Source organism: Macaca fascicularis, chromosome 20 (assembly GCF_037993035.2).
Source record: "Macaca fascicularis isolate 582-1 chromosome 20, T2T-MFA8v1.1".
NCBI classification, from domain to species: Eukaryota; Metazoa; Chordata; class Mammalia; order Primates; family Cercopithecidae; genus Macaca; species Macaca fascicularis.
The window spans coordinates 21,501,405-21,645,583 of NC_088394.1; the positions used below are offsets into that span (position 1 = coordinate 21,501,405).

A 144,179-nucleotide genomic window follows, 5' to 3' on the forward strand; every position below is an offset into this window, starting at 1 on the left:
CCTCAGGATTCACCAATGTTGTAGAGGGTGTCGGAATTAACTTCCTTTTTTTTTTTTTTTTTAGATGTCTCTTTCTGTCCTCCCGGCTGGAGTTCAGTGGTGTGATCACGGATCACTGCAACCTCCGCCTCCTGGGTTCAAGCCATTTTCCTGCCTCAGCCTCCTGAGTAGCTGAGGTTACAGGCACCTGCCCCCACGCCTGGCTAATTTTTGTATTTTTAGTAGAGACAGGGTTACACCATGTTGGCCAGGTTGGTCTCAAACTCCTGACCTCAGGTGATCCACCTGCCTCGGCCTCCCAAAGTGCTGGGATTACAGGCGTGAGCCACCTTGCTGGCCAGAATTTCCTTCCTTTTTAAGGCTGAATAATCTTACTGTATGGATAGACCATATTTTGCTTATCCATTAGTGTGCTGATGAACTCTTGGGTTGCTACTGTCTTTTAGCTGTTCTGAATAACCCTGCTGTGAACATGAGTGTACAAGTATCTTGTGACCCTGCTTTTAATTCTTTTGGGTATATAACCAGAAGTGAAATTACTGGATCATGTGGTAATTCTATTTTTAATTATTTGAGGAACCACAATGTTGTTTTCTGCACCATTTAACATTTTTGCCAACAGTTCACAACCATTCCAATTTCTCCACATCTTCACCAACATTATCTTGTTTTATTTTGAGATGGAGTCTTGCTCTGTCACCCAGGCTGGAGTGCAGGCGTGATCTCAGCTCACTGCTACCTCCATCTCTTGGGTTCAAGTGATTCTCCTGCCTCAACCTCCTGAGTATCTGGGATTACAGGCACCTACCACCACGCTTGGCTAATTTTTGTATTTTTAGTAGAGACGGGTTTCGGGGTTTCGCCATGTTGGCCAGGCTGGTCTCAAACTCCTGACCTCAGTTGATCTGCCAGCCTTGGCCTCCCAAAGTGCTGAGATTACAGATGTGAGCCACCATGTCCAGCTATTTTATTTATTTATTTATTTTTTAGTAGTAGTAGCTATCCTGTTGGTGTAAGACAGTAGCTTGTGGTTTTGATTTGCATTTCCCTAATGACTAGTGCATCATTTGTTTTTATAGTACAACTTGTATGGCATTTGGCTTCATTTACTAGTAAACTGTGCTTTGTAGCTTGCTATCTATATCGGTATCACTGAATTGGAGTCAGTATTCAGTGATAACAAAATACTTCTTTTTCACTGTGAAATTTTATACTTTTGGAGAACTGGGAGAATATTATTACATGACTGAACTTAAGAATTCCCTCTGGATTTGGGTCAGTATGCTGTATTCACATGGATTAAATAATATGCTTTTGTTACAAAGTCACTTTAAAATTACTTTCAATACATGTAAAATGAAAAATAAATATTTTTTCTCTCAAGTAAATGACCATGTAAATTGGGATGTCTTATATACCTGTACTTCTTAAGTTCTGGAAATAAGAACAGATAGAATGCCCAAATGCTGTTTTCTTATATCCTGTTTAGGATTCAACACAGAACGTTGGTTTTAAATGACTGTGAACTCTCAACACTTTTCCAAATGCCAGAGTTCAAGCGAATACACTGGCAATTATTTTATTCTTTTTTTTTGAGATGAAGCCTTCCTCTGTTGCCCAGGCTGGAGTGCAGTGGTGCAATCTCGGCTCACTGCAGCCTCCACCTCCTGGGTTCAAGTGATTCTCCTGCCTCAGCCTCCCAAGTAGCTGGGATTACAGGCATGTGCCACCATGCCCCACTAATTTTTGTATTTTTAGTAGAGATGGGGTTTTGCCCTGTTGGTCACGCTGGTCTCAGACTCCTGACCTCAGGTGATCCACCCGCCTTGGCCTCCCAAAGTGCTGGGATTATAGGTGTGAGCCACCTCGCCCAGCCTCCATCTTGTTTTTATTTTCCATTATAAGTAACACGTTTGTATTAGTCATTTCTCACACTGCTATAAAGACATGCTTGCCACTGGGTAATTTATAACGAAAAGAGGTTTAATTGGCTCATGGTTCTGCAGGGTGTATAGGCTTCTGCTTCTAGGGAGGCCTCAGGAAACAGAATCATGGTGGAAAGTGAAGGGGAGGCCAGCGTATCTTACATGGTGGAAGCAGGACTAAGAGAGAGCCAAGAAGGTACCACACACTTTTAAACAACCGAGCACGGCCAGACGCGGTGGCTCACGTCTGTAATCCCAGCACTTTGGGAGGCCGATGAGGGCGGATGACGAGGTCAGAATATCAAGACCATCCTGGCTAGTACGGTGAAACCCCGTCTCTACTAAAAAAACACAAAAAAATTAGCCGGGCGCGGTGGCGGGCGCCTGTAGTCCCAGCTACTCGGGAGGCTGAGGCAGGAGAATGGTGTGAACCCGGGAGGCGGAGCTTGCAGCGAGCGGAGATCGTGCCACTGCACTCCAGCCTGGCAGACGCAAGACTCCGTCTCAAAATAAAATAAAATAAAATAAAATAAAATAAGATAAGATAAGATAAGATAAAATAAGATAAAATAAAATAAAATAAAAAAATAAATAAAATAAAATAAAATAAAATAAAATAAAATAAAATAAAATACCCAGCACTCATTCACTATCACGAAAGCAGTATTGAGGGGGAAGTCAGTCCCATGATCCAATCGCCTCCTACCAGGCCCCTCCTCCAACACTGGGAAATACAATTCCACGCGAGATTTGGGTGAGGACACAAATCCAAACCATATCAACGTTCATTGCAGAAAAAGTATAAAATGAAAATTAACTTTACTTACCCCATAACCTTGAGAGAACCACTACTGACAATTTGGTTTATGCCTTCCAGACTTTTTTTTTTTTTCTGTGCATGTATGTATCACACATTTATAAACCTTTAAACATTAAAATATGTAAAAATGAAAAGGTCCTTTTATTTTTCTGAGACGAGTCATGTGAGACTCCTAGACACCTATATTATAAATCAAAAATTGACAAAGGATGGAACCCATTTCCTGTCATTTAAAGCTTGAAGTTAAGCATTTTTTTTTTTTTTTTTTTTTGAGAAAGAGTCTCACTCTGTCGCCCAGGCTGGAGTGCAGTGGCACGATCTTGGCTCACTGCAAGCTCTGCCTCCCGGGTTCATGCCATTCTCCTGCCACAGCCTCTCGGGTAGCTGGGACTACAGGCGCCCGTCACCACGCCTGGATAATTTTTTGTATTTTTAGTAGAGACAGGGTTTCACCGTGTTAGCCAGGATGGTCTCGATCTCCTGACCTCGTGATCTGCCCGTCTCAGCCTCCCAAAGTGCTGGGATTACAGGCGTGAGCCACCGTGCCTGACCGAGGTTCAGCTTTTTTATTTAAATGACTAAACAAAGACCCTGGGGATAAAAGGATGTTTTTGAGGATGCTGGACATTAGCGTTATATAAATTACTATCAGATGGGCAGCAGAATGCTACAGTTGGCCATTTCTGAAGATAATGTTTTAATTGTGCCACTGAAAAACTAATGTTAGCACTGGGCATTTCAGTAATTACTTTGAAATATTATGGATATTAGACGTGTTTCATTAAATGTGAAGGATTGCAACGAAACCTCTTGAGTCCACAATTATATTTTCATTAGGAAAGATACAAAACAGTTATGCATAATCTTGTCATGCAAAGCTAATATTTTCATGCATTGCCTTCCAGATTGTTTTTTAATTTTTTTTTTTTTTTTTGAGGCAGAGTCTTACTCTGTTGCCCAGTGCAGTAGTATGATCTCAGCTCACTGCAACCTCTGCCTCTCGGGTTCAAGGGATTCTCCTGCCTCAGCCTCCTGAATAGCTGGGATTACAAGTGTGCACTACCGTGCAAACTCATTTTTGTATTTTTAGTAGAGATGGGGTTTCGCTGTGTTGGCCAGGCTGGTCTTGAACTCCTGACCTCAAGTGATTCATCCACCTCAGTCTCCCGAAGTGTTGGAATTACAGGCCTGAGCCACCCCACCGGCCTTGCCTTCTAGTTTTTTGCTTTGTTTTGTTTTGTTTTTGAGACAGAGTCTTGCTCTGTTGTCCAAGCGGGAGGGCAGTGGTGCCATCTCAGATCACCGCAACCTCCGCCTCCCCAACTCATGCAATTCTCCTGCCTCAGCCTCCCAAGTAATGATGATTACAGGCACCTACCACCATGCCCGGCTAATTTTTGTATTTTTAGTAGAGACGAGGTCTCACCATGTTGGCCAGGCTGGTCTCAAACTCTTGACCTCTAGTGATCAGCCTGCCTTGGTCTCCCAAAGTGCTGGGATTACAGGTGTGAGGCTCTGTACCCAGCCCCTAGCTTCTAGTTTTAATAAAAGTTCAAATACATGTATTTCTTAACATTCGGCTTTTTTGTTTTGGATATAAAATTATTTCCTTGTGCTAATTATGTGGTCTTTGTTGAGAACAATTTTAATTACTATGTGATCCACAGCGTTTATGTATCCATTTATTTAAACATTTCCTTACTGGTGGACATTTAGGATGAATTATTTTCTACTACTCCGTGTATGTATATATCTAAGTCATACTATTAATTATTTTTATTATGGAAAATTCCAAGTACATAAAAAAGAAAGGTTATTACCCCACCCAGCTTAGGCAGTTATCAACACCTGGCCCACCTTGTTTCATCCCTAGTCCCACAACTCCTTGGTTCCACTATTGCCAAGCAAATCCCAGAGGTATCATTTCAGTTTTGTAAATATATAGCTGTAAAAGATAACCATTCTGAAAAGATAGCCACATTACAATTATTCATTAAGAAACCCGGCTGGGTGCGGTGGCTCACGCCTGTAATCCCAGCATTTTGGGAGGCTGAGGCCGGCGGATCACCTGAGGTCAGGAGTTTAAGACCAGCCTGGCCAACAAGGAGAAACCCTGTCTCTGCTAAAAGTACAAAAAAATAGCCGGGCGTGGTGGTGAGCGCTTGTAATCCTCGTTACTTGGGAGGTTGAGTCAAGCGAATCGCTTGAACTCGGGGGTGGAGGCTGCAGTGAGCCGAGATCTTGCCATTGCACTCGCGCCTGGGCGACAGAGCGAGACTGTGTCTCAAAAAAAAGAAGAAACAAAAGAAAGAAACCCAGCCATTAAATATTCCAGCGACCACATTGCTCCAATTTTCTTATTTTATTTTATTTTTATTTTTATTTTGAGACAGAGTCTTGCTCTGTCGCCCAGGCTGGAGTGCAATGGCAAGATCTCGGCTCACTGCAACTCCCCCCCCTCCCAGGTTCAAGCAATTCTCCTGCCTCAGCCTCCCAAGTAGCTGGGATTACAGGCGCCCGCCACCGCACCTGGCTAATCTTTGTACTTTTAGTAAAGCCAGGGTTTCGCCCTGTTGGTTAGGCTACTCTCGAACTCCTGGTCTCAAGTGATCCGCCCGCCTTGGCCTCCCAAAAGTGCTGGGATTACAGGCGTGAGCCACCGTGCCCGTCCTATAACTTCTTTTAACGGTTTGAATTCAGATCTAAATAAAGTTCCCACGTGGCGATCGGTGGATAGCTCTCTAGCGCTCTCCATCCTTGCTTCCTCGCTGCTGCTCAGAAGAGTGGCTGGGCAGCAGGCATGTGTGCGTCTTGCACGCTTCGGGTCCAGACAGGAAGCCCCAGGCGGGGACTGTGACCCCCGCCGCTGCCCTGGCGGGGTTCCCACCTGGGCCGCTGCAGGGAGGAGGTTGCAGAGCTGCCGGCTGGCGCCGCCCCTCCGCTCCCCTGCCTGCCCGCGCCCGGCGTGAGCCCGGCGGCCCCGCCCTGCGCCACCTGCCAGCCGGTGGGACTCAGTGCAGCCAAGCCGGGCTCTGCAGGTGAGGCGAGCGCGGGGGCCGGGGCGGAGGACCCGCGGGGCAAAGCGCTCGGGGAGCGGGTGGGCGCTCACTGCTGGGCCTCCCTAGGGAAGGGGCGCAGGTGTGCATGGATGGGGTAGGGGGCGGACCGAGAGAAAGAGGGTGGGCAAAGTGTGGGTGCAGCGGCTTTAAGGGCTTCTGGGATTAGAGGGCACTTGCGGGGAGTGACGAAACTTCGAGAAAAGGAATCCAAAATTACTTAGTAATAGTAATAATAATAACAGCGATGACAACTGTTACAATAACTATCACAATTATTATTTGTTATAATAATATAGCAGCAGTAAAAACAATAGCATCAATAATAATAATAGCTACGATTTATTGCATTCTTATATGTGCCAGTGCTGGCTTACTTCTTTACATGTTTTATGTATAAAGTAATACCTACCTCATAGCAGTTGTGCGGAAGAAATAGAAAAATGCTGGTAAAGGCCAGGGCTCACACCTGTAATCCCAGCACTTTGGGAGGCCGAGGCAGGTGAATCACTTGAGGCCAGGAGTTTGAGACCAGCCTGGCCAACATGGTGAAACCCCATCTCTACTGAAAATACAAATATTAGCCAGGTGCAGTGGCGGGCGCCTGTAAGCCCAGCTACTCTGGAGGCTGAGGCAAGAGAATCGCATGAATCGGGGAGGTGGAGGTTGCAGTGAGCCGAGATCAGGCCACTGCCCTCCAGCCTGGGCAACACGGCGAGACTCTGTCTCATATATAAATAAACAAATAAATAAATAAAGTTGATGGTTTTTTGCGAGGGAGGTATGAGTGCCATGCCTATTATGCAGAGGAGGAAATGCAAGCCTATAGAGGTTAAGGAATTTGCCCAATAGCACACAGCTGGTTAAGGCTTGGTTCAGGTAAAAGCTGGGGTCTTATCCCTGGCGTGGCACCCGCCACCTGGAGTTTTAGGTTCAGGGCTGCTGAGCTGAGACTGGAGAGCAAAGCCAGTAAGCGTTGGAATCATTTAGCTCTGGGTTTGCCACCCGGCTGTCCATGCATAGCTGTGTGACCTTGGGCAGGTCACTTGACCTCTTAGAACCCATTTGCTCATCTGTGAAGTAGAGATAATGGTAATGCTTGCCTGAAAGATTCTGCAAGAATTAAGCAAGACAATGTATGTTAGAGGGGCGTGTACTTAGTTCTCTCTCATTAAATGACAGCTGGGATTAAGGTTACTATGGAGCCCAGCAGCTCTGCATCATAACCCCCTCTCTGCCGTTGGCTTGCTGTGTGATCATTCATGTCCACTGAACTTATCTGTGAAACTGAGTATGGTAACCTTCAAGGCTGGTGGAAAGAGTAAATGGCAGGGAGGGTTTGGCGTGATGCCCATCTCATAGAGGATGCTCAGTGAGACCAGTTTCTTCCTTTCTTTCCTTCTTTTCCTCATTGAATCCAAAGCCATTTGTTCTCAGGAGACGTAGGAGAGAAGAAGGGGAATAGCTGTGCCTGAAGTCTCACTACTAGGGGCAGGGCTGGGACAGGAACTCAAGCCTGGGCATCTCTAGTCCACCAAGCTCCCATCCCCTTGGCTTCTTTGAATTTTTTTTTTTTTTTTTTTTTTTTTAACCAAGGTTTTGCTCTGTCACCCAGGCTGGAGTGCAGTGACATGCGATCACAGCTCACTGTGGCCTCGACCTCCCAAGCTCAGGCAATTCTCCTGCCTCAGCCTCCTGAGTAGCTAGGACTACAAGCACGCACCACCACACCCTGCTAATTTTTTAAATTATTTGTAGAAATGGAGTCTCCCTATGTTGCCCAGGCTGGTCTTGAACTTCTGGACTCAAGTGATCCTCCCGCCTTGGCCTCCCAAAGTGCTGGGGTTACAGGCGTGAGCCACCAAGCCTGGCCCCACTGGACTTCTACAACCATTGTGAACTGGGCCATTCCAACACCAAGCATTTGTAATCAGGCTGGTATTCTGTAAGCCACACACATTTGCCTATTTTGCATTAATAGTCATGAAATGGCTTTTTTTTTTTTTTTTTTTTTTTTTGGTGAAAAATCTCCCAGCTAGTGTCAGTATGCCTAGAGTTATGTGTTCATGACCCAGAGCTTAAATGGAGCAGCCTTGCAGACAGTGAAACTCCATGTAATTGTGAATTAATGATGTGTGTCTGGGCTGGGGTGTCCCAGCAGGAGGGGAACCTTCTAGCATCTTTGCAAATTTCACAGAAGATGAAGTGACTCTGATTCATGGGTTGACCAACTCCCCCGGTTTGCCTGTGACTTTCTGTTTTTGTTTTGTTTTGTTTTGTTTTGTTTTAAGATGGAGTCTTGCTCTGTTGCCCAGACTGGAGTGCAGTGACCTGATCTAGGCTCACTGCAAGCTCCGCCTCCCAGGTTCACGCCATTCTCCTGCCTCAGCCTCCTGAGTAGCTGGGACTACAGGCGCGTGTCACCACGCCCGGCTAATATTTTTGTATTTTTAGTAGATACGGGGTTTCACCGTGTTAGCCATGATGGTCTCGATCTCCTGACCTCTTGATCTGCCCTCCCCAGCCTCCCAAAGTGCTGGGATTACAGGTGTGAGCAACCGCGCCCGGCCGACTTTCTGGTTTTAAAACAGAAAGCTTTGAGTCCTGGGAAACCTTTTAGTCCCGGGCAACTGGGAGAGTTGATCACCCTGCACATCCAAATGTTCGTAGTTTCTCAGGAAATTGTCTTCATTTCAGGTTTGTGGTTATTGTTGCTGTTTTCGAGTAGTTTTCACCACAGGGATCCTTGCCTGACTGATTTCCTCTAGTCTGCAGCAGGGGAATCTTTCGGTGGGGAAGGGTATGGCCCATAGAGAAAGCTATCAACTCCCAAATCACCATCGCCCTGCCCAATCCTTTCAGTCCTTTTGACCAATCTGCTAAAAAAAGTGACCCAAAGGGTCTTTAATGAAAACCAAATCCTGATGTGCTGCAGTTTCTCGCTGGAACAAGGACATTATGCATAGTAGAAAGCAAAGCATCTGTTTCAGTAACCTTAAACCTCTCTGTAGGGTTAATAGAGGGGCCCAAGCAAAGAGCACAAGAAGCCACATTGTCTGGGAAACTGGAGAATTGTGAATGGGGCCAATGCCCCAGGGTGACTGCCCAAAGGGAAGGGAGAAAAAAGGGCCAAAGGTTCCCCAAAGCCCCAAAGGACGCAAACCAGGAAGACTTCTAATTGGAGTTGTGCATTCCAGTTACAGGATGGTGATGGTGGGCCAACACACCTACAAAGTGCTTTGGGATCAGGTTTGCTCCAAACCTGTTAGAATGCATGGCTTTTGGTGTCTGGGGACTTCAAAAGTTTTACTGTTTTTGTTCTGGGCAGTAAAATGAGCATAATTGTTTTCAAAGCTGGTTGTGGACGTCCCCTTGGGGGAAAAATAATCCATTTCCATAACAAGTTACACAATACGGGGGAAATTTGTATTAAAGAATGCTGGGATGCCTATAAATAATTTCAGGAGACCATGAGCGTGCATTATGCATTTCCTTTAATACGGAAAGTTCCTGTTAATACTGAAAGAGGCACGGCGTGGTGTTTGTGTTTGTAATCCCAGTGAGCCTGGAGGCTGAGGTGGGAGGATCATTTGAGGCCAGCAGCTTGAGACCAGCCAGGGCAACATAGCCAGATCCCATCTCTTTTTTTAAAGCATTTAAAAAATACCAGTTGGGCATGGTGGCTCACGCCTGTAGTCCCAGCACTTTACAAAAGTGAGTTGGATGGCTTGCTTGAGCCCAGGAGTTCCAGACTAGCCTAGGCAAAATGGCAAAACCCCATCTCTGCAAAAAATACAAAAATTAGCCAGGTGTGGTGGTGCACGCCTGTAGATCCAGCTATTCAGGAGGTTGCGGTGGGAGGATTGCTTGAGCTTGGGAAGTGGAGGGTGCAGTGAGCTGAGATCGCACCACTGCACTCCAGGCTGGGCAAAAGAGTTAGACCCCATTTCAAAAACAAAAACAAATGAAAAACAAATAATGAAAGAGGGTGGTGTCACATAATTGGGGTATGGGCCACTTGAGAGCCAGGTGATGCAGTTCCAAGTCTTCACTGGACTTGACCCTCTATAGCAGCTTTTAGTGACCCTCCTCCTTCTCCACTTGACCTCAAGGACACCATACTCACCTGGTTTCTCTCCTGGGCCTCTGGCCTTTCCTCTCAGGCCCTCGCCTTAGTTCCTCCTCCTCTGTCTAACCTCTTTTGTTAAAACGCACGATCTCTTTTGTTTTCCTTTTCCTTTTTAAAAACTGTTATGTGGAAAATTTCAAACACATACGAAAGTAGACGTAAAAATAAAATGAACATCCATGTCCCTGGCACTCTGCTTCAATGATAGCCAACCCATAGCCATCCTTGTTTCATCTTTGCCTCCACCTCCCACCCATTTCCCCCCTCCAGCATTATTTTGGAGGCAATCCCAAACATCACATCATTTCTTCTGTAAATATGTAAGGACGTAACTTCAAAACAGGGGTTGGAGGCTGGGCGTGATGGCTCACACCCGTAATCCCAGCACTTTGGGAGGTCGAGGTGGGACCTCCTTGAAGGTCCTACTTGAAGCCAGGAATTTGAAACCAGCCTGAGCAACATAGTAAGACTTTGTTTCCACAAAACAAAAAAAACAAAAAAAACAAAAAAAAAACAAGTTAGCCAGGTGTGGTGGCATGTGCCTGTCGTTCCAGCTACTTAGGAGACTGAGGTGGGACGATTGCTTGAACCCAGGAGGTCAAGGCTGCAGAGAGCCATGACTGGGCCATTGCACTCCAGCGTGGGTAACAGAGAGAGACTCTGTCTTTAAAAAAAAAAAAAAAACAATTAAATAATACATAAAATAAAAGAAGGGCTGGCAAACTTTTTCAGTAAGGGAACATGGATTACATATTTTGAGCTTTGGAGGCCGTATGGTCCCTGTCCCAAGTACTCAACTCTGCTATGGTAGCAGGAAGCTGCCATGGACAATAGGCCAACGAATGGGCCTGGACATGTGCCAATAAAACGTTATTTATAGACACTGAAATTTAAATTTCACACAGGAAATTTTCATATGCCAATAAATATTATTCTTTTGGTTTCAAAAAACTATTTAAACAACCTAAAAATCATTTTAAGCTCATGAGCCACACAAAATCAGGAAGCCATTTCAATTTGGCCCGTGGGTGGTACTTTACTAACCCCCTCCTTGAAACAATAAGGACTCCTTTAAAAATATAACCACGGTTTCATTATCAAACTTAAAAAACTATTAACAATAATTCTTTAAAATCTTCAAATCAAATTTCCTCAGTTGTCTCACAATTTTGGGTTTTTTTTTGAGACAGGATCTTGTTCTGTCACTCAGGCTGGAGTGCTATGGCATGATCATAGCTCACTGCAGCCTTGAATTCCGGAGCTCAAGAGATCCTCCCATCTCGGTCTCCTGAGTGGCTGGGACTACAGGTGTGCACCACCACGCCAGGCTAAATTTTAAATGTTTTTATAGAGACGGAGTCATGCTGTGTTGCCCAGGCTAGTCTCAAACTGGCCTCAAACAATCCTCCTGAGTTGGCCTCCCAAAGCACTGGAATTAGGCGTGAGCCACTGTGCCTGGCCTAATTTTTGTTTTATTTTATGGTGTTTTTTGTTTGTTTGTTTTGTTTCTTTATTTTTTATTTGAGATGGAGTATCACTCTTGTCGCCCAGGCTGGAGTGAAATGGGATGATCTGGGGTCACTGCAACCTCCACCTCCCGGTTCAAGCGATTCTGCTGCCTCAGCCTCCCGAGTAGCTGGAATTACAAGCATGGGCCACCATGCCCGGCTAAGTTTTTATATTTTTAGTAGAGATGGAGTTTCACCATGTTGGCCAGGCTGGTCTCAAACTCCTGACCTCAAGTGATCTGCCCGCCTTGGCCTCCCAAAGTGCTGGGATTACAGGTGTGAGCCACCACACACAGACATGATGTGTTTGAATCAGGATCCAAATAAAGTCTAGATTCTACAAGTGATCTATCTTTTAAGTTGTTTTTGAGTCCACAGGTTCTCTTTCTCTCTCTCTGTAATATATTGGCTAAAGAAACTAGGTTGTTTGTTTTGGGGAGTTTTCCACAGTCTTGATTTCTCTGACTGCACCTAGTTTACTGACAAACGTCTTGGCAATGGGGGTGCCATGGGCGTCTCAGTCCTTAAAACTCACCTAATTTCTCCATAAACTTACTTTCTTGATGATATCATTCAGGGTTTAAATACATACTGACTATCTGGGGCCGGGCGCAGTGGCTCATGCCTGTAATCCCAGCACTTTGGGAGCCCGTGGCGGGTGGATCCCTTGAGGTCAGGAGTTTGAGACCAGCCTGCCCAACACGGTGAAACCCCGTCTCTACTAAAAACACAAAAATTAGCCGGGCATGGTGGCACAAGCCTGTAATCCAGCTACTCAGGAGGATGAGGCACGAGAATCGCTTGAACCCGGGAGGCAGAGGTTGCAGTGAGCTGAGATCGCACCACTGCACTCCAGCGTGGGTGACAGAGGGAGACTCTGTCCCCCCCTCAAAAAACCCCAAAACAAAAGAACAAACAAATGAAAAAAACTACTGACTATCTCTGTTTCAGTAGCTGCTTCTGACTGCACCTCTCCCCTGACCTGCAGGCTCAAACATCAAACTGCCTACTTGCTGTGCTATCTGCACTCTAAAAGGCTTCTCAAGCTTAGTATGTCCAAAACTGAGCTCCAGGGATTCTCCCCTAAACTCGGAACTCCTATGGTTTTCCCATGTCCCTCTCTACATGCTCAGGCCAAATCCTTGATGTCGTCTTTGACCCATCTATTTCTTTTATTCCCTACATTCAATCTTTTGGTTCCGCCTTCCAAATACCTCCAAAATCCAACCACTTCTCACCACCTTCACTGCTATCAGTGACCAAGTTATTGTCATCTCTTTCCTAGATTGGTCTGCCTCCTACAGCCATTGTTCCACTCCAGGGTATTCTCAACACAGCGATCAATGTGCTTGATCCAGTTAAAATAAAAGTCAGGGCCAGGCACAATGGCTCACGCCTGTAATCCCAGCACTTTGGGAGGCCGAGGTGGGTGAATCACTTGAAGTTAGGAGTTGGAGACCAGCCCGGCCAACAGGGCGAAACCCTGTCTCTACCAAAAATACAAAAATGAGCTGGTGGAGGGCACCTATAATCCCAGCTACTTGGGAGGCTGAAGCAGGAGAATCGCTTGAGCTGGGAAGTGGAGTTTGCAGTGAGCTGAGATTGTGCCACTGCACTCCAGCCTGGGCGACAGAGTGAGACGCCATCTCAAACAAAACAAAACAAAAAGCAAAAACAAGTCAGAGCATCCATCCTGGCTTACATCCCTTCAGTGGCTCCCACCTCCCTCCAAGTAAAAGTCAGAGTGCTCACAATGGCCTGAAAGATCCTACTCACTCTGGCCCTGATATCTCTCCAACCCCATGTCCTACTGTTACATCCTCTTCATGCAATTTACTGAAGAACATGCAAATTATGCTCCTAATGTCAAAGCCTTTGCACTGTCATTTCCTTTTTTTTTTTTTTTTTTGGAACTTTCTTTCTCTAGATATTCCCGTGATTCATTCTTTCACTTCCTGAGGTCTCTGCTTAAATGTCACCTCCTCAGGTCTTCCCTGACCACACTGTCTATAACAGTACCTGGTCCTTCTTTGGCTCCTTTTTCCTACCTGGTTGTATTTTTCTGCATGGCACTCATCACTCCCTGACATAATATAGTTATTTGATTATCTATTTATTTTCTGCCTGGTTCATTCCAACGCACCAGCAGGGAGTTAATTTTGTAAACTGCCGTATTCTCAGAGCATAGAATAATGCCTGGCTCACAGCAGTACTCAACAAATATTTGAAGAATGAAAGCATGAAATAATTACACAAACATAAATATGTATTATAGCTGTGCTTGGTGCTATAAAAGAGAAGTATTGGCCTTTTCTTCTGGCTAATTCTTTGGCCTGGTCAGAGAATTCAGGGAAGGCTTCATTGAAGACTTGAAATTTACAATGAATTGATCTTAGCTGTGCAAAGAGAAAGGGGAAGAATCCTCTGGGCCGAGGAACAGCCTGTGAGAGGGTCTTAATTTGGGGAAGATAGCAACTTGGAGGGACAGATAGATGGCCCGGGCAGGAACTCTGGGGAATGAGGGGCAAAGAGGCGGGTGATAAAGTCACTGAAAAAGCTTTGGGCTTTATCTTGAGGGTAATGGGGAGAGGAGGAGGGTGACATGAGTTTACTGAGATGGTGTTTTTCAAAACAGCATCTGTTTGAAAACAGCAATCTGGTTTATTTGCTTATTTAATAAGCTTGTATACACAGCTGACTTTGTGTCAAGCCCTGTTGGATGTGATTCACTATTAACAACTCATTTTACCTTCATACGACACAATGATGCTGGTACCATCATTAATCTCATTTTACAGATGAGAAAATTGGAGTGCAGAGAGATTAAGAAACTTGTCCAAGGCCGGGCACAGTGGCTCACGCCTGTAGTCTCAGCACTTTGGGAGGCCAAAGCAGGTGGATCACTTGAGGTCAGGAGTTCGAGACCAGCCTGGACAACATGGTGGGAACCCGTCTCTACTAAAAATACAAAAATTAGCCTGGTGTGATGGTGGGTACCTGTAATCCTAGCTACTCAGGAGGCTGAGGCAGGAGAATCGCTTGAACCTGGGAAGCAGAGGTTGCAGTGAGCCTACATTTTACCACTGCACTCCAGCCTGGGTAAGAGAGTAAGACTCCATATCAAAAAAAAAGAAAGAAATTTGTCCAACATCTCACAGCTAGTAAGTGGCAGAGATGTGATTCAGAACAGGTGACTGGCTCCACAGTCCATGCTTTTCCATTTCTGTTTGATACTGACTTCTGTGAGGTATAAATTTACATGCAGTACAATGCATGCTAAGTGTACAGTTCTCTGATAAATGTATGTAACTGTGTGAGAACCACCATAATCAAGATACAGAAAATGGAGGCTGGGTGCAATGGCATCCACCTGTAATCCCAGGACTTTGGGAAACTGAGGTGGGAGGATTGCTTGAAACCAGGAGTTTGAGACCAGCTTGAGCAATATAATGAGACCTTATCTCTACAAAAAAAATTTTCCATCACCCCAAGAAGTTTCCTTGTGCCCTGTTGCAATAAACTTTTCTCATTGCACCCTAATAATGTCCCAGACCATTTCTAACTTGTTTTCTGTCACTGAAGATTATTCTGCATAATCTAGAGTTTCACGGAAATGGAATCATATGTTGTGTGGTCTTTTTAGACTGGCTTCTTTTGCTCAGCATAAGCATGATGTTTCTGAGGTTCATCCGTGTTGTTGCCTATATCGGTAGTGTATTCCTTTTCCTATGCACATAATGTGTGTTTTTTCCCTTTGGATGCTTAAAAATGTATTATTTTATTTATTTAAAAAATTGACATATACGCCGGGCATGGTGGCTCACGCCTGTAATCCCAGCACTTTGGGAGGCCAAAGCAGGCAGATCACCAGAGGTCAGGAGTTCCAGACCAGCCTGACCAACATGGCGAAACCCTGTCTCTACTAAAAATACAAAAATTAGCTGGGTGTGGTGGTGCATGCCTGTAATCCCAGTTACTTGGGAGGCCGAAGCAGGAGAATCGCTTGCACCTGGGAGGCAGAGGTAGCAGTGAGCTGAGATTGCACCACTACACTCCAGCCTGGGTGACAGAGTGAGACTCCATCTCAAAAAAAAAAAAAAAAAAAAAAAAAAAATTGACATGTAATAATTGCACATATTTATGGGGTACATAATGATGTTTTGATGTGTATGATGTATGGTGATCAGATCAGGGTAATTAGCATGTCTACCATCTCAAACATGTCTCATTTTCTGTTCAATATCCTCCTTCTAGGTATTTGAAACCATATATTATTGTTAACTATTGTCATCCTACAGTGGTACAGAATACTATAACTAAATTAAAAAGAATTGTGTGGTCGGGGATGGTGGCCTATGCCTGTATTCCTAGCACTTTGGGAGGCTGAGGTGGGAGGATTGGGCCAGGAATTTGAGACCAGCCTGGGAAGCATAGCAAGAACCCATTTCTACAAAAACTAAAAAAATTAGCTGGGCATGATAGTACATGCCTGTATTCTCAGCTCCTCAAGAGGCTGAGGCCAGAGGATCGCTTGAACCCAGGAGTTCAAGGCTGCAGTGAGCCATGATCATGCCACTGCACTGCAGGCTGGGTGACAGAGACAGACTCTGTCTCTCAAAAAAATAAAAAAGAATTTGAAATAATTAGAGATTCGTAGAAAGTTGCAAAAGAAATATCCTGTGTACTCTTCACCCAGTTTTCCCCATTGGTTACATGTTATATAACAACAGTACCATATAAAACTCAGGAAATCATGGTACAAATTCAGGGCTTATTCAGATTTCACTAGTTTTACATGGACTTCTTTGTGTGTATATTTTATATCGTTTTCTTCAATTTTGTGACATGTGTAGATTAATGTAACAGCTACCCTAACTAGGACCCAGAACTCTCCTGGTGATCACAAGCCTCCTTCATACATCCCTTGATAGCCTTATCTCCCTCTCCCCATGGCGAATACTAATCTGTTCTCCATTTCTATAATTTTATTTCAAGAATGTTTTATAAATGGAATCATCAGTATATAACTCTCAGTGATTAGCTTTCTTCCCTCAGCATAATTCCTTGTAGGTCCATCAATAGTTGTTGCCTGTATCAATAGTTCGTTTTCACTGCTGAGTAGTATTCAATGGCATGGACATATCACAGTCAGTTTAACCATTCACCTATGGAATGACATTTAGATTGGTTCAATTTTTTGGCTACTATGAGTAAAGATGCTATGAACATTTGTGTACAGGTTTTTTTTTGTTGTTGTTTTTGTTTTGTTTTGTTTTGAGATGGAGCCTTGCACTGTCGCCCAAGTTGGAGTGCAGTGGCACAATCTTGAATCACTGCATCACTGCAAGCTCTGCCTCCCCGGTTCACACCATTCTCCTGCCTCAGCCTCCCTAGTAGCTGGGACTACAGGTGCCCGCAACCACATCTGGCTAATTTTTTCTGTTTTTAGTAGAGATGGAGTTTCACTGTATTCTCATTAGCAATGTGTGAGTGATCCAGTTTCTCGTCATCCTTTCCAGTTAATGGCATTATGGTTTTATTTATCTTTTAATTTATGTTTGAGATGAAGTCTCACTCTGTTGCCCAGGCTGGAGTGCAGTGGCGTGATCTTGGCTCACTGCAACGTCTGCCTCCCCGGTTCAAGCAATTCTCCTGCCTCAGCCTCCTGACTAGCTGGGACTACAGGCATGAGCCACCACGCCCGGCTAATTTTTGTATTTTTAGTAGAGATGGAGTTTCACCATGTTGGCCAGGCTGGTCTCGAATTCCTGATTTCAGGTGATTCACCCACCTCGGCCTTCCAAAGTGCTGGGATTACAGGCGTGATTCACTGCACCCAGCCTCATTATGGTTATTTTTTATTTTAGCCATCTGATAGGTTTACGCTGTAGTTTCAATGGTAATTTTCCTAATGGCTAAAAATGCTGAGTATCTTCCCATGTATTTATTTGCTATCTGTATATATACTTTGATGATATATCTACTCATGTCTTCTGCTCATTTTCTGATTGGATTGCTTATTTATTTACTTTTTAGTATTGAGAGTTTTTTCCCATATAGTCTAGATGCAACTCCTTTTTGTTGGATTTTTTAAAAAAATCATTTTTTAAAGCAATTTGATTATTATATATGCCTTGGCATGACTTTCTTCATGATTCCTCTGCTTGGGGTTGGTTGAGCTTCTTGGATCTATGGATCCGTAGTTCTATCAAACTTTACACAAATTGGTCATGAGGTCATGTTTTCCCTCCCTCCCTCCCTCCCTCCCTCCCTCCCTCCCTCCCTCCCTCCCTCCCTCCCTCCCTTCCTTCCTTCCTTCCTTCCTTCCTTCCTTCCTTCCTTCCTTCCTTCCTTCCTTCCTTCCTTCCTCTCTCTCTTTTTCAGTCTCACTCTGTTATCCAGGCTGGAGTGCAGTGGTGCAATCTTGGCTCACTACAACTTCTGCCTCCTGGGTTCAAGTGATTCTTGTGCCCCAGCCTTCTGGGTAGCTGGGATTACAGCCACCACACCCGGCTAATTAATTTTTTTTTTTTTTTTTTGTAGAGATGGAGTTTCACCATGTTGGCCAGGCTGGTTTTGAACTCCTGGCCTCAAGTGATATGCCCACCTCAACCTTCCAAAGTGCTGGGATTACAGGCGTGAGCCACTGTGCCCGCTCATGATTTATTCAGATACTTTTCTGCCACCCCCTCCTTTCCTGGGACTCCAATTACACGTATTTCAAATAGTTTCATATTGCTCCAGAGACCTCTTAATTTTTTCGGTCTTTTTCCCCCTGCATTTTACTTTGGATAATTTATTTTGCTATGACTTCAAGTTCACTAATTTTTCTTCTGCAGTGTCTAATATGCTGTTAACTCTATCCAGTGTATTTTTCATTTCAGATATTATATTTTTATCTCTAGAAGTTCATCTTGGGGTTTATTTTGTACCTATCATGTCTCTCCCTTTAACATGCTCACTGTTTTCCCTATTTTCTTGAACTTACAGAGTGTATTTATAATAAACATCCTTGTCCATTAATTGGATCTTCTGTGTCATTTCTGGATCTGTTCTATTGATTGGATTTTTCTCCTGACAATCAGCCATATTTTCCTGCTTTCTTGTATGCCTGGTAATTTTTATTTATTTATTAAAAAATTTCTTTGACACAGGGTCTCGCTCTGTCACCCTGGCTGGAGTGCAGTGGCAAAATCATGGCTCACTGCAGCCTCAACTTTCCAGGCTTCAGTGATCCTCCTACCTCAGCCTCCTGAGTAGCTGGGCACCTGCTACATCCCTGGCAAATTTTTGCATTTTTGGTAAAGACAGAGTTTCACCATGTTGCCCAGGCTGGTCACAAACTCCTGAGCTCAGGCAATTCACCCTCCTTGGCCTCCCAAAGGGCTGGGATTACACGCATGAGCCACTGTGCCTAGCCTGCCTGGTAATTTTTGATTGGACGCTGGACACTTTGGATTTTACATTGCTGGGTTTTTTTTCTTTTTCTTGCTCCATCTTCTGGTTTTCTAAAGTTTCTGGGTTTTATCATACTGCTTTAAATATTGTTGGGTTTTGTTCTGGAATGCAATTCAGTTACTTGGAATCAATTAGATCCTTCCAAGACTTGCTTTTGAGCTTTGTTAGGGCACATCTAGAATAAACTTTAGTCTAGGGCTAATTTGGCCTATCATAGAGGTAATTATTCTTTGATGATTGACCCTGATGCCCAATGTATTTGGAGATTTTTCCATTGCAGCTTGTAGGAGCTATTCTCATTCCCCTGTGAGGTCCAAGGATTGCTCTGCATACAGGTGGTTCATTCTCCAGCCTCAGGTGGTTTCTTACAAGCATGGGTAGATAAATATTCAGCCAAAGACTCAAAAGACCCTTCTTCAGATCTCCAGAACTTTCTCTCTGTGCAACTTCCTCCTCTCCAAGTATTCTTCCTGTGGATTCTAGCTGCCTTGATTTCCCTGAAGTTCCACTCTGTCTCTTCTGCTCAGTGAGACCTGTAGGCTCTGTTTGAATTCTCCCTCCTTGTGCTATGGGCTGGAGACTCCAGGCACTGAGCAGGAGCAATTACAGAGTTCAGCTTGTTTGCTTTCCTTGCTCAGGGATCTCAGTCTTGTACTACCTGCTGCCCAATGTCTGAAAAACCTTTGCACCCACATATTTCAGCCAGTTTTTTAATTGTTTAAGGCAGGAAGGTTTACCCATTGCCAATTACTCCATCATAGCTAGAATAAAATTATAACTAATTTCTTTTTATTGTTATTACCGAATGGTATCCACTGAATGGAGATACCATGTTTAACCTTTCACCTGTTATTGGATATGTGATTCTTTGCAATATCTGGCTACTATGAATGAAGCTATACAAATCTTTGTGTAGACATGTTTTCATTTCTCTTGCTTAAACACCTAGGAGTGGCATGTCTTGATCATAGGTTATTGTATATTTAGGTCTGTAAGACGCTGTCAGTTTTCCCAAGCAGCTGTATCAGAGTTCCCGTTGTTCCATATCATCACCAACATTTGATAGTCAGTCTTTGAAATTTTTACCCATTCTAATGACTTTATAGTGGTCTCGTTGTGGGTTTAGTTTGCTAGTTCTTGTTAGCTGTGATAATCAGTTGCGTGCTTATTGGCCATTTTTACATCTGTTTTTATGAAGTTTAACTTCGTATCTTCTTTTTTTTTTTTTTTTTTTTGAGACAGAGTCTTGCTCTGTTGCCCAGGCTGGAGTGTAGTGGCGCGATCTCGGCTCACTGCAAACTCCGCCTCCCGGGTTCACGCCATTCTCCTGCCTTAGTCTCCTGAGTAGCTGGGACTACAGGCGCGTGCCACCACGCCCGGCTAATTTTTTTGTATTTTTAGTAGAGATGGGGTTTCACCGTGTTAGCCAGGATGGTCTTGATCTCCTGACCTCATGATATGCCCACCTCGGCCTCCCAAAGTGCTGGGATTACAGGTGTGAGCCACTGCACCTGGCCAACTTCATATTGTTTTTACATTTTTTCCCCTTGGCTTGTATATCTTCTTATTTAATTATAAGAGTAGTTTTTATATTCTGTATATACATTTCTTGCAGATAAAATAGAGTCTATACTTTTTTTTCAGACAGAGTCTCGCTCTGTTGCCTAGGCTGGAGTGCAGTGGCACAATCTTGGCTCATTGCAACCTCTACCTCACAGATTCAGGCAATTCTCCTGTCTCAGCCTCCCAAGTAGCTGGGACTACAGATATGCACCACCAAGCAGTTAATTTTTGTATTTTTAGTAGAGACAGGGTTTCACTATGTTGGCCAGGCTGGTCTCGAACTCCTGACCTCAAGTGATCCACCCACCTTGGCCTCCCAAAGTGCTGGAATTACAGGTGTGAGCCACCATGCTTGGCCCAGAGTCTACTTTTGACCATGCCTTTTTGCTGGATTGAGAGGAGTGAGAGGTAGTGGTAAGATAAACAGGCCATTGTAGTCACCAAGGAGAGAGATGATAGTGTCTTAGACTAGAATGTGGGTTTAGATGGAGGAAAGTAGGTGAATTTTAAAATTATTTTTAAAAAGATTTCAAGGGATTCTGGGTCTACTTGGTTTTTCCTTTTGTCTTCTGAATGTCTCTATATATGTATGTTTATATACATGTTTAAATATGTATGTGTGTGTGTGTGTACATATATATATATTTTTAAACCTGAATCACTTCTGTGCTTAAATTAACTACAGGAGAATGTCTCAGGAACCCACGACATACTCCCTTTTCCTATTCCTTTTTCTGAGTCATGGAGTGTCGAGTTATACAGTGCCAAATTCCAGGCAGGGTAAGTCCTGAGGGAAGAATCACCCTTTGTGGTTTCCACACAGTTTAGGGAATGTGGTGGGATAGATACATTAGGTACATGATGCTGTAAGTTGTTTTTTTTGGGGGGGGGTGTGCATGTATGATTTTTCAGGATTATTCTAAGAGGATTTTTCAAGCCACGGTTTTCTCAGAGTGGACAGTTATAATTCAGATTCACTAAAAATTTCCTTTATGAGTGGCTTTCTGGGGCTTTTTCCCTAACCTGTATTTGTAGTTTTGAAGGTCACACAATTCAATTCTAGTTATACATTCAATGGCTTTCTTACAGATTTGCATCCATTGTTGCAAAAAATGGCGGTGAGTATTCTATTTTCTCTTAATCAGAATCCCCTCTACTGGAATTGCCAACTTTTGGATGTTATACTTGATGTTATCTCTTTGTCTTTTAGGAAGAAATAATAGATGGAAGCTATCTGAATGGTAATGTGCCCCCTCGGTCTCCACTTGCTGCTTCTAAGAATTTCAAACAGAATGCGGCTGTGATCTCTCTGGAATGATTCCTTTTAAAGATGTCTTTTCATTTTATTCCCATTGTAGCACTGCTGGATCTCATACAGTTTCAAAGGTAACCTGCCCTAGAGGAGAGGGGAAGGGATGGGATAGATTTTTAATAAAAATTCTTAATGGAAGTCTCTTAATTGTAAAAAGTAATATGTGCTCATTACAAAAAATGTCAATCAATGCACAATGTTTTAAAAGTCAACACCCTTGCTCCACAGACATCATTCTTCCTCACTCTAGCGTAAGAGCCTTTTTTTTTTTTTAAACGGAGTTTCACTCTTGTGGCCCAGGCTGGAGTGCAGTGGTGCTATCTTGGCTCACTACTGCAACCTCTACCTCCGGGGTTCGAGCAATTTTCCTGCCTCAGCCTCCTGAGTAGCTGGGAATACAGACACCCATCACCACACCCGGGTAATTTTTGTATTTTTAGTAGAGATCGGTTTTCACCATGTTGGCCAGGCTGGTCCCAAACTCCTGACCTCAGGTGATCTGCCCACCTCAGCCTCCCAAAGTGCTGGGATTACAGGCATTAGCCACCGTGCCCGGCCTAAGAGCTGAAATTTATTGAGTGCTTTCTATGTAGTCGGTATTCTACTAAGTGCTTGGTATAGAAACAATCTAATCCTCACAAGTGCCACACAAGGTAGGTCCTGTTGTTATCCCATTGCACACAACGGTGAAACTGAGGACAGGAAGGGTAAATCAAGGCCACACAACTGGGATGTGAACCAGTGGCCTGGCTCCAGGACCCATTTCCTTTACTTTTGCGCTATAAGCTGCATATAGACAGATACCAGGGACATGGGGCAGGGAGGTAGGTAGTGTGGAAATGCCAATATTAATAAACAATTCTAATATGATGAGTACTATGAAGGAGAAGAAATAGGGATCTTGGGGCCCCATGTCAGGGATACCCAGTTATGTTGAAGTGAAAGATCCCCATAGCCCCTCCTTTCCCTAAGATAACACCAATGGATACTTTTGGATATATTCTTTCAGTATAAGTATTTTATTTATTAATTTAACCATCCATCCATCCATCCATCCATCCGTCTCTTTATAAGATTACAGGCCAGGCACGGTGGCTCATGCCTGTAATTCCTGCACTTTGGGAGGCCGAGGTGGGCAGATCACGAGGTCAGGAGTTGGGGACCAGCCTGGCCAACATAATGAAACCCTGTCTCTACTAAAAGTACACAAAAATTAGCCAGGCATGGTGTTGCGTGCCTGTAGTCCCAGCTACTCGGGAGGCTGAAGCAGGAGAATCACTTGAACCCAGGAGGCAGAGGTTGTAATAAGCCAAGATTGAGCCACTGCACTACAGCCTGGGCAACAGAGTGAGACTCCGTGTCAAAACAAACAAACAAACAAACAAAAGATTACAAAAGGCTATTCATAGGCTGGGCATGGTGGCTCACCTCTGTAATCCCAGCACTTTGTGAGGCCAAGTTGGGAGGATCGCTTAAGGCCAGGAGTTCCAGCCCAGCCCAGCCCGGCCAACATGACAAAATCCCGTCTCTACTAAAAATACAAAAATGAGCTGGGTGTGGTGGTGCACACCTGTAATCCCAGCTACTCAGGAGGCTGAGGCAGGAGAATCGCTTGAACCTAGGAGGCAGAGGTTGCAGTGAGCCGAGATTGCACCACTGCACTCCAGCCTGGGTGACAGAGTGAGACTCTGTCTCAAAAAAAAAAAAAAAAAAAAAAAGAAAAAGGCTATTCATGAGCATTTACTGTGTGTTGGGCACTACCTTACACAGTTTTCATGTGTGAACAAATTTTAATCTCACAGTTGTTAGCAATATTTCATAGAAAGGGAAACTGAGGCACAAAAATTTAGCAAATTGTCTCAAGTCACACAGCTAAGTGATGAAACTAGGATTCAAATCCAGTTTGGAGCCCACACTCTTAACTATGCTATTCCAGCCTCTCATGGTATACCTAGCATCTGCTTTTTAAATGTACATCTTTCTAACTCAATCAGTTTGCATTGTAGTCAATCTAAGTAGATTGTTAACGGAAATTAGAATATTGCATACAGCTTAGAAACTTGGGAATTGGCTTTGAGAGAATGGGATCCAGGCAGATTCCTAGAATTGGAAACTCTTCTATCACTGTGACTGGTTAAGAAATTTTTTACTTCAGGCTGGGCACCGCGGTTCACTCCTGTAATCCCAGCACTTTGGGAGGCAGAGGTGGGAGGATTGCTTGAGCCCAGGAGTTTGAGATCAGCCTGGGCAACATAGTGAGACCCCATCTCTACAAAAAATAAACAAAATTAGCTGGGTGTGGTGGCATGCACCTGTGATCCCAGCTGCTTGGGTGGCTGAGGTTGGAAGATCACTTGGGCTGGGGAGATTGAGGCTGCAGTGAGCCGTGATCATGCAACAGAGCAAGACCCTGTTAAAAAAAAAAGAAAAAAGAAAGAAAGAAAAGAAAAGAAAAAAAGAAAGAAAAGAAAAGAGAAACCTCCCACTTCCAAGCACAAAGTTTCTAACACCTCTGGTCCATCCCGACCTGTCCCCTGGGCACTTAGCTAGTACGGTAGTGCTTGTAGGAGAATCTGTCATTGTGATCTTTTCCCATCTGTCTTCAACTGAAGCTCCCACGTGTGGACGGATGACCTGTCCCACAGAGTCCTGGCCTATCTGAATTCCCGGAATGTTGCCTTCACCATCTCCAGCCTGCAGGTGTGTACCTGAGACCCATCTTTCTGTTCCCATCTCAGTGCTCAGGGATTGCAAACTCAGGGGCCAGGTAAATTGGAGAAGTGGGCTGGATGTAGAGACAGTCTTTACTTCTGCAAGGAAAAGGGTTCTGTACAGTTCTTCTTGAAACGTGATATAAGATATTTTGTCTTTCTTTCATTTTCCCACCTTTGATGGAGACATGATATATTAGGGTATAGGCTGAGCTGCTATAACAAAAAGACCCCCAGAGGACAACAGCTCAAACAGTTTAGTTTATTTCTTTCTCATGTAATAGTCCAGAGCTAAGTGGGAGAGCCACAGAGAAAAGGCAGCTGTATTCCATGAGGTTATCCAAGGACCCAGGTTCCTTTTATCTTTTTGCTTTGTCATCTCCTGGGGAGTTATTGCCCATGTGGTGGAAACACCACACCCCTTCTCCAATGCAGGGGAAGGGTGAGGAGAAGAAGACAAGGGTAAGCATCTTCTCTTCTGAGGATATGACTTGCAAGTTACACAATTCCCTCTGCACACATTAGCTTGACTCACATACCATAGTCACATCTTACTGCAAAGGAGACATGTACCCAATTAAAAGTTGAAGGGTTCAATTGATGAAGATCAGTGAGAGAGTGGATATTTGGATATAGTGATCAGTCTTTCTACCATGGGTCCAAGAAATGTATTTTTTCCTCTTTTAACTCTACTGTAATGAAAACAATAGCACAAGCGTGTTGATAGGTGGCAAAGGATATTTGCCTTAAGGGGCAATAGGGCTCATGCCTGCAGTGGTGACTGCGGTGAACTGCACAGCACCTGCCCGACTATTAGCCTAGTGTGGCATGTTGTGTCTTTTTCATCACACTGTGGATAACACAGAAAATTGGAGAAAAATTCTTTCAGTATTGAGAAACAATTATTCAGTTTAGCAAAAGGCCATTTATGTCATTAATTAATGAATAAAGTTCTGACATGTCTTCATTGTTTCCATTTTTACTTACATTTTATTGAAAATGGAAACATCAACCAACATTGATGTCACAAATATACTCAGAGAGCTTGTTGTCTGCCAGGTCCCAGGACAGCCATTAGCTGGAGGTGGCTGTTGGCCCCACATGGCATCTGCTTTTCTTCTCTTCATCAGTCAGGGCAACTGAAGGAGAAGCAATGCTTGCCCTCTTTCTCTAGCAGTAATGGATACTCATGAGATGTATCTACTTTAACCTGATATATCTCTTCCTGTGTATATACCATATTCATTTATTCATTCAATATCTACTGAGTTAACAACTGCTTTTTGCCAGGCATGGCTCCAGACACTGAGGTCTCAGTAGAGAACAAGACAGTCATGATACTACCCACAGGACCTTTCATTTTAGGGGTGAGGCTTTAAGTAAGCTATTATTCACCTTGGTCAAGATAGAGAATAATAGCTGGCACTATTGAGCACTTACTGTGTGCTAGCCACTATCGAAAACACTTTACACACTGAATCCTCATAATAACCCTATGTGGTAAGTTCTCTTATTGCCTCCATTTTGCAGGTAAGAAAACTGAGGCCCACAAGAAGTGTTGCTGATTTAGCAAATAAAAATACAGATGCGGCTCTGCGTGGTGGCTCATGCCTGTAATCCCAACACTTTGCGAGGCATAAGTGGGAGGATTGTTTGATACCAGGAGTCGGAGACAAGCCCTGGCAACATAGTGAGACCCTGTCTCTACAAAAACAAACAAACAAACAAACAAACAAACAAAAAATTAGCTGAGTGTGGTGGTGTGGCCTGTAGTCCCAGGTACTTGGAAGGCTGAGGCAGGAGGATTGCTTGAGCCCAAGAGTTTGAGGTTACAGTGAACTATGATTGTACCACTGCATTCCAGCCTAGGCAACCAAGAAAGACCCCGTCTCTAAAACAAAAACAAAAAACAGATGTCCGATTTCATTTGAATTTCAGATAAACAATGAGTGATTTTTTTTTTTTTGAGACGGAGTCTCGCTCTGTTGCCCAGGCTGGAGTGCAGTTGTGCCACCTTAGCTCACCACAACCTCCATCTCCCAGGTTCAAGTGATTCTCCTGCCTCAGCCTCCTGAGTAGCTGGGACTACAGGTGCATGCCACCATGCCTGGCTAAATTTTGTATTTTTAGTAGAGATGGGGTTTCACCATGTTGGCCAGGATGGTCTTGATCTCTTGACCTCGTGATCCACCCGCCTTGGCCTCCCAAAGTGCTGGGATTACAGGCATGAGCCACCGCGCCTGGCCCCTCACTTTTACATGTTGGTGGCTAATGAGGAATTTGGAGCTGGCCCAACCAGACTGCTGGCCACCAGTTGTGGTCTCTGCAGGGAATGAGGTGGCTGGGCTGGGCCGCTGGCCATGGTGCTGACCATGTGCTCCTGCTCTTTCTGTTCTCACCGACTCTCCCAACACCCCCAATACAGGCAGCCGTGGGAAACCACCTGGAGCAGCGTCTGCACCAGCCCCAGAAGCTGCTGGAGGACCTGAGGAAGACAGATGCCCAGCAGTTCCGCACTGCTATGAAATGCCTCTTAGAAGACAAGAAGGACCGCTTGGTGAGGCGCCCTTGGCATCCCGGGGATAGAGGAAGTCCAGCACCACGTGGTGTTGTTGAATTGAATAAAATGGAGCCTGACTTAGGCCTTGGCCCTTCATTGTCTTTTCCTCTCTCCTTCTGCCTCCTCCAACCCCCTGGGAGCTTTAGGATCTAAGTTTTCTCACTTACTTTCTCCAAAGTTAAAATGAAGAGCCTTATAATTTTCTATTTTATTTTTGTTTTAGACAGATTCTTACTCTGTCACTCAGGCTGGAGTGCAGGGGCACAATCTCAGCTCACTGCAACTTCTGCCCCCTGGGTATAAGTGATTCTTGTGCTTCAACCTTCCAAGTAGCTGGGATTACAAGTGTGTGCCACCATGCCTGGCTAATTTTTGTATTTTTAGTAGAGATGAGATTTTGCCAGGCTGGTCTTGAACTCCTGGCCTCAAGTCATTTGCCTGCCTTGGCCTTCCAAAGTGCTGGGATTACAGGTGTGAGCCACCATGCCTGGCCTAATTCATATTTTTGTGAGTACTAAGAAATGAGGGGTTCTAATTGAGGATCTGAGGATCTCCTGATTGTTTGGGTGAATAAACATCCACTAATAAAAATTACTATGCACCAGTGGACACAGAGATCCTGTCCTCAAGGAGCTCACAGTCTGGATGGGAGACAAAAAACAGAAGCAGTTAATTTCCACAAAATGAGGTTAGTGATCCAAGAATATCACAAAGCAAGGCCTCTGAGACTGTAAAAACTGGGACTTAAAAAAGGTAAGTCATTTGCTCAGGACATACAGATAATGGAGGCCCTGGGATTTGAACCTGGGAATGCCTGACCCTAGTACCCATGGGGTTTAACCTGTAGGACTGTCATGAGAATTAATCAGATGATGCATGTTTGCTCCAAGCTTGGCACAGTAGAGTCAATGCTCAGTAAAATGGAAGCTTTTTTTTTTTTTTCCTTAGAGACAGGGGCTCACTCTGTCATCCAGGCTGGAGTGCAGTGGTGTAGTTATAGCTCACTGCAGCCTTGATATCCTAAGCCCAAGTGATCCTCCCACCTCAGCCTCTCAAGCAGCTAGGACTACAGGTGTGCACCAGCACACCCAGCTAATTTTTAAACATTTATTTTGTAGGGATGGGATCTCCCTATGTTGTCCAGGCTGGACTCAAACTCCTGGGCTCAAGCGATCCACCTGCCTCGGCCTCCCGATGTGCTGGGGTTATAGATGTGAGCCTATGCACCAGGCCAATCAGTCCTTTCCAAAAGCTCCCCAGATGGGCTGGGCATGGTGGCTCATACCTGTAACCCTAACACTTTGGGTGGTTGTAGGCAGATTGCTTGAGCCCAGTAGTTTGAGACCAGCCTGGGCAACATGGCAAAACTCCATCTCTACAAAAAATAGCTGAGTGTAGTGGTGTGTGCCTGTGGTCCCAGCTAGTTGGGAGGCTGAGGTGGGAGCATTGCTCAAGCCCAGGAGGTTGAGGCTGCAGTGAGCTATAATCACACCACTGCACTGCAGCCTGGGTGACAGAGCAAGACCCTGTCTCAACAATAAAATAAAACTTTAAAAAAGCTCCCCAGGTGTTTCTGATGTGCACCCAGAGGTGAGAACCACGGGCTTGGAGGAAAGACACATGAGTCCCTTTAATGCATTATAGAGTTTGGTTCAAGATGACCTGGGGGCACATAAGGGAGGGAAATCTGATTTGAAGTAGGAAGTTGGAGGGATCAGAGACTTCACCAAGGAGACAGCAATGGAGCCCAGCCTTAAAGGATGAGCTAGATTTCACTAGAAAAAGGAGAGATGAAGAATTCCAGGTACACCAAGGGCCTGAGGTATGCTGGTCAGGTGTATCTGGAGAGTGGGAAGGTTCCAGAGTGAGTGGAGCAGATAAAGGCCTTGACTTTGTTCTGCAGGGAATGGAAAGCTCTAGAAGTTTCAACATAGCAGCATGGTGTTAAACAGTGATCCTGGCTTTCCCCACTGTTGCAATGTGTGGTCCCTCCCAGGGCTTCCAAATTGAAAGGCAGCTCTCAAGCTGACCCTGGCTTTTCTTATTGCTTTAGGACCTGAAAGACATCATCATCGACTTAGGAGAGATTCGAGAACGAGCCTTGCAGAGCCCTGGCGTGAACCGCAGCCTGTTTCTCATCACACTAGAGAGGTGTTTCCAGGTGCTGAACTCCCTGGAGTGTGTGGAGATCCTGGGCAAGGTGCTGAGGGGGTCCTCAGGCAGCTTTCTCCAGCCAGACATCACAGAGCGGCTCCCTCGGGACCTGCGCGAGGATGCCTTTAAGAATCTGTGAGTGGTTTCTCCCACAGTTTTTCTTTTTTTTTTGAGATGGAGTTTCACTCTGTCACCCAGGCTGGAGTGCAGTAGCGCAATCTCGGCTCACTGCAACCTCTGCCTCCCAGGTTCAAGTGATTCTCCTGCCTCAATTCCAAGTAACTGGGACTACAGGGGCGCCTACCACACCCAACTAATTTTTGTATTTTTGTAGAGATGGAATTTCATCATGTTGGCCAGACTGGTCTGGAACTCCTGACCTCAAGTGATTCACCTGCCTTGGCCTCCCAAAGCGCTGGGATTACAGGCGTGAGCCACCACACCAGCCACTCCCACCTTCTTAACTCATCATACTATCCTTCAGGGGCTGTAGTGAGAATTCAAAGAGGTATCACCTGGCAGCAGGGAGAAGGCAGGTGGGGACAGGTTTATATGCATGTTTTGGAGCAAAAGCTTAAAATCTGTAGAGTTAGGCTGGGTGTGGTAGCTCACGCCTGTGATCCCAGCACTTTGGGAAGCAGAGGTGGGTGGATCATGAGGTCAGCAGTTCGAGACCAGCCTGGCCAACATAGCGAAACCACGTCTCTACTAAAAATACAAAAATTAACCAGGTATGGTGGCAGGTGCCTGTAATCTCAGCTACTTGGGAGGCTGAGGCAGGAGAATCACTTGAACCTGGGAGGTGGAGGTTGCAGTGAGCCAGAATTGCGCCACTGCATTCCAGCCTGGGCGACAGAGTGAGACTCCGTATCAAAACAAAAACAAAAGCAAAACAAAACAAAAAACCACATAAACAAATACAGTGGGAAAAAAGTGTCACTAAATCCTAGCTAGATATGTTGCTTGCTTAAGTGTGTTAGTCAGATTGGGCTGCTATAACAAAAATACCACAGACTATGTGGCTAATAAACAACAAGTGTTTATTTCTCATGGTTCTGGAGACTGGGAAGTCCAAGATCAAGGTACTGGCAGACTCGGTGTCTGGTGAGGGCTCACTTTCTGGTTTATTGGCACCTTCTCGCTGTGTCCCCTTGGGTGGAAGGGGTGAGCAAGCCCTCTGGGATCTCTTTTATAAGAGCACTAATCCCATTCATGAGGTATCCAGCCTCATGAACTAATCACCTCCTCAAAACTCCACCTCTTAATACTGTCATGTTGGGAGTTAGGATTTCAACCCATGAAATTTGGGGAAATGCAAACTTTCAGTCCACAGCACCAAGGCTGTGAACCTGGGTCTTGTTCTATTGATTTAAAAACAATCTGAGTATGTTTTAAAGACTCATTGGCACTAAACTGAGACCTTCTTGAGGGACAGCAGGAGGAGTGACAGAGCATTGAAAAAGGAGGACTTTTCTCCTTTTGAGATGCCATGCCAGCGTATGTTGGTTACAGCCAGCCCTGCATGAAATTGCGCTTTGATATAAACCAAATTTGAGGATTGGGTCTAGGACTTGAAGGGCCATAGGCATTGCAAACACCGCCAACTTCCTCCTTTTACTAATCGTAGCACTTTATGGCCATAAAACACTTTCTTTTTTTTTTTTTTTTTGAGACGGGGTCTTGCTCTGTCGCCCAGGCTGGAGTGCAGTGGCACGATCTTGGCTCACTGCAAGCTCTGCCTCCCGGATTCAAGCGATTCTCCTGCCTCAGCTTCCCGAGTAACTGGGACTACAGGCACCCGCCACCACGCCCAGCTAATTTTTTGTATTTTTAGTGGAGACGGGGCTTCACTGTGTTAGCCAGGATGGTCTGGATCTCCTGACCTCGTGATCTGCCCACCTCGGCCTCCCAAAGTGCTGGGATTACAGGCGTGAGCCACCGCGCCCAGCCATACAACACTCTTTCTAAATCTAAAAATGATTTAGAAGAAGGAAAAGCCCAATATGATGATAACAATGTGGGAGATTCCTTTTATCTTTTGCAGCCAAAGGGCAGTAGGTGAAACAGACAGTATACTGACCTCATCTTTTCTCTAGGGGTGTCAGTTTTTTCCACTAAGATGTATATACATGAAGCCCTTTTGCTCTGCAGGCTATTACACTATTCCTTTTAAATTCAGTGTCTCCTCCCTCTGCCATTCATTCACGTTGTGGAAGAGAACATCATTGGAGTGAGAGTTTATTGGTTACTGCTTACCTGAGTGAGCAGTAAACCCAAGTGGCAGAAAAACCCATTCAAACTGGCTTGAAGCAAAAGGGAATTAGTGGAACATGTAATTGAATAGTTTTAGGTGTAGGGCTGACTTCAGACACAGCTGGATCCAGAGACTCAAATGATGCCATCAGGAACATCTTTGGCTCTTTATCTTATATGCTGAAAACCACTGAATTGTGTACTTTATTTATTTATTTTATTTATTTTATTTTTTGAGACGGAGTTTCCCTCTTGTTGCCCAGGCTGGAGTGCAATGGTGCCATCTCGACTCACTGCAACCTCCGCCTCCCAGGTTCAAGTGATTCTCCTGTCTCAGCCTCTGAAGTAGCTGGGATTACAGGTGTATGCCACCACGCCTGGCTAATTTTTGTACTTTTAGTAGAGACAGAGTTTCATCATATTGGTCAGGCTGGTCTCGAACTCCTGACCTCAGGTTATCTGCCCATCTTGGCCTCCCAAATTGCTGAGATTACAGGCGTAAGCCACAGTGCCTGGCTGAATTGTGTACTTTAAATGGGTGAATTGTAAGGTGTGTGAATTATATCTCAACAGAGTTGTCCCCCACCTCCCCAAAAAAGGACCAAGAGGTGAGGAAGTGGAGACAATATGTATGGAATATTCTTTGGAAGGTGTTTAGCTGTGAAGGGGAAGAGGAAAATGGGAAAAATAGCTACATATAGCTAAGGAGTGTGTGTGTGGGCGTATTTTTTATTATTAAGTTCTGGGGTACACGTGCAGGATGTGCAGGTTTGTTACATAGATAAATGTGTGCCATGGTGGTTTGCTGTACCTATCAACCCATCACCGAGGTATTAAGCCCAGCATGCATTAGCTATTTTTCCTAATGCTCTCCCTTCCCCCATCCCACCCCCCAATAGGCCCCAGTGTTGTTCCCCTCCCTGTGTCCATGTGATCTCATTGTTCAGCTTCCACTTGTAAGTGAGAACATGGAGAGTTTCATTTTCTGTTCCTGCATTAGTTTGCTAAGGATAATGGCTTCCAGGTCCATTCATGTCCCTGCAAAAGACATGATCTTGTTCATTTTTATGGCTGCATAGTATTCCATGGTATATATGTACCACATTTTCTTTATCCAGTCTATTATTGATGGGCATTTGGGTTGACTACATGTCTTTGCTATTGTGAATAGTGCTGCAATGAACATGTGTGCATTTATCTTTGTGACAGAATGATTTATATATTTTTTGGTATATACCCGGTAATGGGATTGCTGGGTCAAATGGTATTTCTGGTTCTAGATCTTTGAGGAATCGCTACACTGTCTTCCACAATGGTTGAACTAATTTACATTCAGGAGAGGGAAGGTTTTTTTTTTTAATGCTTTTAAGTTATAGGGTACATGTGCACAACATGCAGGTTTGATATACAGGTATACATGTGCCATGTTGGTTTACCGCACCTATCAACTCATCATTTACATTAGGTATGTCTCCTAATGCTATCCCTCCCCCAGCCCTCCACCCCTTGACAGGCCCCAGTGTGTGATGTTCCCCTCCCTGTGTCCAAGTGATCTCATTGTTCAATTCCCACCTATGATTGAGAACATGTGGTATTTGGTTTTCTGTCCTTGTGATAGCTTGCTGAGAATGATGGTTTCCAGCTTCATCCATGTCCCTACAAAGGACATGAACTCATCCTTTTTTATGGCTGCATAGTATTCCATGGTATATATGTGCCACATTTTCTTAATCCAATCTATCACTGATGGACATGTGGGTTGGTTCCAAGTCTTTGCTATTGTGAATGGTGCAGCAATAAACATACGTGTGCATGTGTCTTTACAGTAGCATGATTTATAATCCTTTGGGTATATACCCAGTAATGGGATTGCTGAGTCAAATGGTATTTCTGGTTCTAGATCCTTGAGGAATCGCCACACTGTCTTCCACAATGGTTGAATCAATTTACACTCCCACCACCAGTGTAAAAGCCTTCCTATTTCTCCACATACGGGAGAGGGAAGGGTTTTAACACAAGACAGCTTTGGGTCACATTTGCTGTTGTGACTCCCTCTTTAAAGCAGCCCCCACCTGTTTGTTATTAATTGATGCCCATGTTTGTGTCATTTAGATCTGCAGTGTTCAAAGATCTCTACGACAAAACCTCGGCTCATTCCCAGAGAGCTCTCTATTCCTGGATGAGTGGGATATTGCAGACATCCTCCAATGCCACTGGTGAGCCTGTACTTGGAGGTGGGATCACTTTTTGGGGGAAGAATATCTTCAAAAGAGGTGCTTCATCTCTGAAAACATGGATTTGATGTTGTTCTCTTCTGATTTTTACTACCTCCCACCACTTTGAAAAACAGTTTGATATGGCATATGGAGTAAAACACATACCCCATTTTGTTAATGCAATTCACACATGTGGAAGCCTCTGATATAATGATGTGTCTATATTTCTGTATTTCACAATCCATGTTGTGTCGTAACTTTTTAGTGGAATATAAATAATGATGGTAACTTAGATTCATTGTGAACCTTGAGTAGGGTTACAAGTTCAAAATCTGTATTAAAAAATCTATATTAAAATGAGAGAAGAGGCTGGGCACGGTGGCTCACACCTGTAATCCCAGCACTTGGGAGGCCAAGGCAGGAGGATTGCCTGAGGTCAGGACTTTGAGGCCAGCCTGACCAACATGGTGAAACCCTATCTCTACTAAAAATACAAAAATTAGCTGGGCATGGTGGTGGGAACCTGTAATCCCAGCTACTCAGGAGGCTGAGGCCATTGCACTCCAGCCTGGGCAACAGAGCAAGATTCTGTCTCAAAAAAAAAAAAAAAAAAAAAAAAAAAAAAAGAGAGAGGGAAGATAATTTTGTTAGGAAATCTAGGCAATAAAGCACAGAAATTTAACTCTGAGCATCCTTGCAACCAAAGCAGGTAGGTCAGGATTTATTTATTTGATGGATGTTGATTAAAGCCTCCTTGTGTCCTAGAGTAGTTAAATTCATAGAGACAGAAATTAGAACGGTGGCAGAGTTTCAATTTTGCAAGGTGCAAAATATTCTGGATATGGTTGGTGGTGACGGTTGCACAATAATATGAATGTCAATGTACTTACTACCGCTCAACTATACACTTAAAAATGGGGCCTGGTGGGCTGGGTGAGGTGGTTCATGCCTGTAATCCCGCCACTTTGCAAGGCTGAGGCAGGCGGATCAACTGAGATCAGGAGTTCGAGACCAGCCTGGCCAACATGGTGAAACCCCCTCTCTATGATAAATACAAAAAATTAGCCCAGCGTGGTGGTATGTGTCTGTAATCCCAGCTATTTGGGAGGCTGAGGCAGGAGAATCACTTGAACCCAGGAGGCAGAGGTTGCAGTGAGCTGAGATCATGCAATTGCACTGCATCTTGGGTGACAGAGTGAGACTCTGTCTCAAAAAAAAAAAAAAAAAAAAAAAAAGAAAAGAAAAGAAAAGAAAACTGGGGCCAAGTGCGGTGACTCACGCCTGTGATCCCAACACTTTGGGAGGCTGAGACGGGCGGATCACTTGAGGTTAGGAGTTTGAGACCAGCGTGGCCAACATGGTGAAACTCTCTTTACCCCCCTCAAAAAAAAAAAAAAAAAAAAACCAGGCATGGTGGCACACGCCTGTGGCCCCAGCTACTTAGGAGGCTGAGGCGGGAGAATCGCTTGAACCCGGGAGGCAGAAGTTGCAGTGAGCTGGGATTGTACCACTGCACTCCAGCCTGTGTGATGGAGTGAGACCCTGTCTCAAAAAAAAAAAAAAAAAAAAAAAAAAAACCAAAACCAAAACCAAAAACAAAACAGAGATAGAAAAGAATGGCTATATAGATTAGCAGTACAAACAATTTCTCAGATAGCTTCAATTTGTTAACCTTTAATGTCACTAACGTAAACAGAATAAACTTTTTAAAAGCCCATTATGTATCAATAGCTGAAGATAGAGAAGGAAACAAAACAAAGTCTCTGTTCTTATGACCCTATTGTTTGATTGTGGGAGGGTTGGTGGAGAAAAATGTTTAAACATGTAAGTAATTAAAGAGAGAGAGAGAGAGAGAGAGAGAGAACTTAGAAATTTAGATACTGGTAGCTGCTATGAAGAAAATAAAATAGTTTGTTGAGATGGAGTCTTACTCTGTCACCCAGGCTGGAGTGCAGTGGCACAATTTTGGCTCACTGCAACCTCTGCCTCCTGGGTTCAAGTGATTCCCTTGTCTCAGCTCCCAAATGGCTGAGATTATAGGTGCCTGCCACCATGCCCAGCTAATTTTTGTATTTTTAGTAAAGACGTGAAACCTCAATGTTGGCTAGGCTGGTCTCGAACTCCTGACCTCAAGTGATCCACCTGGCTTGGCCTCCCAAAGTGCTGGGATTACAGGCATGAGCCACTGCACCCAGCCGGAAAGGATTATTATAGGTACTTTAGACTAGAAGAGTGCTTGGCAAATGTTCTCTGTAAAGGACCAGGTAAATATTTTAGGCTTTGTAAGCCTACCATCTCTGCCTCAACTATTCAGCTCTGACATTGCATCTTGAAAACAGCTGTAGTCAATAGATGAATGAGCATGCCTGTGTCCCAGTAAAGCTTTTTTTATGGATGCTGAAATTTCAAATTTGTATAATTTTCATGTGTTACCAAATAGGATTTTTCTTTTGATTTTCCTTTCAGCCATTTAAAAAATGTAAAAACGAGGCAGGGGGCAGTGGCTCATGCTTGTAATCCCAGCACTTTGGGAGGCCCAGGCAGGAGGACTGCTTGAAGCCAAAAGTTCAAGACCAGCCTAGGCAACATAGCAAGACCCCATCTTTTAAAAAATTTTTAAAAAATTAGCCGGTGTGCTGGTACATGCCTGTAGTCCCAGCTACTCTGGAGGCTGAGGTGGGGAGGATCCCTTGAACCCAGGAGTTTGAGGCTGCAGTGAGCCATGATGGCGCAACTGGACTCCAGCCTGGGAGACAGAGCGAGACCTTGTTTCTAAAAAAACTCCAAAATAATAAATGTAAAAACCATTTTTGGCTCACAGGCTGTATAAAAACAGGTGGCGGACTGAGTGTGCCCCATGGACCAGTTTGCCAACTCTTGGACTAAGGAATCAGGGAAGACCTCTCAAATGGGTGACATTTGAATCAAGACCAAAATGAGGAGATGGAACCAGTCGTGTAAGGCTCTGGAGAGAGGGCATCCCAGAGAGAGATCCCAGGAAACACAAAGGCCCTGAGATGGGAATGAGCTCTGTGCGGGGAAAACATAAGGAGAGCAGATGGGGCTGGAGGATGGGGAATGCCAATCAATCCTTTTCCTGGAATTCAGCTCTGAGATTTGTGCATAATGAACATTAAACAAGATCGTAATCAAAGTCTCAAATGCATAGTAGAATTCCCTCTGCCTGGTGCATAATTATGGCCTCCAGGAATCAGAGTCTCACACTGGGTAACCATGAGAAAGCCACTCAACCTTCAGACTTCTCTGTCTTTATTGCCAGAGTTTAATTAGGCACAGACTTTCCTTCTAAAATTCCTATACGGTTTGCTTCATTATTAACCTACAGTCAGTTAAAATTAATTCTGTTAGGACTTATTTATTTATTTATTTATTTTTTCATGAAGTCCCTTGAGGGAACTGGAGATATGGTGGCTGTTAAAAATATCCCAACCTTGCTGGCCAGGCATGGTTGCTTACACCTGTAATCCTAGCATTTTGGAAGGCTGAGGAAGGAGGATTGCTTGAGGTCAGGAGTTTAAGGCCAGCCTGGGCAATGTACTGAGACCCCTCTCTCTGCAAAAAAATTGAAAGATTAGCCAGGTGTGGTGGTGTGTGCCTGTAGTCCTAGCTACTAGGAAGGCTGAGGCAAGAGTTTGAGGCTTCAGTGAGCTATGATCATCCCACTGCACTCCAGCCTGGATAACAGAGGAAAAAACAATTCCCAAGCGTGGGGATGATTGATCTGTGGAGATAGAGTTCATGCTTAGTAATTAGTTAAAAAATAAACAACTCAGCTTGGTTTTTTGTGAATGTGTGGTTCTAGCCTCAAAATTTTCTAGCCCTCTATATAGGCAAGGCAAATGTCCAGGGTCCCCATCTAGAGAATCATAGGAGTCTGCCTGTGTCACCCCAGCATCGTTGATTTCTGGTTTGGGGGAGGCACTCCATATGTTCTTGTGAATCAGTCCATACAAAAGTTATTTCTCCATCTCGTTTGGGCATCTATCATTGCCCATGGCTTCTGCAAATAGCCCTTGGTGTTACAGTCATTGCACACTGTAAACGCTCCTCACTTCTTTCATTTTCCCCAAATGCCTCCAATACAATGTCGATGTGTGTAAATGTCTTTTGCTAAAGAACTGGGGAGCATTGGCAGTCAATTCCAGCTCAGTGAAACTTGAAGTCTGATCCTAGACTTGAGATATATATATATATATATATATATATATATATATATATATATATATATTTATTTATTTTTATTTTTTCATTTTTTAATTTTATTTATTTTTATTTTTTATTTTTGAGACAGAGTCTGGCTCTGTCACTCAGGCTGGAGTGCAGTGGCACGATCTCAGCTCACTGCAACTTCTGCCTCCCGGGTACAAGCGATTCTCCTGCCTCCACTTCCTGAGTAGCTGGGACTACAGGCGTGTGCCACCATGCCTGGCTAATTTTTGTATTTTTAGTGGAGATGGGGTTTCACCATGTTGGCCAGTACGGTCTCAATCTCCTGACCTCGTGATCCACCTGCCTTGGCCTCCCAAAGCGCTGGGATTACAGGTGTGAGTCACTGCACCCAGCCAACTTGACGGTTTTTAAAGTTCCACTGACATCTCAGTGATGGGGAATTTCAAAAGCTAGAACAGGGTGTCAGAGAGAGTCCTCTGGGAATTCAGTGGAGGGAGAAAATATTTCTCGTGAAGGAGATAAGAGAAGACTTTAAGGGAGAGGAAAATTTGAGATTGATCTTAAAGTAGGATTTAGATGCAGAAGGGTTAAGGAAAAGCATTGTAGGTGGTGAAAAGGGCCAAGGCCAGCCAAGGTTTGGAGAATGTTTTGGGGAGTTACAAGTAGTTTGGTTTGGTTCAAGTATAGTAACATGGTGATAATCAGTGAGGATGATCATTATTAGTGGTAGTGATGCAAGAGAGTCAAACATATTTCATGTTGCCAGAGTATTATTATTATTATTAGACAGAGTCTCACTCTGTTGTCCAGGCTGGAATGCAGGGACGTGATCTCGGCTCACTGCAACCTCTACCTCTCAGGTTCAAGAGATTCTCCCGTCTCAGCCTCCCAATTAGCTGAGATTACAGGCGCTAGTACACCCGGCTAATTTTTTTATATTTTTAGTACAGCCGGGATTTCGTGATTATAGGCGTTAGCCACTGCGCCTGGCCTCATGTTTCCAGGTTATTTAGTAACCAATTGAACAAAAAAATAAAACTACATTTTGTGGGTTTTAAGTATTAAAAATAATCTGCATTTCTTATTTATTTTTAATAATAATTATTTTTTAAAAGAGATAGGGTCTCACTCTGTTGCCCAGGCTGGAGTACAGTACAGTGAGTGCACAGCTCACTGTAGCCTCAAATTCCTGGTTTCAAGTGATCCTGCCTCCTTAGTTTCCTGAGTAGCTGGGACTACAGGTGCATGTCACTGCCACTGGCTTTTTTTTTTTTTTTTTTTTTTTGTAGAGATGAGGGTCTTGCTATGTTGCTCAGGCTGGTCTCAAACTCCTGGCCTCAAGCAGTCCTCCTGCCTCAGCCTCCCAAAGTGCTGAGATTACAGGTGCCTGGCCAGAAAGAATAATCTGCATTTCTAACAAGTGGCCAGGTGCCACTGATGTTGGAAGTCCAGAGACCACACTCTTGAGTAACAACGTTTGAGGTGGTGTGAATCTGTGGTCACATCCTATGTGTGATCTCACAGGTAGGCCCTACATATATGGTTGTTGAATGAGTTAACAACAAATTAATGTAGCTGGATGCGGTGGTTCACGCCTGTAATCCCAGCACTTGGGGAGGTGGAGGCGGGCAGATCACCTGAGGTCAGGAGTTGGAGACCAGCTGGCCGACATGGTGAAACCCTGTCTCTACTAAAAATACAAAAATTAGCCGGGCATGGTGGCGGGCGCCTGTAATCCCAGCTACTTGGGAGACTAAGGTAGGAGAATCGCTTGAACTGGGAGGTGGAGGTTGCAATGAGCTGAGATCACACCACTGCACTCCAACCTGGGCAACAGAGTGACATTCCATCTCAAAAAACCGTGAAAAACAAAATAAACAAAGAATTAATGAATGCAAAGAGGTCCTGACAGCAAAGATGCTGTTGACTATCACATACCAGTGTAAAGGCTTTTATTTATTTACTCATTTATTCATTTCTTTATTTTTTGCAGATGACTCTGTTTCATGGGTCACTGCGGAAAACTTATGGATTTTGGGCAGATACATGGTTCACCTATCGTTTGAAGAAATTATGAGAATTAGTCCTATAGAAGTGAGTTGGAAAAGTACATTTGTACGTCACCATTACTAATACACTTGGGGTAAGGTGTATTCTCAAACTCTAATGTTTATCCAGCCAGCCAAGGTGCCTTGGAAACTGTATACCCTCCTCATCCCAATAGAGCTTGGGCCTCTAAAGAAAACTACTGGAAGAAAGTTTCAAGTGGACAGTCATGGGATTGTGTTTTAGTGTGGAAGGGCTAAGAAAAGAAAAAGAATTGTGGACAATTAAGATCACATCTCTGATGTGAGCAAACACGATTTAAAGGGATTGTTGGCTATGAACCAAAAATCACTTAAGGGTATTTTTGTACTGGAGAAGGCCAAGGACAAAAGATACAAAGTTTCCTGTCCTTGGAAGCATGAACTCAAAGAAAAAACAACATGGATTGATATTTACTTCTATTTATAGCTACTTCTGTTAATAGCTACTTGAGCATGAGCAATGGTTAGATTTTAATTCTAGAGTTTACAGTGGAGAAATGTACACATTCTAGGGTTACTTAACTCACTAGTTAACCTGTCCCTCTCCTTTTGATGTTGACCCAATGACACTAAAATCCCTTGGGCATCATGATTCTTGAACGCAGTCTCCAAAGAATGCTGCCAACACAAAAGGATTCATGAAGAGACTGTGGGCCTTGCTTCCAATTTTTCTTCTTCTTCTTTTTTTTTAAAATCATATGTGCCCTGACACTTCTGGCCGGTGAGAGAAGTGTTTGCATCAAATGACTGACCTGTTCAAGGACCCATTGACCCAGCAATGTCTGGTTATTATGAAACCAGAGGCAGAACGAGGTTTCTCTCTTTTACCTGCGGTGCTGGGAGTATTTCAAGTGTCTTCCGATTTTTATAACCCGCAGTCCTAGAATTAACCCCCCACCCTACTGCCGTTTACTCTCTCAATGTGGAGTTGCTTTGAGTAGGTAACAGCTTAAATTCTTAGAAAGCTGGGCCCCCTGGAGGAAATTTCTAAGATCAAGCAATCATTTGCAACTTTTTATTCTCTAAAAATGTAGAGAAGGGAGAAGTCAAGAATAACACTGCTAAAAGGGAATTTTATATTATTTTATTTTATTTTTACTTATTTATTTAGGAGATGGAGTCTCGTTCTGTCATCCAGGCTAAAGTGGAGTAGTGCAATCTTGGCTTACTGTAACCTCCTTCTCCCAGATTCAATTGATTCTCCTGCCTCAGCCTCTTGAGTAGCTGGGATTACAGGCACGTGCCACCATGCCCGGCTAATTTTTGTATTTTTAGTAGAGATGAGGTTTCACCATGTTGGCCAGGCTGGTCTTGAACTCTTCACCTCAGGTGATCTGCCTTGCCTCAGCCTCCCAAAGTGCTGTTATTACAGGTGTGAGCCACCGCACCCAGCCTAAAAAAGGAATTTTATATAGACAAAGAGTACAATCCATAAAGGAGAGACAACTTTATGAGCCCCTTTGAGCGCAGCATAATAGTGCCTCAAAATATAGAATGTGCCGGGTGCTGTGGCCCGTGCCTGTAATCCCAGCACTTTGGGAGGTCAGGGCAGGAGGATCACTTGGGCCCAGAAGTGCAAGACCAGCCTGGGCAACATAGTGAAACCTCATCTCTACAAAAAAATTAAAAAATTAGCCAGGTGTAGTGGTGTGTGCTTGTAGTCTCAGCCACTTGGGAGGCCGAGGTGGGAGGATCACTTGAGCCCAGGAGGTCGAGGCTGCAATAAGCCATGATCACACCACTGCACCCAAGCCTGGGTAAAAGAGTGAGACTGTGTCTTGGCCAGGCACGGTGGCTCACGCCTGTAATCCCAGGACTTTGGGAGGCTGAGGTGGGTGGATCTTGTGAGGTCAGGTGTTTGAGACCAGCCTGGCCAACATGGAGAAACCCCGTCTCTACTAAAAATACAAAAATTAGCTGGGCATGGTGGTACATGACTGTAATCCCAGCTACTCGGGAGGCTGAGGCAGGAGTATCACTTGAACCTGGGAGGCTGAGGTTGCAGTGAGCTGAGATTGTGTCACTGTACTCCAGCCTGGGTGACAGAGTGAGACTCCCATCTCAAAAAAATAAAAATAAAAATAAAAATAAAAATAAAAATAAAAATGAAAATAAAAACAGTGAGTCCGTGTCCCCCCAAAATTATATATATAATGTATAATCTGCTAGAAATACAAGGAAGAATAGATAGATATGAGTCCTGTAGTAGAAGATTGCACATGGCACCCTTGGACATGTGGGCCAAAAAGGAACAAGGATGTTGGCAATCTGAATAGTATATTTAATAAGCTGAATATATATGCACCAAACTTTGTGTCTTACAAAGTGAACACACACTCTTTTCCATCGCCCAAGGGCCATTTATAAACTCATTCATCTATTTAAAAACTTCTGATTCTTCAAAGCAGAAAGTTTGTGGACCACATTCTCTGACCTCAATGTAACAAATCTAGAAATAAATGTACAAAGATTAGCTTTTAAAAAGCCCAGTTTCTCAGATATTAAAAAATAATACTTTCCTAAAGAATAGTTAGGTTCAGGAGGAAACCAAAGTAGCTGTTATAGACCACTAAGAAATCAATGACAATGAAGCCAGGCATGGTGGCTCACACCTGTAATCCCAGCACTTTGGGAGGCCGAGGTGGGTGGATCACTTGATGTCAGGAGTTCGAGACCAGCCTGGCCAACATGGTGAATCCCCATCTCTACTAAAAATACAAATATTAGCCAAATGTGGTGGTGGGCACCTGTGATTCCAGCTACTCTGGAGGCTGAGGCAGGAGAATTGCTTGAACTCAGGAGGTGGAGGTTGCAGTGAGCTGAGATCATGCCACTTCACTCCAGCCTGGGCGACAGAGTGAGACTCCATCTCAAAAAAAAAAAAAAAAAAAAAGAAAAGAAAAGAAAAGAAAAGACATCAATGACAATGAGAACCAGCAGGAGGTATATCTAAGTGTCCATGATGGGGCACAGTGCAGACCACCAGGGTGGGGCCACACTGGGCCACTTCTACCCTCCTCACTGATATTCTCGTCCTTGTCTACCAACCAGATTGGGCTGTTTATCAGCTACGACAACGCCACCAAGCAGCTGGACACGGTCTATGACATCACACCTGAGCTGGCCCAGGCGTTTCTGGAGAGGATAAGCTCCTCCAACTTTAACATGAGGAATACCTCCACCATCCACAGGCAAGGCCTTGGGCTCTGGGCCCTGGAGCTCTTTCCCAAGGTGTGATCTAAGCATCAGTATTCTCTGAGCAGCAGAACACCCAGGGAGGGAAGGGAGGTGGTTGGTCCATCTCTTTCAATAGTCCCATGTTTCTCTGTGCATGTGAGGAGAGGTCTCTGCAACCTTTTTATGAAGAGGTTATGAAGCAGGGTGAAAGGGTAAATGCTTTCTGAGCATCTCCTGTGTGCCAGGCATTTAATGCAACCTTATCAAGTGCTAATTCTGGCTCTCAGCACAGAAATGAAACATTTTAAATACTCAGGACTGGGTCCTGTTCCAAAGTCAATGTGTGATTTCCATTGAAGTTGCATCAAGTGTTGGAAATACCTCATGGGTCCCCACATTTGAGAACCGCTTGTTATCAGACCCTTAGCTGGGGAGCCCCTGGATGAGATCAGCTGTAGAATTTAGTGACCGTAATGTGATCCTCCCTAAAACCATTCCCAGCAGGGGAGGAGGGACAGGAACTCTACATGCCAGGTGTGTCAGGAAGGGAGTGGGCAATGGGAAGGGGGTGGTGAGTACTGTTCAATCCCCTCTCCTTTTACTTTTTTTTTTTTTTTTTTTTTGAGACAGTCTCTCATCCTGTAACCCAGGCTGGAGTGCAGTGACGTGATTTCGGCTCACTGTAACCTCTACCTCCTGGGTTCAAGCAATCCTCATGCTTCAGCCTCCAGAGTAGCTGGGACTACAGATGTGTGCCACCATGCCCAGCTAATTTGTTTGTATTTTTAGTAGACATGGGGTTTTGCCATATTGGCCAGGCTGGTCTCGAACTGCTGATCTCTCGAACTCCTGACCTCAGGTGGCCCGCCCACCTTGTCCTCATGCTGGGATTACAGGCATGAGCCACCACACCTGGCCCATTCAATCCTCTTTTTTTTTGAGTCTCACTTTGTTGTCCAGGCTGGAGTGTACAGTGGTGCAATATCAGCTCACTACAACCTCCACCTCCGGGTTCAAGAGATTCTCCTGCCTCAGTGTCCCAGGTAGCTGGGATTACAGGCATGTGCCACCACACTCAGCTAATTTTTGTGTTTTTAGTGGAGACTGGGTTTCGCCATGTTGGCCAGGCTGATCTCAAACTCCTGATCTCAACTGATCCACCCATCTTGGATTTCCAAAGTGCTGAGACTAAGGCATGAACCACTGTGCTGGGCCATCATTCAATCCTCTTGTGTCCATCTCTCAAGGTCTTTTTGCCACACTGCTCCCATCGCATATTACTTTAAGGTTTTTCAAATGAACCACCCTTAGGCAATGTACTCATAGGAAACAATTAGATGGCTTTCACCTATCTTTAGTAATTTCCACTTATTATCATGGATCCCATTTTTCTGTGGTTACACACACACAAACAACCTCATGATTAAGAACATGGTACCTCGAGCCAGACTTCGTGGCTTAATCCTGGCCCTGCTGCTTACAAATGGTATGATCTTTGCCATTTTTACATCACCTCTCTATGCTTCCGCTTCCCCATCTGTAAAATGGGAGATAAAAATATGTCTGCTGCATTAAGGTCTTTGTAGGGATTTGCACACTTGACACATAGTAAGTGCTCAAGAAATATTTTTTCTTTTTCTTTTTTTTTTTTTTTTTTGAGACAGAGTCTCACTCTGTCGCCAGGCTGGAGTGCAGTAGTGCAGTCTCGGCTCACTGCAACCTCCGCCTCCTGAGTTCAAGCAATTCTCCTGCCTCAGCCTCCCGAGTAGCTGGGACTACAGGCACCTGCCACCATGCCTAGCTAATTTTTGCATATTTAGTAGAGACAGGGTTTCACCATGTTGGCCAGGATGGTCTTGATCTCTTGATCTTGTGATCCACCCGCCTCGGCCTCCCAAAGTGCTGGGATTACAGGCGTGAGCCACCCCGCCCAGCCTATTTTTTCTTTTATAATTTTTTTAAATTGATAAATAAAAATTATATCTATGGTATGCAACATGATGTTTTGAGATATATATTCTTTGTGGAATGGCTAAATCAAGCTAATTAAGTTATCGTTACCTCACATACCTTTTTTGTGATGAGAACACTTAAAATCTACTCTTAATAATTTTCGAGTATATGATACATTGTTATTAACTGTAGTCAGCATGTACAATAGATCTCTAGAACCTCTTTTCCTATTTAACTGAAACATTGTATCCTTTATCCAAGTCTCTCCAACTCCTTTCCCACCTCCAGCCCCTGGTAACAACCATTCTAAGGCTCTGCTTTCATGAATATGACGTTTGTTTATTTGTTTGTTTTTCAGATTCATAATATAAATGAGGTCATACAGTATTTGTCTTTCTGTGTCTGGCTTATTGCACTTAGCATAAGATCCTCCAAGTTCATCCATGCTATCCCATATGATAGAATTTCCTCCTTTTTCAAAGCTGAAGCACATTCCATTGTGTATCCACCAATTAAAAAAAAAAAATCCATTCATCCACTGACGTGTTGGACACTTAGGATGATTCCATGTCTTGGCTATTGTGAATTATTATTCTCAACATGGTTATTAACACTTACCCCTCACATCCCCTGAGTCTTCTTTTCTCGAAGTTAAGCAGATTCCTTTTCCTCATGAGACACTTTCTTTTCCCTGGACCTGGCAGCTCTCCTGTGGGCGTGTCTGAATATGTCAATATCATATATGTGAATCAACTGCCAAGGAGACAGCAGGCAGTGCTCAAATCTGTGTCTCTGAGCTGGGGAGTGGGGCAGGTTTTATAGGCAGAGGGTAATAAGACTTGATCTGATTGGGTCTTGCTATGAGGTGATGCTGGGAGGTGTGATCTGATTGGATCATGCCATGAGGTGATGCCAGGGCTCAATCTGATTGGATCATGGACCACGCCAAGTGGTGTCCACTTCATAATTCAGCCCCCATTCCTTGGTCCTGTCTGAGCACTTAGGTTCCACCTCTGGTTGCATGTTTGGTTCATCTGAGGATGTTCAGGTTACGTGACCTTCAAGCCGGGAGTCCGTGGCAGCTGAAAAACAACTCGCCGTTTTATTACACAAAACGGAACCGGAACGGGCTGGTTCTGCGGTTACACCTCCACCACAATCCCGCCTCTTCTCACACAGGTTGGGGCTGCTGGTTTGTTTCTACGATGACCTGGAATTGCTGGATGCCACTGTGGCCCAAGTCCTGCTTCACCAGATGATCAAATGCAGCCACCTGAGCGGCTTCCAGGCTGGCGTCCAGAAGGTACAGCTGGGGTGCAAGGCCCTGAGGCCTCTGCCTCAGTTTCGCTAGACAGAGAAATGGGGAGCTTAGCTTAGCCTTTGAGAGAAAACACACAGTAGTTGGGATTTAAGTCCGGTCACAGCAGATGGCACCTCAAATACTGAGATAAGTGTAACATCGAAGCCCAGACAGAAATTAGCAAAGGAACAGACCCTGGGGAGATCAAAATTTAATCAGAACAGCCGTCTCAGCCAGGCGTGGTGGCTCATGCCTGTAATCCCAGCACTTCGGGAGGCCAAGGTGGGAGGATCATTTGAAGCCGGGAGTTTGATACCAGCCTGGTCAACATCATGAGACCCTTGTCTGCAAAAAATACAAAAAAATGGCTGGGCACGGTGATTCACACCTGTAATCCTAGCACTTTGGGAGGCCAAGGTGGGCAGATCACCTGAGGTTAGTTTGAGACCGGCACGGCCAACATGGTGAAATCCCATCTCTACTAAAAATATAAAAATTAGCCAGGGGTGGTGGCATGCGCCTGTAATCCCAGCTACTCAGGAGGCTGAGGCAGGAGAATTGCTTGAGCCTGGGAGGCAGAGGTTGTGGCGAGCTGAGATCATGTCACTGCACTCCAGCCTGGGGGGTGACAGAGTGAGACTCTGTCTCAAAAAAAAAAAAAAAAAAAAAAAAAGCCATATGCCTATACTGCCAGCTACTTGGGAGGCTGAGGTAGGAGGATCACTTGAGCCGAGGAGTGCCAGCCTGCAGTGAGCTATGATAGTGACATTGCACTCCAGCTGGATGACAGAGCAAGACCCTATGTAAAAAAAAAAAAAAAAGAAAAGAAAAGAAAGGGACAGCTACCTCTAACTTAAATATGCATACAGATCACCTGGGGATCTTAAATGCAGATTCTGATTCAGGAGCTCTTGATTGAGGCCCAGCACTCTCCTTTCTTCTTCCTCCTCCTTCCCTTGGCCTCCCAAAGTGTTGGGATTACAGGTGTGAGCCATTGTGCCCAGCTGACACTGCACTTCCAACAAGCTTCCGGGTGATTCTGAAACCGCTGCTCTGGTGAGCATGCCTGGAGTGGCAGGAGATAAAGGAGTGGTTCTCGAACCTGCCTCTAGATTAGTAACATCCCTGCCAGGTGCCACCCCCAGAGATTCTGATGTTATTGTTCTGGGGTATGGCCTGATTTTAAAGCTTCTCAGGTGATTTCAATGCAGCCAGGATTGAGAACACTGGATTGGAGGGCGGCTATGAGTTCCCAAGGCCAGCTTCTGAACAAAGGAGCAAACACACTGTCTCTCATTTTCCTTCCTCTCCATCTCTCTGTTCTTCCATCCAGTCAAGTCTCAATTCTACCCCTTCCATTCCACTTTTTGTGGCCCTTCTCAATTTGCTTAAAATAAAAAAGATGACATGAAAACAATATTAAATGAAATTTTGATAAAGCCATCCATAATTTCAGAGCAGTTTTCCACACATCACCGTAAAGTCCTCAAACACATTTGACATTTGAGATTGTGGCCATCTATTTTGGTCAGTGCATTTTTTTTTTTTTTTACTCATTTTTTGTGTGTATCTTATTCTGTCACCCAGGCTGGAATGTAGTGGTATAATCTCAGCTCACTGCAACCTCCGCCTTCCGGGTTCAAGTGGCACAATCTCAGCTTATTGCAACCTCCGCCTTGCCTCAGCCTCCAGAGTAGCTGGGACTACAGGTGCGTGCCAGCACGCCCGGCTAATTTTTTGTATTTTTAGTAGAGATGGGGTTTCACCATATTGGCTAGGCTGGTCTTGAACTCCTGACCTCAAGTGATCCGCCTGCCTTGGCCTCCCAAAGTGCTGGGATTACAGGCCTGAGCCACTGAGCCTGGACTGTGAATGTGTATTTTTGTTTCCAAGGAAAATAATCCCTCCCAAGCAAGCTCAAGCAAAAATAAGAAGACAAATATATTTTAAGGCCCCGGGGTCTCAACATGTGGCAGCCCTGACCAAGGAGAAGGTCGCATACGATTAGATATGAGGGAGCCCTTTGGGATCATCTAACTCAGTCATTCTCAAACTGGAGAATGCATCTAAATTACAGGGATGGCCTGTTAAAATACAGCTTGTGGCAGCGGTCCAGTTTTGTGGAAGACAATTTTTTGGCACCAGGGACCGGTTTTGTGGAAGACAATTTTTTCCATGGACTGGGGCCAGGGGATTGTTTCAGGATGATTCAAGTGCATTACATTTATTATGCTCTCCCTTCCTTCCTTCCTTCCTTCCTTCCTTCCTTCCTTCCTTCCTTCCTTCCTTCCTTCCTTCCTTCCCTCCTTCCTTCCCTCCCTCCCTCCCTCCCTCCCTCCTTCCTTCCTTCCCTCCCTCCCTCCCTCCTTCCCTCCCTCCCTCCCTCCCTCCCTCCCTCCCTCCTTCCTTCCTTCCTTCCTTCCTTCCTTCCTTCCTTCCTTCTTTCTTTCCTTTTCCTTCCTCCCTCCCTCCCTCTCTCTTTCTCGCTCTCTTCCTTCTTTCCTCCTTCCCTCCCTCCCCCTCCCCCCCTCCCCTCCCCCTCCCCCCCTCCCCCCTCCCCCCCCCTTCCCCTCTCCTCTCCTTTCTTGATGGAGTCTCTCTCTGTTGCCAGGGTGGAGTGCAGTGGCATGATCTTGGCTCACTGCAACCTCTGCCTCCCAGGTCCAAGCAATTCTCTGCCTCAGCCTCCCAAGTAGCTGGGACTACAGGTGCATGCCACCACGCCCAGCTAATGTTTTTTATTTGTAGTAGAGCTGGGGTTTCACCATGTGGCCAGGATCATCTCATTCTCTTGACCTCGTGATCTGCCTGCCATGGCCTCTTAAAGTACTGGGACTACAGGTGTGAGCCACTGCGCCCAGCCTGTGCACTTTATTTCTATTATTACATTGTAATATATAATGAAATAACTATACAACTCACCATAATGTGGAATCAGTGGGAGCCCTGAGCTTGTTTTCCTGCAACTAGACAGTCCCATCTGGGGGTGATGAGAGACAGTGACAGATCATCAGGCATTAGATTCTCATAAGGAGCGCACAGACTAGGTCCCTTGCATGCACAGTTCACAATAGGGTTTGCTCTTATGAGAATCTAATGCTGCCTCTGATCTGACAGGAGGCAGAGCTCAGGCGGTAATGCTCACTGGCCTGCTGCTCACCTCCTGCTGTGGCTAGTTTCTAACAGACCAGGGTCCCGGTGGTCCCCATCTATGGCCCCGGGGCTGGGGATCCCTGGATTTCAGAGCTCCACTGTCTCTGATTCAGGAGGTCCGGGAGCAGCCTGGCAATCTGCATTTCTAACACGTCCCCAGGTGGTGCAGATGCCGCTGGGTGTGCTCCACACTTTGAGAGCTGCCGCTGTAGTCCACCCCTTCGTTTTACAAATGTGGAAACTGATCTCTAGGGAAGGGAGTTGCTGAACTTAGAGGACCCAGGTGCTGTGACAGCTGTTTCTTCTACTTCACTCTGCTGCCCCCCAGTGGCCATTTCAATATTGCCAGAAACCCGTTTTGGGCACCTGTCTGAAATGACGTTATTACGTAAATTCGGGTGTTAAAACATGAACCATTCTTGTTTTTTGTTACAGAGCTCCTTGTATAGTAGGTGACTTTATCATGTTCCTTACCGAAAGCAGTTGGAACGCACATTTTACTATCATTAGGCAGGCATATTGCAATAAAATAATTATTAAAATGATCATAGAAATGTGCAGACAGGTGCAAGAGATAATTTTAAGGGGAAATACAGAAAAGCAAATTGTGCTTCTGTTCATATCACAACTCTGTAAAAACTACCTAGTGTCTCTATATTTATAAAGTATAAGAAGTCTTGGAAGCATATACACCCAATTGCTAATCACAGTTATTTTTATGAGGTAGGATGTTCAGGAGACTTTTACTTTCTTGAACTGTGAAGAGTTATTTTTGGCCGGGTGTGGTGGCTCATGCCTGTAATCCTAGCACTTTGGGAGACTGAGGCAGGCAGATCATACGAGGTCAGGAGTTCGAGATCACACTGGCCAACATGGTGAAACCCAGTCTCTACTAAAAATACAGAAATTAGCCTCATGTGGTGGTGAGTGCCTGTAATCCCAGCAACTCAGGAGACTGAGGCAGGAGAGTCACTTGAACCCGGAAGGTGGGGGTTGCAGTGTTGCAGTGAGCCAAGACCGTGCCATTATACTCCAGCCTGGGCGACGAGAGCAAAACTCTGTCTTTTTTTTTTTTTTTTTGTTTGAGACAGAGTCTTGCTCTGTCGCCCAGGCTGGAGTGCAGTGGCGCGATCTCGGCTCACTGCAAGCTCCGCCTCCTGGGTTTACGCCATTCTCCTGCCTCAGCCTCCTGAGTAGCTGGGACTACAGGTGCCCGCCACCGCGCCCGGCTAATTTTTTGTATTTTTAGTAGAGACGGGGTTTCACCGTGGTCTCGATCTCCTGACCTTGTGATCCGCCCGCCTCGGCCTCCCAAAGTGCTGGGATTACAGGCGTGAGCCACCGCGCCCGGCCAAAACTCTGTCTTAAGAGAAAAAAAAGTTATTTTTACACAGATTATAAATTATCTTGAAAAGGCCCCTGGCTATTTCATGAAAGGAAAACAGCCTATATATATGGATATAGAGTTCAAAGTCACCAGAGGACAATAGATGCTATAAGAGTGTGGTGGAGTTATAAAGGGAACAACATTTCTTTCTGATATGGATTAAGGTTGATTTAATAACAAATTAATATTTAAATGAAGCACACAGGGAATTTTCGGCACATGAAAGCCAAGGCCAGAGAAGGTGTCCTCCGTGTGGTGTCTCACTGTCTGGGCATGGCGGGAGCCTCTTTCCTTCCTCATTTCTGGGCCTGGAGGCTTTGATGGGACAAGGTCCAGGGAGGATGCTGTGGAGTCCTAATAGCCCTGGATGTGGTCAGAGGGAGCCACCGCCCTGCTTCCTGTCAACACTCATTCTCATTTTCTCTCCTTCCAGCTCAAAGCAGAACTCCTGGACATTGCCACAGAGAACCAGACGCTCAATGAGACCCTGGGTTCTTTGTCGGATGCGGTTGTAGGTCTGACCTACAGCCAACTGGAATCTCTCTCCCCCGAGGCTGTGCACGGAGCCATCTCCACCCTCAGCCAGGTCTCAGGTTGGGCCAAGAGCCAGGTCATCATCTTGTCTGCCAAATACTTGGCCCATGAGAAGGTCAGCTGGAGTTTTAAACTCTTCTTTATTTCCCCTGAGATGACCTAAGTGTATTAGTCCTCCCAGGCTGCCATAACAATATACTGTAGATTGAGAGGCATAAACAACATACATTTATTTCTCACAATAGTGGAGACTGGGAAGTCCAACATCAAGGTGTCACAAATGTAGGTTTTATTCTGAGGCCTCTTCTCTTGGCCTGTAGGTGGTCTCCATCTTGCTGTGTGCTCACCTGACCACATGAGAGCAAGCTCTCTGGTGTTTCCTCTTACAAGGAAACTAATACCATTGGATCAGGGCCCCACCTGACCATCATTATCTCATGACGTCATTTAACCCTTAAAGGCCTCACCTCCCAATACTATCACATTGGGGGTTAGGACTTTGACATACAGATTCTTGGGGGACACAAATATTTAATCCATAATAGTCATATAGACACAGCAGGGGCAACCAATCAGTAAGAAGATGATGCTGAGGAGGACTGCCTGGGTTCAAATCCTCGCTTTGCCATTTACTAGCTCTGTGACACTGGGCAATTTGCTTACTTTCGCTTTGCCTCAGTTTCTCTATTTGTAAAATGTGGACAACAATAGCACTTACTGCTGGGCTACGTGGCTCACACCTGCAATTTCAGCACTTTGGGAGGCTGAGGTAGGAGGATCACCTGAGGCTAGGAGTTTGGGACCAGCCTGATCAATGTGGTGAAATCCCGTCTCTACTAAAAATACAAAAATTAGCTGGGCGTGGTGGTGCACGCCTGTAATCCCAGCTGCTTGGGAGGCTGAGGCAGGAGGATGGCTTGAACCTGGGAGGCGGAGGTTGCAGTGAGCAGAGATCGTGCCACTGCACTCCAGCCTGGGCAACAGAGCAAGACCCTGTCTCAAAAAAAAAAATTAAACAACAACAACAATAACAAATCAGTAGCACTTACCCTGTAGCATTGCTGCAAATATTATGTGAGTTGGTACACATGAAGAAGCTAGACCACCAGGTGACACCACAGAGTATGAGCTCAAGGGGCGTTAGTCATCACTGAGTGGGATCAACGTGTGGGACTTATCCCAGGATTTTCCTGCCTGCTGTTGAGCTGCTATTAGGTTGATGCAAAAAGCAATCACAGTTTTTGCCATTACTTTGGGTTTAGGGATGATGCTATTTTATTCCAATCTTGGGCTGCAGAGAAGGAACTGTCAGGCAGACAGTCCTCTTTGGTGGGGACAGGAGTCTTAATCTGTGTTCTAGCTGCTCCTGGGGTAGACAATGGACATTCTTTTGGGGACAATTAGTGTCCCTGGGTTGGGTCCAGTCCAGAGGGCTCCAAATATGAGAGACTTGAGTTCTAAGCATTTTGGTGTCATCTTTTTTTGTTTGTTTGTTTGCTCTTGTAGCCCACGCTGGAGTGCAATGGCACAACCTCAGCTTACTGCAACCTCTGCCTCCCAGGTTCAAGCAATTCTCCTGCTTCAGCCTTCCGAGTAGCTGGGACTACAGGCACCCATCACCACACCCAGCTAATTTTTGTATTTTTAGCAGAGACGAGATTTTGCCATGTTGGCCAGGCTTGTCTCAAACTCCTGACCTCGTAATCCACCCGCCTTGGCCTCCCAAAGTGCTGAGATTACAGGTGTGAGCCACTGCGCCTGGCCTTTGGTGTCCTTCTCATTTAGTCCACACTCCTGGCCACTTCCCAGGATGCAAACTGGCTCACAAGGATTAGATTAGGACCCATTCCAATCAAATAATAATAATAAACATTTATTTATTTTTGGCTTCTGGATATTAATTTTAATTACTTTGAAACAACATAATTTACTATCAGATGTTTAACAAGCATCCATTATAATTGCTAAACTGTGAATTCAGTGTTAACTGTGTCTGACTAACTATACAAAACTCATCAATTTTTCTTTTGACGAAATGTAGTAGGCTGGGCGTGGTGCCTTATGCCTGTAATCCCAGCATTTTGGGAGGCCGAGATGAATGGATCACTTGAGGCTAGGAGCCTGAGACCAGCCTGGACAACATGGTGAAACCCTGTCTCTACTAAAAATAGAAAAATTAGCTGGGCATGATGGTGCACGCCTGTAATTCCAGCTGCTTCCAGGCCAAAGCAGGAGAATCGCTTGAACCCGGGAGGCAGAGGAGGTTGCAGTGAGCCGAGATCGTGCCACTGTACTCCAGACTGGGCTGGGCTACAGGGCAAGACTCTGTCTTTAAAAAAAAAAAAAAAAAGTAGTAGAAATCTCAAAGAATAAAAGAGAGACTACTCCATAAAGGTCATGTTTACTAACCTAGCACCATAATTCCAGTGTTAGTACCTCCCATGCAGCTGGAAGGAGGATATGGGAAGAGGTGAAGATGTTGAAAATGTAAGGGGCTCCATTTTGCTTGCTCTAAAGCGAAATACCACAGTGTCTCATAAAGAAGAAAATCACTGAGGTTGGAAATGAAAACAAAAGCTTTTGATTCAGGTGGTAAAGGGGTTTAAGAGTTATAGAGTAGAATCCATGCACCCAGAAGGCAGTGCTGGAGTCGGCCTCAGGAACTGAGGGGTTTCTTCCCCTTTTTTTCTTTTTTGAGACACGGTCTCAGTGTGTTGCCCAGGCTGGAGTGCAGTGGTCTGATCTTGGCTCACTTCAGCCTTGACCTCCCAGGCTCAGGTGATCCTCCCACCTCAGCCTCCTGAGTAGCTGGGACCACAGGGGTGTGCCACCATGCTGGGCTGATTTTTTGTATTTTTTTGTAGAGATGGGGTTTTGCAATGTTGCCCAGGCAGATCTCAAACTCCCGGGCTCAAGCAAACTACTCGCCTTGGCCGCCCAAAGAGCAGGAGTAGGGGATTTCTTCTTGGCATCCAAGTCTTTTTAAATTTCTTCAAGTTTTTAAAGCTAGGTTTGGTATGTCATGGTTCTGAGCCAGCTATATTTCAACCACATTCTCCAAAGTAAATCCAAGTGGGAACTGGAGCAGGATGTCGGTGGGGAGGGCGAGAGGGAGATGAAGGGCAGCTGTAGCTCCGAGGGCTGGTCCTAGCCTGCTTCCTCCATCGCGGGGCTAAGGGAGGGGGATGTGGAATAACAAACATTTACTGAACACTTACTATGTGCCAGGTTGTGTTCTAAGTGAGTTAATCATTTAATCCAACAATCCTCTGAAGTCAGTAGTGCTGTCATCTTCATTGTCCAGTTCATTCATGTGAGGTACAGAGTGTGTAAGAGAACTGGAAAAGGCCACATCAAAGTTACGCAGCTGGGATTGAACCCAGGGCACCTGGCCTCAGAGGCGTGTTGTTTACCTCTGGCGGTCACTGTCTCCAGCATGACACCATGACCAATGCCCACCCATTTCCACTTTCTGACTCAGGTACCGGGCCAGCCCATTCATCTGGTCTCTTCTAGCCTCATGGTGACTTTACGCTGAAGGCTTTGAATCCTTGTTTCTGGACCTCGATTGGGGCTCCATGGGTCCATCTTGACAGTCCTCTCTGAATTTGATTTTAGGGAGTTAGGGAGACTGTTGTGTTCCCTCCTAACCCAGGACAAAGTGGTTTGTTTCTTTTCTAATATCCAACTCTTCCTACTGAGGGGTGAGGCCACTTTTACTCAGAAGGCAAGAGGTCAAAAGGTCATGCCTTCTTTGAAGACAGCATGAGATCACCCATTATACACAGAATAACTGAAGGAACCCACTCAGCTGTCTTTTCATAGAACCAAAGCATGTCCTTGGTTATATGGAAAACTTTCTAGCATCTTCACTCTAAAGGAAGGAAAAAAACCCACGTATAATTTCTTTCTTTTCTTTTTTCTTTTTTTTTTTTGAGATGGAGTTTTGCTCTTGTTGCCCAGGCTGTAGTGCAATGGCACAGTCTCGGCTCACTGCAACCTCTTGTCTCCTGAGTTCAAGCAATTCTCTTGCCTCAGCCTCCCAAGTAGCTGGGATTACAGGCACCTGCTACACACTTGGCTAATTTTTGTATCTTTAGTAGAGATGGGGTTGTACCATGTTGACCAGGTTGGTCTTGAACTCCTGACCTCAGGTGATCCACCCGCCTTGGCCTCTCAAAGTACTGGGATTACAGGTGTGATCCACCACACCCGGCAAACTCTCTTTCTTGATTTGATAGAAGGAAGGAAGGCCTGTGGAGGCAGCCTCTGTCTGGCTCACTGCTGTGCCCCTAAGGTCTCACCTATCCCAATACTTGGCACATAGATGGGCTGAGTGCATGTTGGAGAGGTGAAAAGTGGGAGCAGAGCCTGACTGTGCGGCTGCTCCTCTTCCAGGTGCTGTCTTTCTACAATGTCAGCCAGATGGGCGCGCTGCTGGCCGGGGTCAGCACCCAGGCCTTCTGCAGCATGAACTGCAAGGACCTCTCGCAGGTCCTGAGAAGTGCCGTTTCCCAGTACCTGTCTGACTTATCACCTGCCCAGCAGCAAGGTATCCTCAGCAAGGTGAGAGGATGATGTCTGGTGCTCAGCCACATGTCACGGGGTGTGCTTTTGGGGTTTGGTGAGTGGGTGTGACTTTGGACCATGAACGCAGGGCTGGGATTGTCTCAGTCGTTGGTGTCTTGGCTCTGCCTTCTCCTGGTGGCACACCTTCCCTCCTTTCCAGACAGAGCCCTTCGGTCATGCTGTCATTCTTCCCAGAACCCTTTGTTCTCCCAGACAATCTAATCTGGAATACTTTTCTTTTTTTTTTTTCTTTTTTTTGTTTTGAGACGGAGTCTTGCTCTGTCACCCAGGCCGGAGTGTAGTGGCGCGATCTTGGCTCACTGCAAGCTCCGCCTCCTGGGTTCACGCCATTCTCCTGCCTCAGCCCTCCAAGTAACTGGGACTACAGGTGCCCAACACCGCGGCCGGCGAATTTTTTGTATTTTTAGTAGAGATGGGGTTTCACTATGTTGGCCAGGATGGTCTCCATCTCCAGATCTTGTGATCCACCCGCCTCGGCCTCCCAAAGTGCTGGGATTACAGGCTTGAGCCACGGCGCCTGGCCTAGAAGACTTTTCTTAAATCAGGTTTCCTGATCTTATAACACTTCAAGTTTTTTTTTTTTTTTTTTTTGAGACAGTTTTTCTGTGTTGCCCAGGCTGGAGTACAGTGGTACGATCATAGCTCATCACAGTCTTCCGGGCTCAAGCAATCATCCTGCCTCAACTTCCTGAGTGGCTGGGACCACAGGCATGCATCACCATGCCTGGCTAATTTTTTAACTTTGTAGAGACATGGTCTTGCTATGTTGCCCAGGCTAGTCTTGAACTCCTGGCCTAAAGCCACCATGTTTGGCTAATTTATTCATTTCTCGTAGAGATGGAGTATTGCTGTATTGCCAGGCTGCCCAACTCCTGGCCTCAAATAATCCTTCTGCTTCAGCCTCCAAAAGTGCTGGGATTGCAGGTGTGAGCCACTGTGCCTGGCCTCAAATTTGTTTTTCAAATCTAAAAGTAAACCCCAAAGTTCTAGGGTGCATCTGAAAGCCCTTTTCATGGTCCACAGCCATGTCTGTATTCTGTTTTTTTTGTTTGTTTGTTTAGATAGGGTCTTCCTCTATTACCCCAGTCAGCATGCAGTGGCATGATCTTGGTTCACTGCAGCCTCCACCTCCGGGGCTCAGGTGATCCTCCCACCTCAGCCTCCCAAGTAGCTGGGACTACAGACCTGTGCTGCTCACTAATTTTTGTGTTTTTTCTAGAGATGGGGTCTTGCCATGTTGCCTGGGCTGGTCTCAAACTCCTGGGCTCAAGTGATCCACCTGCCTCGGCCTCCTACAGTTCTGGGATTACAGGCGTGAGCCACCATGCCTGGCCCCTTTTTTACTTGTCAGGGAGTCTTTTGACATCTTGCCCTATCAGGTCTGTTCTGTCCAATGGCAAAATCTGTTAAGAAACCAAAACTTGGCCAGGTGCAGTGGCTCACGCCTATAATCCCAGCACTTTGGGAGGCCAAGGTGGGTAGATCACGAAGTTAGGAGATTGAGACCAGCCTGGCCAACATGGTGAAACCCCTTGTCTCTACTAAAAATACAAAAAATTAGCTGGGCGTGGTGGTGCACTCCTGTAGTCCTGGCTCTTCGGGAGGCTGAGGCAGGGAAATTGCTTGAACCCAGGAGGTGGAGATGTGGAGATTGCAGTGAGCCAAGATTGTGCCACTGAACTCCAGCCTGGCGACAGAGCCAGACTCCCATCTCAAAAAAAAAAAAAAAAACAACAAAAAACCTAAGGGGTTTGGCCTAAAACACCAACATCTTACAGATAGCAAGTAGCCCATACAGTTAAAATAAAGAAATAAAGAGCATGAGTTGCATGGGTTTTGGAATCAGACAGACTTGGGCTTGAATCTCACTTACTGACTTTCAACTCATCACACTTGAAGTCTCTGTTTCCTCACCTGTGAAATGGGGATGATGCTACTCTCCACTTCCTAGGGTTGCTGAGCCGGTCTGATGGATTTTATTGCCTGTGTTGTAGTGTCCGGCCCTTCCTTAAAGCTCAGTGCATTTTTTACAAGGTTGTTTTGATGCTTCTCACTTTTGGCAGATGGTGGAAGCTGGAGACACTGCCTCAGGCATTGTGGAGATACAAGGGGCTTTCTTTAAGGAAGTGTCTCTCTTTGATTTAAGGAGGCAACCTGGATTCAACTCTACAGTCCTGAAGGATAAGGAACTTGGAAGGAGCCAGGTACTGCCATGAAGCACAGATCGATCCTGTATTTCTGACTCTCTGTCTTGTGAGAATGAATGGTCTGTTTTAAAGTTAATTTGATAAAAGAAATTTATTTCTGTGTGATTAGTATAGGAGGCAGAATAGTATAGTGTTAAGAAGTTGGACAGGCTGAGGCAGGAGGATCGCTTGACGCCAGGAGTTTGAGACCAGCCTGGGCAACACAGCAAGACCCTGTCTCTACAAAAAGTTAAAAAATTAGCCAGGCGTGGTGATGCATGTCTGTGGTCCCAGCTACTCAGGAGGCTGAGGCAGGAGGATCATGTGAGCCTGGGAGTTCCACAATGCAGTGAGCTATGGTTATGCTACTACTACACTCCAGTCTGGGCAACAGAGCAAGACCCTGTCTCTTAAAAAAAAAGTTAGACAACACCTGAGCATGAATTCTGGCTCCCACTTATTTATTAGCTTTGGAGAAGGTCCTTATATGGCCTCAGTTTTCTCATGTGCAAAATGGGGATAATTTTGATAATAAAATGAGGGTCACTGTTATATGCCACGTGGGTTGTGTGCTATAAATATTTGCGGCTATTATGTGTGTTATTAAATGCTGTGAGCATTGAGGCCACTTGGGGGGATGGTGCTGTTGAAGTGGATGCTCTGCCTTAGTACCGTCCTTGACTTCCTTTGTATCCAGTCAATCTTCATTACATGCTCTCAGGAAATGTTTATCAAGCACCGCCCAACAATGCGCCAGGCACCGCTCACAGTGCTGAGAGTGCAAAACTGAATGAAATCCCAGACACAAATCCCTGTCTGTTGCAGGGGCTCTTGCTCAGGGTCTCTCATGAGGCTGGATGATATCCCGGTTATCTATTGCTGTGTCACAAACCACCTCTAAATTTAGTAACAGTGGCAACTGTTTTATTTTATTTTGTTTTATTTTTTGAGACAGAGTCTCTCTCAGTCACCGAGGCTGGAGTGCAGTGGCACAATCTTGGCTCACTGTAACCTCCTCCTCCTCCCGAGTTCAAGCAATCCTCATGGCTCCGCCTCCTGAGTAGCTGGCATTACAAGCACACACCGTCATGCCAGGCTAATTTTTGTGTTTTTTATAGAGACAGAGTTTCACCATGTTGGCCAGGCTGGTGTCGAACTCTTGACCTCAAGTGAACTGCCCGCCTTGGCCTCCCAAAGTCCTGGGATTACAGGTGTGAACCAGGGCATCCGGCCAATAGTTTTATTTTGGAAAATATCTCCTGCCACCAAAGACTTCAAGATACTTTTGTCCCATTGAGCTGATGGGATTGCCATTTCCTGAGATGGGGAAAGACCGTGGGAGGGTCCCCGAATTTGACTTTGTGCCCAAGGAAATCTCTGGGGCCATAAACAGTGTCCAGAACTTCCCTCCATCACCCACTCCTTTTGCCTGGGCTTTTGTGCTGCTTTCTGGCTCTCAGCTACCATATCTAACGCTAGATCATAATTTATTCTGTTTGGGGAATGATGCCCAAAGTTTCAGAGTCTATAAAATAGACAAATGTAGTACTTGATTGCATCTGCAAGCTAGGGATTCTGTAAAATTATGTTCCTTAAAACAAATGACTCCCTTGTCTACTTGGCATTGTTCTAGAGTGCTCATTGGGGGGTGGTTTGAAGGGAGTGCATGCTGCTGGCTGCGGGTACTTTATTGCTGGTGCTTTCTAGCCCATCCTGGTCTATTCTGGGATGCCTGGTGTTCAGGACCTGGCAGGTGCACATGTAAGTAGGAGCCACAGGGAGTTCTCAACTGGTCAGCAGTTTTGTAAATCACAGGAAGTAAAACTCCAGCCTTGCCACCAACATCTTTGCCTCTCATCTGCCTCATGGGGCGCAGAGAATCACGTGGAGTGTGAGAACAGGGCTGTGGAATTACCTTGACGCTGGTTCAAATCCAGGCACTGCCACTTAGCGATGGTGTAGTCCTAGGTAACTCACATAGCCTGTTAAGCCTCCATTTCCCTATCTGTAAAATGGGCTTGTGGAGCACCTGCCTGATGGGGCCTCACAGTGTTGGGCACACGCTGAGTGTGCCATCAGTGCTGTCGATCATTCTCTTCTCGCAGGCTCTGTTCCTGTATGAGCTTCTGTTAAAGACCACCAGAAGGCCTGAGGAGCTTTTGAGGTAGGAAAATGTAACTTGGCCTGGGTGCCGAACAGGCCCTTCAGAACCTTTTGCCAGAGCAGCCTACTTTCCCAGGAGGGAGAGTTAGGCAGTCACATCTGTAGCTTGTGTCTGATCATATCTGCCTTCTCTTGCTCTTTCTTTCCTCTCCTCCTCACCTCCTTCCTCTCCTGAGTCCCTTGTTTTGTTTTCTAGTGCTGGGCAGCTGGTCAAAGGCGTGACCTGCTCACACATTGATGCCATGAGCACTGACTTCTTTCTGGCCCATTTCCAGGATTTTCAGAACAACTTCGCCCTACTTTCACCGTATCAGGTACCGTTAAAGCATTTTTCAGCTTCTAATTCTCACTCCCTACCCCAGTCACTGGGCCTGAATTAGCTGTGGCGTCTAAAGATCTTTATGCCAGAATTATTTAGATGCAAGTGATGACTTAGGGCCAAAGATTGAGCCAGGTTTTTTCCAGTTTCTTTTTAAACAGCTCCAAATACCCACATCTCTACAGCCAGAGTATCAACAGATTGGTTATTCCATACTCAAATTTGAACCTTAAAATATATTCATAAGGGATAGTATTTTGTGTGTTCGTAATTACGTTCTCGTGAGATGAAAGGTGATCCTCTAGCTAATATTCCAACATTTTCCAGGAGTAGCTGTGAATGCGAACAGTACTCTGAGAACATTTTCTTTCTCACTTAAAACTTCATTTTCCAAAAGATTATGGAGGCTATTTAACCCTTTGGGGAGATTAGAAGCAGTAACTGATTTTTTTTTTTTTTTTGAGACAGAGTCTTGCCCTGTCGCCCAGGCTGCAGTAGAGTGGCACGATCATGGTTTACTGCAGCCTCAACCTCCTGGGCTCAAGAGATCCTCCCGCCTCAGCTTCTTGAGTAGCTGGGACTAAAGGCACACACCACCATGCCTGGCTAATTTATTTATTTTTTTGTAGAGATAGGGTCTTGATATGTTGCCCAGGTTGGTCTCAAATTCCTAGGCTCAAGTGATCCTCCTGCCTCAGCCTCTCAAAGTGCTGGGATGACAAGCATGAACCACTGCACCCAGCCAGTGACTGATTTTTCACAGGGTCTAAGCTAGTAAACACAGGCCTTGCAGCATTTGAACTTTTGGTGTGAACCGTTGGCTTACAGACTCCTGTAATGGGTAGAAAAAGCACCTTCTCAACTCTGGCCTTGCGTTTCAGACTAGAATGAAGAATTTCCAAAGAGGAAATTATCTCCCAGAAAATCAGGAAGCATAGAGAGCTTGCTGTATAATCCTTCAAGATCATTAGAGGAATATGCAAAGTTTTAATGAAGCTCTCTCATTCCCTTGGGCTGTTAATTCTGTTAGTGATTCTTAAAGTTGAGCTTGCATCAGCATTGTCTGGAAGGCTGTAAAAACACAAATTGGAGGCCCCACTCCCAGAGTTTTACATATAGTAGGTAAGGGGTGAGGCCTGGGACTTTGCATTTCTAATCGGTTTGCTAGTACAAACCACTGAACTATATTAAAAGACCTGCCCAGGTGGGCAAGCCAGTAACTGAGCAAATGGATGGAGGTCAGACCTGCTTTGAGGAAGACCTACATGTTCGAGCAGGAAGAGTTACCCCAGTGAAGGTGCTTTCCTAGGCTTCCAGCTCTCAGAGCCTTCACATACCAGTTAATTAGATAATTTGCCTTTCTCATTTATATTTTTACTAAAAACACATTATTATTATTATTATTATTATTATTATTATTATTATTATTATTATTGAGACAGGACCTTGCTCTGTTGCCCAGGCTGGAATGCAGTGGCTCAATCTTGGCTCACTGCAACCTCCGCCCCTGGGTCCAAGTGATTCTCCTGCCTCAGTCTCCTGAATAGCTGGGATTCTAGGTGCCCACCACCATACTTGGCTAATTTTTGTATTTTCAGTAGGGATGGGGTTTCACCATGTTGGCCAGGCTGGTCTCAAACTCCTGACCTCCAACGATCCACCAGCCTCAGCCTCCTAAAGTGCTGGGATTACAGGCATGAGCCACCATGCCCATCCTGAAAACACATAATTATTACAAAAAAAACAAAAACAAAAACAAAAAACCACAATACAGAGAAAGTAAAATTTCCCCAAATTTTCCCCAGAGCAGTTGTTCTCAACAGAGTACTGTTTTGCCCTCTTAGGGGACTTTTGGCCCATGTCTGCAAACACTTTTGGTTGTCACAACTGGAGCAGAGCTATTGGCATCTAGTGGGTAGAGGCCAGGGGTGGTGTTCAACATCCTACAATGTGTAGGACAGCACCGGTACACAGAGGTATCTGGTCCAAAATGTCAATAATACTGAGGTGAGCAACCGTGTTTCAGAGGTAACTATAAAGAACAGTTTGCTATCATTTTTGAGAGTTTTCTTTTACATATAAAATATAGGCCAGGCGCAATGACTCATGCCTGCAATTCTAGCACTTTGGGAGGCTGAGGTGGGAGGTTCATTTGAGGACAGGACTTTGCAACCAACCTGGGAAACATATAGCAAGACTAACTGTACAAAAAGTACAAAAATTAGCCAAATGTGGTAGCACACGCCTGTAGTCCTAGCTACTTGGGAAACTGAGGCAGGAGGATCACTTGAACCCAGGAGTTCAAGGCAGCAGTGAGCTATGATCGAGTCACTGCATTTCAGCCTGTGTGATAGAGTGAGACTCTAACTCTAAACCAAATTTAAAAAAACTTATCTATTTACATGTAATATAAAAACCACAAGTGGGCTGGGCATAGTGGCTCACGCCACTTTAGGAGGCCGAGATGGTGGCTCACTTGAGGTCAGGAGTTCGAAACCAGCCTGGCCAACTTGGTGAAACCCCATCTCTACTAAAAATACAAAAAAAAAAAAAAAAATTAGCCATGCATGGTGGCAGGTGCCTGTAATCCCAGCTACTTGGGAGGCTGATGCAGGACAATTGCTTGAACCAGGAAGGCGGAGGTTGCAGTGAGCTGAGATTACGCCACTGTACCAGTGGGTGACAGAGTGAGACTCTGCCTCAAAAAAACAAACAAACCACAAGTGAGTTCATACTATACACACTGTTCTGTTTATATATATAGCTAAGATATATATATATAGATATGTAACTATATATATAATGATATATATAGTTAAGCTATGTATAACTATATATAATTAAATATAACTATATATAGTTAAATATAACTGTATAACTATATGTGTAGTTAAGCTATATATATAGTTTAACAGAATAGTGTGTACAATATGAGCTCATTTGTGGTTTTTACATTATAATATAACTATATATGTATATGCACATGCATAAAATAGCACAGACATCATTTAATGTTCATATATATAAATCTACCTTATTTAAAACAAAGTAGGTGCACTATTCCATTGTATGTATATACCATAATCTACTTAACCAATCCCCTGCTGAGGAATATTAAAATTATATCTCTCTTTCTTGCAGATATAAAACAATTGCGATGAGCATCACACTTAAATGTCTGTGTTAATGTTTGTTATTGCAATTTTCTCATCCATAAACTGGGCAGAGTAGTGGTACCTACATCATAGGGTGCTGTATTGCATAAGTGAACACATATGAAGCACTTAGAATAGTGCCTGGCACACGGAAAGCACTACTTGTGTTTATTCTTCTTCTTACTGCACTAAATCCCCAGAACTGCTTAATCTTTCAGGTTAATTGTTTGGCGTGGAAATACTGGGAAGTTTCCAGGTTGTCTATGCCACCTTTCCTCTTGGCTGCACTCCCGTAAGTGAACATCAGCCCCCACTTTCTGGCTCAGCAGTAAGATCGGTGGGAATCACTGAAGTCAAAGTGATTCTCTCCCCACTGGGTTTTTTTGAGGAACTAGAGGCAGAGTGGAGCGTGCCTTAGAGAGTTAAGCCCTTGAGATCCAGGATTTCAATTCTGAGTATCATATAGACATTTCAGACAGACCTTCTTGCTTTTCATGTTATGTAAAAACCAAGCCAAAGCAACCGAAGCCTGACTGGGTGTCAGTGAGGCAGGTCCCATCTGGCCTGGCTTTGTGGCTGTGCCAGGCTTCAGGGGAATCAGGGCTGATGGGAGTAGTAGGTGTTTCTCCTGGCATGTGTGAGCTTTCAGGCCTGCAGGGTAGCCCTGCTTTTCAAACATGATCTGGACATTGTTTCTCTCCTTTTCTCCTTCTTTATTTCCTTCTACCTTATTTTGCTTTTATTGTCTTCATTCATTCAAAAAAAAAATTCATTGAGTACTTGCTGTATGCTAGTTCTCAGATAGCTAAATTTTCTATCTGAAAATTTAGAAATTCCTATTAGTTTATCAGACCTTATAATCTCATGGTGGGAGAGGGAATAGACAAACATGAAGCCAATTATAGTATCAGGTTGATATTTGGTTGAAAGCAACAGAACTGAAACTGAAACTGGATTATGCAATAAAAGGGAATTTTTGGTTCAGGTAACTGGAAAGTTGAGAGGGACTTCAGGCATGGCTGGATCTAGGGGTTCAAATGATGTCATTTGTCTCTTGTCCCAGCTTATCTCTGCTGGCTTCACTATCAGGCAAGTTCTTTCTCTGTGGAAACCCTGGCAGATCTAAGGTTAAATTTTCCCAGCTTCATATTCAGGGAAAAGAGAAAAACATTCTCTTCCCATCATTCTCAATACATGTCTTGGGTTTGACTCTCATTGACCTTAATTGGGCGAATTTGTTTTCCTTGAACCAATCAGTGAGGTTGGGAGGATGGGTAACTTTGACTGACTTTAATCTGTATTGCACCCCTGGGGCTGGAGAGAAACCATAAGGTCTTAGAGTGAGAGAGATGGTTTTCTGAGAAAAACCAGGTGCTTTCCTAGAAAGCCAGGTGCTGTTCTACACCTCTGTTAGCACAGAGGTGTAAGAACATGTTTCAGGGAAGATGTTGAATCTGGTTTTCGAACAGTCAAGTGGTGGGGTTGAGTAGGCCAGATGGGTTTCAGGCAGCCTTTCTCAACTTTTTTATTGCTTTCCAAAGGAGAGGCAAAGGAGAGGGATAATGAGCACTGGGCACAGAGGAGAGAATATCACCTATAGACTGGAGAGACAGAGGAGACTGAACTAGTGCTAGATCAAGAGTTTAAGATGGACATTCCAGGCAGTGGAATGGGGATGTCCGGTTCAGCAGTGGGTAAGAAAAGCAAATCACTCTGGGAACACATGGGGGTATATCTGCGGAGTAGATAGGGGAGAGAAGGCCGGAGAAGTAAGGAACATCAGATCATGGGGGCTTTGTGAAGTGAGGAGTTTCACTCATATTCTGTGTGCAGCCATCAGATTTATATTTCAGAACAATCATAGCCACTACCCACATGGAGGACAGAATGCAGGGAGGATGAATGGAAAGAAGGGAGACAGCTGAAGATTATTTCAGTAACCCAGATCTTGGCATGGCATTTCTTCCACTCATTCATGTCTCAGCTCAAATGGAACTGCCTTAGAAGGGGCTCGTTTGATTATCCCCATTGTCATTCTCTTTTACAGAGCCATTTTATTTTCTTCCTTACATTAATTAATTAATTACTTTTTGAGAGTCTCCCTCTGTCACCCAGGCTGGAGGGCAGTGGTGTAATCTTGGCTCATTGCAACCTCCGCCACCTGAGTTCAAGAGATTCTCCTACCTCAGCCTCCCCAGTAGCTGGGATTACAGGTGTGTGTCACCACACCTGGCTGATTTTTGTATTTTTTGGTAGAGACAGGGTTTCACCATGATGGCCAGGCTGGTCTCAAACTCCTGACCTCAGGTGATCTGCTTGCCTTGGCCTCCCAAGTGCTGGGATTACAGGCGTGAGCCACTGTGCCTGCCTTCTTCCTTACATTTATTAATAGCTGAAATGACCTGTTTTATTCATTGGTTTCTGTGTTTCTTCTCTCTACTAGAATTAAGCACCATGAATGCAGGACCACTTGTGTCTTGTTCATTGTTATATTTGGTGCCTAGAATAGTGCCTGACTTACTGTAGATGTTTTGTAGGTATTTGCTGGATGAATGAAGAAATAAATAAGACAGTGGTACTGGGAATGGAGAAGTAAGAATAGATTTTTGTTGTTGTTGTTTTGAGACAGGGTCTCATTCTGTCACCCAGGTTGGAGTGCAGTGGTGCGATCTCAGCTCACTGCAACCTCTGCCTCCCAGGTTCAAGTGATTCTTCCACTTCAGCCTCTGGAGTAGTCGAAACCCCAGGTCCATGCCACCATGCCCAGGTAATTTTTGTATTTTTGGTAGAGATAGGATTTCACCGTGTTGCTCAGGCTGGTCTCAAACTCCTGATCTCAGGTGATCCACCCACCTTGGCTTCCCAAAGTGCTGGGATTATAGGTGTGAGCTACCACACCCAGCCGGAAGTAAGAACAGATTGGGATAATACTAAGGAGATAGCAATAACAGGCTTGGGACAAAGAAAGAAAGGAGTGTGGGATAGCACAGAGGTGGAAGAACATGTTTGGGAGAAGATGTTGAATCTGGTTTTGGAACAGTTGAGTGGTGGGGTTGAGTAGGCCGGATGGGTTTCATGCAGCTTTTCTCAACTTTTATTATTGCCTTTCAAAGGAGAAAATTTTAATTTCTCCTGAATGAAAGAAATTATACACTGAGGAAAAATATTCTGAGTAGGAATGAGTTTCAGTGGGTCACAGATCATAACAGTCTTTTTTATCCCCCATCCAAACCAGTTTCTCCTTTTTGAGGGTGACCTTGACCCTGTTGAGAATACATGGTCAAGAGCTGAAGGATCAAGAGCTGAAGGCAGAGTTCTGGACTGGAGATGACAGAATTTCTCTTTCCACTCTTTTTCTTATCTTTCTTTCTCACTTTCTACTTATTCTCTCTCCTCTTTGTCTCTTTTTTCATCTACTTTTTCCTTTCTTTTTCATCTCCCCTCAACCAGTCCATCAATCAACATGTTTATTTATGGAGAACCCATTATCTGATCAATGCTCTGGGGCATAGAAGAGGAGCATGATGGGAAGTTTGTTCCCACCCATAGAAGAGGGTCATGATGGGAAATTTGCTCCCACCCATAGAAGAGAGCATGATGAGAAGTTTGTTGCCCATTCATAGAAGAGATAGCATGATGGGAAGTTTGTTCCCACCCATAGAAGAGGAGCATGATGGGTGGGAGACTTGCTACCTGCTGCAGGGAGCCAAAGCATCACTGGGGAGAACAAACATTTAAAGAACGTCTTTGGGATGAGCTCTTGGGCATGTGGACCCTGATTTTAGGGGTCAACAGGAGCAGCCACGTGTTCCTCCTCTTGTTCTCCACATCCCTTTCCAGGGCCCGCTACCTGGCTTCTGTCCCAGCCTCCCAGTGTGTGCCCTTTCTGATCAGCCTGGGGAAGAGCTGGTTGGATTCCTTGGTTTTAGATTCCCACAAAAAGACTTCAGTCCTCAGGAAAGTGCAGCAGTGCCTGGTAAGAAAACTCTTCTTGGGCATTCCCTCCCTCTGGGTATCTGTGGCCATCTTGGGGAGCCCTGTGAGGGATCTGGCTGGGATCTTGAGCCTGCTCTGATGTCCAGAAGTCTGACTTGTGGGTCTTGAAGCTTACTGTAAAGCTGCTGGTTGGAACAATCTTGGCCATTGGTTCTGGAGACTTCTGCTCCAGGGTCCAAAGGAGGGGAGGCTACTCTGGAGGAATGGAAAGAGCACAGTACCCAGAGACTGGGTGCCAGTGATTGGTTATGTGGCTTTGGGCGAATCACCTTTCCTCCCTGAGCCTCAGTCTTCTCATCTGTAAGGTGGGGGTAATAGCACATCCCCCATAGAGTATTTTTTTTTTGGGGGTGGGGCAGAGTCTCACTCTGTCACCCAGGCTGGAGTGCAGTGGCGCGATCTCAGCTCACTGCAACCTCTGCCTCCCAGGTTTGAGCGATTCTCCTGCCTCAGCCTCCCAAGTAGCTGGGAATACAGGTGTGTACCACTATACCCGGCTATTTTTTGTATTTTCAGTAGAGACAGGGTTTCATCATGTTGGCCAGGATTGTCTCAAACTCCTGACATCAGGTGATCCACCTACCTTGGCCTCCCAAAGTGTTGGGATTACAGATGTGAGCCACTGTACCCAGCTTCCTCATAGGGTATTGAGAGCATGACATGGGCAATGTGTTATTTAATGTAAAGGCTCAAAGGCCAGACTGTCTGGGTGTGAATCCTAGCCTTGCCACTAGCTGGCAGTTTCTTTTTCTTTAAAAAATGGATAATAGTAGTACTTACTCCTTACAGTTACTTTGAAGATGACTAAATTGAGACCCGTAGATACTCAGGACAGTGCACATAGGAAACACACAACAAATGTCAACAATTTTTGTCATTTTGCAAAAGTGCAAAAGAGCTTTGAAGGCTTTCAAGTGGCACACAGACTTTGAAGTGCTGTTTTCGTTGTTGTGGTGCTAATAGTATAATGGTGGTTGAACTCTGGAATATTCTTAGAGCAGTAACAATGACAGTAGTGCTCAATTACTGAGTGCTCCTGGTGTGCCAAGCCAGGGTTTTCCAGATTTCTGAGGCCTGCATCCCTGGGGAAGATCAGGTCCCCTTCCATCTCTAGGAATCTGTGGCAGGTAGGCAATTCAGATCCTGGAGTCTTTAAGAAGTTTGGGATTGGAACTTTTTTTTTTTTTTTTTTCTCTTTTTTGAGACAGAGTTTTCCTCTGTCACCCAGGCTGGAGTGCAATGGCATGATCATCTCGGCTCACTGCAACCTCCACCTCCCGGGTTCAAGTGATTCTTGTGCCTCAGCCTCCTGACTAGCTGGGACTACAGCCATGCGCCACGACCCCAGGCCAATTTTTGTATTTTTTTTTTTTTTTTTTTTTTTTTGAGACGGAGTCTCGCTGTGTCTCCCAGGCTGGAGTGCAGTGGCGTGATCTTGGCTCACTGCAAGCTCCGCCTCCCGGGTTCACGCCATTCTCCCGCCTCAGCCTCCCAAGTAGCTGAGACTACAGGCGCCTGCCACCACGCCCGGCTAGTTTTTTGTATTTTTAGTAGAGACGGGGTTTCACCATGTTAGCCAGGATAGTCTCGATCTCCTGACCTCGTGATCCGCCCGTCTCGGCCTCCCAAAGTGCTGGGATTACAGGCTTGAGCCACCGCGCCCGGCCCAATTTTTGTATTTTTAGTATAGATGGGGTTTCACCATGTTGGCCAGCCTGACTTTGAACCCCTGGCCTCAAATGATCTGCCTGCCTCGGCCTCCCAGAGTGCTGGGATTATAGGTGTCAGCCACAGTGCCCACCTCACAGGATATATTTCTAATGGTTCATGATCTTATGCTCTGCTGGAACTGCCCATTGGCTCCACTTTTTGGGTTTAGGACAACTCCATTGCCGATGAGTACACTGTGGACATCATGGGGAACCTGCTGTGTCACTTGCCCGCAGCCATCATCGACAGGGGGATCTCCCCCAGGGCCTGGGCAACTGCTCTACACGGCCTCAGAGACTGTCCAGACCTCAACCCCAAGCAAAAGGCTGCAGTGAGGCTCAAGCTCCTGGGACAGTACGGGTGAGGAGTGGCTGGGCTTGGCTTTTGGGGCTGTGGTATGCTCTGTGGAGGGACACTCAACCTTGGCTTTCCTGCCCTGCAAACAGAGTCTCTGGCTTAGGATGAGATAAAATTATTAGGCTTATTTTGGAAATGTGAACTTTCTTCTTTTGGCTTCAGATTTTTTTTTTTTTTTTTTTTTTTTTTTTTGAGACGGAGTCTCACTCTGTGGCCAGGTTGGAGTGCAGTGGTGCAACCTTGGCTCACTGCAACCTCTGACTCCCTGGTTCAAGCGATTCTCCTGCCTCAGCCTCCCGAGTAGCTGGGATTACAGGCATGTGCCACCACGCCCAGCTAATTTTTGTATTTTTAGGAGAGACAGGGCTTCACCACGTTGGCCAGGATGGTCTCGATCTCCTAACCTCGTGATCCACCCGCCTCGACCTCCCAAAGTTCTGGGATTACAGGCATGAGCCACCACGCCTGGCCTTGGCTTCAGATTTGCTGTAAAATGGAATCAATAGTAGCTTCTCTACAAATCTCAAAGAGTTGTTACTTACACAGCTTGGCATATGAAGGGGAAATTTGGAAAACATGGCCCTTTACAGATGCACAGCAGTGGTATTATTATTAGTTTAAAGACTATATATATATATTTTTTTTTGAGATGGGGTCTTGCTCTGTCACCCAGGCTGGAGTGCTGTGGCACAGTAATGGCTCACTGCAGCCTCAACCTCCTTGGCTCAGGTGATCCTCTCACCTCAGCCTTCCAAGTAGCTGGGACCACAGGTGCACATCACTGTACCCAGCTAATTTTTGTATTTTTTTTTAAGGGATGGAATTTCATCATGTTGCTTAGGTGGGTCTTGAACTCCTGGGCTCAAGGGATTCACCCACCTAAGCCTCCCACAGTGTTGGGATTATAGGTGTGAGCCACCATGCCTGACCCTAGAGTCTATTTTTAAGACCAGTTTTAGGTTCTCAGAAAAATGGAGAGGATAGAGATTTCCCATATCCCTCTGACCCCATACATGCATAAACTCCCCGTGATCAATATCCCCCACCAAAGCTGTACATTTGTTAGAACTGATGAACCTATGTTGACATTATTGTCATTGGATTCTCATTGTCACCCGAAGTCTGTATTTTACATTAGGGTTCACTCTTGGTGCTTTACATTCTATGGGTTCAGACAAGTATATAATAACATGTATTCACCATTATAGTATCATTTGGAGTATTTTCGCTGCCCTAAAAATCCTTCCGGGCTTTGCCTGTTCATTCCTCCCTCACTCCTAATTCCTGGCAACCACTGATACTGTTGCCTTTTCTAGAGTATCATATATTTGGAACCATACAGCAGATAGCCTTTTCAGATAGACTTATTTCACTTAGTAGTATGTACTTAAGTTTTCTCCAGGTCTTTTTTTGGCTTGATAGCTCACTTCTTTTTAGTGCTGAATAATATTTCATTGTCTTCATGAACCACAGTTTATTTAGCCCTTCACCTACGGAAGGACATTTGGTTGCTTCCAAATTTTGGCAATTATGGATAAAGCTGCTATAAACATCCATATACAGGTTTTCATGTAGACATAAGTTTTCAACTCCTTTGCGTAAATGCCAAAGAGTGTGTTTGCTGGGTTATATGGCAAAAACATGTTTGCTTTTGTAAGAAACCACCAAAGTTCTTCCAAAGTGGCTGTATGATTTTGCATTGCCACCAGCTGTCACTGCTAATTGGGCAGACCTCCTTTAGAGATGTCACCAAAGATAGTGTAATGCTCTTCACTGTAGGCATTTATGATCTACATAAGAATAACAGTGGATTCCGGGTCAGTGCTTTTATTTTATCCTGCCAAGTTCAAGAGAAAGTTTTTTTTTCTTATTCTAGGAAAAGACTGTTATGGTAAATTAAAAGGAAGAGATATATAATTACTCTTCTATCGGGGAGGAGGAGGAAGGAAACACTGATGTAAATGGCAGAAATTCAATAATTTAATTCAAACTAAAGAGAATGAGAATGTATTGAATTCAGGAATGGAATGTAATGGGAAACTCCACTGGTTGTCTTCAGGCGTGGCTGAATCCAGTGTCTCAAATGACATCATCAGGAATACGTTCCTCCCATCCCTCAACTCTGTGTTCCTTGGTGTGGTCTTTACTTTTTCCACTTGGTAATACGAATGTCCTCCAATATCCTCTTTACAGCCAGAGATACCAGAGAAAGGAGAGCTTCTCTGATAGTTCCATCAAAATTCCCAGGGATGACTCTGATTGGTCAGCCTGTATCACATGCCAATTTTCTTGATCAAGGAAGTGGGACCATGTGATTGACAGTTTCTCTGAGTATAAGACAATCTGTTCCTGAAAGACAAGAGTGTTGGGGGAAAAGGCAACAGATGTCAACCACAGCATGCTTTTTTCACTTTACTGGTTATTATATCTTTTTAGACTCCCTCAGCACTGGACAGCCGAGACCACGAAGGACTTGGGACCCTTTCTAGTACTTTTCTCAGGAGATGAATTAAGCTCTATAGCCACAAAGGTAATGTTGTGCTTCATCTTAAGAAGGCGGAAGGAGTTTGAAGGGGAGAGAAAGTGTGGTCAATTATACTGCGGTCTAAGCTTCTGGAAGCTTCCTCCCTGCCTCAAAGGGCTAAGATGTTTCCAGCTCCATTCCAGGATGTGCAAGGTTCTGGAAAAGGGAGTGAGGCCACAGCTAAATGAACTCAGGCCCTTTTGTGTGGCCCCCCAGGCAGATGTGTGCAGACGGGCATCACTTAGCTACCACTCTGCTATTAGTGTGCATCTCACATCCACATCTGTTCTGGCTCTCACACTGGCTGGTGCCCTAGGCACATGCACATATATGTCCAGTGTATGCAATCACATGTGCAGACACATTTAATCCAATAACAAGTCTTTATTGATTATTACATTTGGGCATGACACTTTTCTTGGAGTAAGGCTCCAGAAGTTAGATAGTCTAGGTCAAGGGACACGGAAAATAAGCATGAATTAGTCATTTTTGCTGTGTAACAAAGCCACACAATCTCAAGGGCATAGAACAATTCGCATATGTTTCTTGCTGCCTGATCTGTGGGTCACTGGAGCAGCCCTGCTCTATAAGGCTGCATTTGGAGCCCAGCCTCTAGAACTTGTTCTCACCATGAAGGTGTGAAACTACCAAAAAGAGAAGGGATAAGTACAATTCTCCTTAAGTCCTAGGCTGGAAATTGACACGCTGTCACTTCTGCCACACTCCAATGGCCAAAGTAAGTTACATGACCAAGACCAACTTTAATGGGGCAGGAGGTGGAGGGTAGGAAAGGAGTGAATGTTTGCTGAACGACAATCAGATTCCCCACAAAGCATATCCACACACTCTCATACCTGCACTTTCAGGCGCAAGGTACATATGGTCACACATACTCAGCAGGGCCTGATCACACAGAACATCACCTACGATTACACATGTGCAGCACACATTCTTAAGTCCAGTCACAGTAAAATCATATTCTGGATGTCCAAATATATGGTTATAAGCAGTTGATGCACAAATGTTTATTTTTATTTTATTATTTTATTTTATTTTGAGATGGAGTCTCCCTCTGTTGCGCAGGCTGGAGGGTAGCGATGCAATCTCGGCTCACTGCAACCTCCGCCTCCCGGGTTCAAGTGATTCTCCTGCCTCAGCCTCCCGAGTAGCTGGGATTACAGGTGCCTGCCACTATGCCCGGCTAATTTATATATTTTTAGTAGCTATGGGGTTTCACCATATTGGCCAGGCTGGTCTTGAACTCCTGACCTCAAGTGATCTGCCCGCCTTAACCTCCCAAGTGTTGGGATTATAGGCGTGAGCCACCTTGCCTGGCCCTGATGCACAAATGTTATATATCCATCTATTTTTTTCCTTCCTTGTTTTTTTCTATGTTTAGATATTTATTATTTTCCACAAGTTATTGGGGTACAGGTGGTACTTGGTTACAGGAGTAAGTTATTTAGTGGTGATTGGTAAGATTTTGGTGCACCTATTACCCGAGCAGTATACACTGCACCATATTTGTAGTCTTTTATCCCTTGTCCCCCACAATCTTCCATCCAAGTCCCCAAAGTCCATTGCATCATTCTTATGCCTTTGGGTCCTCATAGTTTAGCTCCCACATATCAGTGAGAACATACATATATCTATCTAATCTTAAAAAAATCAACTTCTGAAATTGAAAAAGTCTTGTATCAACACTGTGAAATCTCAAAAACACAGTGTAGAATTTAAAAAAAACCCAGGTTGCAAAAGAATATCTATAGTAGGATATGAAGTAAATAAATAAATACTAGCTGAATTAATTTAAAGCATATGTAAACCAAGTTTATATGTAAGAGAAGTGTAAAAGTGAATGCCAAATTCAGAGTGACAGTTACTTCTGGGGAAGGAGGAAGGCAAAGAGTGAAGGAGGGACTTATTATTTATATTGTGATGTTTTATTTCTTAAGCTGGGTTGTGAGGACATGGGTGTTTTGTTGTATTATTCTGTACACTCTTTTTTTAAATACTGGAAATGTTTAATAAAACAAGTAATACATGCTCCTGATTAACAAATCCCAATTGCACTAAAGGTAATAGGATGAGAGGCAAGTCTCCCTCCCACCCCAGACTTGTAGTTCCCTTGCTTCCCTCTTCAGAGGCAGTTGCTGTCCCCAGTCTCTTCTGCATCCTTTCAAAAAAAATCCTGACTACCTATATAACAAGTTTTATATACGTGTAAAAATATCTATATAACAAGCCAACATGGTGAAACCCTGTCTCTACTAAAAACACAGGAGCATATATACACTCTTCTTTAAAAAATACAAAATGGAAAATACCATTCACTCCATTATGCACATTGCTTTCTAAAAGTTAACTGTCTTAGAGCAGTTGCTTTCCACCTTAGCTGCACATTAGAATCACCTGGGGAGATTCCAAGGTGGACCAGTCCATGGTATCTAGCCCAGACCAACTAGTCAGAATCTGTAGGAGCTGGCTCTGGGTGTCCCAGGTGATTCTTATGTACAGTCAGGGTTGAGAACTGCTGGCCTAGACGGTGACTCTAATTCTGAAGATGAGTCTAGAAAGGGGAGATACATAGGCTGAGAGGCTTTCTCTCTGGGTGAGCTGGGACCCAGAGAGGCATAGCTGTTTGTAGGGCTTGATGAATTCTCTGGGCCCACGGACAGGCCTCCTAATAATATCCCAAGTCTTGACAAAGTGTATTCTTTCTAGATGAGAAACAGCACTTTCTCCAAGGCAACCCAAAGTCCCCTAAGTCCCCTCATTGCTAGTCTCCATCCAGGATGTTGAGACAACCCTTCTTCACCTCCTTTTCATGATAAATGTTGTTAGGCAATTCTCTTTTTCTTTTTTGAGACAGAGTCTAGCTCTCTTGCCCAGGCTGGAGTGCAGTGGCACGATCTCAGCTCACTGCAATCCTCGCCTCCTGGGTTCAAGTGATTCTCCTGCCTCAGCCTCCTGAGTAGCTGGGATTACAGGCATACACCACCATGCCCAGCGAATTTTTATATTTTTTGTGGAAACAGGGTTTCATCATGTTGGCCAGGCTGGTCTTGAACCCTTGACCTCAGGTGATCTGTCCGCTTGGGCCTCCCAAAGTGCTAGGATTACAGGTGTGAGCCACTGCACCTGACCTGTGTTAGGCAATTCTTGCATTGCTATAAAGAAATACCTGAGACTGGCTAATTTATAAACAAAAGAGGTTTACATGGAATACTATGTGGCTGTAAAAAAGAATGAGATCGTGTTCTTTGCAGGGACATGGATGGAGCTGGAGGCCATCATCCTTAGCAAACTAATGCAGGAACAGAAAACCAAATACCACATGTTCTCACTTATAAGTGGTAGCTAAATGATGAGAACATATTGTCACATAGAATGGAACAGCAGATACTGGGGCCTATTGGAGAGTGAAGGGTGGGAGGAGAGAGAAGATCAGCAAAAATAACTAATGGGTACTAGGCTTAATACCTGGGTGATTACATAATTTGTACAACAAGCCTCCATGACACAAGCTTACCTATATAACAAACCTGCCATGTACCCCTGAACTTAAAATAAAATTAAATTTAAAAATAAAAAATAAAAAGGGCCAGGCGCAGTGGCTCATGCCTGTAATCCCAGCACTTTGGGAGGCCGAGGTGGGCGGATCGAGGTCAGGAAATCGAGACCATCCTGGCTAACACGGTGAAACCGCGTCTCTCCTAAAAAATACAAAAAATTAGCCAGGTGTGTGGTGGGTGCCTGTAGTCCCAGTTACTCAGGAGGCTGAGGCAGGAAAATGGCGTGAACCCTGGAGGCAGAGCTTACAGTTACTTGAGATCGCACCCTGCACTCCAGCCTGGGTGACAGAGCGAGACTCCATCTCAAAAAACAAAAAACAAACAAACACCACCAGGCACAGTGGCTCACATCTGTAATCCCAGCACTTTGCGAGGCCGAGGTGGGTGAATCACTTTAGGCCAGGAGTTTGAGACCAGCCACGCCAAGATAGTGAAACCCTGTCTATACTAAAAATAAAAAAAACTTAGCCTGGCTTGGTGCTGCATGCCTGTAATCCCAGCTACTCAGGAGGCTGAGGCACGAGAATTACTTGAGCCTGGGAGGTGGAGGTTGCAGTGAGTGGAGATCCCACCACTGTACTCCAGCTTGAGTGACAAAGCGAGACTCTGTCTGGAAAAAAAAAAAAAAAAAAAGAGGATCGATTGGCTCATGGCTCTGCAGACTGTACAGGAAGCATGATGCTGGCATCTGCCCAGCTCTTGGGAAGGCCTCAGGAAACTTACAATCATGGCGGAAGGCGAAGAGGGAGCAGGCACGTCTTACTTCGCCCCCGCAGGAGCAAGACAGTGATGGGGGAGGTGCTACGTGCATTTAAACAACAAGGTCTCGAGGGAATGCTCTCGTTATTGTGAGGACAGTACCAAGGGGATTGTATTTAACCATTCATGAAAAATCTGCCCCCATGATCCAATCACCTCTCACTGGGCCCCACCTCCAATACTGGGGATTACATTTCAATATGAGATTTGGGTGGGGTACACATCCAAAGTATATCAAACATAAAGTTTAATAAAAACTTTGAAATAGCACCAAACCAAAAAAGGGGTAGGTACATATACATTTTTTTTTTTTTTTTTTTTTTGAGACAGGATTTTACTCCCATCGCCAGGCTGGAGTGCAGTGGCATGCTCTCAACTCACTACAACCTCCGCCTCCTGGGCCCAAGTGATCCTTCTGCCTCAGCCTCCTAAGTAGCTGGGATGACAGGCGCGTGCCACCACGCCTGGCTAATTTTTGTATTTTTAGTAGAGACGGGGTTTCACCACATTGGCCAGGCCAGTCTTGAGCTCCTGACCTCAAGTGATTTGCCCACCTCGACCTCCCAAAATGCTGGGATTACAGGTGTGAGCCACTGCACCTGGCCTAGCCTACATTTTTTGTTGATATTATCAGATTGCTCTGCTAATACTGCACAATTTGACAGTCCCACAGAAAAATGAATGTGCCCAACATTAAGTATTAGCACTTTATTTTATTTTTGACTATCTAGTGAAAAGTGATGTATTTATGTTTTTTAGCCTTTATTGGATTTTTATTGAGGTTGAGTATCATTTTATAGGATTCTTTATAGAGACCACATTAGTGGGACTAGGGATTAGATTTATATGAGAAGTTGCTATAACAAAGAATGAAGGCAGTAAGTAGTGTGACGGTTTCAATTCTGATTTCAATCTGTATTTAAGAGGCTTTAATTATTATTCATCTTCTTTCATCTTCTCTCACACAGTTTCCTGAGATCCTTCTACAAACAGCTTCCAAGATGGCCAGGACCTTGCCCCCTAAAGAATTCCTTTGGGCTGTCTTTGGATCTGTTCGGAACAGCAGTGACAAGATCCCCAGCTCTGACCCTATGCCTGGTGAGTGTTTCCAGGGTATCTGAGCCGCTGCTGGGGTAGCAGTGTTTTGGGCAGGGTCTCTGACATCAAGAGGCCTCCTTATGCAGGGAACTGGATGAAATGTCTGCAAAGCAATAGAATGACAAAATCTATAGGCAAAGAATTACATTTTTGGGTCAGGCGCGGTTGCTCAAGCCTATAATCCTAGCACTTTATGAGATTGAGGCAGGCAGATCACTTGAGGTCAGGAGTTTGAGACCAGCTTGGCCAACATGGCAAAACCCTGTCTCTACTAAAAACACAAAAATTAGCCGGGCATAATGGTGCGCGCTTGTAGTCCCAGGTACTCCGGAGGCTGAGGCACAAGGATTGCTTGAACCCAGGAGGTGAAATTTGCAGTGAGCTGAGATGGTACCGCTGTACTCCAGCCTGGGTGACAGTGAGACTCTGTCTCAAAACAAAACAAAACAAAACAAAAAAGAGTTACACTTTTGTAAAGTAACCTGGAATCATGTCCCATACTCCATACCCAGGCTAGTAGGTTTAATGAGTGAATTCGTGTAACAAACATTTCAGTAGGATTGACTTAAAGGACCAACATGGATTAATGGTTTAACATTGCAGTGACAGGGCTGAGCTGGCTAGATTTCACTCCTGAGGCTGCCACTTACTGGCTGTGTGGTTTTGGGTAAGCTCTTTAACCTCTGTGTGCCTCAGCTTTCATCCTCTATCAAATGGGGATAATGAAAGTCTCTACCTCACTGGGTTATTGTGAGAATTAATGGGTTTAAGCCCAGAAACATGTTTACAAGAATGTCTGGCATGTAGCAGACCCTTAATAAGTGTTAGATATTTTTAAAATTTGATTTAAAAAAATTTTTTTGAGGTGGAGTCTCACTGTGTCACCCAGACTGGAGTACAGTGGCATGATCTCGGCCCACTGCAACCTCCGCCTCCCAGATTCCAGCAACTATCCTGCCTCAGCCTCCTGACTAGCTGGGATTATAGGCGTGTGCCACTACGCCTGGCTAAGTTTTGTATTATTAGTAAAGGTGGGGTTTCACCATGTTGGCGAGGCTGGTCTTGAACTCTGGCCTCAGGTGATCCACCCGTCTTGGCCTCCTGAAGTGCTGGGATTATAGGCGTGAGCCACTGTGCCCCCGCCTAAAATTTGATTTTATAGAGGCAGGGCCTTGCTTTGTTACCCAGGCTGGAGTGCAGTGGTGCAATCATGGCTCACTACAGCCTCGACCTCCTGGACTCAAGAGATCCTCCCACCTCAGCTTCACAAGTAGCTGGGACTACAGGCATGCACCACCACATCTGGATAATGTTTTATTTTTTGTAGAGATAGGATCTTGCCATGTTTCCCAGGCTGATGTTGAACTCTGAGACTAAAGTGATCATCCTGCCTTGGTCTCCCATAGTGCTGGGATTATAGATGTGAGCCACGATGCCTGTCCAAGTGTTAGATATTTTATTATCATTACCCTGCACCTACTAAGTGCAGACTGGGGCCAGGCATGAGGAGACAAAGTTAATCAGATCCAATGGTAGTAGTTGACAGTCAGTGCTTGCTTTCATCCACCCAACAAATATTAGTTAATCACTAATTATGTGAACAAAGAGCTTACTTTCAAATGGAGGGTAGCAAGACAATAAAGTCCATACATAAGTGAAATATATGGTATATCATATGAAAAGTGCCAAGAAGGAAAATAAAGCAAGGGAACGGGCCATGAGTGTTGGGAGGGGGACTATCATGTGAAAAGAGAACCATGAAGGAACGTCTCGTTGAGAAGGTGACATTTGAATGAAGACCCAAGGGAGAGTGCGCCATGTGAATATTTTCAGTTAGAGTCTTCCAGGCAGAGGGTGCGCCAGGATCACTTCTGTGAATGGGAGGTAGGGACCAGTGTGTTTGGAGGGGAGTGAGAGACAAGGCCAGCCATGTAGGGACTGATAAAGGAAACCCTAATGACTTTGGCTTTTACTCTGGATGGAGGCATCATGTGACATCGAGCAAAGAAGTGTCACAATTGGATTTATGTGTACCTTGGGTGATTATCCCTCATGCATTATATTGTTCTCCCGTTTTGTTTTTCTTGGTGAATGTGGGGATTTTATTGGGTAATGGAGGTGGCTCTCAGTGGGATGGATGGGGACCTAGAAAGGGGATGGGGTGGGAAGATGATCTTCCCCTGGAGTTTGGCTGTCCTGTGGCCAATCTCCTCTCCGACCGTCCCCAGCCAAACTCTTCTTGGTATTCAGACGCTTCTTCTTTTCACTCCTTCTCTGCCATGCTGCTCTTCTGCTCCTCTTCTCTTTATTCATCTGCTCATCTGCTTATATGCTCATGGAGCCTGGGGTTTGGGGTTTATATGGGTACAGGATAGTGGGATGTGGCAGGCCAAAAGGTAACACTTGGATGTGAAAACAGGAATGCCTATTCCATTTAGGGCTGTGGATTTCCAGGCTTGGGTGTTCTCTTGTTTTTTAAATTAAGGAAACTGGGGCTTAGGAGACTAAGGGACTTGTCCAAAGTCACAGAGTTAGTAAATGGCAGTGTTTGGATTTGTACCCAAAGCTGATGGTGAGCACCACTGGCTCCCACCGCCCTCAACATCTGGCAGTCCATGTCATCATATTGCAGAGCTCTTACTGTGTGCATGTGGTACACAAAAGTAAGGCTGTCCACGCTCAGGGGAAGGAAGCTCTGGTATCAGTGCATAGTTTGAGTGTTCTTCAGTTGGTTCTGGGTATTAATTGCTGCTATGCTTTAGTGATTAATGAATTAGCAGAATTACTGCTCGGTTTTATATTAGTTTGTGTGTGTGTGTGTGTGTGTGTGTTCATTCACCCACAGATATTTGCTGAACACCTACTATGTACCAGGCTCTATTCTAAGCCCTGGACAGACACGGTGATAAGACCAAGTCCCTGATGTACTAGTCAACCATTCTGCCCTCTCTAGTTCTGTGCTACCACTGATGTTGTTTTCACTAGAGAGTGGGGTAGGGGTTGGCCTAGGGAGGGATGGATCTTTAGTCCCTTCCAAGTGGCTTATGATAAAGATGGTTGAGGACCACAACTGGCATCTTTGATCTGGTCTACTTTTGCCTCTTGATTGGAATGCAGTGAATTTCCATTGAAGGTGCAATGAGAAGAGAGAGGCCATGGGGCTTTGGGAAATGCCCTGGCCTTGGGTGGGGTTGGTGCATCTGTCAGCATCAGTGGTGGTCTGCTGCTAAGACAAGAAATCCATGGTTGCTCTTAAGGATCCTAGAGTTTTCTCCCAGGTTGGGCACATCGGAGCCAGCAAAAACAATATCTCATTTGCATGTTGGTTGGTAACTGGTTTGAGTAGGTAAGGTTCATGTTATTCAAAGACCAAAATGGCTGTTTTTCCTCTTGCCAAGGGAAGTGCAAAGGGCTCATTTCTCTTTTCTCTTGGGATGGGAAATCCACAACCCCCACTATGATTTTCATGGACAGCAACTCATCTTCCTAGTTTTTATTTTTTATTTTATTTTGACACAGGGTCTCACCGTTACCCAAACTGGAGAGTAGTGGTATGATCACGGCTCACTGCAGCCTTGACCTCCCAGGCTCGGGTGATCCTCCCACCTCAGCCTCCTGGGTAGCTGGGACTACAGGCATGTGCCATCATACCCAGCTAATATTTTGTAGTTTTTTTTTAGAGGTGAGGTCTTGCCATGTTGCCCAGGCTGGTCTTGAACTCCTGGGCTCAAGTGACCCTTCTGCCTTGGCCTCCCAAAGTGCTGGGATTGAAGACATGAGCCACCATACAGCCCATCTTCCCATTTTTATAGGAAGGCTCCTTCATAATTTTGGAACCTTTATGCTGGGTTGCAAACTCAAAGGCATAGGGGGTGAGGTAGGCAACAGAAATTGTGTATTGAGTGCTTACTGTATGCATGGCACTGTTCTAAGTGCTTTATATATAACACATTTAGTTTTCACAACCATGCTATAAGGTGATTTTATTTCCATTTTGTAGACAAGAAAACTGAAATACAGAGAGGTTAAACAGCCTTGGATTTGAATCGAAAGTCAGGACTGTTCACCACCAGCTCTTACTGCCCTCAAGGAATTTGTAGTTTAATTGTAATGTTGCACTGCTCCTAGTTTGTGCATGTGGATGTGCAAAAAGCTGACATTTCCATGACTTTGTTACCCAGTAATTAGCAAGAAATGGCAGAAGTGGGATTCAGTCTAGTCCCTGGGCTCCTGCTCTCCACTTTTACTCTATAGTCCCTTCCATGCATAAATCTGACTGGCGAAGAAAGTTACTCATTTCAATACACAGACTAACATTTCCTGAAATTCTCTTTCCTCTTCTCCTTCCCTGCATCTCCCCTTTCTTCAGGTTGCCATGGAGTCGCGGCCCCCTCTTCCGATGACATCTTCAAGTTGGCCGAAGCCAATGCCTGCTGGGCCCTGAAGGACCTGCGGTGCATGGAGGAAGACACATTCATCAGGACTGTGGAACTGCTGGGAGCTGTCCAGGGTTTCAGCCGGCCTCAGCTGATGACCCTGAAGGAGAAAGCAATACAGGTGAAGCCCACCTCAGGGAGGAAATGTTAAACAGAGGAAAAAAGAAAAACACCAAAACCAGTTCAGCATTTCTGCACATAGAGCCCTCCTCAAGGAGTTTTCACATATATCATCTTGAAATTTTACTGCATCAGCTCAGTGATATTGTGATCTCCTTATCTGAGAAAGGAGGAAATTTCCAGTTCCTCCCTCTTAGGACTGTGGCAGAGAATGGGATGAGATGTGTCTTGGCATCTAGCAGATGCTCAGTGAATAAAGTTCTGTGGCTGTCCCAATGCCTCTGACCAAGGCGGTTTGCAAGAATTAGCCCTTTTATTCCTTCACATGGAGAGCCCCAGCTGCTGCTCACAGCAGGTTTTCTCAGAATCTGTTGCAAATTTGTCTGAAAATATAACAGAAAGGAGTAAAAAGAGGACTGGAAGTAGTTTTCCATCTTTAAAAAGGTTCTTTGTTGGCTGGGTGCAGTGGCTTACGCCTGTAATCCCAACAATTTGGGAGGCCGAGGCGGGCGGATCACGGGAGGTCAGGAGTTCGAGACCAGGCTGGCCAACTTGGCAAAACTCCGTGTCTACTCAAAACACAACAATTATCCGGGCATGGTGGCATGCGCCTGTAGTTCCAGCTACTCGGGAGGCTGAGGCAGGAGAATTGCTTGAACCCAGGAGGTGGAGGTTTCGGTGAGCCAAGATTGTGCCAGTGCACTCTAGCCTGGGCATCAGAGCTGAGACTTTGTCTCAAAAACAAAATAAAAGTAGGCTGGGCACAGTGGCTCATGCCTGTAATCCCAGCACTTTGGGAGGCAGATTACGAGGTCAAGAGATCGAGACCAGCCTGGCCAACAAGGTGAAACCCCATCTCTACTCAAAATACAAACAATTAGCTGGGTGTGATGGCAAGGACCTGTAGTTCCAGCTACTTGGGAGGCTGAGGCAAGAGAATTGCTTGAACCCGGGAGGCGGAGGTTGTAGTGAGCCGAGATTGTGTCACTACACTCCAGCCTGGTGACAGAGCGAGACTCCATCTCAAATAAATAAATAAAAAGAAAAAGGTCGCTTTGTGGCCTGTTTTAGCTTTTTTTTTTTTTTTTTCTTTTAAGACAGAGTCTTGCTCTGTCGCCCGGGCTGGAGTGCAGCAGCACGATCTCTGGTTCACTGCAAACTGCCTCCCGGGTTCAAGTGATTCTTGTGTCTCAGCCACATGAGTAGCTGGGACTACAGGCACAAGCCACTACGCCTGGCTAATAATTGTATTTTAGTAGAGTTGGGGTTTGTTTGGCCAGGCTTGTCTCGAACCCCTAGCCTCAAGTGATCTGCTCACCTTGGCCTCCCACGATGCTGGGATTACAGGCATAAGCCACTGCGCCCAGGCCCATTTTAGCTCTTTACATGGTTGTAGAATATCTAGTTACCCTCAAGGGTTAAACAATTCAATTTCTTAAAATTATAAATATAACTGTATTTGTGTATTATATGAGTACTTCAAGTTTATTGTAGAAAAGTCAGAAAATAATAAGAAAATCAGTGATAATCTTTTACTTACTGTTGATATTTTGATAAGCATTGATCAACAGATAAGTACCGTTGATATTTTCGTATATTCATTTGAAGCTTACCAGACTCCGAAACTGTGTATATAAAAATATTACTTTGTATATTTCATACACATATCTCATGTTCTACAAAAATACTACACTTACCTACTATTCAATAACTTGCTTTCTACACCCAACAGTACAGACTGCATATTTTTTTCATATCCAAAATGTAAATCTATGTCAGTATTTTATTTATTTATTTATTTTTTGAGATGGAGTTTTGTTCTTGTTGCCCAGGCTGGAGTACAATGGTGTGGTCTCAGCTCACTGCAACTTCTACCTCCCAGGTTCAAGCAATTCTGCCTCATCCTCCCAAGTAGCTGGGATTACAGGCACCTGGCACCATGCCTGGCTAATTTTTGTTTTTTTGTTTTTTTTTTAGTAGAGATGGGGTTTCACAATGTTGACTAGGCTGGTCTTGAACTCCTGACCTCAAGGCCTGCCTTGGCATCCCAAAGTGTTGGGATTACAGGCTTGAGCCACCGTGCCCAGTCTATATCAGTGTTTTAAATAGCTTTGTAATACAATTAGCCTTCCATATCAGTGGGTTCCACATCTGCAGATTCAACCAACCTCAGGTATTTAGAAAAAACACTCCAAATAACAATAAAAAACAATACACATAAAAATACAGTAGCACTTTTGACATACCATTTTGTACATATTTACATAGCACTTACATTGCATCAGGTATTACGAGTAATCTAGAGATGATTTAAAGTATACAGGAGGATGTGCATAGGTTATACGCAAATACTACACTATTTTATATAAGGGACTTGAATCTCCGTGGATTTTGGTATCTTCGAGGAGTCCTGGAACCAATCCTCGGTGGAGGTATCCACAGGGGCAACTGCATTTTATTTATGGTTAGTTCTTATTTATTTAGCTAATTGTTAGACTTTCAGGTTGCATTTTAAAAAATGCCTCAAGGTATGCCTTTATACATATACGGTTGGGTACTTGTCTCATTTACTCAGGCTAAATTCCCAGAGGTAGAATTTCTGGGTCAAAGAATATAAATACTTTAAAAGCTTTTGATACAGATAGCCAAATTGCCCTCTCAACAGCATGTACCAACTTATATTCTCAACTACAACAAATGAGGGTATCCCTTACCTTGTATCTTTCCAGCATCATAAATGATGATAATTCTTTTCACTTCTTGTCATATGATGAATCAACATGGTCTTCTCTGATTGTTTTTAATGTATATTTCTTTAATTATGACTGAGAATAAACTTTTCCCCATACATTTAATTTTTCTTTTGCGAATTCCTTGTTGATGTCTTCTTTTATTTTTAAAACAAATATAGTTATCTTTTTATTATTGATTTAAAAGAGAGCTTTATATTAAGATTTACCCTGTGTCTTTTAAATTTTTCATTATTTTTTATTAAGGGATAGTTAACAAATACAAATTATATATATTTATGGTATATACATATACACAATATGGTGTTTTGATATATGTATACATTGGGGAATGGTTAAAGCAGGCTAATTAACATGTCAATCACCTTTCATACTTGTCAGCTGTCAGTTTTTGTTGTGAGAATATTTAACATCTACTCTCTTCACAATTTTCAAGTATTCAACACATTATTATCGACTATGGTCACCATGCTGCACAGTAGGTTTCCCTATGTCTGTTTTATTTTTATTTTTTTGAGACAGGGTCTCGCTCTGTCACCCAGGCTGGAGTGCAGTGGCACCATCTTGGCTAACGGCAACTTCTGCAAGTGAGTCTTGTGCCTCAGCCACCCGAGTGACTGGGATTACAGGTGTGTGCCACCATGCACTGCTAATTTTTGTTTTTTTTTGTATTTTTAGTAGAGGCAGAGTTTCATTATGTTGGCCAGGGTGATCTTGAACTCCTGGCCTCGTGTGATCTGCATGCCTTGGCCTCCCAAAATGCTGAGATTCCAGGTGTGAGCCACCGCACCTGGCCTCCTTATGTCTGTTTTAGATACTGTCTTTGTCCATTCAGGCTGCTATAACAAAATATCGTAGACTGATAACTTACAAACAGAAATTTATTTCTCACAGTTCTGGGGGGTGAGAAATCAAAAATTGAAGCATTGGCAGATCCAATGTTTGGTAAGGGCTTATTTTTCATAGATGGTGCCTTCTCACTGTGTCCTCACATGGTGGAAAGGGGCTAGCTTGTAGCTAGCTCTCTGGGGGCTCTTTTACAAGGGCACTAATCCCACTTATGAGAGCTCCACCCTTATGACCTAATCATCTCCCAAGGCCCAACCTTCTAATATTATCACATTGGAGATTAGGTTTTAACATATGAATTTTAGGGGGGTACAAACATTCAAATCATGGTGTAAATACCATCACCAGTGTTCAGTCTATTCTGTTTTCTTTTTTTGCCTAAAGGTTTGGGACATGCCTTCTTACTGGAGAGAACACCATATCGCCTCCCTAGGGCGCATTGCTCTGGCTCTTAATGAGAGTGAGCTGGAGCAGCTGAACCTCAGTTCCATAGACACTGTGGCTTTTCTAACCCAGCAAACAGAATGGAGCCCGAGACAGGTGGGTGGATGTTTCTGGGTCTTTTAACTATTCCGTATTTATAAGAGCTGCCTTCGTATTCTTACTGTTAATTTCATCATCACTGTCATGTTTGAGTCCGTTGCTGTTGACTGATTTTTATCTTAGTTCTGGGTCGTATTTTCTTTTTTTGTTTGCAAGCCTAGCAATTTTGATTGGGTGATGAGCATTGTGGATTTTACATTGTTGAGTATTTGATTTAGTTGTAGTTCTTTGAAGAGTATTGGGCTTTGTTCTGTCGTACACTTAAGTTACTTTCAAATCAGCTTGATCCTTTTGATGCTTCCTTTTGAGTTTTGTTAGGGCAAGTCCAGAGTGACCTTTATTCTGTGGTTAATTTATCATCATTACTGTGACATGATTCCTTTGAGGACACTACCTAATGCTCCATGTATCCAAGACCTCTCTACTCTGGCTGGTGAGAACGTGAACTATTTCCAGCTTCACATGAGCTCTGGAAGTTGCTCAGCCTAATCCTTTCTGATTACTGATGACTCTTTTCCTGCCTATGTGGAGTTTCACTCTTTGCATGTGCAAATTAGCAGTCAGTACTAGACATCTCTGCAGATTTCTGGAACTCTCTGCAGTTTCCTCCTGTCTAATACTTTGCCCCACAAGTGATAAGTGCCCTGGCCTCTCTCAACTTGGATCTCTGTATCCTCAACTCGACTGGGCCACTGGGCGTGTTGTGGTTCCTCTTCCTGATCTATGTCCTGGAAACTGCTTTTTGGCAGTAAGTGAGGGTAATTTTAGGGCTGATCTTGTTTGTTTTTCTTCTTTTGGGATTATGATTCTGTGTTGTTCCATATCCGGATGCAGTTGTCTGATATATTTTGTTAAATTTTCTAGTTGTTTATGGTGGGTGGACAATTCCTATGTTAATTAATCCTTCATGGGCTAAAGAAGTTTTCCCCAGAATTTTAATTGTTTTGATTGGGAGAGAAGTTTAGGGTGTCTAATCCACTGTACTGCTGGAAAGGGAAATCTTAGCCCTTCCATGTTATCTTCATTCTCAGGCAGCTCTCTCAGCAGTCATTTTCAGCACTAGGCTTATATACAAACTAATTAACAAGTCCATAAAAATGTGCCACTTCTTTATTAGTTTTTGGAAAAACCCCAGCATTGACTCCACTCATGGAGTTGCCCACCCCTGAGCAACCACTCTGGTCAGGGGTTGAATATGTTGGTTGGCGAGGCCTGCATCAGGGAGTGGAGTCCATCTTATCACCATCTCATGACCACATGAGCCGCGTGGGGAAGGATATGTGGTAGGCTGATTACGGTCCTCCAAAGGTGTCCATGTCTTAACCCCTAGAAGCTGTGAATATGTTAACTTATGGAGCAAAAGGGACTTTGAAGATGTGATTAAGGATCTTGAGATGGGGAGGTTGTCTTGGATTATTTGGGTGGGCCCAATATAATCACAAGGGTCCTTTTAAGAAGGAGCAAGGAGGGTCATAGATAGAGAAGGTGACATGATAATGGAAGCAGAGGGACTAGAAAGAGATCTGAAGGTGCTCTGCTGCTGATTTTGGAGATGGAGGATGGGGCTGTGAGCCAAGGAAATGCAGGTGGCCTCTTGAAGCTAGAAAAAGCAAGAAAATGAATTCTTAGATCTCCCAGAAAGAACCTATCCTTCTAGTCCATTTTAGGATGTACAGTCTCCAGAACTATAAGAGAATAAATGTGTATTTTTTAAAGCCACTGTATTTGTGGTAATTTGGTAGAGTAGCAATAGGAAGCTAATAGAGGGTAATTTTCCAAAGAAAAGTGTGGATGCTGAGCAGCCAAAACCAATGAATGTCCCCCTACTCTTACGAGCTTTTTGTAATCACAGTTGCCTTGTTTCATAACTCTGAGTGGCACCATTCAAACAGAATACAGTGTGAGTGGTGCCCCCCTAGAGCTGGGCAACATGCAGATCCTGGCCATGAAGATTACATGAGTTAAATACTTGAAAACGTTTTGAACAATGTCTGGTACATAGTATTCAATAAAAATTAGCTGTTTTCATAGTTGATATTGACATCATTGCGTTGTCATTATCAACATCATCATATCATTATCACCATCATCACAGCCCCTTTCTCTGGGTTAGTCTCCTCCTTTGCAAGATGAGAGGGTTAGCCCCAACACTCAGAGGTTCCTTTCAGTCTGATATTCTATCGTCCCATGGTTCTTTGACTCTAAAACTGGTTTTGACTAGTTTGAGAAGTGCCACATCACACTGTGCTATTAAAATCATTCTATTTGCAGTCTGGGAGAAACGGAAAAATACATCCAACTTAGAAACTAGGGTATCTCTTTCCCTTCGCACCGATTTTAATTCTCATGGATGGCAGTGAGATTTATCAATATGTTTGAAGAGGATATGAAAACCTAACATTTGCATGTATCATTTGCAGCCAGTTCTTCAACTTTAGCTCCCAATCAAACCTTAAATGCATGTTTCTAGATTAATAGTCAGACCTGACAGAACTACATTAACAGATAGTTCAGCTCAAAAACCAATATAAGGAAAATAACTATTATAGAAGCCAGAGGGATGAACAGAGGGATTGAAATCTTAAAGCTATTCATTTTTCAACAGTTAATATTTCCTAAAAGTGTTGGTGTTAATTGTCTTGGAATCATTACATATACGCTGGTCTAGTCACTCAAGGAAATATATTTTAACTTATCACCTTGCAGGCTGAGCTTGCATTTTCCGGGTTTCAGTGGCAAGGACAATTTAATACCACATCTTCAAAGTAATTTTATTTAAATTGTATTTTTGCACTTTCATTTTAAAGTGAGCATTCCTGATAGTTGAGGAGCCCAAATTGCTCTGAGTCAACTAGTGAAACCTGATTGTGAAGACTTAATAAGAAAAATTTGAAAGCTAACTTGAATCTCCATCTTTTCTCCACAGCCAAACACCTTCACTGGCTAAGAGTATAGGCCATGGATTCAGACTGCCTGGGTTTTGATGCTAGAACCATCATTTTCTTTTTTCTTTCTTTTTTTTTTTCTTTTTTAGATGGAGTTTTGCTCTTGTTGCCCAGGCTGGAGTGTAATGGCAAGATCTCCACTCACTGCATCCTCCGCCTCCCAGGTTCAAGCCATTCTCCTGCCTCAGCCTCCTGATTAGCTGGGATTACAGGCATGCACCACCACACCCGGCTTATTTTGTATTTTTAGTAGAGACAGGGTTTCTCCATGTTGGTCAGGCTGGTCTCGAACTCCCGACCTCAGGTGATCCACTCGCCTTGGCCTCCCAAAGTGCTGGGATTACAGGTGTGAGCCACCGTGCCCGGCCAGAATGATCATTTTCTAGCTATGTGATCTTGGCCTAGTTACTTCACTTCTCCATGCCTCAGTTTGCTCGTCTGCAAACTAGGGAAACTATTAATACTTACCTCATAGGGTTATTTAGGAGGATTAGATGAGATAGTATGTGTAAAGTGGTCAAAGTAGTGCCAGCACACAGTATGCACTCAATAAATGTTAGCTATTACCACTTTTGATATACAGTCCCATTAAGTCAATGACATATAAGTCTAAGCATGGTGTTACTGAATCCCCCGCCCCCATAGTAGCTGTGAGCTTTGTAATCATGGAGGACAACTTGATGAGGACACTGACCAGTCCGATTTTCAGAAACATGAGAAGTCTTCCTGAAGCCAGTCTATTACATGAAGGCAGCAAAGTGAAGCATGTCAAAGACTATATATTGACCATGACTTCTGTAAGTCACTCACTCAGATGTTGTTTCATTCATTCATTCATTTACTCAAGAAGTACTTATTGAACTCCTACTGTGTGGCAGGCATTATGCTAGGTGCTGGGGACTCAGTGGTAAACTACCTGGATATGGTCCTTTTCTTTTGGGTGCCTACTTGGTGATACAGACAAAAAAGTGAGTAATCAAAGTGAAAAATTTGAAAAATCATGATAAGTGATGCAGAAAATGGACAAGGTACTCATGGGAATAGTGGAATGAAGGGCTGTTTGAGGTGAAAGAGTTCAGAGGGCAGTTTTCTCTGAGTAGGTAGCATTTAAACAGACCTGAGGGGTGGGAAGCACCAGCCCATGAAAATGGAATTTCATTGCAACATTTCACAATCTTCCTCAACACTTTCTCTCAACACCTTAATGGTTTATATTGTGTGATGGGGATGACTAACATTAAAGGGAGATGGGGGCTGGGCATGGTGGCTCATGCCTGTGATCCCAGCACTTTGGGAGGCTGAGGTGGGTAGATCATTTGAGGTCAGGAGTTTGAGACTAGCCTGGCCAAAATGGGGAAACCCTGTCTCTACTAAAAACACAAAAAATTAGTTGGGTGTGGTGGTGGGTGCCTGTAATCCCAGCTACTCAGGAGTCAGAGGCATGAGGATTGCTTGATAGAGGTTGCAGTGAGCCAAGATCATGTCACTGCACTCCAGCCTGGGTGAAAGAGTGAGACTCTGTCCAAAAAAAAAGACAGACAGAGAGAGAGAGAGATGGGAAGATTGACTCTAGCCTGTGATTTTCACTTTCAATTAGCGGTCTGTCCTTGGATGTCTCCTCATCTTTGCCTTGTGAGGTCTCATAATCTCTTTTACTTGCTCCCATGAGTACTGAAGGAACCAGACTTTATTTTGTGAGACAGAGTCTCACTTTGTCACCCAGGCTGGAGTGCAGTGGTGCAATCTTGGATCACTGCAACCTCCACCTCCCAGGCTCAAACAATCCTCCCACCTCAGCCTCCCAAGTAGCTGGGACCATAGGCACATGCCACCACGCCTGGCTAATTTTTGTATTTTTGTGTAGAGACAAGCTTTCACCATGTTGGCCAGGCTGGTCTCAAATGCCTGACCTCAAGTGATCCTCCTGCCTCGGCCTCCCAAAGTGCTGGGATTACAGGGGTGAGCCACTGTGCCCAGTCTAGACGTTATTTTATAGCTGATCTTCATAGGATTGGCTTGGATGCTTTCTCAGGTCCTACACAGGTAGATCGAATGAATCAGCACATGTTTAGTTACAAGTGGCAGAAAACCCAACACAAACTGGCTTGATCAAATAAAGGGGCTGAGCACAGTGTGTGGTGGCTCACACCTGTAATCCTAGCACTTTGGGAGGTTGAGACGGGCAGATCACTTGAGGTCAGGAGTTTGAGACCAGCCTGGCCAACAGTGAAATTACTTCTCTACTAAAAATACAAAAATTAGCCAGGTGTGTTCGTGCCTGCCTATAATCCCAGCTACTTGGGAGGCTGAGGCATGAGAATCGCTTGAACCCAGGAGAGGGAGGTTGCAGTGAGCAGAGATCATGCCACTGCAGGCTGGATGACAGAGTGAGACCTTGTCTCAAAAAAATAAATAAATACATAAATAAAAAGGGAATTGATTGATTCTCATAACTGGAAAGTTCAGGGGTAGTGTTCAGGTACAGCTGGATCCAGGATCTTTAACACTCTTGGTGGGAATCTGTTTCTTATCATGTTTTTGAACTTTGCTTTTCTTTGAGAGACAGGCTCTATTCCTGCATGTGGTAGGTTCCAGCAGATCCTTGTGTATATCCTTCTAAGTTCAAGTCCAGAGTAAAGAAAGCTCTTCTCCTAATGCTCCACTCAAAATTTGGTTCTGGTTGACTCTGGTTAAATCACATGTCCTATCCAGAACCAGTGACTGCAGCTAGGCTAAGGTATGAATTGAATTTCATCACTCCTGGAACTCGGTGCAGTTAGCTTTGACTGAACCACATGAAGTAGGAATACAAGAGAGGTGGTTCTCCAGAGGAAGTCATGAATGATGAATAGCCACTGCTAGAATTATGAAGACCTATGCATCAGCCCCCTTAAATCAAGGCTTAGTTTAAAATATTTTGACACCAAAGCATTTTGTGTGTTACTCTCTGGAATTGAAGAGTAAACATTGGAATTGAAGGGGTAAACATATTTCTGTAGGACCATAGAGGAAGAAAAAATCATTCTGGCTGAAACGTCATGAAGAAGGTGACATTTGAGTTGACACTGCCCCTCCCCCCCCCCAAAAAAGGATGGCTGCACTTGGAAGTGCAGAAGGGCATTTCAGATGAAAGGACGGGTTTGAACAAAGGCAAAGAGACAGGAAATTATAAGGTTTTGTTGCGAGGTTGTGGAAAGGCCAGGTGTGGTGGCTCATGCCTGTAATACCAGCACTTTGGGATCTCGAGGTGGGTAGATCACTCAAGGTCAGGAGTTCGAGACTAGCCTGGGCAACATGGTGAAACCCTGTCTCTACAAAAAATACAAAAAGCCAGATGTGGTGATGTGCACCTGTAATTCTAGCTACTTGGGTGGCTGAAACACGAGAATTGCTTGAACCTGGGGAGGCGGAGGTTGCATGAGCTGAGAGTGTGCCACTGCACTCCAGTCTGGGTGACAGAGCAAGACTCCATCTCCAAAAAAAGAAAAAAAAAAAAAGAAAGAAAGAAAAGAAAAAGAAACGTTGTGGAAAAAGATACTGGAAAAGTTTCGATCTTGTTGCAGAAGAAGTTGTATGTCCAAAGTGTCTGAAGGTCATAAGAGTGACTGAAGGAACTAAGCAGCAGACACAGACACAGGACACAAGTGCCTTTAATATTGGTGAAGGATATAAGAGATTCATTGCCTGAAGACACCTCCACAGTAGGGGACATACTCAGTTGAAGTAGCATCTTAAGGACATTAACTTGGATGCAGAGGCCAGGATGGTTTGGGGTGGGGATTCCTGAGGAGTAGGATGGGAGATCAGTCAGAAGACTACAGCAACAGCTTATTAATCCCCTCAGGCCTGGGGACCTCGATCATTCCTGGAGAGTTTATCTTTTATTCTTACTATATTTTTTAGGCTGAATCCATTTTGCAAGGGTTCCTGGATGATTCAGGATACAATATCCAGGACCTGAAGAGCTTTCATTTGGTAGGACTTGGTGCAACCCTGTGTGCTATAAACATAACTGAAATCCCACTTATAAAGATCTCAGAATTCAGGTAACTAAAATATGAATGTGCAAAATGGCAAATGGGTTCATCCATCCATCCATCCATCCATCCATCCATCCATCCATCCATCCATCCATCCATCTAGATATTCCACCTCCTGACACTTGGCACCTTTCTGGGCTAAAATCCCACTGGGCTAATGGGATAAGCTGGATCTGCTCTGCCTGCTGAGCCTACCTAACTTCTGCACATTGTGTGTGTGTGTGTGTGTGTGTGTGTGTGTGTGTGTGGTGTGTTTGTTTGTTTGGTTTTGGCTGAAGAGTCCAAACTCAGATTATATCCCTCCCTCTTTAACCACTACCAGGGTGGTAGTGGCCAGAATTGGGACCCTGCTCTGCAGCACGCATGTCTTGGCTGAGTTTAAGAGGAAGGCTGAAGTCGTGTTTGGGGATCCCACTGAGTGGACCAGTCCTGTCTTGCAGGAGCTTGGGACCATTGCAGGTAAGACTCACCCTGAGCATGCCTTTCTCTCCCTTTCCAAACTTAAATGTGGGGACACAAAATAAAACATGATCCTTGGCCACGTGTAGCAAACATCAGTGGCATTACAGTAGAACCTATATTTCATGATTTGAAGTTGCAGAGGGTGAGTCTGCAAATCTGCTTTTAAAACAAGCTCTCTTGGAGATCCTTGTGTACACTAAAGTTTGGAAAACCACTAGTTTAGAATGTGATTTAATTGACCCCTAAGTAGTTTTATACAAAATTTGAAAGTGTGTAAATTGAAGTTCCTTCTGGGCATGCGTTTCACTGTAGGACGCCAATCAGGGCTAATGTGACCCACATTTTTTTTTTTTCCTGAGTTGATGAAGGAACTTGATTCCCCAGTGTGATTTCCAGGGCCTTTTGTAAGGAATGATGCTTGCCTAGAACACTCAGATCTGAGCATTATGAAGCACCATTAATAAAACAAGCGGAGTTCTGATGGCTTGAACTAAACCCCTGTGATTCCTTTTTCTCCCCAGCTGGATTAACTAAGGCAGAGCTCCGGATGCTTGACAAAGATTTGATGCCATATTTCCAGCCATCAGCAATAAAATGCCTTCCTGATGAGATATTCAAAGTAGGTGCTCAGTTCTTCAAGGAGAAAGGGGAGCTTGACCCCATTTCAAATCACACAGGGAAACAGATGATGGGCCTTAGAATTTAGAGACTTGTGGCCAGACTCTGCTGATGGGGTCAGGGGAGATCTATATGAGTTTAGGTGTTTTTGAAAAATACTTTTTCTTAAAATTACATATGTGTTTTAATTATATTTATTTTTATGGTCACCTTCTCTTCTTCTAGCAGGTGGTACTGATTTTCTATTTATGGTGGTATGAGGTTCATAAACCCTTACGAAAACCCTTGGGGACAGATATAGTTCAGAATTGAGAATTTCTCAGATTTTAAAAAGATTATCCTGTACATTTACTGTATGTAACTTCATACCCCCAGCAGTGCCTGGGGAAGCACCTTGTAAGCAAACACATTAATATTTCTGTGAAGAAATCTGTGAGAAGCCACGCTAATTGGAATAAATAGAGATTATAAATAAATAGCCTCACATCACTTCAGGTCAAGTTTTGCTGATAAATAAGTTTGACTTAAACTTTGGGGGAAAACTTTCAGTTTTCAGATTATTTTTGGACTTCAGAATTGCAGATGAGGGATTGTGGACCTTTTAATATTTCCTTTTAAAATACGATTAAATAAAAATATTTTAGTTGATTTAGGTCAGGCACGGTGGCTCACGCCTATAATCCCAACACTTTGGGAGGCTGAGACAGGCCAATCACCTGAGGTCAGGAGTTCAAGACCAGCCTGGCCAACATGGTGAAACCCCATCTCTATGAAAAATACAACGTTAACTGGGCGTGGTGGTGGATGCCTGTAATCCCAGCTACTTGGGAGGCTGAGGCAGGAGAATTGCTTGAACCAGGGAGACAGAGGTTGCAGTGAGCTGAGACCACACCATTGCACTCCAGCCTGGGCAACAAGAGTGAAACTCCATCTCTCTCTCTCTCTCTCTGTGTGTATATATATATATATGTATTTTTTTCTCTCTCTATATATTTTTAGTTGATTTAAAGAAAAATATTAGGAAAATCACAAGAGGACAGGTGAAAAACTGCTATGGAAAAAATTGAGAGGGTGGAATTGGATCAATTGAAGTAAGGGAAGCAGGGTATCTAATGACAGGTCCTTTTTTTTCTGTCTGTGTACAAGATTAGGGGAGTATTTGGTGGGAATAGTCTGCTCTGATGAGGAGGCAGTGACCCTGGTGTTCCTGTTTGCTGGGTAATGTGGGAATACATTTTGTCCACCACTTCTGGATAAAACACACAAATCAGGCTCAACAAACTCCCCTGGTGCCACATCACTTGTTCATTTCAAGAAAGATAGCCGACCTTCAATCATTTCAGCACTTCGGACAGTTCCGAGCACATTGCAGGCATAATAGCTGTCTGAGGGCAATAAATAGCAGTTCTTAAGGTCATTGAGCAAATACCTGTTTCCCCTCTGGGGCAGTCTGCATGGGACAAGCAGCCTGGCCTTGGATGCTGGCATTTTGCTAAGCGCTTTCTCTTGGTCTTGTTTGGAGTGCTGTTGTGCTGCTTCTTTGTACAGGTATTTATCTATTCCAGAAATCCCTACCAATCACCTACATTGTGGCAGGCTCCAGGGTAGGTGCACCTAAGGATGCACAGGTGAAGGGGTTATCACACAGTGCCTTCAGGGGCCTGAAAGGTAACACAAGGTGCAGTAGGCTGGGTAGAGACCGAAGTGAACTGGAGAGCCCTGTCTAAATGTGGAGGCTGCTTCTCATCCCTAGCACATTCATGCAGTGTGGCCACGTGGGCCCAGGATTGCTGAATTTTCCTTTTTACTTTTTTCAAGAAGAAGTCAGAAATCTTCATTTTCATATGGAATCGCTTGATAATTAAATGTTGGCAGCCAATCTGAATTTATTTTTGAAAACACAGTGCTGCAGGCCTAGAGATTCAATCTGGCCTGTGGGTCGCAAGTCAGCAACATTGATAAAAGAGATAATTTTTAGAATACAGACTCTGTGTTAATGGTATATGGAAGCCAAAAAAGCACCTATGTGCTCACCCCACCGTGTGTGTGTGTGTGTGTGTGTGTGTGTGTGTGTGTGTAGTGAGAGGAGAGGAGGTGATGCTGAATTTTAATTTTTTTGAGACAAAGTCTTACTCTGTTGCCCAGGCTGTGCACTGGCACAGTGATGGCTCACTGCACCCTTGATCCTCTGGGCTCAAGCAATGCTCTCACGTCAGCCTAAGTAACTAGGACTGCACATTTGGCTAATTAAGCAAAACTTTTTGTAGAGATGGGGGTCTCATTGTGTTGCTCAGGCTGGTCTCGAACTCCTGGGCCTGTTAATCATTCTGCCTCAGCCTCCTAAAGTGCTGGGATGGTAGGCATGAGCCACGGCACTTGACCGACCAGATGCTGAATCTTTGAGGACAGCTAGTGATGAAGAAGAAACAGTGTTCCAGGCAGAAGGAGGTGCACAGAAAGGTGCTGCCTCTCAGGAACTGTAAATATTGGCACTCACTCTCCTGGAGTGAAGAATGCCAGGTGTGAGGCTGGAGAGGTGGGCAGAGTTTTTTCCAGGAGCCTGAACTGTGTTCTAGAATGGGGTGCCTGGAAGGGCTTTACACAGAGGGATATGATTCCAGGGAAGTATCTACCTGGACAAAAGAGGAGGAGAGGGTGACTGACAGGAGAGGAAGGGATAAGGGAGCATAAGCATCTTTCCCAGATTGTTCAGGGCCTTTAGAAAATAAACACGATTATGTAGAGTCCCCTTTACAAGAGCAACATCCTGCCATCCCAACGTATTCCAGTCCCATCGGAACGAGTCACCAAGTCCTTTGATCTGAAAGTGACTTCAGAAGACAGCTTCTTCACAGTCTTTGAAGACATAGTCTGGCCAGCAGAATTTCCTACTCATGTTGTCCATGGCAGATATCACCAATAGATGACTGCATTTTGCCTCCGTGGAGCCCTCACAGAGCTCATCACATGGTGCTCAGGCAGTCAAACCAAAGGATCAGAATCAGTCAGCAGAGGAGATGAGTTCTCTGTGCTGTCTCACATTTATCCCCAAAGCCCAGGGAGGCTGTGTAATTTTTCCAAGGTGACACAGCAAGCATGTGGCAGAGCAGGGGCTCAAATTCAGGCCTCTGGTCTTTAAGACCTGTGTTTCCCCCTCCACATCAGTGTTTCAGGAGGTGGAAGACTTGAAGCACTGGAAAGCTGGCTTGCATTGCATTAAACAACATTGCCACATAGGGAGGAAATCATGCCTCTCTTTTCAACTCTCTGTTAGTACTTCTAATTACCTCAAGGAAGAAGTGTCAATTTAACACCTATATAGTACATTTTATATTCTCTCTCTCTCTCTTTTTTTTTTTTTTTTTTAAGACGCCAGGGGTTCAGATATTGTTGGTGGACAAATCTAGCTAGGATTCAACAATATTGTTTTATCTTTGTTTTGCGGCTCCTATTTAATGCTTGCTTATGGCAAGTCTGCGGCTTTCCATTTTTGGAAATTTCCATTTTAAAATTTCTATTTTTAAATGCATTTATTTTGGTAGTGCAAGAGTGATCTAATTTTAAGGAAACATCTTAAAGAGGACCACACATGATACACACAAGGAGATGACAAAGTTGTGCGCATCCTGTGCCGGACGCCCGAGGTGTGGGAAATCCGGGGAGGGGCCCCGTGTGAAGGTGCTGCCCCTTTGCCTCCCGCAGGAGCTGTCCGCGGAGCAGATCGCCTCCCTGGGCCCGGAGAACGCCGCGGCGGTGACCCACGCCCAGCGCCGGCGGCTCAGTCCGCTGCAGCTGCAGAGCCTCCAGCAGGCACTAGATGGCGCCAAGACTCACTCCTGGCAAGACGCGCCCGCTAGCGCCGGTCCCACTAGGACCTCATCCTCGCGTTCTCCCGCAGGTGAGCAGAGTCGCCCTCTGCCCCGTGTCCCAGCCTCACTTTCCTTCCCTGTCCTCCCTGTCAGGCCTGGGGTGGGAAGATTCTTAAGATTCAGAGCGGGGTCTCTGACAGTCACTGGGGATTCTGCCCTCAGTGAAAAACCCAAAGTTCCTATCAAGCTTCCCTACCAAGTTTCAGGATTAATGATTCTCAACTATGGCTGCACTTGGGTGGTGGGCATTAAAAATCTTCCAGTTCCCCGGCCCCTATCCAGAACGAATCCCATCAGAATCTCAGGACTAAATTCATTTTAGTGGCTCCTTTGCAAACTCCCTCCTCACTATCCAATAATAATTAACTATTATTATTATTATTATTATTATTATTTTGACTCAGAGTCTCGCCCTGTCGCCCAGGCTGGAATGCAGTGCCACGATCTCGGCTCACTGCAACCTCCACCTCCCAGGCTCAAGCGATCCTCCCACCTCAGCCTCCCAAGTAGCTAGGATTACAGGTGTGTGCCACACACCTGGTTAATTTTTGTATTTTTAGTAGAGATGGGGTTTCACCATGTTGGCCAGGCTGGTCTTGAACTCCCGACCTCAGGTGATCTGCCCACCTCAGCCTCCCAAAGTGTTGGGATTACAGGTATGAGCCACCAAGCCCGGCCTTGTCCAATATTAACTAATTCAATCCATGTTTACTGGGCACCTGCTATGTTCCAAGTCTGCCGTAGGGGCTGGGAATACAGAGGTGAGCAAGATAGATAAGGCCCTCTTGTAAATGAAGAAGATATTTCAAATCTGACAAGACCAGGGAGGGTGATAATGACTAAGGGCTGAGCTAAGATAGAGAAGCCTCTCCAGGGAGTGGCATTGGATCCTGGGAACATGACCTTCTTTCCTTTTTCTCCCCCATGCCTTTCTTACATCTCTCCCCCTTTCTCCTTCACTTTCTCACTTCTTTGTGATGCCTTCTGTTCTTAACACCACATTAGGACCATGCTTTGGGGAGATAGCTTCTAACAAGCCAGAGATGTCCCCTGCCCTCGTTGAGCTCTCAGTGCAGCCTGGCGGGGAGGGAAGACATGTGTCCTGGTGAGCACGAGGCAGTTGCTGGGTGCTGAGAGGGGGAACACACAGGGAACACACATGGGTCAGGAAACCTCCTAAAGTCAGTGATGTCTCAGGTGAGACACAAGGTGAGAAGAAGATGGACTTAGCGAGGTGGACAGTGTCCCAGGATTAGGTACCGGCATGGACAAGTACCCAGAGAAGACAGAGGACTTGGTGCTTGACTAAAACCTCCACTCTAGCTTTTCCTGACTTGAATGTCTTCCTACCCTGGCTTCACACAGGGATGGTGAATTGGGGTATTCCCCATTTCTGCAGCCACAGTGGCCAGAGGTGGCACTTGAATACACAAACCATGCCTTTTAATGAATTATATTATTACTTTAAAATACTTTTCGTTGAGGCTTGTCACATTGGCTCATGCCCGTAATCCTAGCACTTTGGGAGGCCGAGGCGGGTGGATCACCTGAGGTCGGGAGTTGAGACCAGCTTGGCCAACATGGTGAAACCCTGTCTCTACTACAAATACAAAAATTAGCTGGGTCTGGTGGTGGGCACCTATAATCCCAGCTACTTGGGAGGCTGAGGCAGGAGAATTGCTTGAACACTCGGGGCGGAGGTTGCAGTGAGCTGAGGTCCTGCCAGTTCACTCCAGCCTGGGCAAAAGAGCAAAACTCCATCTCAAAACAACAACAACAACAACAACAACAAAATTTTCATTGAAATATGATATGCATATATTTAAAAGTTATTTGTAAATGTTATAGCGTCTTACACGAATAGATAATATGCACAATGGATAATGCACAGGGTTCCAAATATATAAAGTCTGAAAGGCATGTAGTGAAACCTTTTCCTCCATCCTGGGTCCCCCAGCCACCCAGTTCCCTCTCCAGAGGCAACCAATGTTACCAGCTTCTTATGTATTTGTCCAGAGATATTCTATGCATATACAGCAAATCAAATATAGATGATCTCTGCACTTTTCACAAAAGCTTATTATACACCTTGTTCTGCACCTTGCATTTTTCACCTAACAATACACTTTGGAGGAAATTCTGTATCTGTGCACAGGAGCTGTGCCATTGTTGGTTTTATGGCTATGCCATAACTGTATTCAACCAGAGGTCTGTAGATGGACCTTTCAGTTGTTTTTTTTTTTTTTTTTTTTTTTTTTTTTGCTGTTATGAATAATGCTGCAGTTCCTGACCTGATATAATTTGCATCTGTGCAAATATGTCTGTAGGATAAACTCTTTAAAGTGAGATTGCTAGATCACAGGGTCTGCATTTATAATTTTGATGGATGTTGGTCGGGCGTGGCGGCTCACGCCTGTAATCTCAGTATTTTGGGAGGCCGAGGCAGGCGGATAACTTGGGGTCAGAAATTTGAGATGAGGCTGGCCAACATGGTGAAACCCCGTCTCTACTAAAAATGCAAAAATTAGCCAGGTGTGGTGGCACGTGCCTTAGTCCCAGTTACTAGGGAAGCTGAGGCAGGGAAATCGCTTGAATCTGGGAGGCGGAGGCTACAGTGAGCCAAGATGGTGCCATTGCACTCCATCCTGGGTGACAGAGCGAGACTCTATCTGAATTTTTTTTTAATGGATGTTGTCAAATCCCCTGCAGAAAGGTGTGATGGGTTTTCCCTTGAAACAGCAGTGTCAGAAAGTGATGAGGGTGCCTTACAAAGATGTCCCCTGCCTGTCCCTGGCTGGGCAAGATCCTGGATGCCCCTCCTTCATTCACCCCAAAGGCCTAAGTGAGGGCTGCCATTGGGTGAACCCTTCCTATGGATCAGAGCCCTAATCTTTTGTTTCCTAAACTTGCTTAATATCAGAATCACCTGGGAGAGATGCTTAAAATACAAATTCCTGGGCCTCCTGGCAGACTTGCTAAATCAGAATCTCCAGGGGATCCTGGAATTGGTGTTTTTAATAAGCTCCCTAGTACATGCTGACTGACACAATCTCATTTAATTCTCACTCCCCCACCTCTCCTCCTCTTTGAGGGTCATTGTTCCCATTTAAGAGATGAACAAATCAAGGCTCTGCATCAAGTGGTCCCAGAGAGAGACTCGGGGAGTTGGATAAGACATGTCTACCTGCTTGCTGCTGGGACTTCATGTGTACTCTTACTTTGTGTTTGCTTTTAGGAGCTCCCCTGTCGTGGGATCTTTGGCTTGGTTGTCCTCTGCTTGTTCTAATGGCTAAGCTTCTGTGGTGAGTGGCCTGAGCGCATCGTCCTGTGTTGCCCCAAGCAGCTGGCCAACGCGTGTAGAGACACGATGCTTCAGACGGTGGGAGACCCTTCCCTGGATCCAGACCCTCATCTAGGGCAGGGAGACCCCGGGGCCATGATGGTGAAAATGCATCCAAACTGAAAAATAATTATTAAAAATGATCTTGCAAATTATTTTTAATTTTTTTAAATTTTAATTTTCATGAGTACATAGTAGGTATATATATTTATGGGGTACATGAGATGTTTTAATACAGGCATGCGATGTGTAATAATCACATCATGTAAAATGGGGTATCCATCACCTCAAGCCTTTATCCTTTGTGTTATAAACAATCCAATTATACTCTTTCAGTTATTTTTAAATGTACAATTAAATTACTATTGACTATAGGGCCGGGCACAGTGGCTCACACCTGTAATCCCAGCACTGTGGGAGGCTGAAGCAGGTGGATCACCTGAGGTCAGGAGTTCAAGACCAGCCTGGCCAACATGGTGAAACTCCATCTCTACTAAAAATACAAAAATTAGCTGGACATGGTGGTGCGCGCCTGTAATTCCAGCTACTCGGGAGGCTGAGGCAGGAGAATTGCTTGAACTGGGGAGGCGGAGGCTGCAGTGGGCAGAGACCGTGCCACTGCCCTCTAGCCTGGGTGACAGAGTGACTTTGTCTCAAAAAAACAAACAAACAAACAAACAAAAACGACTGTTGATTATAGTCATCCTGTTGTGCTATGGAAGAGTAAGTCTTACTCATCTTTCTATTTTATTGTACCCGTTAACCATCTGCCTCCTCCCCCCACAACTCTCCCATTACCCTTCCCAGCCTCTGTTCACTGTCCTTCTCCTCCATCTCCACGGGTTTAATTGTTTTGATTTTTGATCTTGCAAATTGTTAAGCCCACTCATCTCCTCAGTGGGAAGCCCTTCTCTGTCCCATTGCAGCCTCTTTTGTTTTCCATCTTGGAGACAGAGAACCTGTGGGGAAGGAATGGTGTTTTCTATTAACAGTACGAGGCCCTTACAAACAAGTTGCTGCCCTCGCTTTAGAGAGATACCAGAGAGAGGCAGTGCAAGAAAAGGCACCATTTTAGCCAGGGCCTGATCTAGTTTCTACTTGAGCTTAATTTCACTTTCTTGAAGCTACAGGCTACATTGGATTTCTCCCCTACGATATTTAGCAGAGCTGAAATAAATGAATCCCTGAGCAGAAGCCAATATTCTTGGCTGATTGCTGGGACTAATTGATGTTTTGGTGGGCATTGCATTGGTTGGAAATTAAAACATTTAACATGGCTCAACGTTAAATCAATTTAAAAATACATTTTTCAGATGTTTTCCATTTCCTTGGGACTCAGCTGAATGGATGGCTGTGAAGTTATCATTAAGCTCTCAAAATATTCCCTTTTTTTGGTGGAGATGGTGGTGGCTCTTCTGGTTTTAAGTTGCTCTGGGCTTTGGGGAATGGGCTGAAATAAAAAATAAAAATACGTTGGGTAAGTCAGTCACTGGTGTGATCCTGGTGTGGCTGAGCAAACTCCGCCCACTGGCTTGATCCTTCTAGAATGAAGTTACTTCTGGGAATTGCCAAGATGCTTTTAGCCTTAGGTTTAGGAAGTCAGGGCTCAGGGAAGGGGGGCAGCAGTGGTGTTTGCAAACACCTTCTCGAACACAGCATCACAGCTGCTTGGCAGGGCGTTTCTCTGGTGGCATCCTAGGCGCTTCTGTTCTGCCACCAGCACACCTTGGGTTCTCCTCCTAGTCACTCATCCACAGTAGACGTCTCATCTGGAGATAAGAAGAAAACCCTGCATGTTTCCGAAAATCTGTGGTGTCCCATAAAAGGCGGTTGATATTACGAAGCATCATGAGTAGCTATTGCAGAGGCTCGAGTGTATTTTCAGAGGTCACGTGGTTTTATAGAAAACTAAGACTGCAGTGTGAAAGGTGTGATCCTACACGTGTTATTTAAGGTCTGACTTGGTTTTCCTTCATCCTGGTAGGGAAGTGGCAACAAATGCTGCTTCTCAAGTACAGAACATTAATTTTTTTTTTTTTTTGAGATGGAGCCTCACTCTGTCATCCAGGCTGGAGTGCGGTGGCACAATCTTGGTTCACCGCAACCTCTACCTCCCGGATTCAAGGGATTCTCCTGCCTCAGCCTCCTGAGTAGCTGGGTTTACAAGCATGCGCCACCATGCCCAGCTAATTTTTGCATTTTTGATGGAGATAGGATTTCACCATGTTGGCCAAGCTGGTCTCGAACTCCTGGCCTCAAGTGATCCGCCTTAATTTTCTTACAAACAGAAGCCCCCACTTTAGCTGGGCTGGACCAGCTGCTTGAAGAGGGGTGCTTGATGAGAACGTGTCTGCACAGACTCCCATGAGGATGTCCGTGGATCTCAATCGGTATTCTCACTTTCTGCCGGTCTTGGATTATCCTGGACAAGAAAAAGCAAACAGTAACAAAATCCACTCTCCTGTGAGTCAGGCTTCACACTGCCAACTTCATGTAGCTTTTGTATTTCATCTCTCTTTCTGCTCATTTGTTTCTGCTCTAATTCCTGTTTCTTTCCTCCCATCTTGAATAATGACTCCCATTACAGAGGGCTGACTCTGGGTCAGGCTGTCTAAGGGCTTTCACTGTGTCATTAGCTCATTTCATTGTGGCCATGCTCCTGCCAGGTAGGCACTGTTAGGATTCCCATTTTCCAGATGAGGGAACTGAGCCTGGGAGAGGTTACGGAGATCTTGTCTAAGCTTCCCAGATAGCACAAATTCGAATCCTGACTTCTTTATCTCTGCACCGTGCTGCCTCCTGGGCGAGTGTCCTTTAACTTCTCTAATAAGTCAGATCAGAGAGAGATTCTGTAAATCCCTTCGCCTCCTCCTCTGGCGGGAGGCCAGTTTGCCTCACAGCACATATAATTGGTGATCGCCCCAGGCAGAAAGACAAATCTAGCTGATGCCTTGCAGAAACCTCAGGGCCTCAGGTTGAAATGCACAGTCCTTTGCATGCAGGAAAGCAGCAGGTCACGCTGGCAGGTGCTGCTCCCATTCACCTTTCAATGTCAGCTCTCCTGATGGATTTCTAGCCTCCATCCTCCACAGCCCTCCTCAGCTGGAGGCAGGGATCACTGGCACTTGTATGCAGATCACAGCGTGGTGTCTTTGGTTCTTATCAGTCAGGACTTGTGCCATTCTGGCTTCTAAATTTTTTGAATTTTACCCCAGTTAGATACTTTTGCAGAATCTCTACCTTCAGGCCCCCTCCAGACACCAAGCCTGGCTTGATGGGGGCTGCAACTTCAGCCTAACATCCAGTGGAACTTAGAATGAAGTTATCCTCTCCAGTCCTGGTACTCAGGGGTTCAGCCACAGCTGCTTGTGATGGGTGAACATCTTTGGTAGTACCAAAGAGAGGTTACTGTGTCTTGGGGCGTGTGTGTGTTTACTCTGTTTTACTGAAGTCATGGAAGACAGTTACAACACAGTAAACATCTTAATATTCAATACTAGGCACTTTTGCCTCTTGAGGGGGCCTTTAAAAATATTGGGCCAGGCGTGGTGGCTCATACCTATAATCTTAGCACTTTGGGAGGCTGAAGTAGGAGGATCACTTGAGGCCAGGAGTTTGTGTCCAGCATGGGCAACATAGGGAAATGCTGTCCCTAAAAAAAAAAAAAAAAAAAAAAAAGGGCTGGGGGCAGTGGGTGGGTGGTTCAATCCTGTAATCCCTGTACTTTAGGAGGCTAGGCAGGCAGATATCTGAGCTCAGGAGTTCAAGACCAGCCTGGGCAACATGGTGAAACCCTATCTCTACTAAAATACAAAAAATTAGCTGGGAGTGGTGGCATATGCCTGTTGTCCCAGCTACTTGGGAGGCTAAGCAGGAGAATTGCTTGAACCTGGGAGGTGGAGGTTGCAGAGAGCCGAGATCGCACCACTGCATCTGAGTCTGGGCAACAGAGTGAGACTGTGTCTCCAAAAAAAGAAAAATTAGCCCCTGCCTAGTGGCACATGCCTGTAGTCCCAGCCACTCAGGAGGCTGAAGGGGGAGGATCGGTTGAGCCCACAAATTTGAGGTTGCAATAAACTATGATTGTACCACTGCACTCCAGCCTGGGTGATGGAATGATCTATATGTATATCTGTATCTATATCTATATCTATTTGTATATGAGATATATAGCTCTCATATATATAAGATATAGCTATATATCTCATATCTTATGTATGTGAGAGCTATATATCTCATATATAGGAAGATAATGTGTATGAGATGCATATAACTCATGTATATGATAATATATCTTATATATAAGATAATATATGAGATACATATCATATATAAGATTATATTTAGATATAATATATAGATATATAGATATATATAATATATTATATATTATATATAGCTATATTATATATATTTATATATAAATATATTGTATATATAGATAATATATATAAATATTATCTATATTATATATCTATGTTATATATCTGTATTATATATAATATATATAATAATCTTACATATAAGATTATGTATTGCTTATAAATATAATATAACATAACATAATATAATTGGAAAAAAGTAAACGTTGCAGAATTCCCAGGCCACATGGTGTCTAGTTGGGACATCTACAAAGTGTGTGTCTTAAAGTAGTCTTGAACTGAGTACCCTCCTCAAATTCATTCAAGACCTCCAACGATTCCTAGGATTCTTCCAATACCGTAAGTAGTTTGTATTACACTTTTCTTCTGTCACTTCCCTGATTACTGATTGTTTCAGAAAGGGACATGGGCTTGACTGATCCATGGAGATATCTGCAGCTTGCCAGCAGGTGAAGTCTTTATTTGCCTTTATCTCCGTTGTGGCCTCTGATGAGCCAGACTACAGAGATGCTGATAAAATCTGGGAAGCAATGGTGGATGCTGTAGTTTCCCAGAACTCTGGCCCTTGGGAATTCCTTCCAGTCTCTGAGTCCCTGTGGCACATCCCGTGTATGGCAAACTAGATGATTGTTCCCAATGATTCTGCTTACTTCCTTTATTAGAATTATAAGCTTTTTGCCATGTGACTTTGTAGTACATCTCAGTAGGTAGAGTCTAATTCCTTGCCCTTCTAACTTTGGGCTTTGGTCATTGGAATGTGAGCAGACTCAATATTTTCCCCCAGCAGAAGTTTTAAATGTGTTGCATGATTTGGCTTGACCTCTTGGTAATTGCTTCTCATGTGAAGAGACATGTGGAGCAGACCTGAACTCAATCCAAACCTTTGAGCCAAGCTGAGCTCAGCAGAACCTAGCTGAGCTCAGCCAAGCCAAACCCAGTATAATCACAGCCAACCTGAAGACTGAAGAAGCAAGAAACAAATATTTGTTATAGGGATCCATTGAGATTTGGGAGTTATTTCTCTTTAAAAAAAAATTTTTTTTTGAGATGGAGTCTCGCTCTGTCACCCAGGCTGGAGTGCAGTGGAGTGATCTTGGCTCACTGCAACCTCTGCCTCCTGGGTTCAAGCGCCTCTAGTGCCTCAGCCTCCTGAGTATCTGGGATTACAGGCATGTGCCACCATGCTTGGCTAATTTTTGTATTTTTGGTAGAGACAGGGTTTCGCCTTGATGGCCAGGCTGGTCTCGAACACCTGACCTCAGGTAATTCACCCACCTTAGCCTCCCAAAGTGCTGGGGTTACAGGCATGAGCCACCGTGCCTGGCCTAGGGAGTTATTTGTTATTGTAGCAAAAGCTGTCTTATATATCATGTCATTAACATGCCCACCTTACACAGTGCTGGTCCCATTCTGATGATAGGAAGATGATACATTTTATCCTTTACCCTTACCATCATTTACTATTCACGCTATGCACATTTGTCAAGCTCTTCTGCCTCCAAAAAGTGCTATGGTACTTGATACCTGATAATGGTCTTTAACTTCTGTCATGTACCCATTTATTTCCCATCTCCAAGATCAGGGGTTATAGAAATCAGACGAAAGCTGGGGTCAGAGCTTATACTCGTAACATGGTTGTCCCACCTACTTTGCCATGGCAGACTTTGTATCTCATGACTCACTTAACTGCTTCACCTTGAGCACTCACTCATTTCCCCCAAATCTATAACTTAGCTTTTCTCCCTGGTGCAATCAAGGCCCTTTTACCTAGAGTCTCCCAGAAGGATTTTCAGGTCATATGATATATTAGCTCATCCTTAGGGAAGAACGTTCCAGTTGAAGAAGCCATCTGACTCTCCCCCAGGTGTGTGGTCATCTTCTCTGCTCATGCTGGAAGATGGAAGACCCTTTGAAGTGACTCAGTTCAACAAGTCTGTCCTTAAGTTGTCTTCCCCCTGCGGATCTGCCCCATCTTTGTATTCTCCCTACCACAGCAGGTTCATTGAGAGCTCACTCTCCACCGTGGTCCTCTCTCATGCTCCCTGGCATCTTGCAACAGGGAACTTAAGATGCTGATGGGCAGCTGGGTGGATTCTCAGTGGTGGCCAGTTCAGCTCCAGGACCTGCCATACTGGAAAGGGTTTGGGGTTGGAGGAATCGACATGGCAACTCACCAGCCTGTATTCCACCCGAATGTAAGCTTCTGTGGGCAGGAGGCTCATCTGCTTGTTCGCTGCTGTATTGCTACTGCCAAGCAGTCCCCAGTAGGCTGGTCATGGCTGATGTCCATTACATATTTGTGCAGTGTATGGGTGAACATATGCACATCCTTTCTCAAACAAAACTGAACTCAGTAGGACATTCACTCAAGCAAAGATTGGGAAACTTTAGATCCATTCTGGAGGAGAGGAGGAGATAGAATCAGAGTATATTCATTTAACAAACATTTATGGAGAACCTACTTTTTTTGGTGGACCCCGTGCTACAGAAACAACAGTACACGAAGTCCTGCTTTCATGAAGCTTATAGTCTCCTGGGGGCCGGGAGTGGCAGACCGTAAACACACACATGCACACACATACATACTCATATCCACACACCCCTATATCAGATAGTGATAAATATTATGGAGCAAACGAAATCTGGAGGAAAGAATTGAGAGCTCCAGATGGTGGTGTTAGGGATAGGGGTGGTGGAGAATAAACTTTAATAAAACATTAGGTAGTCAGGAAAGGCTCTGCCCTCAAGAGGGATCCAATCGCTTCTTAAAGTTCCTATATCTCAATGCTGCCACATTTGGGATTAAGTTTCAACATGAGTTTTGGAGGGGTCATTTGAATCGTAGCACATGGTGTCCACCATCAGCTCTAAGATTACAGCCTAACACTTCCGCAATAACAAGAAAGAGAGATTGATCTTTCCTGGTTACTTCAGCGAAAGTCCCCAGATTAGGTCTGATTGGGCTTGCTTGAGGCAGGTGCCCATTTCTGATCTGACCACTGTGGCCCAGACAATGGTTACACCAATTGGCCAAGGCTAGGTCTGATTACCCTAAATTCTACCACAAATAACATTGACTGAGTGGGAAAGGACTGATTCCAGAAGAGATCAACTACTAAAATGTGGTAGGCAGAATTCTGAGATGGCCCCCAAGATCCCTGCTCCCTGGTGTGCACACTCTGTGCAATCTCCTCCTCTCCAGTGCTGCACAATTAGAGGATGTGATGGAATAGCCCTGCCATGATTGGGCTACTAGGTAGTCGATTTTGAGTTAATCAAAAGGGAGAGCATCTGGGTGGGCCTGACCTAATCAGGTGCACCTTTAAAAGGGACTAGGTCCTTCCTGAAGTCAGAGATACTCAAAGTGTGAGAAAGCCTATGGAGAGGCCACAGGGCAAGGACCTAGGGTGGTCTTTAGGAGGTAAGAGAGGTCTCTGGTCGATAGCCAGCAAGAAAACAAGACCTCAGTCATAGTGATGCAGGGTAGATGAATTCCAAACTGGGGCTTAGCCTGTGAGGGTTCTTGGCCTTCCCCAGGAAAGAATTCAAGGGCAAGCTGGAGGTAGAAGAAAACAGCTTTACTGAAGCAGTGGTGTTACAGCTCCTGCAGTGTTACAGCTCCATGATGGCTCCTGCAGAGCAGGGCTACCCCATAAGCAGACAGTACCAGCTCAAGGCCGTTTTGTAGTCATATTTATATCTGCTTTTAATTATATGCAGATTAAAGGGTGGTTTCTGCAGAAATTTCTAGGGAAGGGGTAGTAACTTTTAGGTCATCAGGTCATTGCCATGGAAAGGGGTGGGAACTCCCAGGTATTGCCGTGCCAATGGTAAACTGACCTGGCACACTGGTGGGTGTGTCTTAGGGAAAGTTGCTTCCCTCCCGGCTCTGTTTTAGTTAGTCCTGAACTTGGCCTGGTGTCCAAGCCCCATGTACAGAGTCAAGTCCTGTGTCCTATCTCAAGATAAGCAGAAGGAATGGAAGTCTGAAAACAACCAGTCATCCTGGAAGAAGACCCTGAGCTTTAGATAAGACTGCAGCTCCAGCTGACACCTTGATTTCAGCCCCATGAGACCCTGAGCAGAGAATCCAGTTGAGCCATGCTTGGATTTTGACCTATAGAACTGTGAGATAATACGTTTGTGTTGCTTTAGTTGACGCACTTCTGTCAATTCGTTACATGGCAATGAGAACTCAATAAGGGAGAAACAAGTGCTGGGTAGACAAAAGCGACTGATGTGCATGAGGAGCTGAGACAGACAGCTGCCTGGAATTGAGCCTTACTTTGCCTGGAAGGTATGACTATGTCTCCGAATCCTCACTGGAAGAAGTTTTATTGGTCAGGCATCCTGTTCTATGTCAGCATCTCCCTCTAGGATCTTTTGCTTCCTGCAAGGAGTGGGGCCTGGTATGTGTATCTTTTGCATTTGTCATGTATAGTGACTCAGCATCAATTCGTCAGTACATTCCAGTATTGTGAATTTCCTTTGGGGAAGCACACTTTTGGTACTCTCCAGTGGATTAGGTGGCATTAACCCCACCTTCACTCCAGTGCTGGGCCCTGATTCCCTTAAGCCAATTAGCATACTCCATTCCCCCAGGCCATAATGGCTGATTCAGGGATAGACCAAAGAAAGCCAGGCTTTGGATTTTTTTATTCAACTGTCAGAGTAAAGAGAAAGAACTTCTCTTTCCTCTGCACATGAATTGGGCAGCCACCTTGAAAGAGTAAGAAGAGAAGCTTTATAAAGGAATGAAATTAAGAAATGGAGTGAGAAGAATGGAGTTAAGAAATGGTGTGAGTCAGGCACGGTGGCTCACACTTTAATTCCAGAACTTTGGGAGGCTTAGGTGGGAGGGAGGATCACTTGAGCCCAGGAGTTCGAGACCAGCCCTGGCAACATAGCGAGACCCCCTGTTTCTACAAATAATAAAAAGAATTAGCTGGGCATTGTGGTGCACGCCTGTGGTCCTAGCCACTCAGGAGGCTGAGGTGGGAGGATTGCTCGAGCCTGGGAGGTTGAGGCTATAGTGAGCTGAGATTGCACCATTGCACTCCAGCCTGGTTAACAGAGTGAGATCCTGTTTAAAAAAAAAAAAAGAAAAAAAAAAAAATGAAAGAAAGAAAGAAAAAAGGAAAGAAAAAAAGAAAAAAGAAATGGTGTGAGAAACACTGGGTCCTGGCAAAAGATTTTGGCGCCTGCATCAAACCGCACCTGCAGGTTTGCTCTTGGACCTTTCAGTTATATCAACATATTTGGGTTGGATTTCCTGATACTTACAAGTAGTTGGGTTGCTTTCTTTTTTCTGTTTATTTTTCTTGCTCATGGGATGCGCACAAATTGTTTTTTATTACGGGTATAAGTGATCACAAAGTACCCATTTTCTCTATAACCTGAACAGAGAGAGTATGGGCATCTCAGCTTCCTGGGCCACAGCATCAATCTTTACCCTGAATTCAGCCTTGATGCACCTGAGCGCCTGATGAGCTACAGAGATCCTGTTTTTGAAAATTTTACGTGGGTGAAAAAATAGCAAAATTGTGTGTGAGGCTTTTGCCTTGAGACCTGGGTTTGTTCCAGAGACAACTCTAATTGGAGGAGAGAGATTTACTCCTCCCACTCTCCTTGCTGACATTTGGCCTCAGGGGACTGAGTCATACCCGACCGATACTATGTATCTAAATTTGAATGGCAGTCTGCTAGTCCAACCAGGTGATGCTTCCTGTCCCCTGAGGGTAGCCAATATCATCTCTTTCTTTTCTTCCTCCTAATTTAGCATCACTCAGGGCAGGAATTCTGGGCTGGAGGGGAGAGGCCTATAGTTCTCTTGTATGGTCTAAGTTTGCTCACACAGCAACCTGCTCTTATCTAGTCTGATTTTTTTCAATGGCAGCCTGTTGTACCTTGTCATCTGACTCTGTGGACAGGACTTTCTGGTCTTCACACTGATTCAGGTTTGTTAATTTTTTCCTCCTTGTTGATGTATAGTCAGGAATTTAACATCCTTGACTGTCCTCATCATTGGACACCCTCACTAGTCTTGTCAAGTGCTTAGCTATACAAGTGAAAGCATGGAAGCTTGGAGGTGATATGTCATGATGCTGAACCCTAGGACTGAGCCCCGTGAATATGCTGTTAAGGTTCTTCCATCCCCACTTCCCTTCTGGGCCTGCCGCTCTTGCAACATCCTTGTGTCATGCTCAAAGACCTTTGCAGTGCCAGTTCTGCGTTTCCCAACAGTGTCTTTGTTTTGGGTGCATTCTTTGATATTGGATCCTTGAAATGGACTAATCAGGTCCTGGCAGGCAATGGATATGCACATTAAAATTGATTACTTGAGGACAGTTTAACAAAGAGTATTTACAGAAGCATGGACTGGGTTAAATGAAACAAAGGGTGTGAATTTCTCTGGAACTGTCAACAGCAGGGAGCCCTTACCAACCAGGTCTAAAAGGGAAGGGAAGAGAGACTTCTGGAATCCAGAAAGAACTGTAGTGTAATTACTCAACCTTCCTACCCACTGCACAGACAAAACCAGTTTGCTGAGACTGTGGTATTGCAGTGAAGAAAGAGTTTAATTAACCTGAGGCTGGCCATGTGGAAGAACTGGAGTTATCACTCAAATCATTCTCCCCAAAAACTTGGAGGTTGTGGTTTTCCTTTTCTTTTCTTTTTTTTTTTTAGGTGTAGTTTTGCTCTTGTTGCCTGGACTGGTGTGCAATGGTGTGATCTTGGCTCACCGCAACCTCCACCTCCCGGGTTCAAGTGATTCTCCTGCTTCCGCCTCCCAAGTAGCTGGGATTACAGATGCACCACCGCGCCCGGCTAATTTTGTATTTTTAGTAGAGACAGGGTTTCTCCGTGTTGGTCAGGCTGGTCTTGAACTCCCGACCTCAGGTGATCCCCCTGCTTTGGCCTCCCAAAGTGCTGAGATTACAGGCATGAGCCACCGCACCTGGCCTGTGATTTTTCAAAGATAGTTTGGTGGCCAGAGGACTAGGCAATGGGGGCTGCTGATTAGTTGGGGATGCAACAGGGATGGGTGGGAAACGGTCCTTGTGCTCTGAGTCCACCTCTGGGTAGGGGCCACAGGACCAGTTGAGTCATGAGTCATAAGTCCAGGTCTGGTCAGTTATTTGCCAGAATGCAAAGTCTGCAAATCATCTCAAAAGACCAATCCTAGGTTCTATAATAGTGATGTTATCTATAGGAGCGACTGGGGAAGTCACAAATCTTGTAACTTATAGAACAATGGCTGGTTCTAAGACTATGCCTAAGACTATGCCTTCATTTTAGCAGAATTCAGGCCCCTCCCTGATCTTGTGGCCTTCCTTAGTTTTACAAAGGTGGTTTCAGCCCTGAAACAATGAGGGATTCAGTTTTAGTGGAACACTATTATCATCCTTGCTTTCAAGTTAGACTATAAACTAAATTCCTGTCCAGGTGCAGTAGCTCACGCCTGCAATCCCAGCACTTTGGGACACCAAGGCAGGCAGATCGCTTGAGCCCAGGAGTTCAAGACCAGGCTGGGCAACATGGCAAGACCCCATCTCCACAAAAAATACAAAAAAATTTAGCATGTGCCTGCAGTCCTAGCTACTCCGGAGGCTGAGGTGGGAGAACCACCCTGAGACCAGGGAGTTCGAGGTTGTAGTGAGCCATGATCATGCCTGGGCGACAGAGTGAGACCTTGTCTCAGAAAGCAAATAAATAAAATAAAAAAATTCCTCTCATGATTAACTTGGTCTATACCCAGGAATGAGTGAGGACAGTTAGCCTGTGAAGGCTAGAAACGAGATGGAGTCAGCCACACCAGGTTCTCTCACTGTCATAATCTTGGCAAAGGCAGCTTCAGTAGCTGTGAGAAAGAGTTGCCCAGCAAGAGCTGTAGTAGCTTTTCCCAGCGGCGCCAATGCTTCCCTAGTCCAGGCTCTGGGGAATTCTCTCTTGGAAGATGCAGCAGGCTGGAGTCGAGAGTGGGGACTTTAATCCTCCTCTGCAAATTGCCAGGAACCACCTTTTCCCTTCCAGAGCAGACTTTCATTTTAAAAGCTATTTTGTGTTCAGCTTCTGAGAGCCCATGTGTTTGCTCATTCCCAGGAGAATTTTTATGACTTCAACACTTTTAAAAAGCTCATGTCAAGCTGCCTGGCTTTCTGTCTAGGTTTTGCACCTCCAAATCCGCTCTCTACTCTTCTCAACTCTGCTGTGCCCAGGGAGCCAGATTGGCCAATGGGGACCCAGTAGGAGATTGGAGGGTGGAAGGAGAGGTCCAGGTATTTATTCCCTTGGCTTCTTTCCTTCCAGGCTGAGGGTTTGCAGTGGCTCAGTTTCTCCCTAAAGGCCACAGTTCCTGTTGGGCGGCTCTTTCTTACAGTGACAGCTTTCTCTGGGTTCCAGGATTCTCTCTCTCTCTCTCTCCTTCCCTTTTAGACCCCACTGTTGATAATACCAGTGTACTCCACATCCTTGTTTTCTCTCAATCCTGTCCACACTTCTGTAGATAACCTCTTTCCTAAACTATCCTCAGTTACCCCATTGGAGTGTGCATCTGTTTTTTGCTAGGGCCTGATTGCTCCATTTCAAACACCCAATATCAAAAAATTCGCCCCTGAAGACTGCAAGGGCATCCTCAGAGAAGTTTCCCCAGTGTCTTTCTGTTTCCAGTGGTAGTCCATCTCCAGCATAGCCTGAACCAGGTCAATGAGTGCTGCCTGTTGTATCTGATCAAGTTTGTCATTGAGATCCTGAAGATGCATACCTCCTACTTCTGGCTTGGGGACAACTGGGCACTGCCCCATAGTTAATGACTGTGGATACAGTTCTCAGATTAATCTGGGTGTCAGCTGAGTCCATCAGCCAACCAAAAACCTGCAAATGACTGTCTCAGGACTCCTTCTAGTTGCATACTATCTATGTACCTCCTTGCCCTAGGTGTGTATCCTCTGAAATAATTCATTCATTCAATACCGTAGTGGAACATTGTGGTAGACAGCTTCTAAGATGACCCCAAATGATCCTTGCCACCTCATGTTCATATCCTTTTGTGACCCCTTGCCCTGACTGTGGGCTGGACCTAGTGACTAGCTTTTATTTTTTTATTTTCATTAAAAAAAAAATTTCTCAGCCGGGTGCAGTGGCTTATGCCTGTAATCCCAGCACTTTGGGAGGCCAAGGTGGGTGGATCACGAGGTCAGGAGTTCGAGACCAGCCTGGCCAACATAGTGAAACCCTGTCTCTACTAAAAAAAAAAAAATACAAAAATTAGCCAGGTTTGGTGGTGCGCACCTGTAGTCCCAGCTACTTGGGAGGCTGACACAGGAGAACTGCTTGAACCCGGGAGGTGGAGGTTGCAGTGAGCTGAGACCATACCATTGCACTCCAGCCTGGGTGATGGAGTGAGACTCCGTCTCAAAAAATTTTTTTCTTTTTTTGAGACAAGGTCTTGCTCTGTGGCCCAGGATGAGTGCAGTGACATAATCACGGCTCACTGCAGCCTTGAACTCCTGGGCTCAAGCAATCCTCCTACCTCAGCCTTCCAAGTAGTTGGGACCACAGGTGCACACCACTATGCCTGGCTAATTTTTAATTTTATTGTAGAGAGGAGGTCTCCCTATGGTGCCCAGGCTGGTCTTGAACTCCTAGACTCAAGTAATCTTTCTGCCCCAGCCTCCCATAGTGCTGGGGTTATTGGCATAAGCCACTACAAACAGCCTATAATTTCAACTTTTATTTTAGGTGTAGGGGATACATGTGTAGGTTTGTTACATGGATATGTTGTCTGTTGCTGATGTTTGGGGTATGATTGGTTCTGTCACCCAAATAATGAGCATAGTTTGTCAGCCCTTTTGTCCCTCCCTTTCTCTCTCATCTAGCAGTTCCCAGTTTTTTTTTTTTTTGAGACAGAGTCTTGCTCTGTTGCCTAGGTTGGAGTGCAGTGGTGGGATCTTGGCTCACTGCAACCTCCACCTTCCAGATTCAAGTGATCCTCATGCCTCAGCCTCCTGAGTAGCTGGGATTACAGGTGCTTGCCACCACTCCCTGCTAATTTTTGTAGTTTTAGTAGAGACAGGGTTTTGCCATGTTGGCCAGGCTGGTCTTGAACTCCTGACCTCAAGTGATCCGCCCACCTTGGCCTCCCAAAGTGCTGGGATTATAGGTGTGAGCTACCATGCTCAGCTGTAGTCCTCAGTTTTTATTGTTCCCATGTTTATATCCATGTGTACCTAATGTTTAGCTCTTGCTTATAAATGAGAGCATGCAGTATTTGGTTTTCCATTCCTGCGTTAATTCACCTAGGAAAATGACTGCCAGCTGCATCCATGTAGCTGCAAAGGGTATGATTTTGTTCCTTTTTATGACTGTGTAGTATTCCACATTTTCTTTATCCATACCACATTTTCTTTATCCAATCCTCCGTTCATGGGCACCTAGGTTGATTCTATGTCTTTGCTATTGTGAATAGTGCTGCAATGAACACACGAGTCACTAGCTTTTAATCAGCAGAACACAGCAAAAGTGATGGCATTTCAGTTTGAGATTAGGTTACCAAACACAGAGACTTCTGTCTTGCTAGCACACTCTCTGTCTTGCCTTCTTGCTGTTACTGAACCTAACTTGGGTCCCCCTGCCCAGCATAGCAAAACCAAACATTGATATTGGGATTGTAGCAAGAGCAAGTAGGGTATCTATTGGAAGGCACCAAGCAAAGAGAATTAATGCTTAAGTCCCAAGTTCCCCGATGGCTTATAGGTAAGGATTTATAATTGCGGGAAGGCAGAGGTTACATGCAAAGTTATAAATCAATATGTGGGAGGCTGTACATTGGTTTGACCTAAAAAGGCAGGACGTCTCAAAGCGGAAACCCATAGGTGAAAGGTAGATTTAAAGATGTTTTGATTTGCAATTGGCTTAGGAAGAGAAGCCTTGTCTAAAAATTTGAGATCAGCAGAATGTTAATTCTGGCCTGGGGTGTGACTTCGTCTACGCCCCTTAGGAAGAAATTTAGAACCGAGAAGAGTGTTAAGAGTTTAGCCTTCAGTTCCCCCTTGTCTGAGTCCTACGTGTCAGTGGACCCATTTAGTGGGGAGTCCTCATTTTTGAAAAACAATCTGTGAACATTAGTTTTTATAGGGAAGCCAAACATCCCATGATTTTAACTTTCTTGCCCATTATTCTAAGCTACTATTATCTTCTTGCTTATTAAATTGCTTCTTTATGTATTTATTTATTTTTGAGACAGAGTCTTTCTCCATTGCCCAGGCTGGAGTGCAATGGCATGATCTTGGCTCACTGCAACCTCCGCCTCCTGGGTTCAAGCAATTCTCCTGCTTCAGCCTCCTGAAGCAGGGTACTACAGTAGCTGGGACTAGAAGTAGCTGGGACTACAGGTGTGCGCCACCACTCCTGGCTAATTTTGTATTTTAGTAGGGACAGGGTTTTGCCATGTTGGCCAGGCTGGTCTTGAACTCCTGACCTCAAGTGATCCACCTGCCTCGGCTTCCCAAAGTGCTGAGATTACAGGCGTGAGCCACCATGCCCAGCCTTATTTATTTTTTAAGCGCTGGCTAAGTGCCTGGAATTTTTCTTAAAGGAACTTAAGATATTTCTTTATTTCTATGTTTGGGCGGGGAGCTGCATGCCCCTAAGAGAGGTCCCTGTTCTGCCTCATCGCCTGCTTGCTCTGATAAATCAAGCTGTTGTGTTGTGAGCTGCCCTATGGAGAGGCCCACGTAGCAGGGATCTGAAAGTGGCTTCTGACAACGGTTCATGAGAAACGAATCCTGCCAATAATCATGTGGGTGCGCTTGGAAGTAGATCCTGCCCCAGTTGAGCCTTGAGATGAAACCTAGCTGACACCTTGATAGCAACTCATGGGAGACCCTGAAGCAGGGGGCCCATCTTCGAATTTCTAACCTACAGAAATTGTAAGATAATAAATATGTGTTGTTTTAAGCCACTGAGTTTTGGAATAATTTGTTACACAGCAATGGATAGCTGATATAGCAGTGTAGACTTTAGTTGATGATTCCAGTGGGGAGACCAAAGTGAAATTTACATTGCACACTTCACAAAAAGTAACTAACTAACCAACCCATTAGTCGTTTCTGTGCATCCTCAGCCCTCTTAATGCTGAGGGCTCCTCTTTCTTGCTCTTGTTCTCTCTCAATATCATTCTCTAATTTGACCGTATCTAGCTTCATTGCATATTATCTTTCTCTGGATCGTCAGTTTTTTTCTGTGTCCATTTGGTAGAGAATTTTAGTTTTTTATGACTTTTTTTTCTTTAGAGATGGAGTCTCACTCTGTTGCCCAGGCTGGTCTCAAACTCCTGGGCTCAAGCAATCCCCCGCACTTGGCCTCCCAGAGTGTTGGGATTACAGGCATGAGCCATCACACCTGGCGCTTTCTGACTTCTACTCCCAAACGTGTTGGCCAACTCCTCTAGGTATTCAGCAGGAAAAAATCCTCTTTATTAATGCAGGCCACCTTTTCTGGGCAGCAGTGTGGGTTATAGATATTTGAAATATCTGTTAGATAAGCCTCTCAGTTTCTTCCTGCATATATTGCTATTCAACTGCTTAAAGCTATTGAAAAATGCATGCAAACAAAATTTTAATCTAACAGAGAAAATATCTTTATGACATTGTTCAAATCAAGTTATATCATATGTGAAGGAGAAGCACATTCCACCGGAGAAAGCTTTTTAAACCCTCTGCTTTTTGACATTTTAACCAGTATGTTAGATAAGAAGACTGCTATGGAAATATAGTTAGCAACATTGTTGGAAAATATAGGCTAGAAAAGAGTTCAAGAATATGTATCCATTGAACTTGATGAAATAATTTTAGAAGCTGAGGCTGTGAAATCTTGACAGCGAAACTGAAGAGACACTGTAGAGTTCCCATTTTGCAGATTTATATTTGGTTGGTTCATGCAGGCAGACCCCAGGAGAGCTAAGATTTTGTTAAATACCTAACACATACCCAGTAAGAAGGATAAATGTAGGTGTTCACATCAGTGTTTTAAACACGTGATCCAATAAATCAGCAAAAAGGCAGCAAAGCAATTGTAGTAATGGCTAAAAAACAGGAGTGGGAAAGACTTCAGGAGCAGGAATTGTATAAAAATACATCCAAATGTGGCTATTTCTGACTACTTCATTCAAATGTGAGCCTCCATCCGTTCTCACCTGGATTCCGGCAAGAACTTCCTAGCAGTTTTCTCTGTCTCAGATTTGCTTTCTTGGGGTCTATTTTCAACAAAGCAACCAGAATAATACTTAAAAAAAAAAAAAAGAAAGTATCAGACTGGGCGTGATGCCTGTAATCTTGTACTTTGGGAGGCTGAGGTGGGAAGAATAACTTGAGGTCAGGAGTTTGAGACCAGCCTGGGCAACATAGCTAGACTCTGTTTTTACAATAAATAAATAAATAAGTAAATACATACATTAGTCAGGTGTGGTGAAACATGCCTGTAGTCCCAGTTACTTGGGAGGTTGAGGTGGGAGGATCACTAGAGTCTGGGAGGTCGAGGCTGCAGGCAGATGTGTTCCTGCCACTGCACTCCAGCCTGAGTGACAAGAGTGAGACTCTGTCTCCAATCTCTCTCTCTCTCTGTCCTATCTTCTATTTAATTTATCTATCCATCTACATACACACACACACACACACACACAGTATCAGAACATTATTCATGATAGCCAAAAGCTTAAAAAAAACCCAAATGTCCATTAGCTGAATGGATGGATACATTGTTGCACAGTATATCCATACAATGAAACATTACTTGGCAATTTAAAAAATGAAGTACGAGTCGTCATATTTATAGAGACAGAAAGTAGAATGGTGGTTGCCATGCCAGGGACTGGGGTGGGGTGGGGAATGGGAGTTGTTGTTCAATGGGTACAGAGTTTCAGTTTGGAGACAAGAGTTCGGGAGATGGATGGTGGGTATGGTTACACAACAGTGTGCATATACTTACTGCCATGAAACTGTACACTTAAAAATGGTAAAGATCGTTAAAAAAACCAAAAGGACTGAAGTACTGATATATGCTACAACATAGATGAAGCTTGAAAATCTTATTCTAAGAAGCCATATGCAAAATGTCGCATGTTGTATGATTCCATTGATAGGAAATGTTCAGAATAGGCAAATGTATAGAAAGTAGATTAGTGGTTGTCCAAGGCTGGGTGGGGGTTTTGTGGGGAGGGTTGAGAAAATGGGGAGTGATTGCTAATGGGCAAAGACTTTTTGGTGGTGATGGGATGATACAAAATTCTAAAGTAGATTACTGCCAGGTACGGTGGCTCATGCCTGTAATCCCAGCACTTTGGATCCAAGGCAGGTGGATCACTTGAGGCCAGGAGTTTGAGACAAGCGTGGCCAACATGGTGAAACCCCGTCTGTACTAAAAATACAAAAATTAGCCAGGCGTGATGGCATATGCTTGTAATCTTAGTTACTTGGGACGTCAAAGTGGGAGGATCACTTGAACTCAGGAGACAGAGGTTGCAGTGAGCTGAGATCACACCACTGCACTCCAACTCTGGACAATAGAGCTAGACTCCATCTCAAAAAAAAAAAAAAAAAAAAAAAAAAGAAAGAAAGAAAAAAATGAAGATTATGGTGATGGTTGTACTACACTGTGAATATATAAAAATTCATTGAATTGTAAACTTTAAATAGGTGAATTTTATGTCAATTAAAGCTGTTTAAAAAAAAGACATATATGAAAAACTTGAATTTTGGGGAGTTAGTTGTATTAACCAGGCCCTATCCAATCTTTTTTTTTTTTTTAATTAGAGATGGGGGTCTCACTCTGTCACCCAGGCTGGGGTGCAGTGGCATGATCATAGCTCACTTCAGCTTCCCGAAGAGCCAGGATTACAGGTGGCCACAATGTCTGGCTAACTAAAAAACATTTTTTAAGAGATGAGGGTCTCACTATGTTGCCCAGCCTGGTCTTAAACTCCTGGCCTCAAGCGATCCTCTTGCCTCAGCTCACAGGTGTGAGCCACCATACCTGGCTTATCTTTCTCTTATCTTGAGAAAGAATAAATTCAGTTTGGTTATTGCACATTGAACAGTAAGCTGTCCTCAACATCTGGTAACACACCATAGCTTTTCCAAAGGTAGAAATGGTGATAGGATCAAAGAAGTATGTTGTTTCAGGGCATATGAAGAAAAAAAGGCAGATTATGTTATTCCTTTGCTCAAAACCTTCCAGTGGTTTTCCATGTTAATGAGTGGAAACTAAAGTTCTTAAAATTGCCTACAAGGTCCAACACACTCAGTCTGCCACCTGCGACTTATTTGAGCTTACCCCCTACTTCCTTCAGCCATGCTGACCTTCTCCCCATCCATCCCATGCCCTGGACCCACTCCTGGCCCAGGCCTTTGCACCTGCTGGCTGTGCCCTCTGCCTCCAAAACTCTTTTGCCAAATTCCCTCATGGCTTGCTTACTTACACCTCCTTTAATTCAAATATCACTTCTTGGCCACCTCCCTGGCCACCCCCTACAAAAATGCATTCCTGACATATTCTGCTTTTCCACTTTTCTTCCCTCCTTCATTTTTTCCCATGACACACCTGCACAATACATAGTTTGTTTATTCTTTGGTTCATTGTCTCCCCACACCCACTCCAGAATGTAAGCTCTACAAGGCAGGGATTTTTGTCCATCTTCTTCACCGCTGTATCCTCAGTACCTTTATAACGGTGTTTGGCACATAGTAGTAACTCAATAGATATTTGTTAAATGAATGAATGAAAAGCTGCCACGTGTTCAAGAAGTCATTATGTGTTGCATAGGAAAACAGTACCTATTAAGGAGATACCAGCATCCTACAAATAGTGGAGGAAAATGCCACACAAGTTGCCAAATTGATTAAAATGTGCCTTTTAACTTGCAGACTCTGGAGGGTAACTTACACAAATACAGACAGTTGTTCCCTTATATGTACAATTTGCCCCTGATTTTTCATTCCAGCTGTCACACAATTGCCTGGAGGATTGTTAAACATCATTTAATAAGTGGGTCTTTGCTACGTTTCTCCCGGGAACAGAGTATAGAGAATTGCCCATTGAGAAGCAGCCGAAGCCCAGGTCAGCACCTGCAATGAGGAGTGGCTGCTTAGTTAAATGGACTGGGGCTTCTGTTTGAAACCTCACTGGTTTTCTCTGTTGACAGCATCTTGATGTATATGGCATGTGTCTCCTGACCTTAGTGGCCTCTCACAAAACTCTGGAGCATAGCAGTGCATCTCTGAGATTCTCCTAGCAGCATAGTCCATAGGTGAATTCCCTATGGACTATGTGTCTTATATTTTAAACCAGTTCAAACCAAACCCATCACAAAAGTACCCTCCAACTTTGGTGAAAACCTGTCTAGCCATTTTCTTATGATATTGTAAGACAGAAACTTAATTTTTTTTTTGGAGACAGAGCCTCGCCTTGTCACCCAGGCTGGAGTGCAGTGGTGAGATTTCAGCTCACTGCAACCTCTGCCTCCTGGGTTCAAGAGATTCTTATGCCCCAGCTACCTGAGTAGCTGGTACTGTCAGCACACACCACCACACCCGGATAAGTTTTGTATTTTTAGTAGAGGTGGGGGCTTCACCATGTTGCCCAGGCTGGTCTTAAACTCCTGGCCTCAAGCAATCCACCCACCTTAGCCTCCCAAAGTGCTAGGATTACAGGCATGAGCCACCATGCCCAGCCTATATTTTAATCTCCAAGTAAAATAAGAACCAGAAATAAGGCGTCTTGTGTTTGTAGTATGCGGAACTGGAAATCCAGACTTTCAAATAAGATTGAAGCCTGAGAGACAATGGTAGTTAAGGCATGGGTCTGTGGAGGGCTGTGGACAAAAGCACATGTTTACCCACAAGTGGTACGCAGATTATCTTGAGTAGTTGGGATTATAGGTGCCTGTCACCATGCCTGGCTAATTTTTGTATTTTTAGTAGAGACAGGGTTTCACCATGTGGCCAAGCTGGTCTCGAACTCCTGACCTCAAGTGATCCACCTGCCTTGGCCTCCCAAAGTGCTGGAATTACAGGCGTGAGCCACCACATCAGGCCTTGAAATGGTATTTAAGATTTACTTACCTAATAACTTGATTTCCTCCCTAGAGAAAGAATTAAATTGTTTTTAACTGATTGAATGGGGGCTTGGGTGACATTTCAGGAGAGTTAGAAAGTGTATGTGTATATTTTAACACTGATTTGTAAGTTGACACTTGAATATATGTAAGAGTAGTCAACTTGGTTTGAAATAGTCTTTTTTTATTCTTTTTGGTTTATTGGTAACTGTGAGTTGATTTATCCCTAAAATAGTTCAAAGCCTTTTCTGTTTTAGCTCTGGGAATAATGTTATTCTTCTTTTCAAAGATGTAATATTTCTGTTAACAGTACAGAAAGATAACAAAGATAAGAGCCTTCAGGGCTCTTTGAAGACAAAATGGTGTTCTGAATTGGACATTCATTAGACTGAGGGGATAAATCTCTAAATCTGGGTTTTATGATTTTAGGTTTGTTTGTTTAATGGATTTCTTTGCTTAAACTTCAGGTGCATGCATGATAATTTTGAAGAGCAGAGAGATGGACAAATGTGATTTGATTTATAAGTCTTTTCAAAGGCATTTGAAAATGTATTTCAGGTTTAGTTAAGCTTATTTTTCACACTCTTAGTTGAAGGCAGGAGTGATTGCTTTCCTCCCTCCACACCTCAGAAAGATGGAATGGTTTCTCACTTGTACATTTTTCCATCTCAGCAAAGGAGGAGCAGAGGTTTTCCAGAAGGGTTAGGAATAAAGGTGGGGAAGGCAAGCCCTTGTGACCATAAGAGCAGGAATCCATACAGAAGAGTGGCTGGTTTAGATTTGCTGGCTTGAGAGTGGATTATTTTATCCAACTCTTGATCAGTGTTGTGAGAATTAAGTAAGATAATAGATGTAAGTGGCTTAGAAGTGTCCAATCAATGCTAGCTACTGTTGTTATTCTCAGTACTACAGGTAAGCTTGGTGGATATATTTGAAGACATTTGTGCCAAGGGTTATGGGGGAATAAGTGTGTGGTTCACCATTTGGCCCAGTGAACTTTTCAGGACTTAGGCTGAGGAAGGTGGGAAGGGCCCTGAGACTGGCAGGTTTGGTGGGAGACTCTTGCATCACGGTCCCGAGAGCCCCAGGATAGGAGACAACCTTTATCACAAGACCTGAGAACTGCTGCTATCTTGGGCTTCTAGAATAATGGGCTGGGAGCTCACACTCTGACAATGGAGGGATTTTTTTTTTTTTTTTGACAGCCTTGTTCTGTCCCCCAGGCTGGAGTGCAGTGGCGCGGTCTTGGCTCGTTGCAAGCTCCGCCTCCCGGGTTCTCGCCATTCTGCCTCAGCTTCCCGAGTAGCTGGGACTATAGGCACCCGCCACCACGCCTGGCTAATTTTTTGTATTTTTAGTAGAAACGGGGCTTCACTGTGTTAACCGGGATGGTCTCAATCTCCTGACCTCGTGATCCTCCCTCCTCGGCCTCCCGAAGTGCTGGGATTACAGGCATAAACCACTGCGCCTGGCCCAATGGAGGGATTTTTTATAGCATTGTGTCTACCTGGCTTTTCATATGACTTGTGTTCTGCTCTTGCAACTTTGATGACTTCTGAAGTACAGATGTTCCTTGACTTACAATGAGGTTGCATCTCAATAAACCCATTGTAACTTGAAAATATCTTAAGTAAAACTTGCTTTAATACACCTAACCTACTGAACATCATAGCTTAGCCTAGCCTACCTTAAACGTGCTTGGAACACTTACATTAGCCTAAAGTTAGGCAAAATCATCTAAAACAAAGCCTGTTTTATAATAAAGTGTGGAATATCTCACATAACTTATTGAACATTGTACTGAAAGGGCAAACCAGAATGGTTGTATGGGTACTTGAAGTACAGTTTCTACTGAATGCATATTGTTTTTGCACCATTGTAAAGTTGAAAAATTGTGGGTTTAACCAATGTAAGTTGGGGACCATCTGTGTTTTTTTTCCTCCTTAAAGCATATAGAAGTATAGCCAAAGAGTGTTTCAAAGCTGGATTACATAATTAATCTTTTTTTTTTTTCGACGAAGTCTCCCTCTGTTGCCCAGGCTGGAATACAGTGGTGTGAACTTGCCTCACTGCAACCTCTGCCTCCCGGGTTCAAGCGATTCTCCTGCCTCAGCCTCCCGAGTATCTGGGATTACAGGTGTGCCTGGAATTACAGGCACATGTCACCATGCCCAGCTAATTTTTGTATTTCTAGTAGAGACAGGGTTTTGTCATGTTGGTCAGGCTGGTCTCAAACTCCTGACCTCAAGTGATTCACCCGCCTTGGCCACCACACATGGCTGAAAATTCAGATTGTTGTCCAAGATTGCAGAATAAATTGCCTGGGACAAGAAAGTCAATGAGTGAGGAGAGATAAGTCAATGGGCTGAGAAGGGGTAGCCTCAGTCTTGCATAAACAGAATACAGAGGGGATTTGGGTGGGTGGGGGGTGGTGAGTGAATGGGCAAAGGTAGGACAAAACCAAGCCCACTTAAAGAACAATAATATTACAAAGGACAAAGTTGAGAGTATGGGGCAAAGGGGGAAACTTTTAAAAGCATATTTTTGAGCACTGACTAGTGATGCTTTCCCTGCGTAATCTCATTTAACCAGTTTAATAACCTTAAAAAGGAAGTAGTAGTGTTCTTACTTCATAGATGAGGAAACAGGCTTGGAGACAGGAGAGATGTTCAGAGAAGACTTTTTAAAAGGGTATGTGGTTAGCTGTATTCTCAACGTTCTTGATACCTCCCCCGACCCCCATGTCCTTGAACAGTCACTGTCTTCCCAGCCATCATCTATTCTACCTTCAAAACACATCCCCAGTTCATCTACTGCTTCCCATCTCCTGCATTGTCACCGTAGGCTACCATCGTGTCTCAACATATACAGCCTCTCGATTCTCCCACTTCCTAATCTGCCCCCTGCTTAAACTGTTCTTTCAACAAAATCCAGAGAAACCCCAAACAAAGCACATCTGATAAAGATACTGCCCTCATTAAAACCCTCAAAGTCTCCCTTGCAATTACTTTAAGAATCTCAAATGCTCATGCTGGCCTTCAAGACCCAACATGACCTTGTCCCTGCCAGACTTTCTGGTTACATCCTCTTCATCATCTCCTTCATCCTGGTGCCCCACCAATGTGGTCCTTTCATTTCTCCAACTGCATCCTCGCTTTCCTTCTCCATGGTCTTTACTCATGCTCTCCTTGCTATTTAAAATACTTTCCTTCCACTTTGCACTGACGAAATGACTTGTCTTGCAGTTCTCACTTTAAACATCACTTTTCCAACTCTCCAAATTAAAGTAAGCCTCCTGTACTTATTGAGAGTAGCATATTTTTCTTTGGGACACTTCACAATATAGAATTATGTACTTGTTTGTGTGATAATTTTTTTTTTTTTTTTTTTGAGCTGGAGTTGCACTCTTGTTGCCCAGGCTGGAGTGCGATGGTGCAATCTCGGCTCATTGCAACCTCCGCCTCCCCGGTTCAAGCAATTCTCCTGCCTCAGCCTCCCAAGTAGCTTGGATTACAGGCGTGCACCACCACGCCTGGCTAATTTTGTATTTTTAGTAGAGATGGGGTTTCACCGTTTTGGTCAGGCTGGTCTTGAACTCCTGACCCCAGGTGATCTGCCTGCCTTGGCCTCCCAAAGTGCTGGGATCACAGGTGTGAGCCACCATGCTCGGCCTGTGTGATAATTTATTTAACATCTGTATCTCCCTAATAGATCATAGCTCCACCTGGTGAGGGAATGTGTTTTTATTGCTCACTATTGTATTTCCAGGGCCCTATGAAGTGCTGCCATGTAAATAGGACCTCCATAAATATTTATTGAATGAATATGTGAATGAATGAATGAAGGAACTGCACCTAGGATTGCTGACAATTCTGGCTTTTGGGACTTTAGTGTCATTTTTCATTTTCCTTCTTAAAGAGCAGTAGGTTTAAAGTTATACTTTCACCTAGAAGACAGAAGAGTTTTTGAAGCAAAACCTTGAAGCTGGTGACATGTGCCACATAATGAATGGATGTCCACCCAATTCAAAGTCCCTGTGTTGTGATCTGACATGACCTCTGAGCTTGCCACAGTGAACTTGACCACAGAGATACTGCGTGCACTGCCGACCACAACTAGCAATTGAGTAGCGAGCAGTGGTGTCAATCTTAAAAGCCTAAGATATTCTTAGATGCTTATTTTTATAATCGGTTTTATTATAGAGTTGCTAAAATGGGCCCAAACCATATGTCTCTCCATCGAGAAAAGTCAGAGCACTGGCTGCATGAAACAAAACACTTGCAGAGACATTGAAAAGCCACTTGTTTGACTTTGGAAATACAGCGCTAGTATTTTTTGCAACTCAAAAGACAAGTCTTGTCTTGGAGCAGTACAATGAGAAGTGCAATCAAACAAATAGATAAAAAATTGTTTGTCTCTTCATTCAAGGTCGGTTTAGAATCACCGTGAAAGGTACAGGCAATAATAGAAAGCCTGGTGAAGCCTGGAGCTGCAGAAAGAGTTGAAATTATTTTGGGTCAAAAAGAGGCAGCCAAGTTGAAAAAGGTGCCCTTATTGAGTGACACCATCAAATGGGTTCAAAAGACATACTTAAAAATTGGTGAAGAGTCCCAGAGGCAGCTAGTTCTTTACATTTTGATGAAAGGGGAGATATCAGTGACTTGGCTATTTTGCCATCTTTAAAATAATGAAGTCTAAGAAGGCATGCTGATTTTCCCAATGCTGAATGGTATAGCAGCTGGTGAAGGAATTTTCAATAATATATCCTTTTCTTCTTTTCTAGCAAGTATTCATATTTGCCATTTGATTCCAGAAATTTATTGTGTCTATGTTCCTAAAGCACTCTGACCCTGAGAGAGAGGACAAACTGAACCTGATATATGATGTTCATGCCCCTCGATGCAGACTGAATTTTCTGAACTTGAACGATCAATACAACAGGGTCTTGCTAATAATAGTCTCGCAGAACATGTTTCATTCGTTTTTCTTGATGGCAAGTAATGTTCCCTTAATCAGAACAATTAAACATCTTTAATTATTTTTAAAGAGGGGGTGTGATTACATGCATATGGTAAAAATTAAGCAGCACCAAGGGCGTTCAGTGAAAATTAAGTCTCTTTCCTGAATGGAGACCATAGTACGAGTGTTTCATGGCTCCTTTCAGAGAGATTCCGTGCCTAGCATTTATGCATGCACACAAATTCATTTCCTTTTTAAAATTAACACAAATGACAGCATGCTGTATTCTCTCTCTTTTAAAACATTGAGGTGGGGCCAGATGCAGTGGCTCATGCCTGTAATCCCAGCACTTTGGGAGGCCGAGGCAGGTGGATCACCTGAGATCAGGAGTTCAAGACCAGCCTGACCAACATGGAGAAACCCTGTCTCTACTAAAAATACAACATTAGCCGGTTGTGGTGGCAGGCACCTGTAATCCCAGCTACTCAGGAGACTGAGGCAGGAGAATTGCTTGATCCCAGGAGGCGGAGGTTGTGGTGAGCTGAGACCGTGCCATTGCACTCCAGCCTGAACAACAAGAGTGAGACACCGTCTCAAAACAACAACAACAACAACAACAACAACAAAACCCAAAAAACTGAGGTGAAATTCACAAAGCAAAATTAGCCACTTCAACGTGTACAATTCAGTGGCGTTTTACTCCATTCACACTGTTGTTCGGTTATCACTTCTACCTAGTCCCAAAACATTGTGTTCTCTTTTGCAATCTACTATTACTCTTTCACTTAAAAATCTATCATGGAGATTGTTCCATATTAATACATCTAGATTCATGTCTTTCATCTTCATCCTATGGATAACCCTTGTGCCATACCTGGAGGTGAGCTGCTCAGATCCTCCTCAAAAAGAAAAAAGGCTCTCTGTCCAGCTGCAGGGAGTGGGGAGCTGATGGCCTCAACCTGGCAGCTCTTTCAGGGTCTCCTTAGCTGTTAAGTCATGGTCATGCTCTTCTTGGAGTGGCTCCCAGCCAGTGACTGAGGGTACAAGGGCCTGACTATCTCTCTAACAGGCAATCTTTGCTGCCTTCTGAAATGGTGTTAGCTCTAAACTGTGCTCTAATGGCCCCTCTTGCCCAATCCTATCCCTTCTCCTTTTCTGGCAGAGGTGTTACTCCCTAAGGAATCGTTTGCATTCTATCTGGGCATGCGCTTCTCAGAGAACCCAACCAACATGTACAGTATCTCATGTATACAGTCTTCTAAGGATTGACACTGAGGTTGCTTCTGGATTTTTGCAATTACAAATAGTGCTGGATACAAATCTTTGCAAATATACGTTGCACACATGCATGAGAATATCTGGAAAGTAAATTCCTAGGGTCTAATTGTGGGTTGATTTAAATTTTGCATTTAAAAATTTGATACACATTTTCTTTTCTTTTTTGTTTTTTAGAGATGGAGTCTCGTACTGTCGCCCAGGCTGGAGTGCAGTGGTGCGATCTCCACTCACTGCAAGCTCCGCCTCCTGGGTTCACACGATTCTCCTGCCTCAGCCTCCCAAATAGCTGGGACTACAGGCGCCCGCCACCACACCTGGCTAATTTTTTGTATTTTTTTAGTAGGGATGAGGTTTCACCGTGTTGGCCAGGATGGTCTCGATCTCCTGACCTCATGATGCACCCGCCTCGGCCTCCCAAAGTGCTGGGATTACAGGCGTGAGCCACTGCGCCCAGCCTGATATATATTTTCTAACCACCCGCTCCTCCCAAGAGGTTGCACCAGCTTACAGTCCCGCCAATCAGGGAAGAGGGATTTTTTTTTTTTTTTTTTTTTTTTGAGACAGGGTCCTGTCCTGCCACCCAGACTGCAATACAGTGGCCTGATCATGGCTCATGGCAGCCTGGCCCTCCCTGGTTCAAGCAATCCTCCCACCTCAGCCTCCCCAGTAGCTGGGACAGTAGCCGCATGCCACCACACCCAATTAATTTATATTTTACTTTTTGTAGAGACAAAGTCTCACTACGTTGCCTAGGTGGGTCTTGAATTCCTGGGCTCGAGCCATCCTCCCACTTTGGCCTCCCAGAGCTGTGGGATGACAGGTGTGAGCCACTACGCTCTGCCTGAGAATTGTTTTCTTACACCCTTGTTAATAGAAATATCACATTTTAAGATGTTCTCAATTTTATAGGTGAAAATATGTCATAATAGTTTTAATTTGCTTTTACTTTATTATGAGTGAGGTTGACTGTATTTTCAACTCCTTAAAAATGATGGCAAGCAAAGGAAAACTATTTCAGATTAAAACAAGCAGAGAATATAAACATTTGCAATGGAATCTTGAGATAAAACATGACACTTTAAAGAAATCCTCTGCTTGTAGAGGGCTACTTTGTGTTAAATTCCCATACATCTTTCAGCACAAATTCTCCTTCCTATTAAGAAAACTGTGATAGAAAAGTTCGAGAAGTCCTGCATATTGGTGTAAGATTTTCTTAAAGTACAGGAGGAAAGGTATCTACCGGTATAAGGGATTTCCTGAGTACTCAATCTATTAGGTTTAGACATTAAGCATGTCATAATTTAATATGTATAATGAGTTAAAATGATTTTTTTTCGGGAGTTGTCATGAGTTGGCAATTAGAATGTTTTAATTCCTACCATTAGTTACACTCTGTCAGACTTCATGAGATAAAGGTTATGGCTGAAATAATTACGTTTCCTGTTTCCCAAATGAGTCTAAGGAGGAACCAGGGCAGTGAAGGCTAAGCTCCCATTTCAAAAGTAACAGCTGTGAGTGCAAAGGACCAGTGGGGAATTTGTCCTGTCTGATGACAGGGGCAAGTTGGGGTGACATAGGAAAGGAATATCATAACATTCTGAGCTTTGGTCACAGACCAAGGCTATATCTATTAATTAATTAATGTTCTATTTATTTTTATTTAATTTTTTGAGACAGAGTCTCACTCTGTTACCCAGGCTGGAGTGCAGTGGCGTGATCTCGGCTCACTGCAACCTCCCCATCCTGGGTTCAAGCGATTCTCCTGGCTTAGCCTCATGGGTAGCTGGGATTACAGGTGCACACCACCACACCTGGCTAATTTTTGTATTTTTAGTAGAGACAGGATTTTGCCATGTTACAGGCTGGTCTCAAACTCTAACCTCAAGTGGTCCACCCGCCTTGAGCTCCCACAGTGTTGGGATTACAGGTGTGAGCCACCATGCCTGGCCAATTAACGGTCTATATCTATTCCATTTGGATGATGTTTTGAGACTCTTTTTGCTTCTTTGTCTTCCTTAGGAGCAGGAGACTTGGTGAGGTATATTGGTTAGATTAGAGGCTAGGCTGCTGTCACAAAGAAACCCTAAAATGCAACGCTTCAAAAATACGATTAGGACTTATTTTTCTCTCATGTTATAATCCAGGTGGGCCCAGGGTTAAATAGGTAGCTTGGTTCCGTGAACTTATGTAGGGACTTGGGTTCCTTCTGTCTTATTGCTTAGTCATCTCCTGGGGTTTGTTTTTATTCATGTGACTGAAGCTGACTCACCAGCATCACATGCATGTTCTGGCTCATTGGAAGGGTAAAAGAGAGGAAGTTGAGGACCAGCAGTTCCCTTTTTGGGAAAGTGATGAAGATACTGACACATCACTTGCACTCATATTCTGTTCGTGAGAATTTAGTCACAAGGCCACATCCAGTTGCAAGGGAAGCTGAGAAGTGAGATCCCAGTAGGGTGGCCACATGCCCTGTTAAAACTCCATGGGAGAGTATACCTGGAGGAAGAGGGGATAAATGTTGGAGGACAATTAGCCATCTATGCCACGTGGACTCAGAACCTGGCAGAATTATGATCCAAGAAAGGCAATAATTCTACATATATCATCAGTCACATCCATTCCAAGCCTTCTGAACTGGCACCACAGGTGGGCAAGATAGTGGCAGGGGAGAAGGTAGCACCACTTTCTTCTTTGATCCTTCAAATAGGCCAGAAGCTATTATCAAGGGTGCCCAGTTAACTAACTTGGAAGCCATTCAGTCATTTGACAGATAATTAATGGAGCATCTGCTATGTGTCTGGCATTGCCTAGGCACTGGGTGCGGGGAGGTCCTTGTAGAGTTTCTAGGAGAGTGGAGGAGGTAGATGTTTAACAACAAAGAACTTCACAGCTAGATATATAATTACAAATTATAAGTGCCATGAAGGAAAGAGTAGAGGATTCTGTGAAGAATGTGAGATATGGATTTCATTCATATTAGAGATAGAGGGAGGTCTTGGAGGGAGTGTTTAAGCTGAGATCTAAAAGATGTGCTGGAATTGGCTGGTTGGTGATGAAAGGGAAATAATGGTCTAGGTAGACTGTCTTAGTCCATTCAGGCTGCTGTAACAAAATACCATAGACTGGGTAGCTTATAAACAATAGAAACTCACTGCTCACAGTTCTGGAGGCTGGGAAGTCCAAGATCAAGGCATTGGCAAATTCGTGTCTGGCAAGGGCCTGCTTCTTTTTTCACTGTATCTTCACATGGCAGAAGGGGCAAATGAGCTCTCTGGATTATCTTTTATAAGGGCACTAATCCCATTAATGAGGGCTTCACCCTCATGACCTGATCACCTACCAAAGATCTACCCTCTAATACCATTACCTTGGAGATTAGGATTTCAACATATGAATTTTGGGACACAGACTATAACATAGAGGAATTAGAATAGTAAAAGAGAAGAAGAGAAAGGAATTGTGTGGTTGGAGAGAGAGGCAGTGTAGTTTTTCTATAGACTTGTAGGCCTAAATGTATCAGAGAGCTATTGTTGCATATCAAATTCCCCCAAAAGGTAGTGACTTAAAACAATAGTCACTTATTACTTCATGCTTTGGCAGGCTGGCAGTCTAGGCTAGACTCAGCTGGGAGGCGTTTGTGATCTAGGCTGAACTCCCTTATGCATCTGGAGTCAGTTGTGGGTCAGCAGATGCCTCTGCTTCTGGGGTAGGTTGGTTGTCGGCTGGGGCACCTCAGCTCTCCTCCACATGGTCTCTCATCCTCCATTAGGCTAGCTCAGGCAGGCTTGTTCACATGGTGGCAGGGTTCTAAGTGAAAGTGGCTGCATGCAAAGCGTCTTGAGACTTGTGCTCAGAACTGGCACTCCATAATTTCGGTGACATCTATTGGCCAAAGCAAGTCCCATGGCCAACCTAAATTCAAGGGGTAAAGAAATAGATTTTAACTCTTGATGGGAGGAGCTGCCAAGTCACATTGTAAAGGGGACAGGATAGAGGGAGGGGTGAATTATCAAGGACATTTTTGCAACCAGGTAGGAAATTCGTGTGGTTGGAAGTCACAGGAGATTTTTAAGCAGGAACCAGCAATAACAGGGCACATGGCCAAGGTCATTTGTGCTGCACCGTGATGGAAACTTTCAAGAGTTTGTGTCTTACCTTGCCATCGTGGTTATGAGTTCTTAGGATACAAACTCTGCGATGCCCTTTCTTAAGGCTGGACATGGTGCCCATCTGCTGACTCAACTCCCTTAGTTGGAAACAAGAATTGAAAGCTCTGTTTTCAGCACCTCCAGGTTTGCCAGTGAGGTGTTGTTAAGGGGATTTCACACAGGCAACTTAACTTGTTTGGAGTTGCGAAGCTAATACCATCACCACAAGCTGAGCTGTGAAGAATCCCAGACTTGTCTAAATTATAATTTGTTTGTTGGGCCTTAAGCGGGTCTGAAAAGCCTGTTCCAAATTCTTTCTCTAGCAACACACAAGCATATTTGCCCAAACTGGCATTTCCCTTTTGAGCATTTTTTTTTTTTTTTTAATGATAGTATTTCGCCAACTATGATGTGCTGGTTGTTAAGCTATTGTCTCTCAATGAACCCATGAACCCACCCTTCTAGACTTTTCTCTGTGATAGCCTACCTTCCTTCCTTCCTTCCCCTCTCTCTCTCTTTCTCTCTCTCTTTTCCTTCCTTCCTTCCTTCCTTCCTTCCTTCCTTCCTTCCTTCCTTCCTTCCTTCCTTCCTTCCTTCCTTCCTTCCTTCCTTCTCTCTCTTTCTCTCTCTCTCTCTCGTTCTCTTTCTTTGACAGAGTTCTTTCTTTCTTCTCTCTCTCTCTTTTTTTTTTTTTTTTTTGACAAAGTTTCACTCTTTTTGCCCAGGCTGGAGTGCAATGGTGCGATCTTGGCTCACTGCAACATGCCTCCTGGGTTCAAGCAATTCTCCTGCCTCAGCCTCCCAAGTAGCTGGGATTACAGGCATGTACCACCACGCCTGGCTAATTTTGTATTTTTGTTAGGGACAGGGTTTCTCAATGTTGGTCAGGCTGGTCTTGAACTCCTGACCCCAGTTGATCCGCCCACTCCTGCCTCCCAAAGTGTTGGGATTACAGGAGATAGTTTTTCTATAGCTTTGTAGGCCTATAGGGATCAGACATCTATTGCTGCGTACTGAATTCCCTTAAAGGTAGTGGCTTAAAACAATAGTCACTAGTTCATGATTTGGCAGGTTGGCAGTTTAGGCTAGACTCAGCTGGGAGGCATTTGTGTGACCTAGGCTGACCTCCCTCATCTGCAGTCAGCTGTGGGTCAGCAGATGCCTGTGTGATGTTGGGGTGGTGCTCTGTACAGCACCTTTTCCCGTCACCAGCCAGATGCTCTGTCATGAGGGAGAGTGGAAGGAAGGAAGAAGGGGAAGGGACACCCTCCTTTTTGTTTGCTTGCTCTTCCAGTATCATCTCTTCAGCAGTGATTCTTTACCCTGGCAAGGGCCATTGATTACAGAGGAAATTGTTCCTGTTTCCAGTTTCTTCCCCCATACTGCTAGAACCAGCCTCAGGAGCTCTCTTAGAGAGACCAGCATTGTCAGGGGCCAACCCTCTCCTCATAGGGTCCCAGCTCCTGGTGGTTCCAAACTTCCATGTTCTTCCCTTTATTCCTTCAGGGTAGTAACTGCTTCATATAGTTTTTATCTCTTTGTTAACTCAAGGGTTCCCTTTTTCACTTCTTCAGTTCTCCCATACCGTTTAAAAAATTCTGATAAAATAAACGCATGCAGTTTCTGTTGTGTTGCCCAAATCTTAACTGTTATATATAGTATATAAGATTATTTTAAATGATACCCACTTGAGCACTCAAACAAAAATCTGAATGGGCATTTATTAGTATAATATATGTTATGGGAAAACATAACTAATACACCAAACTTATTAGTTCTTGAATATTATTGCTTAAGATTAAAACAATAAATTAAGAATGGGTTAACTTAAAGAATAATATTATGCAAATAGGACAAGTGGAACATAGGCAAAATAGCTGTGGGTGTAGGCTAGCTGTTGCCTGGGGCACCTCAGCTCTCCTCTATGTGGTCTCTCATCCTCCATTAGGCTAGCTTTGGTAGGCTCGTTCACATTGTGGTAGAAAGCATATGCATGCAGGAGAAAGCACATGCATGCAAGAAATTTTGAGTGTACTCTATTGAGGTATGTCTACCCTGCCCATTACTCTAATAAAACGACCTTTTTAGAAGGAAAATCATCTTGATTCCAAAAAGGATCCCAATAGAGAGATTAGAAAAGTCATAAAGTCTGATTTCCTATGTTTCTTTACTTTCCCAGGTCCGTATATGATTGTCACCAGGGTTTCCAATGTAGCAGCCAAACGAGGTCATTCCCCAGCACCTGAACTCTATCCTATAGCTGACTGTTTGCTGGATTTGAAGGCTGAGCTTTACATATTCAGATCAACCAACAGTCGAGAGGGTTGGCTGCCATTTTGAAAGTCATATAGAAAGAGCTCACAAAAGCAACCAGTGGAGTCTCTGAAGTTGGGGGCCCAGATCTTTGTGTTTCACCATCATGGTGTTGCTGGGCTCTGAGTTGCTTTCTGGGCAGCAGTCTGGAGGTCAAATACCAGACCTGAGAAGACCATGTAGCGAGGTTGGAGAGGGGAGTGGGGAGGCTTGAGGAGTCACTCAAATGTCTCACCTGTAGCTGACAAGGCACAACCCGTAATGACACCCTGTTCTGAGAACTCTAATGCTATCTTTTTTTGCTTTCGTGACAAGGAGTTGAGGTAGTTATTTTTGTTCCAAGCAACTCCAGATGGGTGAAAGTCAACCCACACAGTCTGGAAAGGATACTAATCCTTCAAATCAGAGACTTCACAAGAAGCACAGAGGTGGCCAGGCCTAATGAGGTTACCCCAGTGGAAACTGTGCACCCAAAATGTGACTTCTGGATTATGTACAAACGAGTAGAAAAATGCAGCCCACTAGTGGGGACCTGGCATTAGACAGTTGTTTCTGGAAACGTTTCAGCAAAGGCTAAGCGGGGAACGTGTCCCTCCATGACTGACACTCAGTGTCATGGCTTTAATTTTGTTTCACTTCTGAGAGGAAAGTTGACATAGGTGAGCTACAGATGGAAAGGAAGGGGGTATGAAGAATGATTTCACTTATACCTGAAGGTGACAGCAAAAATTTTTCAATTTATACATTCAGTCCTTCACACAGACTTCTTAATCTTTAGAGAGATTGTGATGTGCTAAAATTTTCTGGTTGAATGTTTTCCTTTAGGAATGGTGGTTCAGAGTTAGAGGCAAAAGCAATTGAGAACCACAATTTATCTGAGATAGCTAACAGTTCCACTTGAAATGATCAATATGATATAGAAAAAAATGGTTCTTTGGTTTCTGCACTGATTTTAATCTTTTTGGAATTTTTTTATACACAGTGTCTTAAAAAGGACCAGGTTTGCTATTTATTGATAGATCTTCCTGAATGTCTCATCACCAAAATTTTTTTTTTAAACATTGTTTCCTTAATCACTAAAGTTTGCCAAGTGTAGGAATGAAGTGTATCAAGGCAACGTGCTTGTTCTTGATTTCTGAATTATTTTTGACTTGTCCCTTTTCTCTGCCCTATATCCAATCACTTCCCAAGCCCCACACACTGGGGCCATTCACTCATTCATTCATTTGACAAATGTTTATTGAGCACCCAATATGTGCAACATTCTCCCTCAACCTGGAGATATTTATCCGTTAAGTTTTCACTCAGTGCTCTTTTTATTGTGGACCCTTAGCATTTGGTGATATGAGATATCTGCCATTGGCCCAGAAAGTGTTCTGACATCTTTGGCATCACAAGCATCACTTAGTTTATTGCATCTCTTGTATCCAAGCATAAGTATGATAATGATCAGGTTTGCATATATCCGTCAATTTAAATAGAGAAATAAATACAACAGAGACCAGGCACAGTGGCTCACGCCTGTAATCCCAGCACTTTTGGAGGTCAAGGCGGGTGGATCATCTGAGGTCAGGAGTTCGAGACCAACCTGGCCACCATGGTGAAACCCCGTCTCTACTAACAATACAAAATTAGCCAGGTGTGGTGGCACATGCTTGTAATCTCAGCTCCTTGGGAGGCTGAGGCAGAAGAATCACTTGAACCTGGGAGGTGGAGGTTGCAGTGAGCCAAGATTGTGCCATTGCACTCCAGCCTGGGCAAAAAGAGTGAAATTTCATCTCAAAAAATAAAATAAATATGATGGTAATCTCTGTTTATTAAACACATAATGTGCCAGGTACTATTGTGGTTACCCTGCAAGGACATGGACCTCACCACCCAAAATTTGTTTTAGATATCAAGACTGATGATACATCACATGCACCAAGAGGATAGGAAAAGGTTTATAGATCATGCAATAAAGCTTTCTGAGAGAGCAGGGCAGACTCCCAAGCAGGTCCAAAAATGGCCTCAGAAAACCAGGCAAGGAGACTCCCTTAGCATTTATGGTGAGGGATGGGGATGGGGATGGGGATGGGATGGGTCTGGTGGGAGGGCTAGGGCTTATTGGGTATGAATTTTCTGCTGGTGCCAGAGGAGAGAGCAGCAGGCTTTCTTAGCTTGCCCAGATGTGGGGCAGAGGGTGAGAGGCAGGATGGAAGATGTTAGCAGTCCCATATCAAAAGTGGAGGCAGACTGTGTTTCCCTCTACAATTTTTTTTTATTATGGTAAAATATACAACACAAAATGTAGCATCTTAACCATTTTTAAGTGCACAGTTCAGTGGTATAAAATAAATTCATATTGTTGTGCAACCATCACCAGCATCCATATCCATAACTCTTCATCCGCATCCTGTAAAATGAAAATTCTGTACCCATTAAACAATAATTTCCCCATTCTCTCTTTCTGCAGCCCCTGGCAACCACCATTCTACTTTCTGTCTCTCTAATTTTGACAACTCTATGTGCTTCCTTTAAGTAGAACCATATAGTATTTGTTTTTCTGTGACTGGCTTATTTTACTTAGTGTAATGTCCTACAAAATCATTCATGTTGTAGCATATTGCAGAATTTCCTTCGCCCCTCCCTTTTATTTTTTGAGACAAAGTCTTGCTCTTGTCAACCAGGTTGGAGTGCAGTGGTATGATCTCAGCTCACTGAAACCTCTGCCTCCTGGGTTCAAGTGATTCTCCTGCCTCAGCTTCCTAAGTAGCTGGGATTATGGGCACCCACCACCACACCCAGCTAATTTTTGTATTTTTAGTAGAGACGGGGTTTCACAATGTTGGCCAGGCTGGTCTTGAACTCCTGATCTCGTGATCTGCCTGCCTTGGCCTCCCAAAGTGCTGGGATTACAGGCGTGAGCCACTGCGCCTGGCCTTCCTTCCATTTTAAGGCTGAATAATATTCTGTTGAATGGATATACCACATTTTGCTTATCCATTTATCTGTCAATGGATAAGCATTGGATTGCTTGCAGGTTTTAGCCATTGGGAATTATGCTGCTATGAACATGGAGGGGTGTATAAATATCTCTTCAATAATCTGCTTTCATTTCTTTTGGGTTATATACCCAGAGTCAAAATTGTTGGCAGGCCTTTCATTGCAATTTGCCCTTGATGTTTGACTGATGACTAAAACATGCCATGTTTCAGTTAATTAAGTTTTGAACTGGTTTAATTAAGCCATTATGGTTCTCTATGAGGCTTGTGTCCTGAGGCTGGTAAGGAAATTGAAAGTCTCGTTGAATGACTCATTCCAGAGCCCAGCATTATATCTGTTGAGAAGTGCAATATGCACTTTGTTCAGAACACAAAACGATATACGAAGTGTCTCAGGGAGACTCTGTACTGTGGTTTGTGTATGTACAGAGACATGTGTGACCTTGATTTTATATCTTGGGTATCTATGAGGCTAGAGATTAATGGAGTTCTGTACTCCAAAGGCAGAAACTCCGGGTAAGAAATTGTTGTTCCTGCCATTGGCAAGACTAGATGGGCAGACGATTGGCAGTAGTCCATGAGTCTGTAAAAACGTGTGGATGGGACTGATTATTAGCCCAGGCATCCCGTGCTAAGATTACTTCCTGAAGTTCTGCCAATTATGTTAACCTTTGGGTCCTCTCTTTTTTCACGAATGTCCTGGTTAGGGATGGAATGCAGCAGCTTTCTAGCAAGCCCCATCACATTGAATGTGGTTAAGATCTCACCCACAAAGATTGTATGCAATGGCAAGCCTGTTGAGTGCTCCAGCAAAGGTATATTGTGTCCCTTTGGTGGTGAAGACAAACTGCAGCTAAGAGACTATAAAAATAGGCATTGAACATAACCGATTTAGTTAAATCTATGACTGCAAGGTATTTACAAGTTGCTGATTCGATGAAGTCAATAATTTAAGTAATATTGGGTATGAGGACCTCAATGGGTAAGGCATTGTGACATTAAGATTACAGTATCAGCCAGGTGCAATGGTGCACACCTGTAATCCCCACACTTTGGGAGGCCAAGGTGAGAGAATTGCTTGAGGCCAAGAGTTTGAGACTCGCCTGGGCAACATGGTGAGATCCTGTCTCTATACAAAATTAAAAAAAAAAACACATTAGCTGGGTGTGGTGGTACACAGCTGTAGTCCCAGCTACTCTGGAGGCTGAGGCAGGAGGATTGCTTGAGTCCAAAATTTCAAGGCTGCAGTGAGCTATGATAGCACCACTGCACTACAGTGACTTTGAGTGACAGAGAGACCTTATCTCAAAAAAAGAAAAGAAGACTTCAGTATCTATAGTGAGGCACTATTCTTTCCTTCCAAGACAAGTCAAACTGAGCGATTACATAGAGAAGTAGTGGGAATAATCACTCCCTTTTCAAAATGGACCTTGCATAATGAGTTTCAATCTTAAATGCTTTGTTTTGATTTATACAGGACCTTATTAAATATTCTTTTTTTTTTTTGAGACAGAGTCTCACTCTGTCTCCCAGGCTGTAGTGCAGTGGTGCAATCTTGGTTCACTGCAACATCTGCCTCCTGTGTTCACGTCTTTCTCCTGCCTCAGCCTCCCGAGTAGCTGGGACTATAGGCACCCGCCATCAGGCCTGGCTTATTTTTTCCATATTTTTAGTAGAGATGGGGTTTCACTGTGTTAGCCAGGATGGTCTCTGTCTCCTGACCTCGTGATTTGCCTGCCTCGGCCTCCCAAAGTGCTGGGGTTACAGGTGTGAGCCACCACGTCCGGCCAGATCTTATTAAATATTCTAACTAGGGTCAGGGAGGTCTTAAATATTCTAACTAGGATTAGGGAGGTTAAACCCATTGTAAGTGCCTAATTGTAAGTGTAAAAACCTAATTTAACTTTAAGTTATCACACTTTGGGTTAGAGCATCCATGCCCACTCTGAGATATTTTGGGGCCATGGGCATTTTAACTAGGCGGAGTTTAGGTAAGGCAATATTTCTGGTGGTTAAGGAGAGGTGTACCTATTTGTTTTCTATTTATGTTCAGTAACTCTCCCAAGATTATGGATGGTACCTTGTTTACATTTAATGGGATCCCAGGTATGACCATAATTTCAGTCCCCTTGTTGATGAAGGCCATTAAAATTTGCCAACTGGTACATCTCAGGAGATTTTGAAGTGAATTCACAATCTATACTGCAGAACTGTAAAGGCCAATCTTTTATCTTTTTATGGTATACATTCTTTTGGTGCATCTTGGATTTCCAATTGGGTCAAATTGAGGACCTCTGTTTCTGGTTTTTGTTGTTGTTATTGTTTCCTCTGGCTCTGGGAGCCAGATGTTATAGTTGTTATTTTTTGATGGTTACTGGATATACTTCAGGGAGTGGGTGTTCTCTACCTTGCTTATATTTAGAAATTTCGTTTTCCAAAGAGCCTGAAATTAATACAGTCCGAATTAGGGGCTTCCCTTTTAGAAATGGTTGCTTTATTGGGTTTAAGAACCCAGGATTTAAGTTGTGTTTAAATTAACCCTTTTGCTATGCCACCAGGGTGCTAAGCATATTTTTTTTAATTAAAAATTTTTTTTTCTTATTATTATACTTTAAGTTCTAGGGTACATGTGCATAACGTGCAGGTTTGTTACATATGTATACTTGTGCCATGTTGGCGAGATCACTTGGACTCGGGAAGGGGAACATCATACACCGGGGCTAAGTGTATTTTTTTCCATATAACTCTCAGGATTGAGATCTTTGTTGTGACAAACATATAGGCAGCAGTGGCAGCAGCAAAACCATTTTGTAGGGTCCTAGTGAGTCACCTGATTTTAGGAGTATGACTTCAGCATATACTTCCATGCAAGGGACCACTGGATGGCATGCATATTGCATAGGGTATCCGTCTTTCCCCAAGCACTCTATAAAATGGGGGCTAGACATGTATACATATGTAACAAACCTGCACGTTGTGCACATGTACCCTAGAACATAAAGTATAATAATAAAAATAAAAAATAAAAATAAAAACAGATTTGTAAGTACAAAAAAAAAATGGGGGCTATAGTCCGGTTGAGACATACAACGAATGGTAACAGAGTAAGAGTCATTCCCCCGAGCCTCGTGGCAGTCATGGTTTATGCTGGAATTGAGACACACAAAGGCGTCCAGACACATGATCCAAGGTCACTTTAAGGAGGGCCCCAATCCCATGCTCCTGTTTCTAAATGCCAATTAGTGAACTTCTGATTTAGGTTGGTTAAGTATATAACAGAGGCTTGAAAGCTCAGCAAATTCAGCAGAAAGCAGCTCAGCTCAAAGAGTGAGCCAGCCTGCCAGCAGTGGCACAACTCAAAGTGCATGTGAGCCAGCAGGCAGCAGGGCCTGTTCACGAGTCAAAGCCAAAGAAGAATGACCCCCGGTGGTGGTGGTCATTGCCTAGGCATACTACTCACACAGTTGTGGTCACCCTGCAAAAGTGGGATGGACTCTGTCACTCCAGATTTGTTTATATGACACACACACACACACACACACACACACACACACACACAATGACAAGGTTTATTACTCACGTAATGAGCAAGGCAGGCTTCCCTAGTAGGTCCAAAATGGCTTGAGAAAGCAAATAATGGAGGTTGGCTTGGGTTTGATGGTAGCTGGGGGATAAGGTTGGGTTGTGGGTTCCTGCCCACTTGTCACGCTTGTATAGTGTTGAACTTCTTGGCATCACCAAAGAAGAGAACACCCAGGCTTTGTTATTGGCCTGTTAAGATGTGAGGCAGAAGAGGAAGAGGAAAGGATGGGGCTTGAAAGCTATCAGCAGTCAGATATCAAAAATGGAGTGACATTATTACAGATATATTATTTCCTTTAATACCTAGTTACAGATGAGAAAATAGGCTTAAACAGGCCACATGGCTATTGAAAAAATCAAATAGTGGAACTAGAGTCAAATTCTGGCCTATCTAACTTCTAAACCTATTCACTTTTTTTTTCCTTTTTTGGTAAAGATGGGGTCTCGCCCTGTTGCCCAGGCTGATCTCAAACTTTGGGCTTCAAGTGATCTACCTGCCTTGGACCCCTGAAGTGCTGGGATTAAAAAGAGCCACTATGCCTGGCTCAAACCTATTCACTTGGCCACTAGGCTACATTGCCTCTCAGGAAGAAAGTGAAGGGTCTAAGCTCTAACAATCCAGGCCCTACAGATATCACGAAGGGAACATCAGTTATTAGTGAAGAACTCTGTCCATTAATAAGGAGTTGGAAACATTAGAGTATAAAACAGAAAAGAATAGGGAATGTGGGCCAATTTGGGCTTGAAATGTATGTTGACTAGAGATCTCTGTCCCTTGGTACGGTTAGTCAGAGCAATTCATTATAACTCTATTTGATTATCCCCACTTAAAATTGCTGTCCCAGTAGTCTGTACAAGCATTGGTGGATTTGCTGGATGCAGTGGCTCATGACTGTAATCCCGGCTCTTTGGGAGGCTGAGGCAGGTGGATCGCTTGAGCCCAGGAGTTTGAGACCAACCCGAGAAACATGGCAAAACTCTGTTTCTACAAGAAAGTAAAAAATTAGCCGGGTGAGGCAGAGTGCACCTGTGGTCGCAGCTACTCAGGAGGCTAAGGTGGGAGGATCACCCAAGCCCGGGGAGGTAGAGGCTGCAGTGAGCCAAGATTGCACCATTGCACTCCAGCCTGGGTGACAGAGCAAGAAGACTCTTTCCAAAAAAAAAAAAAAAAAAAAAAAGCATTGGTGGGCTGGAGTCTAGTATCAATATTAATTGCAGAGTTTCTTAACCTAGAGTAGGGGAGGAGAAAGAAGGGGTCAGAAAAGGGGCATATGGATGAATATCAAGAGTTCTGTGCATCAGGCCAGGCGCAGTGATTCATGCCTGTAATCCTAGCACTTTGGGAGGCCGAGGCGGGCAGATCATGAGGTTAGGAGTTTGAGACCAGCCTGGCCAACATGGTGAAACCCCGTCTCTACCAAAAATACAAAAATTAGCTGGGTGTGGTGGTGCATGCCTGTAAACCCAGCTACTTAGGATGCTGAGGCAGGAGAATCATTTGAACCTGGGAGGCGGAGGTTGCAGTGAACTGAGATCGTGCCACTGCACTCCAGCCTGGGCGACAGGGAGACA

General features: G+C 44.3%; 1 protein-coding gene across 2 annotated transcripts; it reads left to right on the top strand.

The window, feature by feature from the left end:
* The first annotated feature begins 5,522 nt into the window (after nucleotides 1-5,522).
* On the top strand, nucleotides 5,523-102,004 carry OTOA (otoancorin). 2 transcript variants are annotated; one of them, XM_005591453.5, is made up of 29 exons: nucleotides 5,523-5,783; nucleotides 21,145-21,239; nucleotides 21,549-21,577; nucleotides 21,670-21,700; nucleotides 21,818-21,845; nucleotides 24,384-24,471; nucleotides 26,908-27,039; nucleotides 29,096-29,331; nucleotides 33,562-33,665; nucleotides 39,850-39,950; nucleotides 42,995-43,134; nucleotides 46,253-46,376; nucleotides 51,347-51,562; nucleotides 55,846-56,013; nucleotides 58,101-58,241; nucleotides 60,329-60,387; nucleotides 60,583-60,700; nucleotides 64,079-64,152; nucleotides 67,701-67,836; nucleotides 69,736-69,926; nucleotides 72,360-72,453; nucleotides 77,750-77,879; nucleotides 82,249-82,436; nucleotides 86,419-86,574; nucleotides 93,426-93,568; nucleotides 93,885-94,021; nucleotides 94,546-94,643; nucleotides 98,345-98,540; nucleotides 101,747-102,004. In XM_005591453.5, exons 2-29 carry the CDS (start codon nucleotides 21,149-21,151, stop codon nucleotides 101,815-101,817), a joined length of 3,420 nt encoding a protein of 1,139 aa, XP_005591510.3. In that variant the 5' UTR covers nucleotides 5,523-5,783; nucleotides 21,145-21,148; the 3' UTR covers nucleotides 101,818-102,004. The 2 variants fall into 2 exon arrangements, with proteins under 2 accessions (XP_005591510.3, XP_065392917.1); XM_065536845.2 differs by lacking the exon at nucleotides 94,546-94,643.
* Nucleotides 102,005-144,179: the final 42,175 nt, after the last annotated feature.

What these genes read in the sequence shown, in the direction of transcription:
- OTOA (XM_005591453.5), top strand. Translation starts at nt 21,149, where the DNA reads ATGTCTCAGGAACCCACGACATACTCCCTTTTCCTATTCCTTTTTCTG. An exon ending in AGTGCCAAATTCCAGGCAGG is followed by an intron (nt 21,240 to 21,548) that starts GTAAGTCCTGAG and finishes GCTTTCTTACAG; the next exon opens with ATTTGCATCCATTGTTGCAA. An exon ending in AGGAACTTGGAAGGAGCCAG is followed by an intron (nt 58,242 to 60,328) that starts GTACTGCCATGA and finishes CTCTTCTCGCAG; the next exon opens with GCTCTGTTCCTGTATGAGCT.